The 144,179-nt window shown below is 36.9% G+C and overlaps 3 protein-coding genes across 12 annotated transcripts; 1 reads left to right on the top strand and 2 right to left on the bottom strand.

The window, feature by feature from the left end:
• Positions 1-25,272: 25,272 nt before the first annotated feature.
• Positions 25,273-82,225, bottom strand: ablim1a (actin binding LIM protein 1a). Of its 8 annotated transcripts, XM_079635644.1 has the most exons (25): positions 67,322-67,821; positions 53,265-53,399; positions 47,993-48,176; positions 47,757-47,869; positions 45,275-45,401; positions 45,095-45,188; positions 43,065-43,152; positions 40,970-41,028; positions 40,651-40,695; positions 39,281-39,358; positions 38,218-38,373; positions 37,310-37,354; positions 36,885-36,911; positions 36,532-36,658; positions 35,733-35,816; positions 35,323-35,370; positions 32,007-32,153; positions 30,117-30,202; positions 29,935-30,043; positions 29,556-29,617; positions 29,226-29,286; positions 29,035-29,042; positions 27,970-28,044; positions 26,269-26,349; positions 25,273-26,162 (listed from the first exon to the last, which is right to left on the bottom strand). In XM_079635644.1, the coding sequence occupies exons 1-25, from the start codon at positions 67,548-67,550 to the stop codon at positions 26,049-26,051; spliced, it is 2,382 nt and encodes a 793-aa protein (XP_079491770.1). In that variant the 5' UTR covers positions 67,551-67,821; the 3' UTR covers positions 25,273-26,048. The 8 variants fall into 8 exon arrangements, with proteins under 8 accessions (XP_079491770.1, XP_079491768.1, XP_079491767.1 ...); XM_079635642.1 differs by lacking the exons at positions 25,273-26,162; positions 26,269-26,349; positions 27,970-28,044; positions 40,651-40,695; positions 67,322-67,821 and adding exons at positions 72,292-72,393; positions 72,560-72,740; positions 81,892-82,225 and having other exon boundaries at positions 29,037-29,286; positions 32,007-32,135; XM_079635641.1 differs by lacking the exons at positions 25,273-26,162; positions 26,269-26,349; positions 27,970-28,044; positions 40,651-40,695; positions 67,322-67,821 and adding exons at positions 72,292-72,390; positions 72,560-72,740; positions 81,892-82,225 and having other exon boundaries at positions 29,037-29,286; positions 32,007-32,135.
• A 242-nt stretch (positions 82,226-82,467) lies between these two features.
• fhip2a (FHF complex subunit HOOK interacting protein 2) lies at positions 82,468-102,154 on the bottom strand. The gene is made up of 17 exons (XM_079635635.1): positions 101,597-102,154; positions 100,169-100,247; positions 99,909-100,078; positions 97,719-97,823; positions 97,514-97,636; positions 97,140-97,382; positions 96,870-97,066; positions 95,805-95,919; positions 95,530-95,606; positions 95,187-95,379; positions 93,957-94,129; positions 92,845-92,988; positions 92,658-92,748; positions 86,861-87,004; positions 86,483-86,623; positions 86,132-86,235; positions 82,468-85,375 (listed from the first exon to the last, which is right to left on the bottom strand). The coding sequence occupies exons 1-17, from the start codon at positions 101,639-101,641 to the stop codon at positions 85,264-85,266; spliced, it is 2,256 nt and encodes a 751-aa protein (XP_079491761.1). The 5' UTR covers positions 101,642-102,154; the 3' UTR covers positions 82,468-85,263.
• A 989-nt stretch (positions 102,155-103,143) lies between these two features.
• On the top strand, positions 103,144-116,777 carry zfyve21 (zinc finger, FYVE domain containing 21). 3 transcript variants are annotated; one of them, XM_079635632.1, is made up of 8 exons: positions 103,144-103,347; positions 104,493-104,543; positions 106,144-106,312; positions 107,872-107,947; positions 108,116-108,207; positions 111,303-111,353; positions 111,716-111,846; positions 116,047-116,777. In XM_079635632.1, exons 1-8 carry the CDS (start codon positions 103,222-103,224, stop codon positions 116,080-116,082), a joined length of 732 nt encoding a protein of 243 aa, XP_079491758.1. In that variant the 5' UTR covers positions 103,144-103,221; the 3' UTR covers positions 116,083-116,777. The 3 variants fall into 3 exon arrangements, 2 of the variants coding, with proteins under 2 accessions (XP_079491758.1, XP_079491759.1); XR_013800247.1 differs by lacking the exon at positions 111,303-111,353 and adding an exon at positions 109,388-109,470 and having other exon boundaries at positions 103,167-103,347; XM_079635633.1 differs by lacking the exon at positions 111,303-111,353 and having other exon boundaries at positions 103,153-103,347.
• The last annotated feature ends 27,402 nt before the right edge of the window (positions 116,778-144,179 follow it).

Raw genomic sequence — 144,179 nt, 5'->3', positions numbered from 1 at the left:
TGCATTCACCCCTTGTTTTAAATCACTGCATGATTTGTTAAAACATTTTACACAAGTAAAACTGTCAAATAGATTCAGAGATGTTATAATCAGTGGCCCAAAAAGTATTTAGCTTGTCCAAACTTTTGGGGCCATTGTATGTGACAAACCCTAATTCACTGCTTTCTTCTATGTTTGCGTGTTGTAAAATTAAGCATATTCGTTTTTTTAATATATTATTTAAAAATATTATGTTTGCAAGTTGTCTATCTGGGAAAGTTTGAATAAATCATGCCATGATAACACACCTTGACCCAGTTCTCAAATACAAATTCGAGAACAGCTACTATTCCTGCATGACTTTTTCATTGCGCTGTTCACCTTTAACATGCCCATTTATTCACATAAGATCTTATGAAGCAGTCCTTTTCAACACAAAAGCATGGATAAACAGCTTTGAAATCTTGTTGTTTCAGAATATGTGTACATGCATGACCTTACACCAATTATGTTTAATTACTTGAGAATTATTGTAAAGGTCATGTTAACGCCTTAAACATTGTTCTTTTATCAGATAAAAGTTAAACGGTCTAAGCAAAACCTGATTGACACACCTAGACTTTTGTGTACTACTGAAATTTCGCTCTGCATACGAGCATTTTGACATCAAAACTGGAGCGAAATGAACCTCAAATTCAGCTTGCTTCTGACATATAAAACAATCAATAAAAGAAGGCTTCATGTAGTAAACTTGGATGAATATCAATAAAAACCAAACATATGACCACTCTAATGTTAATGAGTATAACCTGGGGATTTCACACTCTTCTATAGCGTAAAATGAACTCAGAGGATGGAAGAGAAGGGGAGGAGAAACAGAAAGGATCAATACACATAAGCAAGATGCTTGGTTTGCGAGAGAGAGAGAAGCCAGAGTAAAGACAGGTGTATGGCATGAGCAACAAACCTAAAGGAAGTTAGACATGCAGGACAAAAGATGAAGAAACAGACAGACGGCTGGAGTAGTTGTGAATTTTGGTTATCCACAGGAGGCATATTACTCTGAAGGGTTACTGCTGTTATTAGGGATCTCATTATGGCTCAAGTCTTCCATACACAGTCAACACCCACTGGGACTCCAGCCTCCTCTGACCTGGACAGCCTTTGAAAGATTTATCCACATGGATGACTCGGTGGTTTCAACATGAAAAATTATTCCTTAGAGGTGATTTTGATACAAGAGTTGGATATTTAACTTAAACAACTGTCATAGTATTATAATAGTGTATATAGTAAAAGCATTAGTATGGTATTATATCGTATATAAACCAAAACAACACGTAACACAAATCTGTTTCCTGTAGAACTGTACCACTGGACTATTTGGCATCACTATTTGCTGATACTACTGTGTTGTGTTTAGTTTCAAAGTGTGCTTCTAACTGCTCTTTGTCAATGTCACATCTCTAATGCAATGTTAAAGTGACAGACAAGTGAAACAGGGTTTTTAATGGGGGATGAGAGATAGAGAGAAACCACAAAGGAACAGTGGCCATCCAACAGACGGGTGATAATTAAAGCCAGGATGGAGGGAGGGAGAAAAGCAGAGAGGATAGTGGGGGATGCAAGGGTCTCTGCTTTCTTTTAGTGATGAGGTAATCCTCAGTCCAAACACACGGCTGCCCACTGTCATCTGTGTCACAATTCACTGAGCTGTCCCCCTGTTCAACAGATGTCCCCCTCTAGCAATGCTACAAGTCTCCCTCCATTCACTCGGCCTGTAATTTGGTGCATGCACAGAGCATGAAACTTGCTCATTGTTGTTTTGCAGCAAAGCTTAACAAGAAGACATTTTCATACAGTTCTGAAAACCTTTTCATACGTAGATGCATTTCCAGGAATAGGGGTCTGAAATAAGGTTTGTATTGAATGTGTAGACAATGAGAACGCTTTAGGGGACCTCTCTGAAAACCAACACGCATACACATGCTAAACCTGCCAGAGTTTACGTTTTAAACCTAATAATTTTGCCATGGATGCAAGATCTTGTGAATAAAACTGATTGCATTTCCTCAAATAATATTACATTCCCGTACATCTCCAGTCAAAAAGTTTGGACACACCTTTATGCATTCGAAAGTCTACATTATATCCTCTCATGCATTCCCTGGGATTCAAACCTAAGACTGTTAGCATTTCTAGCACCATGTCCATTTTTCACATACAATAATAGTGAAAAATCAGCTTTGCCATTACAGAAAATAGATTCAAAACAATAATTTTGTGTATTTTTAAACACACATATATACAGTATATGCAGCTTTGGTGAGTAAAAGAGACTTATTTCCCAAAAATTTAAAACATTACTGACCCGATAAATTTGAATGGCAGTGTGTATAGTGATCAAAAATCGTAAAAAAAAAAAAAAAGATCATGAAATATAAATTCAGTCAAGTGTGTTCAAGCTTTTGACTGGCAGTGTTTATGGCCGCAAAGTATGTAATCACTGTAGAAAGCTGACCACAGAGTGCTCATTTCCTTATACTACACAGACGCACATACACACTTCTAATAGCCAGACCTGCTCATCAGGCTGGTGTCCTGACTCCATTCACATTCATGAGTTCAGGGGTTCCTGTCCCTGCCTGCATCCATTCATATGTACAGTAACCAGAAGGACAAAGGGTACGGCCGCCCCTCCCCCCCGACTGTGTGTTTGTGTGTGGGATTGTGTGATAGAGAATGGGGGCTGAGGTTAGGGAGATACAAGACACAAGGAAGGACATTGTGAAAATTGTTTTACTAAAAAAAGTAAGTATGTGGTCTGTGTTTGTGTATGAAGAGCAATGCTGGTTGGCATCCTTCTGTCTTCGAGAGACAATGGTTTAATTTGCACCCATCTGCGTGTTGTTCTCTCAGGCTCTTATAGGAATGTTGCAGGTACAAGTTAAGCTCTATGGACAGCATTTGATCAATTTAAATAAAAAAATCAAGGCTATATTTATGTACCATGGAAGTAAACAGGGACCAGCATTCCAGTGGGTTCAAAAGGAGAAATGTGAAGTTTATTTGTTTGAGCTGCAACGTTGTCTAAATCTCCTTATTGAGATGTGGCTATACTTTTCTAAGCACATGAACTTCTGGTTGGTCATGTAAATAGTCTTGTTCTACACTCTCAAGGCTCTGCACATTAATCCGGAAATAATTAAAAACAGTGTTTTTGTTTCAAAACTCTCCCGTCCACTCTAGCAACACAATGAAAGTAAATAGGTACAACAATCCCAGTATAACCATATATATCTATTGGTACAATATGTGTCACATGACTAAACAAGCGTCATTGGTTTCGAATACCCAAATTTTGCCGTTTTCAAATTTATCCACTTTGTAGAGCGTTTTCAAAAAGCTCCGTCTTTGTTGACACCTTTATATGCTTTGTGTGATTCTCTATAGTCTCAAAACACATTTAACGTTTAATCATATTGTCTGCACTTTTGAAACCGTGAATATTTCAGTCTTCATTGTGGCCATGTACATAGATTGTAAGTGCCTTACTGTACAACTGTGGGATGAGGCAGCATTATTTTTTTTGATAATCATGATTACAACACAAATGCCACCGGTTACACACGGAACACAAACACATCCACAGTGACGCTCACCAACAGGGTATTGTTTAAATAAAGATGCACTGTTTATGTGCATGAATGCATGAATGCATGCGCCGCGTTGTCTTCCTCTTTCCTTGCCTGTAGTAGAGAGGAAGCGGAGTATTATGTCAGAGCACATCCTCCGTTGTCAACAGCTCCAGACAGGTGGTGTTCTCCCCCCCGACAGCAGCCGTCCCAGGCTCCTAACCCTCTTACTGCCCTGGAAGGAGCTCCAAACAACCTCCAGATGTTTCTCCACCACTTCCTTTAAGCCTTTTAAAAATAACAGGAAATGGATTAACTAACCAGCTCTATTCTCATGCCAATGTTCAGTAGTGGTCAGATTACTTCCCAGGATCACCCATAATCCCAGCTCACTCCCTGGGAACTGTCTAGTCAGGAATCCATATATGTAACATTTACAATTGTAAATTGTATACTCTCACAATTGTTTAGCTAAACTACAGGATACAATACTGGTGTGCTTGCATTTTCCCTTATAAACACATAAATCTTCCAAATGTCTATAATATGTTATGTTGTAGTCAGATCTGATTTTAATTTTCACATGTATTCATGTATAAAAGCAAATATAGCATCTGAGCATTTAATTCTGCATATTTTATAAATGACTGACAAAATAAGGAGGAAAATTGTCTTTCTAGAGAACGTTTGATTGGACAGAAATGTTTAAATGCCCATGAGTGCAACATGAGTCATCATTATCTGAGGTCTATTTTCTTAAATAGAGAAATGTGTTTATCTGATAAAAATCAACTTTGTGGCTTACTTTTCAAAATGCCCCTATATAAACTACCGTTCCTCAAAGATGCATTCAACGGTTACACTTTATTTTAAGGTGTCATTGTTACAGTGTAATTATTTATTTAAGTACTGAGCCATATTAAGCAACTGCATGTACTTATAGGGTTAGGATAGGATTAGGATTTGGTTGAGGGTTAGTTGCATGTACTTATGCATAATTTACTGTTATTACTATGGTAAGTACATGTAACATATGTGACAAGGTAACTGTAAAATAAAGTGTTACCCATTCAACTTATCAAAATCAACAGTAAAGACATGCATAATGTTTCAAAAGATTTATATTTAAAAATAAATTCTGTTCTTTTTAATCTATTCATCAAAGAATCTTGAAAACTGTAAATGAACTCAAAACTAATAGACATGGATTAGAAGCCACAAAACTCAAATTTTGATATCATGGGGTCTTGAAATAACTACACATTTACATTTTCAAAAGAGAATGTGATTGGTGCGCATGCCATGATGCTATGAAGGTTTGTTGGCGGTTCCTATATCTTCTGTGGGATGAGTTACACACCTAAGTTTAATACATAGAGTTAGACATGTTTTAATCCTTGAGTATGTGCGATAATAATAGTGATTCTTGCCTTGAGTCCAGAAAGCCTTTTCCACAGCTGTTGTGGGAAACAGATAAGGCTCGTCTCCTAGTGTTAAAATGAGGTTTATGTGCTGGTGTTGACCACATCAAAGACCCTGCAGAAGAACAGATGGTCTTTCCTGTCATGCTAACCACGTAAGGTCTCAAGATAACAGAATACTCAGAGGAAATAAAGGACATGCCCCAGAGAGCTGTGGTTTAACAAAATCATTCTGCTCCACGCCGGTTGATGAATTCGAACGGTCTCTGAGGTAATATGGGGAACTGAAGAGGAACAATTAAGATTTCCTCCAAGCTTCAGTCAAGATTTCCTCTGAAACGTCCCACCACTAATGAACGTGTCACAGAAGTAGCAACAGTTCGGGTAAGGTCGTTGCTCTGTCAGGAGTGATAACTAAGGAGATTTTGTTTTTGTTTTTAAAAGCATCTTTAAAGGCATGCCTGACAAAGAGAGACACTGTTTTTATTGAAGCTTCAACACTCCTGGTTACATCCACAACACTTCAGCAGACAAAAAGCTCAGACTCAGCAGGAGGTGTCAGACACCCCTCTCCTCCCTTCCTGTATCTCCTCCTGCACGTGTGAGAGCGTTTGCCCGGGCACTAGTCATAAAACCATCGGAAGTGCTGTTATGATGACCGCATGAAAGCCAACTCGAGTCCTAATGGACTTTGGGGCTTGTCACCAATGAACAAAGCTTTTCTAGTGAAAATAAAGTGTCGGAATTCAATTTGGACATATTGTATTTGTCATTCTTTGCAAAAACAAAATAACAAAAAGCCCTTTCATAAAATAATGTGAATTTGGAACGACTGCAAAGGTGATGGAATAATGCAGTCAGTCACTCCTTATCACAAAATAAATATACAAGACTTCTGCACCTATTTTAGGGTCTTTATCGCCCTGTTTGGGTTTAAAAAATGTTTTTTTTATTTTATTTTTATGAGAGAATGAGTGTAGAGTAATACAAGTACTGTAGAAAGTTTTTTTTTTTTTGTCGTTATGTTGTTAACCTGACTAAGGTCTGGGGTTGGATGATACAGACGTCACTGTAAAAAAAATATTGTTGGTTTAACTTAAAAAAGTAAGTTACCTGGTTGCCTTAACAATTTGAGTTCATTGAAATAAAAAAAATTTAGTTAATGCAATGAAGGAGATTGGTTTAATCAATAGAAACTCAAAATATTATGTTATCTGAAATACATTAATTATCTAAGTTGATTTGACAAAGGAAAAAAAGTTGTGATTACAAATAATGAAAATATTTTTTACAGTGTACAAATCCCAAGAAATCCTACATTTGTCTCTTTCAATGGAACATTACCATTCAATATCTTATGGCGTGTCTCTGTTGAGAGATTAAAATGCCAGTGAGGTGAATAACCGATAAAGGAATCTTATCACTCCATCTAGGTTGAGAAACCAGGCTACTCGAAGATCATACGCAACATTTACCGATAAGCCTCATAATCACACACACATTATATTTGATGATTATACTGATACCACCAGATGTACATTAAGGGATGCCAAAGTGACAAGATCATGAATAATGTGCAATTTATTGGTATGGTGCGCAGTGCTATTCAACATAAAGTACAATGTACGTGACAAACATGAGGCCAATAAAACACATAGACAGATATACACTAAAGAAACAAATTTATAAACATATTTAATTTAAATGGAATGATGCGACATCTGCGCACGCGCACGCACGCACGCGCACGCACACGCACACGCACGCACGCGCACGCACACGCACACACATACACACACACGCACGCACGCACGCACGCACGCACGCACGCACGCACGCACACACACACACACACACACACACACACACACACACACACACACACACACACACACACACACACACACACACACACACACACACACACATATTTATCACCTTCATGGAATAAGTGAACCAAAACAGCTTGACCTACAAGCTCATTGCTCAAACTTTAGGGAATATCCAATTAAATTGTATACGTAGTGTTCTGTGTTTAGTGCTTGTTATAGAGGAAAACATCATCTCCTCTGGGTCCCAGGTCTCTCTCTAGAATTGGTTTTCAGTGTCTCACTGGAGGAGTGCAGCATGAGTGGGCATCTTCCTAAACTGCAGCGTGTTGGTACATGCCCTGATTTTGGGCTCTTGCTTATAGGATCCCTTCTGTCATTACCTCATCTCCCAAAAACAGAAGCAATGTGAAAGAGGAAAGGCACAACTTTACATATTCATGAGGAGAAAATGGCTGCTGCTCATCCTGTTAACAATCATGCTGTGACATGACTTTCCTCTGTTAATTGAATATTTTAAAATAATTTCCCCTGTTACTTGTAGATGACAGATAGACTTGACAAACAAATTATATTATGCTAATGTGAACTTGTTAAGGATGTCACTTCCTTTTCAAAAATGTAATTTAAACTGACATTTCACTATTGTTATAAGGCCGGTCTCAGTAAACAAGTGGTGTGACAGGGAAATAAATAAATTCAGGAATCTATCATTATTTTTTAGAAATGTGATCGATCTTGCAAAAAATATCTTTGCACAATTTTGGAGGCGTTTCTATACTGTTTTAAAGAAATATTTTAAATATAATTTCTATGACTGATTATACAGAAATGCTAGTCTTATATTTTACCCCATATATATTTTATCTCAATCAGTTTTTAGTTCATTTTAATTAATACATTATTTAAGCTTGCAAACAAATACTACCCCCCTTCATATGCAGTAGTGGCCCAAAGTGCTGTCATTTCACATTTTCACCCTTTATTCAAATATTATATATTTTTTTACGATTTTGAAAGTATTTTGTTTCGTGTTGTGCTTGGAGTCAATGGTTTTAGTTGTGATAGCCATGAAACATGCAAAATTTTGCTGGAATTTTTGGACAAGCTATCATACAAAGATATTATGAACACATGCAAACACACGAGAGAACCAACGCAATATTTAAAACTGATTGTGTTGTTATAGTCAATATATGCTTTTTCATTTGAGCCTTTTTTTTGCATAGTAAAATAGAACCAGTAGCTGTAGTTTGCCTTCTTTTTTGCCCAATCATTTTAACAGATAAATCCCATAACCAAGTTTAGTGTTTTTTTCTTCCCTCATATTTAAAATAATAAAAAACATAAAATATTTTCCTCATATTGTGATGGTTTAATCGAACTTGTATGGTCATTAAAAACACATATTAAAAATATTTAAATCTATGTTTTGCCGATGATAAAATCCTGATCTAAATAGAAACACTGCAGAAGTCTAATGTTGTCCATATATGGTCATTTACCCGCAAACAAAATTTATTAAGTGGCAAAACAAATACACCCAGACCAAAGCATTGGGTTGCAATACAAGTGGATACCATAATAATAAATGTTTGGGTAACACTTTATTTCAATAATCCACTTTAGACATTCTACTAACTATAAGTAACTTTGCAACTACATGTCAACTAACTGTCATTAGAGTATTACTGTCTGCTTTATATTTGCTAACACTTTATTTTGTTGGTCCCCCAACAGACATACTACTGACTAGTAACTTGGCAACTATAAGTCAACTTATTCTCCTCACCCGAACCCTAACACCTAACCCTAACCTAACAGTCTACTAATACTCTAATGAGAGTTAGATGGCATGTAGTTGACAAGTTACTTATAGTTAGTAGAATGTCTAAAGTGGACTATCGAAATAAAGTGTAACCAAAGTTTGCTAAGTAGTATTTCCTACTAAAACAAAGGTGGTATATGACTCTGGTAACCGTATAGCAGACTGGTGGTGCATTATGGGTGTTGAAGTTTTTTTTGCCCTAAAATAATGAATAAATAATAATAATATATGTTCCTGTAGTTACCATGGCAGCATACTGATTTGAAGCAACGTGAGGGTGAGTAAATGATTTGATTTTGCCTAAAAAATTCCATTGAAGACACAAATTGAAAAACTGCAGGTATGATAGGCAGCTCAGAGACTAGCTAGCTTAATGAGTTTATTGCGTGTGTTTTTATCCTCCACTAGCCTATCTGTTCATCTTTTTCTTTGCTGATGTCATTTTGCACTAAAGTGAGTGTTTGAAGACAGATTGATACGCATGTCCCATAAATTCCTGAGGAGATAACATTTTGTGGATACTTTGCTCTGGCCATAAAATCCCATAAGACATTGCCATTAGCACAGTGTTGGTTGACATGAGGCATGCGACAGCTGATTGATGGATGTTAAAAGCACGACACACTGCAGCGGTTGCAAAATGAGAACGGCGAGAAAAAGAGAGACAGAGAGAGTTAAAGAAAGACAATCCACGCTCTCTTAGCGGCGGATAAGACGTCTTTGTTCTCTGTTGTCAGTAAAACACATGAAAGACTTGAAGGGCTGCATGGGTGGGAGATTCAAAACACACTGGCAAATCTCCCATCATCCCCTCAAAACAAAACCTCATTACAATTACGCATCACATCTGCTGCTACACATTAATCCAGCTCAGACGGGATCTCTCACAAAACTCTGTTGTGATTTGAAGACAATTTTGTGGTATTATGATAATTACCAGACTTTTGTTTTATCTGAGTTATATGCGAATGCTGCTTGCCTGTGCAAAACCCGCAGCCACAGTTCTGAGTTGTTGTTAACTTGTTGAGAGGTTGTTGCTAGGCAGTTTGTGGTTTCTAGGTGCATGTTTTACTGCAAAAAAGTCTAAGTTGGATCACTTATAGAGTTGTAGCAACCTTTCACACAAGCCACAATTTGAGGTACCGTTCACGTCTAGCACAAATGGTGTGAGATGAATTACAGTAGTGGTCAAAAGTGAAAGATTTGTTTTGTTTTTAATGACCCTACAAGTTTGATTACACTTTTATTTATTTGTACTTCAATACATTCCAATGTCTTACTTTTTATTCCACTTCATTTCATAAAACGTATTCCTCATTAATATTACAAACTAGAGAAATCGACATCCAAAACCCAACCTGAGACAAAATAGCATTGTCCGATTGGTGAATGAGACCATTCTTTCCAAAGAACCTGTTGAATTGGTTCACAAATCACGAATCTGACTGAGCAAATGATCTGGTCAAAATGAACTCGGAATAGAGCTCGAATGACGTAAAAAGTAAGTTACAAATGCTGAATTTTAGTAGGCCTATTGATTATTACAAATGAAAATCATGACTGTCTGTTATTTGTGAACTGTGGAAATATGCTGTGAAAGTGAATAATAAATGTAATAATTTATTTTTTTGTACTTTTTGTACATTTACTCAAGTAATAATAAAAATAAATACTTATACTTTTACTGGAGTTACATTTACTTAAGTACTTGATTGGTACTGCAAAAAACTTTCTTTGGGTAGGCCTATATATCAGTTATTTGACCGTACTGAAGCCTGCTCCTCATAGTCAATAACCGATGCTCCCAAGGGAACATTCATTCACAACTTCCCTTTTCCGATCGTTTTTGCACATTGACTTCCCGTATCATGACGTATCATATGTCTTTAAGGACGGTTAAAAGTTTTTGTTGCTCTATCTATGATACAGTGAAATGAATCCTCAAAGGTTATAATAAAGGTTTATTGAGGAACATGAACAGGTGCAGAACAGCTGTGGAATAGGTTCTCTGGACTCAGAAAAGGTTCTAAAGCATATAAGGATGCACTATGAAGTTAGCAGACTATAAAACATACAAGATTTCTGCAAACAACACAATACCCTCAGCTAAGACATTCATGGACAAGACCTTCATTATCATAGGCTTCTGCTTATGCATTTACGTTTATATAAATATTAGCAATGGTATAATATACATACACTAGTTTGTTGTTGTTGTTTGTGGATTTTGAAGTCACACTTGAAAATGTCTGATTGTCACTGAATTTGATACAAAATATCAAACCAAGTGGCATCTGCAAACATAATTGAAACCTAATATTTTAATATTAAACGTTTTAGACTAGAAAAGTCTAATAGTGTTATATTTCATTCTAGATTTCCACTTGTTTCAAAATTTTGTTAATACGATACAACAACGCTATCTCACGACCAAATCATACGAATTCGTACAAGTGATTAAAAGGTGGCTAAGTTGTACGAATTCGTATGACCTCAGAACGAATCCGTACAATTTGTCTAAACCCACGTGATGGTTAGGTTTAGGGGCGGGGTCAGGGGTAGTTCATTCGTACGAATTTATACGAATTGGGCAACTCGTAAAATATGTAAGATTTAGCAAAAATCATACTAATTCGTACGAATGAGGTCGTATGAATTCGTACGAATTAGCCACCTTGTAAAATTCGTACGAATTGCCGTGAGGCCGGGTTGAATGCAATGAGATTCAAAAACGTTGAAATAAGACCGTCGCGTACAAGTGCTTTTTGTGGCCCCTGTATTGTAACTAATATTTACATTCTGCATAAAAAGGTTGATTTGAATATCCTTCACTTGATTAACGTTAAACTGATTAAATGATTATGCAACAATGTCCTCGATCTACCAAGAATGCATCAGAAGCTTTATTGCCATTGTTCTTTGTGTATTGCTGTTTGTGTGAGTGAGCCGTCAGTAAACACACCGAGTGAGTCACACATCTGGAGTCAATTATGCTTCATTAGACAGAGTCTATCCATCATCGCATGCAGCGGTTAATGGCTCTTGGATTACAGTGTGTGTGTATGACTTAGCACTGTAGCACACACACCCTCAATGAAAGCCATTTCCCATGGAGCTCAATGTAAACAGTAATCCTACCGGATCTCAGCAGGATGGCGTCAGAGCGTCTCCCCAGCATGACCTGGCATCGGGCCAGCGGCCTCCTCTAAACTCTACCAGTCTGCTAGAGTTATCGAAAAATAAACAGGGCATGATCAATAGCATTGACAATAAATCAGGCATTTCAAATATATGTTGCTATTCATCTACAAATCAACATGAGCTTTATATGAGCTCATCATCCAGCAAATGGAAATTCACCCAACATTGATCTCATCTCATGTGGGGACACCGATTAAACCACATGTAGTTCTGATGACTTAATCATTAAGATTCAACATTGAACACATTGCAGAAATATATTATTACTCTTATCATGTGGTCTTTAATGGACAGAATAGCAAATTATTGACATGTTCAGTTGTTACACATTGTTTGGATTTACACTGTTTGGATTTAAAGTCGACATGAAATCAAAATGGACCCTTTTACTTTGTTAGCGCATATTACTAGTCTTGTGGTGAACAATTAATCCGTGCAAGTTAATATGCACAGAAGAAAAATGTTTGCCGTGGTAATCTTTAATCAAAGTGTGAAAAGTTACTTCCGGTCTGGAATGGCGTTCCTTTTCCGTTGACGTCAGTTTGACGGCTTGCGCTGAAAACGCTTAACCACTCCCTCAAACCGTCAGTCTGCTGTGAGCGGGAGATGGAGAGGAGGAGCGCGAAAGTAAAACCCTGCCCTCTGTTCAATATTCCCTTTCACATGGAAATACGTCACAACACTTGAGAAAAGTCGTTTGCAACTTCTGGTTCACGCTGACTTTATTAGGCAAATGCTAAAGAGTCAATGATTGGATCATTATTGCAGTGATTATTATGTTTCTAGCATGTTAAATATTTAGCAACAGTTCTTCTAACCCTCATTGATGGAGTCTGTAGCTTTTCTTTTCTTAAACAACCATGTGACACACCATGGCCATATTCCAGGATGACAATGTCAAGATTCATCAGGCTCAAACTGTGAAAGAATGGTTGTGAGGAGCATGAAGAATCATTTCCACACATGAACTGATGCTCCTCTGAGTCCAGAGCTTAAATTCATCGTCTCAAGTCTTTGGGATGTATGGAGGAGACTTTACAGAGGGATGGACTCTTGCATCGTCAATACAAGATCTTGACCAAAAATGTGTCCACCTCTTGATGGCAATAACATCACAACATTTAATAATTTCAGCAAAAGTAAAAGGGTTACCACAGTTATTTGTACTATTGAAAAATGTATTTCACCAACCAATAGTTAGTTTAAGTAGATGTCAACTACATTTGAAAACTAGTCAAAAATCATCTTAAGGAAGCCCTGTAATTACACTTCAAAAACAGTCACAGCACCCCTGAAAATACAATATTATTTTCACAATATTTAAATGTTGTTTATATGTCTATGTGGTGTTTCAAATATGCTTTAAGACAAACCATGTGCAAATTCATAAGTCAACACCATTGCTATTTTCTATTTTTTTTCTCCATACTTCTTAGTATTTTCTCCATTAAAACTGCAGTGAACCAAAGACAGACTCAAAAACACGGGTTGAAATCGCTGGTGTTTCCGACGTCACAAACTAACTTGTAACCAATCAGATCAACGTGTGATCGTCAACCAGTGGATCTCTGTTGTGTCTCTTAACACAACATTTCTGAAACAAAAATAATTGCATGTATGGTATTTGTAATATAAAATAATTATATTTCACTTGAATAAAATATAGTTTTCTAGAGTAGCACATCAACAAAAGTGAGGCACCCCAGGTATTTTTCTGAACACGCGTTATCATGTAAAACGCTGGTAAGAGTAGTAATTTCCTCCACAACATTTCCTGTTCTCACCTGTACTCACCCTCCATTAGTCTTTAGTGGTCAGTCAGACAGCAGGTGACTCATCTCAGGAAAGAGAGTAATAGAAACCAGACAGAGGTCAAAACTGTGGTACATCCTGAGGGCGAAGGGCACATCAGGGCAGTTATGCCTCAGTGTTTCAGAATCATGTCAGTCTGGCTAATGGTCATCCTCACAACACAACACAGCACAGCACGCACGCACGCACGTACACACACACACATGTATATATCCTACTGATTTTACCCTTTAATAGACTTTAGTCAGGGTATATTCCTATTTAATGCATATTTGAGTAATCATGAGTGATTTTCTTGCAAAAAGAGAAAACAAAATTGTGAATTGGGTATGAAAAAATAATATTGGCCTACAACTTAATTTAAGATATGCATACTTCTGAATATTTAATATTGTTAAAGCTGATTAAAAGTGTGTTATAAACTTCATCAGTACTCAACGAACAGCCTCACAGCCTCATGTGCTTGAAATGAAACATGGCATCTATCCTGACTGAAGTCTATAGAGAGGCGCGAGCAGGTTTGGGCATCCGTCAAGCATGTGAAGTTCCACATCAAGTGCGTTTCAGACTCGTTCTACCTTACACCTGCCCCGCGGGAGGGGACTTTGTCGAGGGTAAAGACCACTGACCTCATAGGGTGGGGTTTGGCTGTAAAATCCTGTGATGACCTCAGACTAGTACCTGCAGGGTGTAGAGGGAGTTCAGGTCACAGGGTCACGAGGGAAGAGCTCTCATTCATCAACTTCCTGCAGTCTTTCTCAACATGGGTTTCCATTGTAGGGTCACAGCCTATCACACACACACGTGGATACAAGCACTCGAGCACTGATGGATGGATAACAAAAATGATTTGATTGATGAGGCAAACGTTTGCTGTTTAATGTATCAGGTTTTTTTTTTGTCCACTAATAGCATCCAATTTGCTTAATTCTTGTCAAACACACCTTTTCTGTGTTTTTTCATCAGCCACATCTAAAATCAACTTTTATTTTGTGGACATGACCACATTTTAAACATAAAAAGGTCAACTTCTTGTCTTGCTAAGGCTAATTTCAAAGCTAGTATTTTTTCTGCACACAATAAATACAATAAAAAATGGTCCCCATTTTTTGCATAATTTTGCATATTTTACATAATTTGAATAAATTACTTTTATAGTTGAGATCATCATATTTTTAAACATTCTAAATATTGAGGATGTTTTTTAGATGAAAGGTGCATGATTTTCACATTTTAAGCTAAAAAAGGGTCTGGATCAAGGGTAAAATAATACAATTTACACAAAGCATTTGAAAAACATAAAAAAATAATTATGAGACATGATTAAAATAATCTGCTTAATCAAACATAAATAAAAGTGCACAATAGTAATAATACTAATAAATACAATGTATATTAAAAATAAATAAATAAATAAACAAATTTAAACAAAATTACATTTATTTCTTGCATAATTTTGCATCATTTACTTGATTTTACAAAATAGTAACCATTTAGATCATCAACATCCATATTATTATAAGGGATTTTCATATTTTAAGCTAGAAAAACTGAAATCAATCTGCACATAAAAGGTATTGGAAAAATAGCACAAAAGTCATGATTTAATTTTTTGTTCAAATACAAATCAACCACTGTGACATAAAAGTGCCTAATAATTATAATTATACCTATTATTAATATTTCCCCAAACTCCATGCATGAATGTCTCATTCACTTTTCATACATCTGGCATATATTCGTCCATCACAAAAATAAGCAGGTACAGTCAAAATGTTGACAGCGTTGCATGCAATTGGATTTGTGAAAACACAGTTCTTACTGTGAAAGTCATTAGAGCTGGAGTAAAAACAGGCCAGAAAGAGACTGACAGCTGATTAACCTCGACTCTCCCGCTGTTATTGCAATTCCATCTGCTGGATGTTGGAGTATAAGGAAAACCGTGATGCTAAAATCTCACTATTCCTTTCTGTATTATTCAAAGGAGATTTAAATAAGCCAGAGACCTCATAAGAAGGGAGACATAAAGGAATCAATACAGTATTTTGTGCATCCAGACATCCGTATTCATGAACAGCTTTGTTCTCGCATGCGTATGAAGCGCAGTAGTTCACATTAGGTTACAAAGTCGTTCACAGAGACATTTGGCATTCATAAATTTCTACTGAACAAAGAACTTGGTTTTCCTCAAATTGTAGGCACTGCATTTACATGTTACAGTGAATCTAAGCACGGCACTACGCTTCAACTCTCGCCTTTGTAAGTGCACTGAAGCTTTTATTCAAAAGGTGTTTGGAATCACAGCTTGTCCCCTCAGCAGGAACCCCTGTCCAAACAGTCAGAGGACAAATCCCCTCACTTCCTGCACCATAAGGCATTCTCCACGGTAACCCACAATGGAGGCTTTAGAGGAGCACATTTACAGAGTGCTAAAGGCTAATACAGTCTAGCCTAAAAGTATAAAGAATGCTGAGAATTAGTTGTGAGTAGACTTAAATCTACATCAAGGAATAAGCCATTTTATGACATGTTATGTTAACATTTAGGACACATTTTGCTCTATATTTTCTCATTACTGTATATCTTCACTCTCACATACACAACGTAAAGCAATCGATAAAGCAGAATGTCTACCAGTTTTAACTATCTAAAAATCCTTGAGACAAAATACATTTAGTTGAAACATTGCATAATATATAAGGCCTTTAAAATAAATTACAGTTTGGTTCATTAAAATTGAACTTTATTTAATTAATTTTCATGTACTTAAATATGAGTGTACACTGAAAATTTCTTCACTCAGAAATTGCTAGTATATTTCACAAATAATTACAAAGAAACAGCATGTAACATTGAATTAAATGTGTCATTTTAAAGTAGAAAGACTGAAAGTACCTCCTTGTAAAATGTACAACTCAAACTCCAACCCTGACCCTAACCCAACTTTGGGTTACCTTTCCAACTCAACCTTTCCAACTTTGATTTTTTTACTGTGTATTTTGTCTTACTGACATAAAATTAGTTTTAAAAAAAGCATTTAAAAAATAAGTAAACATTGCATTACAGTGCAGTAAGACAAAATACACAATACAATCAGAAAACTATGCAGTGTTGCTTCTAAAGTATATTTATCAATTGTTTTTTGATTAAAGACATTGTTTAAAAAAAAAAAGTCTAAAATATTTAGTATGTTAAGGTTTGATTTGACTTTTTCTGCAATGAAAAGGTTTGCATAGTAATCATCAGTGCACCAAGCTCTCATTAGTCTCGCTAAACTAGTAGCCTAATAGTTTTAGTGGATTTGTTCACTATACAGTTTATTTATATCCGACGATGCACAATCCTGTACATGCTTGCTTTAATCTGGCCTGGTTTAGAATAAATGCTGAGCTTGAGGTGAGATATCCTGTAGCCCAACGTGTCAGGAGCATTATAGGTAACAAACCGTTAATGAGATCAGTTTAAAATGGCAACAGGAGGTCAGTGTTGTAGACACAAGCAAAAACACTCATTAAATCATCCACGGCTCTTTACCGCATACACCTCTCACCTGGCTATAAACTGAGCGCTAACTGGCTGCTAACGGTTTCTTCCAGGAAAGATAAACAGAGATGATTGCAGAGGTGAATAAGTGAAACAGCAAGGGTTCAGTCACCGGTGGACATGTTGAATGGGTATTTGGTATATATTTCTCAGTTGATTGATTCTTCAGAGTTTTTAAGTGACCTCTTCCATCTGATTATGAGAAAACTTTGTGTACAGCTGCCATAAATAATCTGCAATAGTTGTCCTGCTAAATACCAAAAGATGGTAAACGGTGGCCTTTGAGCCCCTGTGGCTTACACCATCGGCCACTTTATTAGCTACACCCGTTCAACTGCTTGTTCATGCAAATATCTAACCTGCCAATCACATGGCAGCAACTCAATGCTTTTAAACATGTAGCCATGGTCAAGACGACCTGCTGAAGTTCAAACGGAGCATGAGATTGAGGAAGATGCCTTGTTGATGCCAGAGTTCAGAGAAGTATATGCCTGATGAATATGCCAGTTCATTCTCAAATGGCCTCCACAGTCACCAGATCTCAGTCCAGTAGCACACCAGTGGGATGTGCTGGAACGGGAGATTCACATCATGGATGTGCAGCCGTCAAATCTGCAGCAACTGTTTGATGCTATCATGTCAATATGGACCAAAATCTCAGAGGAATGTTTCCAGAACCTTGTTGAAGAATTAAGGCAGTTCTGAAAGCAAAAATGGGTCCAACCCAGTACTAGCAAGGTGTACCTAATAAAGTGTTAAAAAGCAAAATTCAAATAAAGTGAACTAAGATTATTTGTGTGACTATTAGTATTAGTGCTGGCCTTTTTAGCAGGGAAATATCAATCCCAAAATGCTAAGGGGCAAGGATTGTTGAGCTCAGGTAGGCTTGAGATATGGACCCAGAGAAGTGACTGACCCCATCTGGCTGAAGGATATATATATATTATTGTCAGCTGTCTTAGTCATGTATAGAGGCTTAACCATGTTTGGGTTACTAGGGAAATGATCTCTTGTGTCATAACGTATAAGCCTCTTGTTTCACAGATGACCCTTGGTCTGGTCTCACTAATTAAAGAGGCATTAAAAGTCCAATCATGGACATCAGATAAAATCAATACAAGAACCAATTGCGTCTCAGCTATATCCGTTTCTTATTCCTTTGTGACTCTACAAGCTTTTCTATTACAAGATGAGCTGCACAGTCAGTTCTGCTTTATGGAAGTGACAAAGTGACTATTTCTGTGTTTATGTGTTTGAGTTTAATTTGTGTTAGCAGCTGTTTGCATCTTCCACATCTAGAATAATCAATAGCATTCAAAAGACTTCATGAGTACTTGTGAGTTTCACTCATGAGTGAAACGTGCAGTCTAATATTTTATTATGTGTTCAGCAAATATATATTTAAGTGTTTTCCATCTTTCATATGCTGCACAGCAAAACCTGTGTTCAATCATCCAGTGAACACAGTATACCTCTCATCGTTATCTGTACAACTATATACTGTATTTACTTTTTATATTAAACAATTTGTTTCCTTATTACTTATTACTCAGTACTAACAAAATAGTTATATACAGAGTACCATTCAAAATGGGTCAGTAAGATTTTTTTAAATGTGAAAGACGTCTTTCATGCCCTCCAAGGCTGCATATAAAAATGATATTTTTTTTGATAAAAAAAAAAACAGTAAAAACAATACTATTGTGAAATATAATCATAATGTAAAATTACCGTTTTCTATTTGAATATATTTAAAAATTATATTTTTAAATATACTATATATATTTTATTCCTGTGATGCAAAGCAGAATTTTCAGCATCATTAGTCCAGTCATCAGTGTCACATGATCTTTCAGAAATTATTCTTATATGCTGATTTGCTGATAAAAAAAAAACATTTATTATTATTATTAATGCTGAAACATTTGTGCTGCTTGATTTTTGAGGAAACTGTGATACAGTGTTATTTCCCCCCAGTATTCTTTGATGAAAAGAAAGTTCAAAACCATTTATTTCAAATAGAATTATTTTGTAACAGTATACATGTCTTTACTGGCACTTTTGATCAATTTAGGGTGTCCTTGCTTATTCCAAAATATTAATGGGATTGGGTTTTTTTTTTGAGTGGAAACAGGACTGGAAAATAAACAACTTTTTACTGATTTTAATCGTTATTTTTATTTTATTTTTTACCGTTTTTAAGTGCAAATCTGCAATCTTCTCATCAAATTACAATTCACAGAAATAACTAGACTTTTAGATCACAGTCAGAAGGATCTCTCCTGCAGTGCCACATTATCATCATCTGCTCCTTAAACACACAGCCACATACCAAAGCAGTGTTATCAGATGACCCCACACTGAGGTGCAAAGGACAAACATGACAGCTCTTCACCCCCTCAGAGAGAAAACAAGCCAGAAACCTGCGTTAGGGATTCTGGAGATAATCAGCTCTGCAAGCGCTTTGAGTGAGTCACGGTCTGGACCCTTACACACGTATTTAAAAGTAAAGTGGGACATTTCTGCACCCCTAGTGGTACCAAACAGAATAAAACAATAAACTCAACACGTAGTTCAGCTCCAAAATTCAGGTTTATCATATTCTAAATTTAATTTAGCAACATCGACAGTTATTGAACTGAATCAACATTGAACTGGCTCAAAGTGAATACAGAAGACACTGTTGTCTTCTGTAGAGCTGCTTATATGAATTGAACTCATTTCAAAATTGATGAGCTTCACAGTTATTGAACTGAACTGAATCAACACTGAATTGACCCTTCACAGGGAGCTTGATTGACAGGTGATCTGACCAATCATACTTCGCCATCCGCCATTTTGTCCGTCAAAGCAGTCAGGAGAGTTAGTAGATTAACATGGGAGGATTTGAACTTGAGAAGCGGAGTGTACTGACGCCTTTCCGCGGTTAAAACAACATTCCTTCTTATGTTCATTCATGTTTATTTGATGCTATAAATGAACTAGAAGGAAGAGATGATCGGTTCACGAGCAGCTTTAACTGAGGCTCTACAGCGATCTGTCACGACACATTAAAGAGCCACAAAACGGTATTTATTGTTTACATTTCTTTAAAAAAATTACCAAATTTAAAAGGTGAGACTTTGTTTAATATGTTTCATATCAAAAGTAACCGAAAAGTAACCTGGTCTGTCCTGTCTGTCAGCGTGTTGTCAGTGTGCTCTCTGCTCCGCAATGTATTTTTCACTGCGTGAGAACATGGTGTGTGTAAGAGCGGCGTAGCTTGTAGGACATAGCGATAGTAACTAAGGGGGGCGGGTCTTTGCGGACGGTCAATTGAGCTGAATATAATGACTATTGTCTTTTTTAGAGCTGCAAAATTGAATTCTGCTTTCGTCATTGATCATTTGTTCCTGTTTATTACTGTGAAGCTGCACATATTAAAACAATCTGTACTGTATAAAAACAAGATGACATAGATATATTGCACACTTTACCTTTAACCGCAGGCCTGTGCGTGACACGTATCACTTCTACTATGCGTTACAGGCAGAAATCATTTCTGGACTCTTATCTCAGTACTGGAAACAAGTCAACAAGTAGAAACAGGACATAAAGTCATCAGTCAAAGGAGAATATGTTAAAAACACATAACAGATCATCTGTGTTGAGGTTAAGAGTAAGACCCATTCAGTGAGACGACAGGATCCTCATCCGGTCGTACAGTCAGCATTCACAGACGTGAGTTATTAATATTATAGAGAATAGAGGGGTTCGGGAACGTGGGTTATGCTCCATGAGTTCTGACTCGAACGGGAGGAAACTCTTTCTGCCTCGCTGACTGTGAAAAGTTCACATGACGCACTGACATTTCATTGGCATGGCCCTTTTTTGTCTCTTATGAATCGTGTGGATTTGTGATGTTACGTAAACCCGTTGTTGATTTCGCAGTCAAGTTCTTCCGAAACTAACAATGCAGTGATGAAAGTCTAATGATGTTGTGGTATATGACACAAAACCAGTTCAAAGAATATCTCTGATGTCTAAACTAAATCAAAACATTGTAAACATATATGCTATGATGTTATTTTGCATTTAATCCAATTTTGCATAATATTTTAACACCAGTCAGTCAATCTGATCAAATAATGAGGAACTTAAAAAAACGTAATATCTCAATCATTACATTTGTTCTCACTGGAGATTTTAAGCACATTGCATTGTGGGATACAGTGTGTGTCGTAGGCTACTTTATATACTATATACTGCAGAAAAAGAGCATATGTCTGATTGATGCGCATGTTTATTGAACCTCTGTCACCTGCTCCAGATCACACCTGAACTAAGGTCAATGTAGGTTCACAATTCACTGCATATACGAAAGAGTTGGAAAGAGACTCAGAGAGAGAGAGAGATGTGTATTAATAAATATAGAGGAATTCTGCATATCCATATCCATATAAATATATATAAATAAGCAACACATAAGCAGATATTCAGATGTATACAGACAGAAACACAACAGAATGAGCGCACATGAGAGCGCGGGGTCTGTTGAGCTGGTTTGCTCTGGACAATAAACACCTTTATGACTTTTTATGATCTGTTTGCTCTGTCCTGCCAATCCAGGTCAACATTTGACAGATAACACACAACACAAACATACCTCCGCTATCAAGACAGTCAGACAGACAAACAAACGCACGCACACACACACGCACGTTGTGTTTTCATGTTTTATGGGGACTTTCCATAGACATAATGGTTTTTTTAAATACTGTACAAACTCTATTCTATCCCCTTACACTAACCTTACCTACCTACCCCCCCCCCCCCCAACACAGAAAGCTTTCTGCAATTTTACATTTTACACACACACACACACACACACACACACACACACACACACACACACACACGAGAGAGAGAGAGAGAGAGAGAGAGAGAGAGAGAGAGAGAGAGAGAGAGAGAGAGAGAGAGAGAGAGCAAAAGTAGGCTATATTTGCTAAGGGTTATTACATTCCCTGCTGGTCAGCATGAGTTTAATAAAAAGACAGGACTGCTTATAGCCCAACCTACAAAAACACACAGGAGGCACAGAATTGATCGCTGTCTGGCACCACACACACACGCACGCACACACACACACACAAATGCACTCTTATGTCATCAATACACAGCATCGAGAGAGCGTCTCTGCGTCAGGTTTTGCCTATACATTATGGAAACTAAATGTGCATTTAAAAAAGTTGGCCTAATAGTAAGTAACCTGAAATTTGCTTAAAATACATGCTAATTTTAGCGATTTCTGTGAGGTTTAATCCCCAGCTCATTGTTAAAACAACTGAAGTCGATGGAAATTCCCCCACCATGACAGAAAAACACGTGTGTTTACTGTCTGGAAAGCTGCGAAGCTGCCAAGTTTCTCCCATCATAATGCTGTGCTTGCTAAACATCTATTAGCACGAACCGACATTCGCTGGTAATATTGCAAAATATAATCCAAGATAAATATATGTAATGGGTCTGACTGTTTGCTGAAACATCATCACAAGATCTCATTGTGATGGGTTTTTTGAAAGTGAAATCCGTCTGTTTTAAAATACATAATTTTATTTGAATGTCACAATTAAGCAAATGGTGATTTATACTTTTACATAGTTACCAATTACTTATATGTAGAGTGTAGATATACATATAAGTCTACTATATGTAGACGTATATGTACTTATATGTTATATTGTAGTAGAGTGTCTCTGCTGACCTTTATGGCAGTTTTATGAGTTGTGATTTACCATCCCCCATTCATGGATTATTGAATTTTTATTTTATATCAAGGTCAAAGGATAGGTCATAGGCAGATCCATTGATCTAGACAGAGAGGTAGGCCTACACTCATTCTAGTGGATTCTTATTTACACACTAAAGGCCTTTTTATGCTTCTGCGTCATATCGACGGCGTACCCCCGCAGACCCTTCTGCGTCGACGCGAACCCCTCCGCCGTAGCTCGACGTGCACCTCCAAAAAATTGTAACTACGCGTCGAGGCGACGCAGACCACAAGGGCTGTGATTGGTCACACCCCCACCCCCCTAGCGTTCTGGCGGTGAAATGCACCGCGATGCAACACAACCCGACGCAGAACCATAAAACGGCCACGACGCCGTAGGAGTGACGGCGTAGCTACGGCGTGGAGTTGACGGAGAAGCATAAAAAGGCCTTAAGGCAGACAGAGGTTTATATGTGACACCAGCAAATACACACAATGTGACACTGTGGCCCTCTAGAGGAGAAATACAGTATCAAAATCAATCCTACAAACAATACCTTTTGAAGTTTTGCAAAAGATTATATGCTTATGTTGTAATTTTAGGAATCGTTTCGTTATTCAGAAGACCTATAAATTTGCAAAAATATTTCCATCATGCCTGACAGAATGGGAATAAACAGCTAAAGTCAGCCACTGCTCCATGATGGAGTGAATGTTTGTTTACATGACACTGGAGGTTAATTTTGAGATTTTTTGCCATCTGTCATTTTATCAAACCGGATGGAATGTTTTAGAAGGAGATAAATCAACTTAATACTGCAAAACATCACATAACTGATCAAATCCATCATTAATAGCTACTTACTGATGTTTGTGCTGCGAAATTCCCTCCAAGATGATGTCACTTCCGGTTGGATGATGCCATCAAGTAACTAGCCTTTTAAAAATGATCCTATTACAATAGACTTAACAGGATGGAAAGTGATTTTAAGGACACAGGAAAAACCTAGTTAAATTGTATTATATTTCAGTGCATCATGTCATGCAAAATGACATCTGCTGAAAACAAAATTATTAAAAAATTCACCTGTCTTCAATTTATTGTGATTTTTTTATGAAAGTTAACTAATATGATTTTCACCTTTTACAATTATATGTAATATTTTTGGATTTGATCAGCAAATAGTGGTGGCTACATATTCAGTTTTTCTAAAAACATACTGAATGGTCCTTAAAAACGACTATATTCTGTTACACAAAATAAAACAATTGTTTACAATAATGCTGGATAATAAGTTGCAGTTTGGCACTCTTCCCATATTCATGGAAAGCTGGAAATGTAAGGTAATTTTAATATGCTTTCCAGCCATTGAGAAAAATCATGGAAATGACAAATGAAAAAATGTAAAGATGTGGACATTTATCAGTAAAACGATAAATGGTCAAAAAATGTCAACCCTGTATCTAGTTGAAGGACCAGTAACTACAAATAAACCTGGTTAATAAACATTGACAGCCACATGTACTTCCTCATCTTTTATTCAAACCTGTCGCTGTAGTTGATGTTTAATGAGAAAGTTTGGTCCAGCTAATACCGTAATTCAACGCCGGAGCTTCACATGAAGCCTAGTAGCCTAAGCTATGCCTAAGCTACTGTAGTGTGCATTAAGAAATATGTCACTCAATAAGGCATCAGAAATTGATTAATAAGAATGAAATAAAATAAAAACAGCTGTAGACTACAACTCCTTTAGAGCCTGTTCTCTTGTAATGCCTTTGGTTTTACTGAGAGTTGCTCATTGAAACATTTTCATTTACTGTAGAAATACAATTGAAATACAATAAATTGGCAGTGTGAGAATCAGCTCTTAAAAAAGAAAGAAAGTCAAATGCAGTTAATTTTTTTAACCTTAAATTTGTATTCTATTATTTAAATGTACAATATACTATAGGGACATCAGCATTGATTCAACAGTTAAATTAGCTTCAGAAAGCTTAAAGCTGAAATGTGTCAGTTCTGCACCACTAGTGGTCTCAAATGAAGAAGATATAGGTTTGAGAAGCCCAGAACTACTTTGGCTCAACCAACCCAGCCAACAAAAATATGTTCTAAGAACGTTTTGCTAACGTCCCGATTAAGATATGAAAACTTTATTTCTGAATGCTCTCAAAACTTTTTTTTTTTTATGTGAACGTTTTCTGTTTTATCATGTTTTTAAGTAGGAAGTAGCAACGTTTGAAAGATAGATTATGTTTCAGAAAAACAGTCCATGAATGATGTATAAATATTTTAATAGCATTATTAAAGACCAGATAACTTAGAAAGAACATTCTATTAACGTTCTCAGAAGAACGTTTGTTCATAGCTTTGAGAGAACCTCGCCAGAACATTCTGAGAACATTCCCTGTTAGCTAGGAATGATATCTTGAGTGTTTGACACCAGTCAATTAATTTTTTTCAATTATGTTTGGTACTGCTATTGGCCCAGAAATGACACGCTTCACCTTTAATTTTACAGATGCTTTAGAGGCTGGTACAGTAGTAAAGGGTGAATACATGGATATGTGCTATGGATTACATTTCTTTGAATGCATTTAAAACGTACATGTACAGGTACAAAGACACAGACACCCACACAGTGCAGCATCTACAATCCCTCCCTGAACAAAAGTGACGCAAACAGAGGAGTCTTTACTGGAACACTGAATTAAATGGATTATGACTGCAAATGTACAAAGGTTCAGATGATCAGACCTGCATGAACATGATTTTCCAAGATATGCGAGAAGAACAAAGAACAAAAAGACTCATTTCTGGAAGAGGGAAAAATAAATTAAAACAACAGAGACAAAGAGAACAAAGTGTTGCGAATTTTGGACATAAATGTGAAATGCTTGGACCCTCCGTTTATTACAAACTGACATCATATGATAATATTGCAGCATGGAACGTTCTTCTGGCTATAGTTTTAGCAAGAAACAACAGAAGATTAGCAAACAGCAGTATGATACATCATGTGAGTGAGTGTGTGTAGATGTTGTACATCCTGGTTAGAAGAGTTTGGCTTTCTTCTTCAGTTCGTTGCGTTTCCACAGAGGTAACCTGTCGAATTCCTTAATTTCCATCCCAAAGATTTCGAAGAACATCTCTGGAGACAGGTGGCGCTAGAAATGCAGGTGAAAATGAATAAAAAAAGTATGAAAATCACCTAGAGCATCTTGATTATATCATAATGCGGTGTTTTGTGATACATATGCTGTGAGCAATTACCTCAAGTCGGGTTCTGTCCACATCTCTGGGCAGTTTGGAGCGACCGCGGCTGGTTATCTTCAGCATTTCATATGGATATACCTTGAAAGGACACATATCAATCAGTACAAAAATGCACAAACTCGTTTTAAATGTTGTCTAGGATCAAATAAATCAGGAAAGCATAAAGGCCCGTTCACAGCAAGAATGATAACTATAAAGATAACTCTTAGCGCCCACACCAGCGGACAATATCGCTCTGTTTATTGTAATCACGCTCTGCAGTTTTGCCTACTGCCGCTTTAAATGCTCAATGGATTCTGATTGGCTGGCATGTTTTTATCGTTCATCAGCTAGAAAAAAACGTTCTGAAAATGATTCCAATGAAATCGGCTGTGTCCCAATTCAGAGCCTGCATACCTACGTTTAAAAGTGTAATTTGCCAATTTCTCTCTCTCAAAAAAAAAATCCTGTCATCACTGGCGCGCAATGAATTATGGGGTAGGCAAGGCCACGGAGGATCCCTCTGTTGTATCCTTCATGTCACAGGAAACGAAAAAACGCATATTGAAGCGGCAAGTTTCCAAACTGGGACAGCCTTCGTCGTGCAGCGGTGACGCAAGTAAAAGAATTGAAAGTTGGGGGAAAATCACATTGGCCACAATTATTGGCACCCCTATAATTTTTTATGATTTTTAAAATACCTCTGAACTATATTCCCATTAACATATATATATTAATGGGGATATAGCTAGAAGTCTAGCTATGACTTCTTGCACATCAGACTTCATAGTTCTGATGTGCAGCAAAAGATTGTTGAGCTTCACAAAATAGAAAGTGGCTGTAAGATAATAGCTAAAGCATTGAAAATTCCCATTTCCACCACCAGGGCAATAATTAAGAAGTTCCAATCAACTAAAGATGTTACTTAGTTGTGTCTATATTGTCTAAATTGGTGAAAACTTGGAAAAAAACTAAAAAGTACCCCATGCCCCACGGTTAAATGTACCACTGGATCTTTAATGTTGTGGGCCTATATTTTTGCTGGAGGTCCTGGAGGTCAGATGCATGGTATCATGGATTCTAGTAAATACCAACAGATAAAAAAAAAAATCTAAACCTGACGGCCTCGGCTAGAAATGCTATAATGGGCCGTGGTTGGATCTTCCATCAGGACAATGACCCAAAACAAACATCAAAATCAACACAAAAATGTGTTCCGGAACACAAAATGAAGCTTCTGTCATGACCATCCCAGTACCCTGATTTTGACTTCAATGAAAGGTTCGATTTTTGCAACCTTTTTTGAATGAAAGATCAAAAGGATGAACAATGCAGATTGATTTTTTACAGCCATCTTTGATCATATTTACCAGGGGTGCCAATAATTCTGACCACAACTGTATTGTAGAGTTAACGAAAGTTATCCTGAGCATTGTAATGTTTAAAGCGAATGTCATAACAAATGCCAGTGGACCGGAAAGATTTTAAAACGAGCGGTTCATTCATGAAATACAAATCGGAAAACGGAACACAATGAGGCCAAAGCTGAAAAGGGGCGGGACTACATAAGGTCTATATCTTTATCATTTAGCTATCGTCCTCGGTGTGAACGGGCCTTAAATCCGGCTGTACATCCAAGTACTTCCTTGTTAAGCAGCCTAATAATTGAACTCGTATTCAACACCAGATAATGTTGTGCTAGTTTAATGTTACACTTGCTTTTGGTTCCAGCATGTTCGGCATCGACACTCCTCTGTCCATTCTAGTGGCTGTACGGTGGCCATCATGCATGGCCTAGAAACAAATCATAGACAGAGTGAGAACATGAAGCTACTTTAATGAGCCATGACAGCTGTTCCTTTCTATTTTAATTCACATAATGTTGTTTGAATGAGTATGAGCATGTAGAAGATATTATTTTTAAAGAATAGGGTACAACGGGGCTAAAGGCGATTTGATTTGATTTTCTTCTAAACCACTAGATTGCACAAAAACTTGCCGCAGCAAGTTAGTAAAATCATTGATTTTACAACGGTCTTGTTAATGATTTTGTGTTTTGTTTAAGGCAATTCAAACTATAGTTTTTCAATAACGGAAGAATATGTAAAAGTATGGTATTTGGGGTGAAATGCGCCACCTGTTGTTGGGGTGAAAGGCACAATAATTAACATGATAATAAACAGCTAGCTGACTTTTCCATTTCTTGACATGACATGGTTAGATTCAGATGGTAGATATCATATATTAGGTTGGCTGTCCACCTTAGAGGTGTTTACTTTTTTAAATAATTTTGTTTCTATCATTTTAAAATATATTTCCATATTAAATTATTAATTGAACAAAAATGAATTCTTGAATTCATCAAAATAACCAGAAAATAGTACAAACTTTGCTAAAGTGGCTTTTGCTAATATAGCTTTGCATTGTTTTTAACTTAGAAATGATTAAAAACATTATTTTAGCTAAAGTATTTGTATAAATAATGTGTGCATTTTACCCTGTGTGTGTGTGGGGTAAAAGGCCCACCTTGCTACCTCATACATTTATAAGATTTTTAAAATAAATAAACCACTTTTATGATTTATTTCACACAAAATCTGTTCCTCCATAAATGTTCAATACAAACACACCTTTTTTCACACACTATGAGAGTAGTGAAAAGCAAATTTTTCACAATGTGTGCCTTTGGCCCCGTTGTACCCTATTTTACATATCAGTTATAAGAAAGCAATAAGGATAAATGAAAACACAAAGTGATTCCAAGAGGTAATAATATCTACATACCTGAAACTCTGTTAAGAAGAAAATAAAAAAAGATCAGTTTTTATTTTCATTCATTAAAATGACCAATATGAGAAATTGCATTTATACTTCCATAATACATAGACCAATACATATTTGACTATTATTTGCTCTCATTACATGTTCCTATACGTAATTTAAGTTAAAATAAATAAAGAGACAGATAAACTAACCTCTCATCCCACCGCACACGTCCCCATAACTGTTATACTGTGTAAAATCAGTCGACTGAGGCTGGAGGAAAAAACACACACATTAGAAACGGACAAAATGGGTTGAATACACTGTAAAAAAATAAATAATACCTGGTGTGGAATTTAGTTCGACATTATTTTAACTCAGGCTAATACATTTCTCAAACGGAAAGTGACACGACAACTTTGTAAAATTATTAACTTTTAAATTATATTTAGTGTAATATCTCTTTAATCAATATATTACATTACAATATATTAGGATTAATAAGTAATGTCCCAGAGATTCCTCAAAAGAAAGGATCTTACCCGATGCAGTCCATTCCTCCCGTATCCAGGCAGTGAGCCTGATTTAGACGGTGAACTTTGATCTGCAATTGTAATAACATAGTATACATTCACCATGAAAAAACTGGGTCCAGTAATATATACTGTATATGTACATACTGTATATATATTTAAAAAATATATATAGTATACATTTCATTCCATTAATCCTGATTCCTTAAATTCTAATTCTGCATCCTATTTTACTACCTCAATAAAAATTCATGAATTCAGGTGGAATTGTATATTAATTTTCAGTTCAATTCTGAATGGCTCGCAACCCTGTTTGTCAATCATGAAGAACGTCAAGATCCAGAACATGAATGTCTAGTTTGCAATCTATTGTACTGAGGAGCATTACTGCTTCCATGCTCGTAGCGTTGTGCCGATTGACTCCGTTCATGACTCTCTCGGATCTTCTCTTTCTCCTTCTCCTCTTTAAGGATCATTTTCCCCAAACCGGATTGGATCTGGAATCAGAAACGTGAAGCCATTTAGACAGGAACGAGTTCTGGAGCTGCTCTTTGTGTTGCAGTTCCTGACCTTGTTGAGATGTTCCTCCTGAATCTGTCTGCGTTTCTGAAGCTCCTCCTCATCCTCCTCTCTTGACCTTCTCCGCCCGTCTGTTCCTGAGCGGCACAACGACAATAAAAACACCTTAGTAGCACACAGTCACACACACAAACACAAACACCAGAAATCAAGGATGGAGGGGAGAGCTAATGCAAAAGACAGAGTAGAAAGCCAGTCAATGCCAGAAAGTCTGCATTCTTTAAACTGTTTTTATAAAGGAAACACATTTTACATTAGGTATTTATACTTCCTGATAGAACAGACATGAAATGATCACTTGTGTGTTACATTGAGACAGACGATTACACAGTAACACACGGACAGAAAGACAACACAAACGTTTGAAGTCAATCTCAGAATTCGGTTTTAAAACTTTTTAACGTTACACTTTTTTTTTTTTAAGGCCAATCCAGCACCAAAAGCTGTTTTAATGCGATGATACAATCATTTGAAACACAATGATGAACAATAAACAAACTTTACAGGACTGCAAGAAAAAAGTACTCTATGTAAGATTTCAATTTGATATTGAATAGGGCACCTATTATGGAATTTTGAAATTTACCTTTCATGTAGTGTGTAACATAGATCTAAGTGAACAAAAACACCCTGCAAAGTTTGAAATATGAAAGTGCACCGTATATAAAGTTATTGTCTTTCAAAAGTAAGAGTCGACTCGGAGTCATTTTTATGAATCGTTAGAAGACCGAAGCTCTTTCTCTGACTAGATGACGTCAACTTGTCAAGTTATTTGAATACGATACGCCCACTTATTGCGCTCCAAGGCCAGCAGGGAAAACATCATGGCGACGAGACGCTGTGTTCTGAAGTGCGACTCAAAAGCCAACTTTTTCCATCTGCCCAAGGAGGAGCATTTGAAGACTAAGTGGCTACAATTCATATATACAACTATACCACAGAAGTATAGTCCGAGCCTTGTGCTTTGTTCGCGCCATTTTGAAGACGATTGCTTTTTAAATGCAATCAAACTTGGATTCGCGAGCCGCCTGATATTGAAGGAAGGATCAGTTCCAAGTGTATTTGCATCAGCTTCCTCCTCCGTATCACAACCTGTAAGTGTTATTAATAATTGTTGCTTTTATGTTTTATGTAGCATGCTTAGTAATTATTTTGTTTGTTGTGTAAGCACCGTTTAGCTTCTAGGTCTTCAATGGCAATTGTATTGAGATATGTGAAGTGTTTGTCGTTGTTTTCGGAGTTGTCTTAAAGAATAGAATAATACCTCGTAATAACGTAACTGCATTTTTTTTTTTTTTGTAAAACCGTTATGTTTATGCATCGGGCTAATGCAAACAAAGACTGATTGTGCTTTTACAATATGAACTCTGGGCTATGCTCGCTAACATAACATTAAATTCTTTATCTTATTTTTAGTTTTTTACTACAAACTACAAAGCAGTGGACTATAATCATTATTATAACACGATTTAATTGATAAAAGCATCATTGTACTCCGTGTTAAACAATAAGTATTATCTATGTAAACACTGCTGGGTCATCTGACCAATCAACGCAGATTAGCGTCGCGCAAAGGAGGGGTTTGGAAAAATGAGTCGTTGAACGAATCATTTGGGAGTCGGTGAGCAAATCAGGTAAAAATAAATGCATATTATACGAAAACAAAAGTGTTTTTTGACATTGCATGCACGTAAAACTGTTGTTGGGGACTCCCTAAACAACATTAGGAACATTTTAAATGTCATAATAGGTGCCCTTTAAACTATTAAATCAGGAAGAAGCAACTTGCTACTTACTAGCATTTACTGCGTCTACATCTGCATCTATATGTTAATAAATCTGCTTTAAATCTTGAGGGCAAGGTTGTAGTTCCCACAGTACCTAGGGCAGCATGGGAGATCGGCAAGGACCAGCAGTCTGTCTCTATCATTGCTGGGTAGTCTGGACCAGGGGCGTTTGCCGAGGGGAATTTGGCCGATTTGATGATGTCATCAGCAGACTTGCTCTGGGCTGCAAAGGCAGCTGAATCTAGATCAATAAACCGGGGGAGCTGGACCATCAGTGTGGCTACACCAACATCTAACCAACAGATAGCAGAAAAACCACCTGCTGCAAGCCAATGTGGCGGAAGAGTTTAAAGCCTCTCCTCATTCACATTCACAATGCTACTGTAGAGACTATTGGTTGTTTGTTTGCATGCTAAACATGCACAGCTATATCATACATCACTCAGCCAAAATAAACCATGCAGGAATCTGGCAAACAATCACTGGCTTCAGAACACAGTGCATGAAGGCAGCGGGATCTGAGCTCTGATATCTCCGAATGACTATACTTTAAAGGGGTCATATCACGAAGAATCCGATACAGTAATAGTCAGAAGTAAAAACGCCTTCCCTGATGGAAAAAAGACAACAAACAAACTCTTGTTCTAAATTTACTGACATCAGACCAATTAAAGGTGCAGGAAGCGATTTCTGAGAAACGCTGTTGAAAGTGGATTGGACCGAGCACCAATACACATTCGTAGCCAATCAGCAGTAAGGGGCGTGTCCAACTCTTTAGGGGGAGGTGCCTGTGTTCTATCTATCTATCTATCTATCTATCTATCTATCTATCTATCTATCTATCTATCTATCTGTCATTTTATCTGTCTGTCTGTCTGTCTGTCTGTCTGTCTGTCTATCTATCTATCTATCTATCTATCTGTCTGTCTGTCTGTCTGTGTATCTATCTATCTATCTATCTATATCTATCTGTCATTTTATCTGTCTGCCTGTCTGTCTGTCTGTCTGTCTGTCTGTCTGTCTGTCTGTCTGTCTGTCTGTCTGTCTATCTGTCTATCTATCTATCTATCTATCTATCTATATCTGTCATTTTATCTGTCTGTCTGTCTGTCTGTCTGTCTGTCTGTCTGTCTGTCTGTCTGTCTGTCTGTCTGTCTGTCTGTCTGTCTGTCTGTCTGTCTATCTATCTGTCTATCTATCTATCTATCTATCTATCTATCTATCTATCTATCTATCTATCTATCTATCTATCTATCTATCTATCTATCTATCTATCTATCTATCCAAATGACCCTAACATTAGAAACAAGCGGCTGAAGTTTATTTTTAACAAGATTCCTGATAATTTTTTGCTGATCTTATAATTTAGACACACTTTTCAGTGCAGATTGTCTTGGGATGGAGAAAAACAAACTACATTGAACTCCACAGAAAACCTGCATGTGCAAAAGCACTTGATCTCATTTCACATGCGAAAAGCGCGTTTGCATACATGAACAACAGCAAAAAAAATTAAAATAAATTGTCAACTTAGAATGTTTTGGCACCGATATTATATACAGTACTAGTATTATAAGCGGACCTCAGAGAGAGAGAGAAAAACAATATCATGTGATATGACCCATTTAAATACCAATAAACTTAAGATTTAGCCTATTTATTTACTTTTTTCAATGCTTGGTGAAAAACAATACTAGAGTATCAGCAACAAGCTGTCAATGTAATCATTATTTAAAAAATAACAGATGTAACTTACATGACTTTAAATGTTTGGTAATATGGGGGTTACTAAATAAATGAGCAGATAATAACTTATGCAGATCTAACTTAAAAATCGTGCAATTTTTTTTATTGATGAATATGAATGAAAGCTCGAGGCACTCATCAGAAGACGCTTTAATGATGATTGATTGATCGGTTGGTTGATTGATATTTATAGTGAAATGAGCTCAGTTGAGAAGACTTCAAACAATACTTACATGTTAACATTGAGGTGGTGTTAAATGGCACACAAGCAGATATTAATGAGGTGGAGGGACTCACAGTTTCCAAACAAAAACAGACAAACAAAACACAGAATTATGGAAAAGTGACATACAAACCATACACAGTCATGGCGTGAAATATTCTGAAATTCCACGACCTTAAGATTTTTTCTCAATAAGAATTTCCGACCCTAGCTGAGGTTACCACTGAACTGTTAAGATTTGTTTCTTCATCGATAAGGCTGTAATAATGCCCTGATGTTGTGAGGCGAGCAGCATTAAAGGGAACATGAACGTGCCTGTTTTAAATGTCATGCAGATGCTGAATAAGATTGTGGAAACTGACTTGAACAGTAAACAGAACTGCTAGTTGTGCTCCGCATGAGTGCGTTAATGCTTGCGACGATAGAACTGTCTAGCTATTTTAAATAAGTAAAGTAATTAAGTACAAATAGGCAAGCATTTTAAGAACTAGTTCACTCAGATGCAATCTTCACAATGCAATGCTTAAAAACAGTGATTCCCAACCAGGGGTGCACATTCCTCTGCGGGTGCATAAACATGTTAAACTTGTAAGTCTTCATCCTATAAGTTACATCTTCTCATAAAAAAATTGTACCAGTGTATTTTCCCTTGTGTGATATTTTCTACTTGAGCTTCAATAGCATTTCAATGTCAACATACAAAGAAAAAGAGTGCATATTACTTTAAATTTGTTAAATGTTCTACCCAAGTTTCACTTTATCATTAGGTATTTCTCAGATAATCTTTTTCTTATCTTCTCAAACTTCTCAAACAAACAAATTAGCTCAGGAGTCTCGCTGAAAAAAAAAAAAGAGGATAGGAACATGGCTAGAAAGTGATAATTAAGGCCATTTTAATATGAGTTAAAAGGTTTGGTGTTTGTGACGTGGATGATAGTACCTTAAAGGGTTAATTCACCCAAAAATGAAAATTCTGTTATTAATTACTCGCCTTCATGTAGTTCCAAACCCGTAAGGTAAGGCCCAAAAAAGTAGGAAAGACATGAACGCGCATCGGAAATGTATTCTCGTCACTTCATAAAATTAAGGTTGAACCACTGTTGTCACATGGCCTATTTTAACAATGTCTTTCCTACCTTTCTGGGCCTTCAAAGTGTTAATTAAATAGCTGTCAATGGAGCCCGCCCTGAGCCATCGGATTTCATCAAAAATATCTTAATTTGTTATTCCGAAGATGAACGAAGTTCTTACGGGTTTGGAACGACATGAGGGTGAGTACTAAATGACATAATTTTCATTTTTTCAGTCCATATATAACAAATTGGTTGGGAAACACTGCTTTAGTATTATAAATCAATAGGCATGTGTCCAAATCTAATTTCCTATCATTCATCAATGTAAAAGGTAATGTGTTGACCTCAAAGATTCTGAATGACTATACCATGCTGTTTGTAGATAGGGGGTTTTCTGTAGATGTTTACTCCTTGATCTGAAAGAAAGGAAAAAGTAAATGTTTTAAATTTGTAATTCTTGATCTCAGAGTTACTGGGTTTTAAAAAGAATAAACAAAAGCAATAACACATACATAAGTCTGAGAAACTGACAACTGCATCACGTAAACTTGGGATTTTCCATAACCAAATGAACATATGATATAAGATCTTTACATTTTCTGAACAAAAATGTGAGTGCTGCTAGCTTGTGCAGAATTTTCGTTTCTAGCTGAACTGGCACTTTAAGACAGAGAGATAACCAGATATAGAAAATGTAATGAATTGTGAAAGTGTGCTTAAACACAGGGGCATGCTGGGATTGACACACAGAGGGCCGCTGGAAGAATCCCAACAGTACCTGGCAGGTGAAAATGTTTAGGGGTCAGAGGGAGAGGAGGGGTGCTGGACCCGGGGGAACTCCGACCACTGGACGGCTCAGTGCCTCCAATCAGAAACAGGGTCAGAGGTCAATAAGGAGAATAGCTCAAATTAGGGTGGGGCGAAATATCTAAAAACAATACTCTTCAGCCATTTGACAATAATCAATATTTAAGGTGTGTATATGTGTGAGTGGGTATGTATATATAGCCTACTGTATATATAGTTTGACTCAAAATGTTTAATGCAAAGTAAAATGCAGTATTTAAAAATAAATAAATACGCTAAAAACTAAATTAGGGCATGTTTACACACTCTTTTATAATAAATAAATATAAATATTATATAAGGTTAATATAAAAAGATAAGATTTTATCATTTTTATGCACAATACATAGCACTTACAGTATATGTTATATGCACAAATGTAACAATGTCTAGTGATAAATAACAACATTTGCCTAGATATTCACTATTGGTCAAAAGTTTGGAATAATTAAGATTGCTTTGTCCTTGTGGGATAAAAGTGTTAATTTTGATTTTTTTAAACCTTTCCCCAAATGTTTGAATTGTATGAATCACGGTTTCCACAAGTCCTGGTTTTTAGAGGGAATTTGAAAAGGTTGTCTCTATTCTAAAACTAAATTTGGACACTGTGGGAAAAAAATTCCATATTAGAAAAAGCTGTGAATAATCCATGAAAGAAATTTAGAAATATTAAATTGAGTCTTATGAAGACAGCAGACTGATGGACACAGGAGACAGGGTTCATAGCTCACCGGGTCTGTGGAAGTGCTGTGGTGAGCGGGACATGGGTGTGTAACTGTGCCGGCTGTAAATGGGAGAGCCGATGGAGCCCTGACTCGTCGACCTGTGGAGGATTCGTTCTCTCATGTCATAATAACCCTGAAAAAAATAACATAAAATGTAATTCTTCCAATTGAAAATATAAATATTCTCCACTTACAATTTAAATTAAATGTAAAACTGTAGAACTGCATTAACAAATTATTGAATATTTAGAATGAAAATTAAACTGCAATATATAATAAAGCATATAAATATTCAGAATTATTATGTAATAATTTAATTTTTTACCTGCATGCAAAATAAAACTCAAAATCCGACTTACCTCAGCAATCGGTGTGGGTGACCTGGTCTGAAACAACAGGGCAACAAATAATAATAAATACATACAATGAAAATTTTGACTTCACATTGTAACTGGGACACTATTAAAGCTATAGGGGTAAAAAACAACAACAAAAAAAACCTGGACCATGTCTGGGTCAAATTTTATCCCAAAGTCAAAAGAAAGAAAAGAAAAGTTAGATATCCATCCATCCATCCAAAATAATAGGACTCAGAAGTAAAGTAAACCGTATGGATGCACAGCAGAGAATTTGTGTGACTTAGTGACTCTTGAGACCCCATCTGAATCATTAAACCCGGAATGGGGCACAATATGCTCTCATGTGCTAGTCCACATACAGTGTGCCACTTAAGACAGCACCAATAACATGAGAATGAGTGGAACAGGTCATGTGAATAACTTACTCTGTCGTCTGGCATGGGTGAACACTCTCTCCTGGAGCTCTGCAGCTGTCAACAGAGAGGTGTTGTGTTGGGATAATAAACTCCAGGTGAATATTAAATAAAGGACTACTTGAAGTGAATAAATATCACTTTTACACAAGCAGGACAATGTATTCAATACTGAACTCTGAGAGCTCTGTTTCAAACCTTAGTGAGCTGCATATTTACTACCTACACTTGAACCTTCTAAGGCAGCATATTATAATATCCTCTAATTAATTATTTCATCTGCTGAATGAAATTTAAAGGGGACCTATTGTTCCCTTTTACAAAGTCTTGGTGTGGTTTTTAGGGTCTAGAATAGGTTTTCATGCTTTAATTTTTATTTTTTTATTTTCATATTTCACATTGTTGCAGCACCTCTCTTCCCAGTCTGTCAGTAACACCCTGTTTAGTTCCTGTGTCGATGAAGCCCCTCCTTCTGAAAATGTGCTCTGATTGATCGACTGGACCAGTGTGTTGTGATTGGTCAAAAAGGCCTCATACCCTTTCCTGCGTATGCCTTGGGTGGGAATTATTGAAATAAGGAATATTGTGACGTGTTCGTTCGTTCCGGAAGAAAACACAAGATTACAATGGAGGCATTTCAGGGAGTTCAGAAACAGTGCACACTGATATAGAGAATAACTCCCTTTGTAGAGACTTCGTGCTTTGTAACTTTGCAGACCTTTTTCATACTCAAACAGCAACATTACACACTGTAAAAAAGCATAACAGGACCCCTTTATGTATATACCGGTAAGTATATACATGCAATGCTGCTGTAATTTGCCTATCATTCTTCTCATCAGGAGCATGTCACCTATGATGCTGTCTAGACAGAAAGGTCGCTATGGTTTGGAACAGAGCTTCTTTTGACTTATTTTTACCTCTCCCACACTCTCTCCCTCCTCTGACTCCTCCAGTGTGGTGGTGTAAAGTGGCTCATAGTGGATTAAATCTGGACGCTCAATGTCATAAATGGCTTTGACTTTGGGAATGGCTGCTAAATCCCTGTAATCAAGGATCTCATTGTCTACTTTTGCCTAGAGGGAAACACAAGCACACACAGGGAGTCACACAGATATATGAATTTCTATATGACAGCAGTGAAAATTAAGTTCTACAAACAGCCAGGCCAATCAAAAGGGCAAAATCTTGAGAGAAAAAAAGAAAAAAGAAGCAATTAGCCATGATGTTGTATGTTATAGTGATTGTATCACGGTTATTGCTTTAATAAGTTAACTGTTATTTATATTTCAACACTGCTGTCCGAATTCACAATGACAGAAAAGAAAACTATCTATCAGGACTTTTTTCTATTTTAACATCCAGAAAACTATATGACAACTCAAATAAGCCAATTTATAACATTGTAAAGTCCAATAAAATGCACAATAATTATAGATATTTGTTGAGTAATTAGCACTAAAAGTGCTTACTCTACCGTTCAAAAGTTTGAGGTCGGTACATTTTTGTTATGGTTTTGAAAGAAGTCTCTTATGCTCACCCCGGCTGCATTTATTTGTTCAAAAATACAGTGAAACATTATTACAATATATATATATTTTATATGTAATTTATTCCTGTGATGCAAAGCTGAATTTTCAGCATCATTACTCCAGTCTTCAGTGTCACATGATCCTTCAGAAATCATTCTAATACTGATTTGCTGCTCAACAGAAACATTTCTAATTATTATCAATGTTGTGCTGCTTCATATTTTTTGAGCATTTTTCCCCCAGGAGTCTTTAATAAATAGAAAATAAAAAAGAAGAGCATTTATTTGAAATAGAACTCTTTTGTAACACACGTTTTTACGGTCACTTTTGATGTAAAATAATTAATTTTGATATATATAAAAATTTTGGGTCAACATAAATCGCTTTATATAAAAACAAACTGGTACATGCACATATATCAACTCACACAATGATGAACTAATGCACTTACATATATGGTGTGACCCGGTGAGCTAGGTATGCTTGAACCAGGTCTGGAACATATACTCTCGGTCGACGAGCGCATCGGCTGTGGAGCAAACCAAAAAAATAATAATATATATATATTCAACATAAGCTTTAAATAAAAACAACAGCAGAGAAAATTATATGAAAAAAATATATTAATTTGCATCTAAATAGCTAACCATCAGCTCAAAATGATTAGTATTACTCAATAAAAATTATTACTCAATAAACTTCCCTAGCAGAATATTTACTTATATTTGCTTTATCGCACATAATTTTGGCCTAATGTATTCTTTCTGACTTTGACTTACATTACACATTTTGTGACTGTTGCACATGGTTGTAAAGAGATGCACTATAATATACACTTTTATAGTGTACAGTAAAATATATAAGGCCAATCACGGAGCAGAAAGTCAGTCAGCTGATCAATGCTATGACTCGCTTATTGTGAGACATAACCAACAAGGCATCCACTACAAATATGAAATGAGTGCAACATAAATATATTATAAATGCATTTATCCAAATTTTTCAAATGTTCCAAGAAAATCCTTAACTAAAACTAAATCTTAAAAAAAAAAAAAACATTTATGTTAATTTAAATAAAGCTGAAATAAAATAAAATATAAATACTAGTTGAAAACAAAACTTATTAATATAGCACTAAAATTATTAACTGGAAAAAAACTAAAACCAACTAAAACTAAAACGGAAATAAATATAGAATAAACCTAAATAGCAATATTTAAAAATAAACAAATTAATTAATTAAAATTAAAATGACCAAAGCACATCACAATACTAAAAGTTCAACTAAAACAACAATTCGAGACCACTGTGTTTTGACCCATATATTATAAAGGCCAGAACTAAATGATGACAGAACCTTTAAAACAAACCTAAAACAAATGAAATCATTCATTTGCTTTCCACACAATGAATGTCAATGGCGATTTCATGTTTCCAATGGCGGAAATGTAAGGGCATGTGATATTACTCAGCATATTGAAATGCAGCATGCGTGATTACAGCTGCTTGGCTTCATCTGAGGCCTATGTGGTATTAATACTGGAGCACGTAACAAGACAAGTCAGGGTTTCCTTAAGGTTACACCAATATCCAACTTTTAACTTACTAATCGACTAAACAGAGTAACTGGGATGTTGATTGCTATCTGTTCTGTGGCATCAGCGTCTATGAGATGGAATAAACCAGATGTTAATGATGGTTTATGTCTAAAACAGAGCAGGCGGCTTGAGCGCTGCGGTGTACTGCCAGTGAGGAGCACTGCAACCCTCCACCTCCAGGGGGCAGCACATGCCATGCCACAGCTGACAGAGAGTACAGTACCTGCCTTTCTGTTTTGCTGAGTAGAGCTAGAGATGCAGGCAATAGCTGTGGAGGAAGACACAGGGGTTTGGTTGGACATCATACAAGATTCTGAATCACCTATAGCCTATAGCGGTGTTCCCGGAGCGATTGTTTGAGCGACAAGTCTACCAGAAAACAGCCAGAAGGAGAAAGTACAACCTCAAAGCTATAGCAATGAGATGTTATCTGCTTACTTTCAGAAAAGAGTCAGCAGAGAAGAACACACAGACAACAACTACACAGGACAAACATGTATACAAACACCGGATACAAAAGTGACATGGAAAAAGGGCCGTACCCGCTGTCTCTCCTCGCCTCTAGTTGAATGTTTACAGCCTGGATGCCAAACTGTTGATCCTGAATAAACAATGAAACAGAAGGAAAAATAAACCAAAGACTACCAGGCTAAGAGGCCACATTTAGAGTGAAGTCATGTGACTTGGATATATTTTTGACAACGCATATAAAGAAGAATTAAAATTAACATGTACATGATTTTGAGGTGAGGTGACCTTTACTATTGGCCAACTACGAATATTTTTAATGAACGATGATAATCTAAATTTCTAGAGCATGTTGGACATGTATAATTTTTACAAAAATAAGTTAATACTTTTATTAAATGCATCAAAAATGTAAAAAAGTTTTTCTATTTCAAATAAATGCATATCTTTTTAACTTTCTATTCATCAAATAATAAAAGAATAAAAAAAAATGTAAAATGCAAAACTGTTTTCAACATTGATATTAAAATGAATGATAATAATACATGTTTGTTGAGCAGCAAAAAATGATTTTTGAAGGATCATGTGACACTGAAGACAGAAGTAATGATGCTGAAAATTCAGATTTGCATCACACGCATAAATTATATTTTAAAATATATTCAAACAGAAAACTGTTATTTTGAAGTGTAATAATACTTGTAATATTACTGTTTTATTGTATTTTTGGCCAAATAAATGAAGCCTTGGTGACAAGAGAAGATCAAAAATCAACCCCACACTTTTAAATGGTATTGCATTTTGTAATGTGTCATTATCTGCCACCATTCTCTAGATACTATACATAAGAAAATACAATGTAATTTAAAAAATACAGATATCATCAAACTAAAAACTATTTAGTCCCAAGAGGCATCCAAGTCCGATTTACCCTTCAAACTCAATGTGCTCAGCTAAAATGAAAACAAAAGCATCATTGTACACCAAAACAACATACTATTTCAATTTATCTGGCATTATATTATTTAAAATATAATTATAATCTATCACATTGATGCTTCAAAAAGGTCATAAAGAGATTGTAAAACTAATCCATATGAAATGAGTTTAGTTAAGTTAAGAGACTCGATAGCTTTATATGATAAACAGATTTAAACATTTATTCACATATAAACATTAATCAGAGGACAGAAGCTCTACCGAACCTGCTTGATGCGCGAGAACAAACCTCATTGGTTCTTGCTGAAGCTCGAACGTGATGCGTAACACGAGAATGAACCTCATTGGTTCTTGCTGAAGCTCGAACGTGATGCGTAACACGAGAATGAACCTCATTGGTTCTTGCTGAAGCTCGAACGTGATGCGTAACACGAGAATGAACCTCATTGGTTCTTGCTGAAGCTCAAACGTGATGCGTAACACGAGAATGAACCTCATTGGTTCTCGCATGTCAAGCGAACATGACGTGTGATCTGATGAATGTTCATACGTGAATAAAAGCTTATAAAATCTGGTCTCTTCAGAAAATTTGGACTAAACCTCTCAATATGGATTCGTTTTACGATCTCTTTATGAACTTTTCGAAACTTTTTTTGAACTTTTTGTGTCAAAGCGGTAGTTGCGACTGTCAATGGAGGGACAGAAAGCTCTCAGATTTCATCAAAAAAGATCTTCATTTTGGAAAGATGAATAAAATTCTTACGAGTTTGGAACGACATGAAAGTGAGTAATTAATGACAGAATTTTCATTTTTGGGTGAACTACTAAACCCTTAAATCTTATTTTCTGAGAAATTAATTAAAATGAAGTGTGTTTTGCTGAAAACAAGAAAAAATATCTGCCAGTGGATTAAGAAAAAGAATTAAGCTGTATTTGTTCTTACCCCACTGGCAGATATTTTTTTGTTAGGTATGAACTCACTTAATTTTGAAGCAATAAAAAACATACTTAATATCTAAGTAATGTTGCTTCTCAAAATATTTTAGATATTTGTACTGGGAAAAAAATGACAAAAATAATGAGGAAGAACATCATTTTTTACAGTGTAGTTGAACCAGACAAGTCAAATCATTAAAAAAAACAGGGGTTTAACACAGAATTTTACTAAATTGACAAAGGTTCCTCCTGCAGAACAAATACAGATTATATGTGCTGTGTGTAAAGGCTCACCTTGCAGGTACATCTCCTCTCCTTCTGTAAACATCTGGTTACACCGGCTACAGCGAGCACAGCTGGGGTGGTAGTGTTTGTCCCCTGCCTGTGGAGAAACACACATCACTTAAAGTTGAACCGTAACAACCATAAAGTCAGATAACTCAAACTGTTACAGAGAAACTGATGCTTTGCATGTGTATCATGTGAGACGACACATATTTTATTCAAATGACCAGAACCAATGAGCTTATCAAATATAATACATAAAGGTTCTGTGTTCACAGTCTCTCTTTACAGCGCAGCAATCATTTGAAAACCTTTGAAATATGTATAGAGAGACTTACTTATTACTGTGTAATATTTTGTGATCTTAAACTACTCCTTCATACAAAGTGTGTTATACTCCAGAGCGGCGATGCACCAACACATCCCATTATAACAAACAGGAAAAGCTTAAAGTGTGAAAAGAAAAGGCAAGTGTCTCTCTAACAGCCAATCAGATTCAATTAAGCCGGATGAAACTTCCTGTTGCAATCGTCTGCTGTGAAACTGTAGACGTTATCTGTGAGAGATCGGATGTGTGTAACGTGCTTTTGTGCGGCAGGTCTGTGTCACAATCAGTGTCGTTGGGTAACACTTTAATTTGATGGTCCACTTTAGATATTCTGTCGAATATAAGGGTGCGTTCACACTTGTAGTTTGGTTCGGACCAAAAAAAACAAAAACATTTTGTCCTGGTTCGCTTAGTGTTCAGATTGGCATTTTAACACCGAACCTAAAAGCATAAAAGCAACTTATTCTACTAACACTAATCCAACACCTAACAGCCTAATAATAATAATCAACCAATTCTCTATTGAGAGTTATTTGACATGTAAGGTGCAATGCTACTTCTAGTCAACTATAACTGTCTGAAGGCGAACATCAAAATAAAGTGTAACCATCTTTTATTGTGGGACATACAAATGTGTGCTGTCAAGTGATTCATATATACTGTTCATGTTGCATAAGATCTAAAAGAGTGATTCTCAAATGGTGGGTTAGGACACCAAAATGGGTCACAGGTCTGCTCTGAAAAATCTAAAGTCTGATCAGAAAGTGTTTCATTCAGGGAATTATTGGCTGATGACTGTATGAAACAACGGAAGACAACAAACAAAACAATTCTAGTACTGTTGTTTTGCCTGTTTGATGAAGGCAATATTCTTTCCTGTGTTGACATCTTTCCTGTTAAAACAGGAAGTTGGACATATTCAGAGGGCATTATTTGCTTAAGATTTTACTGTTGAAGTATTAAATCGTAGGTGATTATAATCAACAGGACATTCTCATTCTAGAGGAAATTTTACTGAAGAAAAATTGTATATGTCTCTACAAAGAAGATGTGGCATTAATATTTTTGGTGTATTTTCTTGGAATAGAAAGACACATTTAAATGACTCTAATTTAGTTTTAAATGTGAATATCTGTGACTTTTGTTATGAATCACCTCAAAGCCAGTGTTCTTTAAGTATTATTTATATACTATTATAGTATATATTTAATATTTTGAATCAGCAAAATTGCTAAAAACTAATTCAAATGAAAACTGAAAATATAAAAGCTATGTGCTTTTGTCATTTCTATTAGTTTTTTATTGATTTTAAATAATTATATGTAGCTTTAATTATTTTTACCCCAGATAGTTTTAGTAATTTTAGTACTTTAACTTTAGTACTTCAAGGTAACATTGCTATTTTTACATTGCTAAACTTTTCTTTTAAGTTTTATTAAAAAAAAAATTGTTAACAATAACAACATTGCTCAAATTATTTCAAAAAGGGTCAGTTTGAAATTGAGTGTGTGTATGTGTGGTTCGGTTATCCCTATGTTGTGAGGACATGGATACCACAAGGATAGCAACTTATGAATCATACGTAATGATGTTTTTTGAAAATATAAAATTGCAGAAAGTTTTCTGTGATGGATAGGTTTAGGGGTAGGTGTTTAACATGGAACATGAACATGGAAACCCATCGTCTGTGTGTGTGTGTGTGTGTTCTTACCTCCAGGACTTTCCCTGTGATGAACTGCTGACACGCTTCACATTGCACTCCAAACTGAACCTGATAATCTTGCTCACAGTAGGGGGCGCCGTCTCTGTGCACATAGAGAACCAACCAATGCATGCAGTCACCCAACATTTTAGATGGATTGGATGGATTCTGTGGATGAATGTGTCTTACTTGCTGATGTATTCTCCAGTCAATACTTTTGCACAGGCCTTACATTTAAAACAGCCCAAATGCCACTGATTCTCGAGAGCCAACAGAGCCTGACCATTCTTAATATCTCTGCCACAGCCTGCACAACCTGAAACACAAACACAAGAAAAACTGATTTGCCAAAAAAACACACACAAAAAAAAAACACTAACAACTCTGGATGTGGTTGTATGCTTCTCAAAGCCCGAGCTTGATCCAAATATATATAAAAAACTATTTTTTATATTTTTATACTTAAACTTATTCCACTGTCTTGATCACCATTGTTGTGAATCAGCATTTTCTAAACACACATTTATATGTCTGCTATTGTTTTCTCCTTCACATTTTACTTTATACTTTATAAATAAAAGAAGATATTTGGCTTTAGTAGCCAAGCTTATAGACTTAAGAGAAAATAATAGTTCATTATTTATCATAGTGGATCCTGGCTAAAAAGCCCCCAAACACTCAGAATCAGGGAACAAGGATGGATGGAGGGTCTGAATAATTTACTGTTTCACGTGTAAATTCATCTCTAAGTGGTTTTACAATCACTTTCTTTCCCATTAAAGTTATAGGCTACTGTTGTGTGGAGGCAATGCCTCTGTGTGGCAGTGTGTACTCTTACTATAGTTCATTTACACTGATGGTATTTTTCTTTCTTTCATAAGTTTAAATGATTGACCATTAAGGAAGTTGTGATTAAATAAGCTGCTTTATAAAGTTTATGCAAGTTACATAATAAGAATTTTGATTTCCCCATTATTCACTATGGTGATTTACAGAATTTTACTTAAATTTAGCAGAATGTTGGAATAAATTAATTAAAAAAGAATGCAAAAATTCAAGTTAACATAATACCATAATATATCATTGCCCTCTATAATAACTCCGCCTACTGATGTCTGATTGGACCAGACAAAATAAATTAAGAGGTTTGATTGTCAACAGCAGCAATAGTCTAAGGATAAGACGCGTATTAAAATAAATAAATAAATAAATAAAGTGTCTAACACATGTTTAACAATAAAGTGTTTATCGGTTAGTGTAAATAGCCGCTGCCTAAATAATTTGACTTCAAAAGTTTTTTGGTGTCAAATTAAAGGTAACTTTTTCTAGATTTTGGGTTGAAAAATGTGCCTTGACTGGTTTTGTGACATTGACTCATACGCAGTGTTGGGTAAGTTACTCTAAAAAATTAATTAATTACTAGTTACTAATTACCTCTTAAACAGTGTAATTAGATTACTGTACTAATTACTCACTGTAAAAAGTATTTAATTACTTTTAATTACTAATTACTTTCTAAATCCCATATCAACCTCAACCATCTGAATAACACAAATATAGACATGAAACTTTTAATTCTTCCAAATAAATTCTATAAAATTGCATGAATTATCCTTAAACTGACCAAACAATTTAAAGGGAGAAGGTTAAATAATAAACATTTAGGGCCCTATTTTAACGATCTGAAACGCAAGTGTCAAAGCGCAAGTAACTTTGTGGGCGGATCCCGGCGCTGTTGCTATTTTCCCGGCGGGATAAATGACTCTTGCGCCCGACGCAAATCTAAAATGTGTTGGTCTGAAGTTGCTTCATTACTCATAGGTGGGGTTTGGGCGTAACGTGAAATAAACCAATCAGAGCGTCCTCTCACATTCCCTTTAAGAGCCGGCGCGTTTGTTCCATGGCGGATTGCTATTATAACGGCGGATTTGCCAGCGCACGCCAGGAGCGGTTCACAGCCGAGGAGACCGAAGTTCTCGTCAGGGCCGTAAAACACAGAGAAGTGACATTGGGGATGATGGAGAAACACACACACATTAGCTTCGGTTAAACAGGCGTATAATTTGGGTAAATGTGTAGCCTAATCTAGATTTTTTTTTTTTTTTTTTTAAAATCTAGATAGATCTTTTTCTCATCTTCACGGACACAACAATGATTTCCCTCGTGTGTTAATATTTTTCCTTGTAATAATGTATGATTTGCAAAAATGAAAACTGCTGCGTCTGTTTATATTAGAGAATCAAAGTGGATGCGCGTTAACACACTACATTATGGCCAAGCACGCGCCCTTAAAATACCATATCACTAACGCGCAACGCGCCACTGTCTTTAGACTGTTTTTTTCCTGGTCAGTGGTGCAATTGCTTTCTAAAACTGGAAAATAGCACCAGGGAAGTTTTGCGCCGGAACACGCCTCCTCTTTGCGCTGAACCGCGATTTAGCCACCTCATAAAATGCATACGAATTGCCGTGAGATTGGATTGATCTATACACAGTATTTAGCTCAATTACATTAGAAGTAACTGTAATTAAATTACAGAAAAATTAAGAGTAATCCCTTACTTTACTTTTTAGAGAAAAAAGTAATTAAAGTACAGTAACTAATTACTTAGTAATTAGTTACACCCAACACTGCTCATACGGATGCTGTAGCTTCAGGTCCTGCACTCACTGCTGGGTCCGACGGCATCTTTGGTGTGTCCTGGAGACATGGGCTCTGCACAGTACTGACACAGACAGTCCTTGCCATTGAACGTCACTCTGTCTCCAGCAGGAAATGGTCTCCTGTAGGTCATGAAATATATGATCCCTGTTAAAACTCCTGCCAGTGTTGAGCTTGCCATAAACCACAATGTCAGTGACTGTATAATGCCTAGTGTGCGAGTGGGTTTTTCCTTCGGCTCTTACTTGCAGATTGTGCACACAAAGCATGCTGGGTGGTAGGTCTTTCCGAGCGCGGTCACCACCTCCCCCTCCACAAACTCTCCACAGATGTTACAGCGGGTGCCGTGGATGCGCTGGTAGTCCAGAGTGCACAGATAATCTCCATTCTTCATGAAGAACCCTCCTTGAGCCAGATCGCAGCCACATACTACAGAAAAACACACACAACCGTTTAAATTAGGGTTCTTATCACATTATTATGGTGTGTAATATACATGCATGTACAGGAGTCAGGACTGAGATGGAATGGCAGTGTGTGTGTGCGTGTGTGTGTATATATTCTATTTCAAATAAATGCTGTTCTATCACATTTTTTATTTATTAAAGAATCCTGAAATTTTTTATCAAAACACTAAAAATAATAATACATTTTTCTTGAGCAACAAATCAGCAATTAGAATGATTTCTGACACTAAAGACTGGAGTAATTCTGATGAAAATGCATGTCATCACAGGAAATTATATATATATATATATATATATATATATATATATATATATATATATATATATATATATATATATATATATATATATATTATTTTTTTTGGAACAATAGTTGGTGAGTGAAATTTTTAGGTTGAACCTTGATTTTTTTTCCGGGTTATAATGGCTTCTTTGTGATACATTTCTCTTCTTGTAACATGATAATGCAGCATTATTGGCGCACTAGGAATAGAAGTGTAAAAATAAACCTCAGTGGAGGACAATGGCCAAACCATGATCTTGAGAAAACACAATAGTCAGAAACCTTGAAATGTCTAATCTGAACCAACAGGCTCTCTGAAACACATTTAGAGCTCATTGTGTTTCATTTTAAGCTCTTAAGAGCTCCTTCAGCCACTTTCTGTTTTGGAGTCTTATTGTCCAAACCATCTTTCATGGCTTTCCGCACCTCATCCTGGGTTCCCGCGGGGTGAACCGAGGCTGTGACTAATGCAGGATGTGTGATTTACTGAAAGAATAAGTGAGTGGAAGTATAATAGATGTGTACAATGTGTACGTAGTGCACAGTTAGGCTCCGCAGTGCTGTTATGTAACAGACTTCTGTGATTCTCACAGCCTTCTTCACGATCCGCTCCGATAAAATGAGTTTATGCACTGAGAAACTTCTGCAGGGGCCGTGTGAGGACAACGCCACCCTACGCTGGTCTCATGGATAAAGCGAGAGACATTTTCATTATAAATATGCAAATTGCATGTATTATATTAATACTGAAAAATATTCATAAAAAAATACTTTTTACTGTAAAAAAAGTCAGGTGCAACTTTAACATGTAAAACGGTGCAAAAAAAAAAGTACACATTCATTTAAAAAATATATATTCATCCCAATATCCTTAAATTAACCTGCAGCTCAACAACACAACCAATATCACTCTATGGGGAATAAACAATATGACCGCGTCTCCTTTGAAAATTTGGAAATCAGCACTGAATTATTTGATCGGATGAATAAATGAATAAATAATGGACTTGGCAACAACGTCCTTTGACACATTTCCTACAATCTGACTTTCATCTCTGGACGACCCAGACACAAAAGAATTCATTAACTCCAAGATTCAGACATGAAACTCTCATTTAATGTGTAAAACATCTCTATGTTTTAGCATTAAAAATGACACGCGTTTACATGCCTTTAAGAAGTATGCCTATAAGAACGATTATCTAGAAATTAGCTAAATATAAACACCAAAAATAGATATGCAATTGGAAAACCCCAAAACTTGTAATGCATGGAGGTAACTTTCTGTGATTTTATTTATTTTAATTTCATAAGTTAAAAATGCCCTAAAAATTGACATTTTATTAAAAAAAAAACACATTCTTAATACATGTTGGTCTTATTGTTGTGTGCAGGTTGCCTATAAATGAAGAATAGAATGATCTAGTTGTCTGTATGCTGCTCTGGACTGATTCGATTAGATAAACTGATTATTATTACACAGATTTACAGTAAGAATGACATAATCCCTGCAGGGTGGTGAACACAAAGTAAGATGATTAGCTCTTAAACTGATAATCTGCCCAGATCACTACAGGTCATGTGCAAATTCAATTCAAATATCTGTGAGGTTTGATCCAAAGTCGTCCGAAAAGAGTTTAAGCTCTCATATTCATTATCACCTTTCATATTTAAAATTCATAATCTGTAAAACCACTAGACTAAAAGAGTATTTCTCATACAGTCTCTGCCTGTGATGTAAGAAGTCAGTGACGTCAGAGAGAATGACATGAACTCAGATATTAAATATTAAAAACATATTTGAGATGTTTCTACAGTTGATGATGAGGGAATCTGTGCTTAACTGAAAACAAAACAAAAAATATGCAAAAGTAACACACAAGTAATGCTACTTTTTAAGTAAAACAATTAGTATTTAATAATGTTAATGCTAATAACTGTAATATTTTTAAAAGTATTCCCCGACAGACATTGCCAACTGCTTCATGGTAACAGAAATAAAACATTTAATAAATTAAAAATAATCTTTAATTTCATTGTTCCATCATGTTGGCGATGATTGATGCTGGAATTATTTTGTCATGTCCTTGGACTCGGAATTATGCTTTTCTATGGAAATACATCAATGCCAAAATTAATCTGCACTGGTCAAGTATTACAAGTCAGAGCTGTTCGTCGTTTTGTAGAATTGATTTTTTTCATTAAAAAAAATCTATGAGTTGGAACAGTAAAAAAACAGCTGCCAACAACTGTCCAGCATACAACATTTGTCACACTTTAGATTAGGGTCCAATGATTAGGGTCCAATTCTCACTATGAGTTTTGCCTCAATAAAGTCCTTATTACAGCTTATTAATAGTTAGTGAGGTATTTATAAAGTTTAGGTATTGGGTGGGATTCAGGGATGTAGAATATAGTCATGCATCAATATGTGCTTTATAAGTACTAATAAACAGCCAATATCCTAGTAATATACATGTTAATAAACAACTAGTTAATGGTGAGAATTGGGCCCTAGTGTTACACAACATTTATATCACGTTTTGGTCACTACATAATTCCCATACTTCCATTTGTGTTATTTCATAGACTTGATGACTATTTTTCCTGAACTGTGAAAAATAGTAATTATAAATAATAAGTATGTCCAAATCTTTGACTGGAAGTGTAGCCTATATAGGGACAAGGCCACTTCCATGAATGAATCCCCAAAATTGTCATATGCAATATATGTCATACTACACTCACACAGCAGATCTGACATCATCATAATGCTGATATCTCCAACTGAAGTGGTACAGCAGGACAGAGAGAAAGTCTCTGGGTTAATAGGATCACAGCTGAGCTCAGTCATGACAGGATTTACTTCGTACTGTGACTCTATTATATGCGGGTCTGCATCAAGTGCTACTGACAAAATAGTCTTGAGTGTTTTGCTAAAAGCTGATAGATTTGGTGGGCTTTTTAAACAATGGCCCTGGAGCGAAATGGCAAATCTGGATATGTCGGTATAAGTTCAGCAGAGAGAGAGAAGTAAAAAAAAGCAGTCTGGGGCTCTGGGCATCACCTAATGGTCTCAAAAGAAACTTTGAATTCAACAAATCTCTGAAAAAAGGCTTATATTACACAATACCTGTAGTCTATAACGGTACGGAATATAGCAAACCAGGTTCATAAAAAAGTATTTATTATATATATATTTTATATAATTATGTTATAATTATGTTTTAAGGTTAACATTTATGAATTAGAGAGCATGTACCCCAGAACATCTATGCCATTTCAACAGTGACCAACTGTCATTGCTGACCTCACTTGTCCCTATAGAGTTAATGCCATTTAGACTACACGCACACAAGTGGGTAGAGTTCGTTCTTAAGACTTAGATTGTGAAAAACACATGCTAAATAGGTCAAGCTGGAACTCATCAATAACACCCTTAACAATTACTCAGCGATCCTGAATTCTGACTGGAGAGGTGAGTCATAGAAGACGCACACAAGAGGTGATTTATAGGAAACATTCAGCAAACCAGAACGGCAGACAGAGAGGATTTGACTATGAATGTAAATGAATATGCAACCAAAAGCTTGAAACCTGTCAAACATGTCAATATCATAAAAAAATGTGTACCATTGAGATTTTCTGCATTGTGACATTATTTTCATGACAGTTATTAAGCACATTTCCCCCATATAGCATATATACTGTATATAATATGTATGTATGGATTTATTATGCCCCATTTACGCCAGGTATTAATGCGTTTTGGTTGATCAGATCACAAGTAGACGAGGGAGACTATACTTGTTGACCAAAATGCATCTTAACTCTTTTCTGAAATTTGCATTATTTACGAGACAACGCTTCCCTGCCATTGATGGAAATTTCAGGCTTTCTGTGTTTTCACTGTTATACTGTAGGGGGCGCTATGCCAACTTCTGAAAAAGAACTGAATCTCCTGATAAAAATACATGTGAAGAAGAAGCAGAAACAAGCGATTATGTAAAAGTAAAAGCAAGTTTAAAATTAAAATAATGCAATCATCAACATTAAACTGCATAAAATCAAAACTGCCGAATGTTACCGAATGAAATGTCGAACAGGACGAGGTTTAGGACTGAAGCTTTGGGGGTGTTGATGGACTCTATCTCCATCTATGTTTTGAACATCATTCTAAATCTGAAATCTGATCGGATAGTCTTTGACAAAAACACTTTTATCTCAGCTATTTGCTCAAAATGTTGCTTTTTTATGAAACTTGCCCACATTCAAGTGTTGATAAAAAAAGACTGCTTAAAAAACAACAACAACAACAACAACAACAACAACAAAATATTCTGGGGGCCATGAAAATTTTGTAAGACTTATCTAAAATGCTGGCAACTTAAAAAAATAAATAAAAATGCTGGTGGGGAAAGAGTTAATACCAGGTGTAAACAGGGCCTTAGTCATATTGCAGAAAACATAATTTTTTATGCTTTTCTTTTGATGACGTGTTTTTAGATTTATCGCTTTTTTTTAAATAGCATTTGCTCTCAGTTCAAAACTAAACTAAACAGACAACAGTAAAAGCACAGTATACACCTCTCCTTTTCCACAGACTAATATATGATATCTCTGAATATTGCATACATCTCATAATTGGAATGTACAGTAGACATCTATTCCTCATTCAGAACTGGTCTTCATGGCACTGAATGTCTTGTATGTAACTGATATCCTGGTTTGTAAATGTGCATAAGTGACACTGATCCACTCACTCACCTTTGCATGTGAAGCACTTGATGTGGAAGTGTTTGGCCTGCACTCGTAACACCTCTCCCTTGCACACCTCTCCACATTTAGCACAGCGTATCAGAGGCTTCTCCGTCTGGTGGTGAGATTCCTGTGTATGGGCCACTGCATAGAAAATAAAATAAATAATAATTGTCATGGTCTGTAACAGTACCTACAAGGTGACAGGGTGCAAGTACATGTGGAATATGAGATACATATAGAGCTACTGCATTGCAAAATACATTTAATTCTACTATCCTGTTCAGTCTCTTTTGGTGACACATTGCTTTTCATTACAAAACCAAGCTTAAGTACACTACCTTTCAAAATTATGGGATTAGTAAATATTCCGTTCATCAAGGATGCATTAAATTGATCAAAGGTGACAGTAAAGACATTTATAATGTAACAAATTATATAATGCTGACATTTATATTCCTCAAAACATCCTGGAAAAAAAAGTATCACAATTTCCACAAAAATATTAAGCAGCACAACTATATTCAACATTGATTATAATCAGAAATGTTTTTTTGAGCAGCAAATCATCATATTAGAGTGATTTCTGAAGGATCATGTGACACTGAAGACTGGAGTAATGATGCTGAAAAAACAGCTTTGCATCTCAGGAATGAATTACATTTTAAAATATATTCAAATAGAAAACAGTTATTTTAAATTGTAATAATATTTCACAATATTAATCTTTTTTACTGTATTTTTTATCAAATAAATGTAGCCTTGGTGAGCAAAAGTAGACTTCTTTCAAAAAAATGAATAAATCTTACCTATCACTGCACCTTAAAGTCGTCATGAAATGCATATAAAACAGGACATTCAGCAAGAAATCAAATTGCAATCAGTGCCGAAATGTGAAAGTCAGACAGACTGTATAGATGCACGTCTCTAGTTCCTTAGCCTTCGTACAGCAGATCACGTACCTTAAAATACCCCTTATAAAAACATCACCACCTCACCTCAGATGTCCTCGAAACCTGATTATCAATTCAGCACGAACAAGCATTACTCCTTCCTTTAGAAACACAAAGCTTTTACTATTATTGATCTGCATTTGTTTTCCATTCATTTTGCATTAGTTTTGAGCTTCACTTTATCCAAAACATCCGCTACAATTGTGAGTGTTTGTAAAATGTGACAGCGGTAGCTTTAAAGAGGTGGTTGAGTATGATTTCACTTTTCTAACTTTAGTTAGAGTGTAATGTTGCTGTTTGAGCATAAACAACATCTGCAAAGTTACAACGTTCAAAGTTCAAAGCAAAAGAAGATATTAGCTTTTAAAGAAATCGTTTTTTAAGGACTACAACAAACGGCCGGTAGGGACTACACAACATTCCTCACGGGTTAGTGACATCACCAACCCTAAAATTTACATAAACCCCTCCCCAGGAACACGCAGTCCATGCTGAGAACATAGACAGTAAGAGGTTGAGAAGAGGGAGAGTTGTTGTATAAGAGCACATTTGTGAGTCAGCTCAAACTTTAGCATCCATCTTTTCACATGCAATAGAAAGTCACTCTGTGTGCATCTCATAACAGTTCCTATACGAGCGATTCATAGATTATCATGATAGAATATGCTAATTGAAGATCGTTAACTCCACATCAGCAACATAAATTCATCAACTAACCATTCAGAGACGTCCTGTTGCTTCTACATGTTGTCACTTCTTCTTGAGTCTCTCCATTTTTATCTGACTCCGTTTAAACAAAAGGCAGAACAGTTTCTGTCATTTTAGTGTGTGTCTGCGTGAGGTAATCGGAGCTGCTTACACACACAAGCTCTTGAAACTCCGCCCCATGTGTCGGGAGCAGCAGCTCATTTGCATTTAAAGGAACAGACACAAAACGTGCGTTTTTGCATACTCTCAAAAAGTGACAACTTTAACATGCTATATAAAAATATCTGTGAGGTATTTTGGGCTAAAACTTCACACACACACTCTTGGGACATCAGAGATTTATTTTACCACCCCTTTAAAAGAAATAGATCATGCAAAATATATAGAATAATGACTTTCATTATTTACTCACCCTCATGTCATTTTAAACACATTTGAACTGCCATACATCCATCCATCCATCCATCCATATATATAAATGTATACCCACAAAACAAAATGTGAGCCAAGTAGTGAATACAGTATTCATAAAACGGCGAAAAGTCCCTGGATGACCTACTACTTCAAATAATGCAGTCGATTGTAAGAAAGGGTGTCAATATGTCAAATTATGACATATTGATGAAAAATGACAAGGTAAAAACCATGACGGATGAATGAATTGTTCACAATAAGATCAATAACATGCATTTCGAAAACAGATGTGAATTTTCATTTCATACTGACAAAGATTTTTTGTTTTTTTTTGTTTTTTGCCAGCAGTACTGCAGCTGCAAATGAAGAATATGATATCCAATATAGAGCAGTGCACCCAAAAACCTTCTCAAAATCTCAGAATTAAGGAAGCATCTCTTAAGATTCCAACCCATCATTCCCTCTCTCCACGGTGTCTACACTAATCCAGAAGGAGCGACTCATTCTGTCTGGAAGTGTTGAAGATCAAACACAGACAGTCCCTGCGCTACTGAATCAGCATCACAGGGCAGGGCTGTGTGTGTGTGCATGCGTGTTGGATTGTACGAGTCTCGAGGGACATTCATTTCGCAGACGCAGACTTTTTTCATACATATTTATGCGTCGACTCTCTTCCCCTGCCCCCTTTCCAAACCCTCTTCACCCTCACGTCCCAGGCTAAACAAAGCACTGGAAAGTGGGATCAGAGCCGTATCTCTCACTGCCAGAGCTGAAGCATCATTATACATTATAAATATATTCAGCATATCAGTACATTTAAAAATGTTAAAAAGTAGAAGAAGCAAAGTGAAATAAAATGTAAACGAAGCTGTCTTAAATGTTTCAACACAGAAAAAATACTTAACATATGGATAGTTCACCATATGAAAATTGTGTCATGATTTACTTACCCTCAAGTTGTTCCAAAGCTGTATGACTTTCTTTCTTCTGATGAACACAAAATATATATTGATGGGCTTCACTGACTTCCATAGTATGGGAAAAAAAATCCTATGGAAGTCTATGGCTACAATTAACTGTCTGGTTACCATCATTCTTCAAAATATCTTGTTTTGTGTTCAGCAGAAGAAAGATATTCATACAGCTCTGGAACAACTTGAGGATGAGTAAATCATGACAATTTTCATCTTTGAGAAAACTATCCCTTTAAGATATGAGGTCTTGTTTTCTGAAAAGTATTATCAAAATGAAGTGCTTGCTTTAAACTAGAAAATATCTGTAATGGAGTAATACAAAAAAATATAATTCCAAGAGAAAACAAGATTATTTTTCTTGACCCACTGACAGATATATTTTCTTATTTTAAGCATACACTCACTTATTTTGATATATTTTTTCAGAAAGCAAGACTTAATATCTTAAGTCATTTTCCTTCTTAAGTAAATGTATCTTGATTTCAAGTCACCATGAAATCAAAATGGACAAATCTTTTTTTTCTATGGAATATTGCAGTGTTTATTATAAAATATTTATCAGTGCAGATCATTTTTTTTATTTATGTGCTCTAATCTGATCTAATCTATAATCAAAATAACTTCCCCTGCACTTGCAGCAACATCTGTTATCTTCTCTGATGGCGTGTTTACTGGCGTGAGGGCGGGGCATGTCACTCACATGAGATCCACCAATAGCAAACCACAACCATCCAATCAATCCCTGATGGACAAAATCAAACCCCGGCCATCATTTTTCTTATCCAAGAAGCTGCTTCACTTGGATATACATCACAATTGGGAAGAAAATACTGACGCAACTTCCATTTCATGCCAATTTTAAGAATGTTTAGATATTTGTAATGGAAAACTAGACAAAAATACTATATTTTTTGCAGTGTAGGACATTGCTAGGGTCTCTACAATGTAAATATCTACAATGGTCTCTAGATATTACCCAGGTCCTAATGGAAGCCTGTAAAAAATACATTATATAACACTTCTCACAGTCTACATGCCATATTAATCACTCACTAATGAAAGAAAAACTGTACTGAGGGATCTTACATGCACAGAAAAAGAGAATGACAGTCGTAAGAAAGTGGGAGAGTATAGATGACAGCTACCGTACTTCAAACTCTTTGTGAAGCTTTATAAAACACTTCCTCCAGGCATTTGCTGATTAAGCTCTGAAGTGGCACAACAAGATTAAGTGGGCCGGTCAGAACAGTTAACCTCCAGCTCTGAGAGCCCAGCATTACTCATATTACTTCAGCTCGATGGACTCGCTCTCTACTGTCTATAGACAGCTGCCTTGACTGGGGGGGAAGCGTGATTAGTGTATGTATGGAATGCAATTCATTTCAATAGAGTTTTGCATTGCCATACTGCTAAGCTAATGGCACAATACTCTACAATACTGGCACACAAAGATAGGGTAAAATATAGATTGAACAATTTTTTCCAATACTTAAATTAGCTTGGATTATTTTCTCAATTGCATTATATGATTGGCTACTCTATGACGGGTACATGCAATGCCGCCTTTGGACAAGAAATGCCATGGTATTAACATTAAATATACCATGTTTTTTTTGGACACTAGCATTATGGTAATTCCATGGTGTTCTTTGAAGAACTTGAATATTTGAAAAGTCTTCTGCTCACCAACGCTGCATTTATTTGATCAGAAATACAGTAAAAACTACTGTATTTTTGTGAAATACTATTAGAATTTAAAATAAATGTTTTCTGTTTAAATACATTTAAAAATGTGATTTACTCCTGCTATGACAAAGCTGAATTTTCAGCATCATTACTCCAGTCTTCAGTGTCACATGATCCTTCAGAAATCATTCTGCTAATTTGCTGCTCAAGAAACATTACTGATTATTATCAATGTTGAAAACAGTTGTGCGGCTTCATATTTTTGTGGAAACCCTGATACAATTTTTCAGGATTCTTTGATGAATTGAAAGTTCAAAAGAACAACATTTATTTGAAATATAAACTTTTGTTGTATTGTATTGTATGGCTTTAATGCATCTTTGCTGAATAAAAGTATTAATTTATTTTGAACAATAATGAAAGAGTCCCATCTGTTCTCACAATGTGAGCAATATGGGACTGCATGGAACAAACAATGAAAAATGTGAATAATAAAATACAACTAACCATATAATCATTAATGTAAATGATAGCAAAATAAACGCACAAATTAAATGGTATAAGTTGGAGGATGTTTTGCTGATTGTGTGTCAAATCAAAACATTGGTGTAAATTCATCTGTCACTTGGTAGAAACTGGCCAAATTAGACCGATGCCACCATGGGCAAGTTGATAACATGAATAAAAGTGCACAAGGTAAAATAATTATGGGTAACACTTTATCTTACAGTGTCATTGTTACATTATGTTACATGTAGTTACAATAGTAATAACTATACTATGCACAATTACATGCAACTAACCCTAAAACCAACCAAACCATATATAAGTGTAGTTACTTAATATTACTCAGTCCTTAAATGAATAATTACAGTGTAACAAAGACACCTTCAAATAAAGTATAACCGAATTATGAAGTGTTCCTTTAAAGGACATTTTTGTTAACTTTTACATGATGATTTTATTTGACAACTTCAGCAAAGTATTTGCTTGCCACTTATATAAAGGCACAGTGACATCACCATGATAGTACCATGGTACTAAAAAGTACTTTTTGTAAGAGCATGTACTTTGCCGGCATGTTTTCATGGAACATCCCAAGGTAACACTTTATTTCTGTGGTCCAGTATAGATATTTTACTACCGGTAACTATAAGTAACTTTGTAACAACATGTCAACTATCAGTCATTAGAGTATAAGTAGAAAGTCTGCTGAATATCAGCTATTTAACTCTTTCTGATGCTCCCAACAGACTTTCTACTGACTAGAAGTAACTTTGCAACTACATGTCAAACTATTCTACTAACCCGAACCCTAACAGTCTAATGACAGTCTACTAATACTCTAGTGAGAGATAGTTGACATGTAGTTGCAAAGTTACTTATAGTTAGTAGAATATCTAAAGAGGACCATCAAAATAAAGTAACCCAATAATGTAGTATCATAATATTGCGTACTCTCAAATTACTGTAAATCAATACTGAAAGTCTATAAGGACAAATATTTAAATACTTAATGCAGCTCAATTGTGTGTAAATGTTTGTGCTAACAAAGATGCATTTTACACTTGCAGTCTTCCCTCTGAAGTATTGGGAAAATACCGTAATAAATGTCCCATTCTTGATTATAGTCAAAGACACAATGCAGGACATGAACAGAAAGTGTGCGTCTCTGCAGATGAACTGCAGCAGGGATGAGACATCTTTAAACCGAAAGAGGCCACTGCAGGCGAGACACAACAATGGATCTACCTTCCTGTCAGCGTTGCTATGGCGACGGCTGCGGGCTTCGCGTGTGTACCTCACGGTTCTGCATCCCATTTAAAACTGCAACACAGCCGAAACAACGGCGATGACAGGAGACATGCCGCTAACTCAATCCCACAATGAAATGACCGACAGCTCTGATCCAATGACCTGTGGACCTGAGAGGTATGACTGCAGCACAAAGGACGCTGTCTGTTATATAACAGTTCCTGTGATTCAAATAGCTCACATACAACCTGGACATAAACAAAGATTATCAACCTATGTTTAACAAACGAACCACAAAATACCATCTTAGAATCACCTTCAAAAAAGAAGTGAGATCCAACCTGCATCTCTGCAGATAAAGCATGATGGGACTGATAGCGGTGAAAGAACAGAATGTGATGAACAAATTCACACTTATTATAAACCTCCCGAAAGACATAAAAGTGACTGTTTTCTGAGATTATAATGGACTATTTACTCTTAAAAGTGTGCAACGTGACCACACTAAGATATAAAGATGGTCAGTAACTCTCTCTCACACACACACACACACACACACACACACACACACACACACACACACACACACACACACACACACACACACACACACACACAATTACCTTTCTTCTTGACCATGACCATCAGTGATAAGTGGATAGGAATCAATAACCAGCCCCGGTGGAGTCGTATCCAGTGAGATTCAACGCCGCATTCAAAACGCTAAGCAAAAATCCAGTGAACTAATACAGATGCACAGGAGGAAAGAGGAAAATGTGACTAAGAGAAAGCTTAAATGTCTCCTAAAACAACAGAGGCAGCCCGGCGTGTGCCTGCTCCCCTGTACCCCTCTGTTCTCTTCTCCTCCTCCTCCTGCCCCCACCCCTCGTCCCATCCCCCTTTTCTGTCTCATTAATCCGAGGACTCGCCCATCTTCCTCTGCAGTCTGGAAGTTACCGGCTCTGCCAAGCACAATTTATGATTGTAGCAGCCAATTCGGCTTGATTAAGCTCGAACAAGCATTCAAAAGGTTCATATCAAGCGGGTAAACCATTTTTTTTAAAGGTAATGAGGTTCATATGTATTAAAATATATCAAAAAGAAATATTCAAACAAATACTAACATTGATTAAAAATATTACTAGTAAAGTGTGTCATTTCTTTGCCATTAACCTCAGTAAATGAAAAAAAAGTAATACTATAATGATTTTTCCCAAACACTCACTGCCTGCTATTGTTTGAACAAACTCACACCTTAGGTTGAGCCAATGTGACTGTCCCGGGATGGTCAGGATGTCAGTACTTTTATAAGCACACCAGGAAACTGCTGCTTTCTGCTAAAACACTGGAATAAGCAGTTTTCTGAAATGCATGAAAACATAGCCAGTGTTGATATTTGAGGATTTAATATGAAAATGGCTTCTGCATTTGAAATTGGATTTTATTTTTTAATGTCATACATTTCACTGAAAAGTCTCAGAAAAAAAGCAAATAAAAAAATAATTAACATGAAATGCACCGATACGCTGCACAAAGACATGCTGCACAAATAGCATTTCTCAATTACCCCTAGCAGATCTATACAGGTGGAGCTGGGGAAGATGGGGGGTTTTAGATGAATTTTGAAAGCGTGTGCAAACTGCTATATTAGCCGCGTTTCCATTACAGATTTGCGCAAATGTTTTGCGCTTTTATCTAAATATCGATACAAAACTATTGCGAAATGACGGCGTTTCCATTAACTGATGTTATGCGACTAAAACGTCCTTTTTTCTCTCACGATAAAGTCATTCTAAAAATCACGGCAGCGGACGTTGGTTTATATAATCTCACAGCCACCGCATTAGACATTATTATTATTAATGGAGGGAGACGTACGTGTTTTATCCAAGCATTAATGGCAGGGAAAGACCCTTATATTCCAAACGAAATATAAGGAGTTTCTGGGTGTTTCACCCTCATTTCTGCGCTGAGGTTTTGATTGTGGCATTTCTTTGAAGTTTAGAATCCAGTATTCCTATAGGCTAATTATTGTTTCTTTTATGAATTTAATAAAGAACTCTGTCTCCTATTCCAAACGATCCATGTAGGCTACTTTTGTGTCCATTCGTTTTTTCCTTTTTAAACCCGTAATTGAAAAACGAAAAATAAAAGGTTGTCTTTTTAAAACGCAAAGTTGAACACCACAATTTTAATTTAAACTGGCTACACCAACTGCTGCGCAAAAAAGTAAATATCGACGAATTTTCAGATGTTTGTTTAATGACTTTTTTCCCCTTTATGGTAACATGTAAAATATTCACAAATTAATATGGAAAACTTGTCGATTTTACTGGTTTTCTAAGGCCAAATTAGAACCTGGAATTGACATTTTCCCGCAGTGCTGAATAAGAAGAGCCATTAATATTATTAAACTATTGTTTTCTAACTCGGCTAAAAACATCTCCATCTCCGCTGTTAAGCAGATGCTCTTTTAGAGAGAAATGCACCTTTCATACGGATTACTTAATCAGAACAAAATGTATTAGCTTTCGATTCGAATTTGTTCGTTTTAAAGTGGACATTTCAAGCTTTAGCCTACATAGGCTATATTTTGTTTCAGTTCTCGCGCTCCAGTTCAGGGAGATCATGAAAACGCGCCTGATTGTTTTATTTTATTTTACAAAAGCACAACATTTTCTTGTTATTGTTTACACAAATAAAAGTAGTTACAAATAATGTATTATTATTTTCTGTATGACCAGAAATTATAGAGTAGGCTATATTAAGTTGTTTCACTGTTAATAGGAAAATGCAAGTGTTCACGCCCGCGCCTCCGTGCCGTAGTGCGCGCTCCACACTCCACACATACCCTTAGATATGCGTCAAAATATTGTGTTTATTTGTGATAATCTCAGCTCTGTATTATTATTGTCTAACCCGTATTATGAATGACATTTGACGAATTGCTTTGTTCCTTTTTTGGATAAAAGCGTCATCTAAATATGTAGCCTAGTAAATGTTATAATAATGATGATAATTATTATTATTTGCGTACATGGACCCCAAACACACCGCGTCTTCTAAGTCAGGTGACTGTAAATGCGCAAAAACTGTTTCCATTGCAGTTTTGCGAAATATTCCTTTTTCGAATTGGCTGAAAAACCTCCTCATGCGAGCGTAAAAACTTTTTTGCGATAAGCGAGAGTTTTTGCGAAATTGACGTGTTTCCATTGAGCGTATTTTCAATTCGCAATTTCAATTTGCGCAATTTGAAGGGTAATGGAAACGCGGCTAGTGAATGGTAACCAGCCATTTAAATATTGAGCAGCAAGCTCATTGGCTGCAGATGCGATGGGAACCAATCAGCTTGAGCCAAGAAGTTAACGCTGTAAATATCATCAGTTTGCGCCATCTAGAGATCATGACAGAACTAGGCATATATACTACAAAACTCATGTGCTCAGCCCATCCTGCTACTCATTAAATAACTGCAATGTCAGCATCTTTGCTGAGAAAGGCCAGCCGTGCCGCCTTCACCTGAAGTATCCTTAGGTCACACAGGTTTGTCGGGATCATGGCAGCAGACAGGACATGATCTTATTTAATCCACTATAAATATCCCTGTGATTAAGCTCTGACAATCCTATTACTAGACACAACAGAGTTGACACTCACTCTCAAAGAACTACATGAGCAGAAAGTCTTCTCTTCTGTCCACTATTCTGTGGACAAAAACACTCCACCGAGTTCACTCAAAAATAGCTGTAAATTCTGACAAAAATAAATAAATTAAATTGCAAGCAACATATAAATTCCAAATATTTCACTATTGTGAAGTTTTATGACTGACTCTTTTTAGATAGATCTTAAAGGACTCCTCTGCCTTTCATTTTGTTCATTCATACATGCAGTTTCGAATGGGTTTATCAGAAATAGCTGACACCACAATAACTGAACAGCAAAAACCACTCAAACAACAGTATGATTCACAACCGGCGCCTATACACAAAATAAAGAAGAAATGAGCCAAAATGTGTCTTTTCTGATCACAATTTCTCTCAGTAAAAAAATGTGCATGTACAAAATATTTCACAAGCTCAAAAACAAAGCAGAATACAGATTTCTGCTCGTCAATATCTAGTTAAGTGACACTGTAAACCCAAATTAAAATAATTAATTGGTTTGAGTAGGGTGAACTTAAATTGAATGAATTAGTTCAATCAAATTAACTTTTATGAGTATTTTGAACTTTTTCTTCTGGTTTCTCAAAGCTGACACATCTTAAGTAATCTGAATTGTTTCATTGTTTTACATTTATGAACTTGTTTCTTTAAATTTAAACGAGCATAAATTAAACTGAAACTGGGCTGGGATTTCTATTTGCAGCAATATACTGTGTGTATATATATATATATATATATATATATATATATATATATATATATATATATATATATATATTGCTGCATGTTAATGCTAACTTGTTTAATTGGTAACGCAATGCTTTGATAGCATATTAATGCTGTTCACCATGATGGTAACCCCCCAAAATCCCAACATAACAGAAGCTATTCTAAATTAGCATAGCAAAACATTAAACATGCTGGGAAAGAGAAATCCCAGTTCAGTTTCAGTTAAATTTAAGTTTGTTTAAATTAAAAGAAACAAGTTTGTAAAACTCAAAACAATGAGACAATTTAGATTTGCTGCTTAATATTTTAGTAGAAACTGATATATTTTGGAGTCTGGATCAGAGGAAATCTGGATCATCAACCTGAGGTGGCAGCGTGAAAACACATCCGTGAATGGGCGATCTGTAGTTGTGGCATCTAAGGTTGAGTCTGGATCAGAGGTAACCTGAGGATCCTCAACCTGAGGTGCCAGCGTGACCTCACAACACATCATTAACATGCCAAAGCATCAATGAACACGCAAAAACGTACATTAATCATAGACTGGTTTAGTGCGGACACATTTCTAAAAGCTAAATACTCAATGATGATCATCAAATTTAAATTGTCAATTTTTTTTTTAAATAGATGACCAAATCTATACCCAGGTGTCTATTCTGAGGTCCTGGGGCATCTGCTCCATTCATAATGCAGCCCTGCATCTAATTTCGATTTAAAAATGGTTTCACATGCATCAAACGCTGTGCAATTTGTTTGAATTACTGTGCAATAGCACTGCACTGTTGAATAATTACAACTCACTGTTATTTACATAAGAGCACTTTCATTGATTTGTCATGCCATTATCTTTCCCAATAACACTGCTCCACAATTACTGACTCTCTGCCCTTCTCAGATGACCCTGTAAAAGCTCTTAGTTCTCCACATGTCCGGAAGTTAACTCTTCCAAGCGGATCTATATGGTACATTATGGAATGCCAGGATGGGGGAAACGCAACTTAAAAAATAAATCAACAAATATGCAGGTAAACAGAACACAGACATCTCGAGAGTTGCTTTACTTTTGAATTGATACGGTGTCCTAAAACATTAAAATAAATGTACATTTAGCTGTGCACCTGGTTGTGTCATTTTCACTATTGTCTACAAACAACATAAACACAATTGAAACATCTAATTTTGGGGTTGATCTAAGATTTAAAATGTTTTAACGAGGTCTATTACGCTCACCAAGACTGCATCAAAAATACAGTAAAAAAAAGTTATGTGAAATATTATTCCCATAACCGTTTTCTATTTGAATCTATATATAAACATGTTTATTCAAAGCTGAATTTTCAGGATCATTACTCCAGTCATGTGATGTGTCATGTGATCCTTCAGAAATCATTCTAATATGATTTGCTGCAAGAAACATTTATTATGTTGAAAACAGCTGTGCGGCTTAATATTTTTGTGAAGTATACATTTTTAGCAGGATACTTTGATTAACAGAAAGACTCAATACAAACATTATAAATGTCTTTACTGCCACTTTTGATCAATTTAGTTAATCCTTGCTGAATAAATTTTTTTGGTAACTACAATAAGGTTTCATTAGTTAACAATAATGCTAATTTCAAAATACAAATGTTTTTGTATCTGTTGATATTAGTAATTTCACTGTGAACTAAAATGAACTAACAATGAACGAAATACTGTAAACAAATGCATTGCTCATTGTTAGTTCATTTTAGTGAATAATGTAAACAAATGAGAACTTATTGTAAAGTTAAAAAAACGTTTTTAATAAAAAACCCAACTTTTGAACGGTAATGCACGTAAAAGCTTCTTCTTTCAAACCAAATGAAGTTCCTTTCCCACAAAATCACTGTAATCTGTTTGTGTAAACCTTTACCCAAACAAGAGTTTACGAGCAAATCCCAAGAAATCTGAAGACTGACGGAGGAAATCTGACGTGCTGGATCTGGCCGATGGTCTAATACGAGTAAAGCCTTTTTGGTAGATTCAAGCATCCTTGTAGAAGTTTACAGTTACATAAAACTCATTTTCGAAAAGCAGTAACCATCATTTTTTTTTACATTAGTGTACTGATTAATAAATTGCATAATACTCTTTCCTCCTCATATACACACACAAGTTTGATGTGTCAAGATGTTTCCTTGCACTTATATGAGCACTACCTCTTGATTAGCATAATGAATTGCTTCCATCCCATGAAAAGCATGCAATCCCGTTTTAGCAACTGATACGTAAAAGGATTCATGTTTTGGAAGCTGTTGGAATATTCATATAAAATATTTTCCATATGAAATTATATGAATGCTAATGAGATCATGTTGGCAACAAAGACACAAATTTTCAAGGACCAGTGTTGGGTAAGTTACACTAAAAAAGTAATTAAATACCTATATTACTGTACATCTTCAACGGTGTAAAACGATTACTGTACTTAATCACTCTTTAAAAAGTATTGCATTATATATTACAAATTATCGTTGAACAATACAAGGATAGACATGAAACTGCTCTTTTAATTTAAAAAAAAAATATATATATAAAATTGCATACATTATTCTTGAACTGACCAGTGTTTAAAGGGAGTTTATATTAAAAATATACATTTTAACATTAGACGTTCAATTCTGATGTTAATTCCACTATTGTTTTATATACTTTTATGTTTATTTGGTAGCACTTTATTTTTACAGTCCTTTTCCGCATGTACTTACCATGTAGGCTACTTATTACAGTGATTATAATAACCAGGTAATAACTATATACTAACCTAAACCTAACCTTAACCAATGTAGTGGCCTTATATGAAGTACACTGTAAGCACACATACTGTAAAATAAAGTGCAATAATTGTTCTATAGTCTATACAGTATCAGTAACGAATTAAATAACATAAAAATTAAGAGTAATCCCTTACTTTACTTGAGGGAAAAGTAACTAAATTACAGTAATTAAATGACTTGTTAATGCATTGCACCTAGTACACAGAACAACGCTGACTAAAGTTTCCTAAAAATGAACAATTACCATTGCTCAGTTGATCATGGGTCTAAATTTGCAAACTAATCTAATACTGTCTCTTTTGTGACATTATGCAATGAACAAGAGGTGTGCGATGCTAGGTTTGAAGCACAATATAAAGCGCAACCCACAACTGTTCGTACCGGGCGTCAGGCTCTCGCTCAGGTAGTAGTCGTCAGGGTTGATAAACGGCAGCTGTTGCATCATGGACTGTTTGGGAATGAGGTACAGCACTTCTGCCACACGTCCATTCTCTATGACAGACATGCGTTTGACGGAGTTTGTGCGTTTGACCCGGGTGCGATCCACCTGCTGACTGCGTCCCGAGCCGCACAGTTTCCCCAGGCTGTTCAAAGTGGGAAGGGAAGGCATGGCTGCGGTGCACAAGAAGTCCTTAAAAAACACACAAACTTGGCCAAAAAATGCTTTAGGAATTAGTCTTCTCCACAACTGACTCAATATCCAGATCCAAAAAGCCTTTTGACCCAGCGGTCAAAATGTTCCAGCAGGTGAGCGCCAAACTTGAACCAACCTCTGGTCTTCAGAGTAACAAATCTTAAATCTTCAATTAAATGCTTACTCGTCACACTTCAGCGGTTGCCAGACGCAATGCTCCTGCTTCTGTGTCAGGTGAAGACCACAGGTGAACCCCAATCCAGAGTGGAGAGTAAGAAGTGGCTCGAATAGCTCCTTTCCTTCTCCTAAGCGGATTTACCCTGACGTCTCCCCCCCCCCCCCCCAGATTATCTCTTGGACGGGGTTTGCCGACGCCACCAGAGCTGCCGCACAAGCGCCCAGCTCAGAGCAGTTTAACAACACGACTAAAAATACCCTGATCTTGATCCAAATCTAGAATGGTCATCTTGGAGACAATTAGCGAGCCCTTATTCGCAGTTCGATTCTTTTTTTAGAAACTGCAGTTCGATTCTTTTTTTAGAAACTGCAGTCTGTTTTCTATTAATACAATTGAAATGTAATGCATGAGATTAGCTGAAAACAGATACTCAGAGATATAGATTAGTTATAATCCCACAAACTCCTTTAAATCTTTAATCACAGGATTTTCTAATTCAGCCAAAGAAAAGCGCGGTCAGAAAACGCAACAATCTGATGTAAGAACGATGAAAAAACTGTTATGATCTGGCAGCAATAATTAAAATGTTAATTCTTCATATATGTTTGCAGAGTCTGTAATCTTGAGCAATGCATTTTGTGATATACTATTATTAATATAAAGGCAGCTTTATTTGGCACAATAAAAAAATAATCAAACTGTTGTGGTTTAATTAATGTCTTATGAAGATGAAATGAGAGGTGTAATAACCGTTACAAGTTCATAAATCCCACCCAAACCACTCTATTTGTTCCCTAACGTCTGGAGAAAAAAGGTGAGAACAAATGGGCACGGGACATTTTCTGATTAAAAACAACAAATAAATAAATACATAAATAAAATAAAAGAGGAAACAAGGAACAGCAGTAATTTATTATAATAATTTTCTAGAGAATGTATTTAAAATGTCCAGGTAATAAAATATGGGATTGCTGAGTTTCACACTGCTTTTTTAATTTATTTTGACCTTCATCAAATATTGTAACTACAGCTAAATTTCCCATTGTGCTGCCTGGTGAAACTTCATTATGGGTTTTTGAGCTTTCTGCCAATTTTCTGGGTGAATTGGCATCCAGGCAACGGAAAAATAATAATAAATCTAATAATTAAAAAAATTACATAAATGATTAAGAAATAGACAACCGACTACTGATAAAAAACGAGTCCAGTAAACTATGATAGACATTAGTAATTATATATCAAACATTGCTTATTGCTGTTTGAAGAGCAGTGTTGGGGAAGTTACTTTTAAAAGCAATGCAGGACAATAGTGTTACTCCCTAAAAAAGTAACGAATTGCTTTACTTAGTTATTTTTTATGTAAAGTAATCCATTACATTACTTTTGAATTACGTTTTCTCACCTGGGCTGGCCTCGCTTGTTTGTTTTTTAATAACAAAACAAACAAACAAACAAGTTATATTTTGGCAAATGTAAAGGCCCTTTCACACCAAAGTGAAATGAATGAGCCTCGGGATAGAGAAAATGCAATTTCATGCCTGTACAGTAGAGCGCGCTGCTCAAACAAACCTTTCAGATATTTTTAAAGTAATGCATTACTTTATCAATTACTTGAAAAAGTTAATCAGATTACGTAACTTGTAATGTCGAAGAGTGCTTTAGTCGCTGTCATTGACTGACCGGGATAAATCACCAAATGATGACAAATCGTGGAGAAAGGCACTAACCTGCTGCCGTTATGATATTACAGAGTATGAATGAGATTTAAGAGACATGTGCTGCTCGGCAGAGGGTCTTAGATGCATTAGAGAGGCCGTGGCTCAGCAGTTTATACTTATTAAACACACACAGGCTCTGTTCCATAACCTACAAAGATGTGTATGCTAGCAATATTTTTAAGAAAGGTTGTACAGAAAGGTAATTATCTTTCATTTCTAAGATAACTTATTTTGGACAAACTGCTGCATCATACTTATCCTTTACAGTGAAGGTTATAACACACACATACACACACTTTATTTAATAACAATTTTTTTTTTTTTATGATAAATTCATCTATTTGAATAATTCTAAATTTCAATCAAAATGAAAAATCATGCCATTATCTTGGCACACCAGCTCATTGGGTTTTGGAAAAGAGCGTCAAAGGGTTTTGCAGATGCTGATAGAATTTATAATAGACTGAGGCAGATTAGAATTATGCATGTAATCTTTAAACTGTCAAATGTTGAACATAATTTACATGTCAACTGAAAATGAGATTTTAAAGGGAGGGGTGAAGAGAGATGAAGTTTAAAGTGAGTGAGTGAGTGAGAGAGTGAGTGAGAGAGAGAGTGAGAGAGTGAGAGAGTGAGTGAGAGAGAGAGAGAGATGTTGTTGAGAAGATTCTCATGATCTTCCTCTGCTTCTGTGATATAGGGCTTCATGAATAATAGAGCTCTGCTGTCTCCGTTAAATGAAGCTCTCTTCCGATCTCTCTCAAGGCCCTTTCACATGACCCATGCACTGCTTTAACCTCAACATGAAAGTTGAAAATGACACAAAAAGGGCAATTTTACAAGATTGTTAGTAGAAAGAGAGTGGGAAATGTACCATAAATGCTAAACAACATTTGTGTTTAGAACAGAAATGGTCTCTGTATAACGGCTTTGATACATTGCAGAAAGGAAAAATAACTTGCTGAACATTGGACTTTACTGACCGGGTGCTCTTGGTGAATTTAAATGAGTTCAAGAAAGGGTTTCATTGCATTGGACAATGTTGACGTGAATCAGTGAAAGGGCCTTCAGGCTGAGTGGTTGACTGATAGGGGTTTTCAGAAGCAGAACACAAAATACAGAGCTTATTTAGCCAATCTGAAACTCTGTACGTCTATGGTTTTGGCATAAGATTTGATGTGTCTTTGGAGTGCGAAATTTTGGAAAGAGGTTAGAAAAATGTCAAAATCACTTACAACACCTTTTATTACCGCAAATTAAACTAGACATTTCTAGAAGTTAACACTAATTTAGATCATTTGCATAACAGTCACTATAAATATGCATTACTTATCATTATCAATTATTATTATCAATGTTGAAATTGATTCTGTGATTTTTCAGGATTCTGTGATGAACAGAAAGTTCAAAAGAACAGTATTTATCTGAAATAGAAATCTTTTGTAACATTATAGGAATACATTTCATAATATATATTTATAAATAGAAAACAGTTATTTTTAAATTGAAAAAAACAAACAAAACAGGAACAGTATTACTGTTTTTACTGTATTTTGAATAAAAAGAAGAGCCTTCTTTTTATTTCCTTTTAAAAATCTTACCGACCTAAAACTTCTGAGCGGTGGTGTATAGAGTGCAAAAATATATTAAAAATAATATAAATAGATATGCATCGCTCGCTCGCTCACTCACTCACTCACTCACTCACTCACTCACTCACTCACTCACTCACTCACTCACTCACTCACTCACTCACTCACTCACTCACTCACTCACTCACTCACTCACTCACTCACTCACTCACCTCACTCACTCACTCACTCACTCACTCACTCACTCACTCACTCACTCACTCACTCACTGCTGTGATCCTAAAACTCGCCAAGTGACTTCCAGCTGTTTTTGTTTGTGGTCTCCGTAGATTGCCAAAAACTGATACATAAACTCTGAAAACATCTTTAACATGCCTCAAACTTGACACATGTACTTGGCATAGAAACCGCAAAAAGACTGAAGAGTTTAACATGCTCTTGAGCGCTGAAATCATTCATCCACTGATATCAGTTAAAGGGATAGTTCACCCCGAAAAATGAAAATTGTCGTCAACATTTACTCATCCTCAAGTTGCTCCAAACCTGTATCTCTTTTTTTCTGCTGAACACAAAAGATAATATTTTGAAGAATGTCATAAACCAGACAGTTCATGGGCCCCATTGACTGTTTCTTTTCCATACTATGGAAGTCAATGAAGCCCAACTGTTTGGTTACCAATATTCTTCAATATATCTTGTTTTGTGTTCAGCAGAGGAAATAAATTCAAACAGGTTTGGAACAACTTGAGGGTGAGTACATTATGACAAGTTTAACATTTTTAGGTGACCCCCTTAACGCATCTCCTGTGCTACAAAAAGACCACAGTGAATAAATGGGCAGGACAACATGTCCTCTTCATATATGTTTTAGATACCATCTACGTTAATGTTTTATCATTCAGATTTATATTTTTCCCTTCACTCTTCTCACTCCCATTGAATTCCATGTTCTCTACACACACGGGACAGACGAGTTTCTTCTGTGAAGTGGACCATACAGCAAATTAGCTTAGCACAAACTAACACAAGGTACAGTGGGAATAAATCTCTCTGCTGCAGAGCAAACCGAAAACTGATCCAGCTCCAGCGCACATATCAGAGACAACTCCCTCACAAAGGAAAACAATGAACACAAACCAAGCGTAAACACAAAGCCCCCAAGCCTCCTATAGAGAGAAACACATAAATCACACAGAACAAGACACTGGGAAGTCTGAGACAGTGCTTACCATCAAGTCCGAAGCAGGAGGTAATTTTTTGGGCGTAGTTGCACAGTCCATCGTAAGGAGGCTGTTTTTGCTGGTGCACTGCACTCTTATCCCCCATCTCTACTGACAAGCATATACACACTCTCACCCTTCAACCTCACACACTCACAGGACGGCCCCGGCAGGACATTCTGAAGCTGCGTCCTAATCAATTATTCACATTCGCACAGGGCCACATGCGCACACCAGACTCGTTCCCCCTCGCACACACACACACACACACACTCACGAAAGTGCTGAGGCGGTGTGTCCTCACTGCATGCGTTCTGGTGTCCGGACTGGGAGGAAGCGGAGGAGGAGACTCAGGTTACCGCGGTACCGGTTGCCAAGGATAGGTCGGTGATGCCGCAGTCTAACAGGTAGAAGTCTGATGTCCTGGTGCAGAGGCAGGGCGGGGCATTTACGGGATGCTGTCGGACACAGAGATGCAACAACACACACACACACTTAGTACATAAGAAATACTCTGCCCTAGTTGGCCTGCATTATTCAGCTAGGTTTGTCAATCACTGTGTCTGATATGGAAGTCGGTTTCTGTCACAGTTGATTAAAAATTGTGATTCTGTTTTAATAATGTGATATTAAGTCATCATTGTGAGTTAGTGTCTCGTAGTATTTTTGAGAAATCATTATTATGAGGGTTTCTCATTATTAGCAGATATGAAGTCATAACAAGAATGATTCTCGTTATTATAAAATACTAAGGTTTAATATCCCATTAATATTTTCTACAGAACCACATATTTTGTCAGATGGGATGAAAAACAGCTTCCGTAGACCGCAATAGCGATCAAATGATATTGCTTTTTTTTTCTCCATGGCTGATGCTGTCATCTTGTGGAAGGTTGACGATATAATGCTAATAACGCAGATCGGTAAGATTTTTTCTCTACTTTTATTAAGAAAGGATGCATTTAATTGATGAAAAGTGACAGTAACAACTTAAACATTGTTACAAAATATTTCTATTTCAAATAAATGACTTTCTATTCATCAAAAACTTCTGAAAAGAAAAATAATTACAGTTTCCAGCAAAAGATTAAGCAGCACAACTGTTTTCAACATGGATAATAATAAGAAATGTTTCTTGAGCATATTAGAATAAATACTGACGGATCATGTCATGTGACACTGACGACTGGAGTAATGATGCTGAAAATTGAGATTTGATTTTACAGGAACGCGCTTCACTTGGGAACATGGCCATCGCTCAATATAACACAGATATATTGATTTACCAATGAGAGCAACGGCATTAAAACGACAAAATGCTGATATGTGGGAAACGAAACCACTTGGACATTCTGCAAACCTCAGATCCATTAAACACCGCACCATTAATACGTTATGTGTATTTAATGGTTAAGTGGTTTCATAAGTGTCCGTGCGGAAATCTAACCCATGACTTCGGGGTTGGTTGCACAATGCAACAGAAAACATAGAAAATACACTTCTTTTAGGCCAGAACTACACGGATATGCTAATCCTCATCTAGACAACTTTCTCAGATAATGACCACATTTAGAAAAACAACAACAACCTAACAACACATTCACACTATATGCATTTTGCAGCCAAACCATCATCTGTTTCTACAGCAACTGTCTTTTAAATATAACCGTGCTGTTAGAAATAAACACTTTAGAGAAAAAGTGTGATAGCCCCTTTCTGCTATATAAATGTCTGGCTCCATCTGTTGGTTAACTAAAGAAAGTTTTGTTATTTCCACACACAGTATTTGTGTTATACCTTTTGAATCCATGAAATTCATTGTTTTTTTACATCTTCACAAAGAAAAAAAACCTTTTCTGACACATTATCATTAAATTATGACAGTATTTCAGTTCCTTATTGAGTTGCAGCAATTATTATGCTGCATATTATGGATGAGACAGTTCCCTTGTAGATGGAAACAGATTTTCACACTGCATATTACCAAAGAGCCTGATAATAAGTGCTTAAAGGTTAGTTCACCCCCCCCCCACCTCCCAAATAAATAAATAAATAAATAAATCTGTCATTATCTACTCCCCTTCATGTCGTTCCAAACCCGTAAGACTTTAGTTCATCTTCAGAACACAAATGAAGATCTTTTTGATGAAATCTTCCGAAGTCCCTCCGTTCATAAAGAGATCGTAAAACTAATCCATATGAATTGAGCGAAGAAGAGACTCGATCGCTTTATATGATAAACATGCTTTTATTCACACATAAACATTCATCAACTCACACATTAGTTGTGGTAAACTGAAGCTCAAGCATGTTCGCTTGATGTGCGAGAACCAATGAGGTTCATTCTCGTGTAACGCAGAACGTCTGAGCTTCAGCAAGAACCAATGAGGTTGAGCTTATGTTCGCTGATCAATATTTATTTGTGAATAAAAGCCTAAATTAAATCTGTTCATCACATAGATCGAGACTCTTCAGATATTTTGGACGAAACCACTCAATTCATATGGATTCGTTTTATGATCTCTTTATGAACTTTTTGAAGTGTCAAAGTGCTAATTGCGTATGGCTTCCAATGGCTACGCAAATGGCTAAGAAATAAATCAGATTTCATTAAAAAGATGATCATGGTCCTGCAGAAAAGACGCTTCACATGTCTCTTTAAGAGGCTAAGCTTGATTGCAATAAGTAATTATAATGATGGCATTTTTAAGCACTGTAAATAATAATAACAATAACAACAACAACATTAGGCTAGTCTATGGTCAGCAGAAACTCATTGTAAAATATTTGGCAAAGTTATTATATAGGCTCTATTACACATATTAGGCCTAATGTCAAACTTAAAAGATCAGAACATGCCAGCAACTAAAAACTTAACTTTTACAGTAAGACAAGTAGAAGGAAACATTAAATAAAGTTAATTGGAATGGGAACAATATACAAATATGTTCCCTTTTTTTTTTATCATTTGAATACTGTTGAGAAAAGGTTGTTAGGGAACTATTTAAACTAATAGTTACGAAGGTTAATATTGATAAGTTCAAATTTAGTAAGTTAACATTTAATACATAACATTAAGATTAACAGTTCATGTTACAGATACATATGTGGTTAAAACATTCTGTGTCATTTTGATTTGTGAATTGACTTCATTACCCAGGATGCCTTGAGCAATGGTAAAGGTCACGTGATGCACGGGAAGGTTTGTGAATGGCTGGTGGATTCGACAACGGCCATCTTGTGAACGATTTGCTGAACAAGCTCACGCTGTATTTTTTACTTTCGTTTTCCTTTTATTCATTAAACGTATGAAACGAAGCAACGTCTCACTTCGTTATTCCTAGTTTTCTAAGACGATAAATGTACAACATTTTTGGTGCCGAAAACCCGGAAAGCAGAAGACTATGAGTGACGAAGAGCGATCGACCGGTGTGGAACAATATGAACGGTCCAAAAGAAAGCGTCGGACCATACGGAGTTCCACAACGAGACTGCTGAACCAGATCGACGTTGAATTATTAAAGGAAGACAAGGATATCGATCGTGTGCGGGACATGTTAGCCGTGTTGTCAGCAAAGGAGGACAGTTTGCGCGAGCTGGACACCATAGTGGAGGAACACACTTCACTGGAGGACGTGGAGGCGGAGATTGAACTCGCAGAGGAATACAGAGACCGCGTCATCGAGATGAAAGCGCGAGCTCACCGAGTGATCCGAGAAAATGAAACTGTGAGTAACCCACGGCCTGCTCAGTCAAGTGATGGTAACGTTAGCGCAAATAAACCAACAGTAAGACTGCCCAAGCTACAAATTGAGAAGTTTAGCGGAGATGTTAGTGTGTGGCAGGAATTTTGGAGCCAGTATGAGACTGCTATTCATAGCAACATTGCACTTTGCAAAAAAGAAAAGTTTACCTACCTGAAAACTTATCTTACTGGAACAGCTGCAAAGGCAGTAGCAGGACTCACACTGACAGACAGTAACTATGATGCTGCAGTTGATATTCTGCAAAGCAGATTTGGAAGGAAAGATCTCATTGTAAATGCTCACATGTCAAAGCTTCTGAATCTCACTCCTGTAAAGAAATCATCGGATGTCAGTGCATTAAGGCAGTTATATGATGACTGTGAAATTCAAATCAGAAGCCTAGAGTCATTGGGAGTGGTATCAGACACCTATGGCGGAATGTTGTGCCCAATATTACTCCAGATGATGCCAGACGACATGGCTCTTGAATACAGCCGTCACAGAGGGGATGATGATGAATGGAATGTGCCTAATGTGTTGAAGTTTCTGCAGAAAGAGGTTCAGAGCCGAGAGAGAACTTTACAAATGATGAAATCATACAACCAGAGAGAAAACCAGTCTGCTAACAAAACATGCAGCAAATCATATTCAGCCAATGATGTGAAATCAAAGAAACCAAGCATGCCATCTGCAGCTGCACTACACATTGCTGACCAGAAAATGCTAAACTGTCTGTTCTGTGATAGCGCTGAACACAAATCTGAAAAATGTCCAGACCACCCGGTGTCAGCACGCAAGGAAAAGCTGAAGAAGCTTGGCAGGTGCTTTGTGTGTCTGGGGACCAAACACATCGCCAGGTTTTGCAGGTCAAAGTGCAGGTCATGTGCCACATGTGGAGGCAGGCATCATGCAGCCATTTGTGAGAAAAATGAAGCATCTCCACCTGCTGCAGCTGCCAACATTGACACTGTTATTTCCTCAGTAATTCCCCAAGCAGAGAAATGCAAACCTGACATTGAGAACACTGTGCTGCTACAAACTGCCAAAGCATGGGTCGTAGGACCCACCAGCAGGAAGATGGTCCGCTGCTTGCTAGATGGAGGCAGTCAGGGGAGTTTTGTGCATGAGAATGTGGTGAAGGCGCTGCAGCTACCTGTTACTAAACAAGGGACACTTACTCTTCACACATTTGGCTCCTCTGCTCCAACAACGGTGAGTCGCAACATAGTGAAGCTCAGTTTGGAGAATGTATGGGATAATCGGCAGGGAATTGAAATTGAGGCAGTTGTCACCCCCAAAGTGTGCACAGCTCTGATGAAAGTGCCTGGTGAACATATACAAATGGAAATGAAAAACAGAGGTCTTCAACTAGCAGACTGTGCTGGAGATGATAAACCTGAGCTTGCTGTGCTAATCGGCTCTGATTATTACTGGCAGATAGTATCAGGCAGAGTAGAGAGACTGACAAAGAGCCTAGTGGCACTGGAGAGCATTTTCGGATGGGCAGTGCAAGGCCCAGTAGCAGTGTCCAGCATGACAGAGACAACCTGCATGCATATTCAGCTCAGCGATGACGCACAGATGGATAAACAGCTGCATGCATTCTGGGAGCTTGAGTCCCTGGGCATCACAAATGAGAAGTCTGAGAGCTCAGAGGATGTAGAAGCGTTGCAGCGGTTCGAGGAAACCTCCATCTTCAAGGATGGGCGTTACCAAGTGGAGTTGCCATGGCGACAACATCATCCTCCTCTTCAAGACAATTACCGCATCGCAAAAAAAAGACTGGAGAGTTTGAAAAGGAAACTAAGCAAGGATGTCACACTCTACAGCAGATACAATGAAGTTGTGGAGGACTACTTAAAACAAGGAATGGCTGAGGATGTGCCAAGGGAGCATGCATCACCACCAGGCAGTCAGATATATTACTTACCTCATCACGCTGTATTGAGAGAGGATAAGGCAACAACGAAACTGCGGGTTGTGTTTGATGCATCATCCCACGAAGATAGAAGTCCCTCACTAAACGACTGTCTTTTAACAGGTCCCAATCTGAATCCAGATCTGTTGAGTATTTTGATCAAATTCAGACTGCATGAAATTGCATATATGGCAGATATCAAGAAAGCATTTTTGCAGATATCACTCTCAGAAAGAGATCGGGACGCTGTAAGATTTCTGTGGTTCACTGGACCACCAACAGAGGAGAAGGATGTGACGCTGCGCTTTCTCAGAATGACGAGAGTGGTGTTTGGAGCTTCGTCAAGCCCATTCTTACTTGCAGCCACCATAAGGAAGCATTTAAGACAGTACAAGCTCGAACACCCACAAGTGGTAGAAGCCCTCAGCTCCTCACTCTATGTCGATGATTTCATTTCAAGTGCAAGTGGGGTGACAGAGGCACATACAGTGACAACAACAGCCAGGAACATTATGTCTGCTGCAGGCATGGAGCTATGTAAATGGATGACAAACTCTCCTGAACTCAAAGAAAAATGGAAGGAAGGCTTGATGGATTGTGCTGTGCACCCAGAGTCACACGTGTCTGTGCTGAAGGTGCTGGGTATGGTGTGGAGACCAGCCACTGATGACTTTGTGTTCGACCTCAGGGGGCTGCTTGATATTCTGACAGAAAAAGAAAACACAAAACGAAGTGTTTTGCAGTCTTCTGCTCGCATTTTTGACCCTCTAGGATTCCTGACTCCTTTTACCATCAGGACTAAGTGCTTGTTCCAAGAGATGTGGGAGAGAGGGCTCAAGTGGGACGAGAAATTGCCACCTGATCTGACGAAGAAATGGCAACAGTGGTGCTCCGAGCTCCCTCAACTGCATCAGCTCTCAATCCCACGATGGTATCAAACACACATACCACGGCAGGACGGTCAAGAGTTAAGGCTACATGTGTTCTGTGATTCGAGTGAAAGGGCGTACAGTGCAGTCGCTTATCTTCAAGGAGAAACAAAAGAAGGAGAAGTGACCGCAAGCCTGATTGCATCCAAGTCCAGAGTGGCTCCTCTCAAAAGGATGACACTGCCACGCCTGGAGCTAATGGGTGCTGTAATAGCAGCCAGGCTGGGGAACACCCTCATGAAAGCACTGCAACTAGACAAGACGCAACTCAGACTATGGACAGACTCAATGATAGTGCTGCATTGGATTTGTGGTTCTGCTCAAAAGTGGAAACAGTTTGTAGCAAATAGAGTCACGGAAATCCAGTCTCTAACTGATCCACAGTCATGGTCTCACTGCAAAGGAAAAATGAATCCAGCTGATCTTCCCACCAGAGGTCTAACTGTGCAGGACCTGAAGCAGAGCACATTGTGGTGGAATGGTCCTTGTGTTCTGATGTCAACTGATCAGTTAGAGAACACTCAGGAAGATGTTCAGGAAGATGAGGTAAAGTCTGAACTCAGATCCAAATACCAGATTGCTGTACAGCTTGTTAAGCAAGACCAAGACTTCTTAAGCCCTGTTTTAGGTCTGGAGAAGTACAGCAAACTAAAGACAGTGCTCCGGGTAACAGCCTGGATAAAGAGGTTTATCACCAACACCCGCTCAAGCATAAAAATCAGTGGTGAACTGACGGCAGAAGAGCTGAATGAAGCAAATAAAAACTGGATAAAGGTGATTCAGAACCAGAGTTTCAGCTCTGAAATTGATCTGCTAAAAGCAGGGAAATGTCCCAACACTGACTCCAGAATCCGAGAGCTAAAACCATTTCTGGACGAGGATGAGCTGCTCAGTGTGGGAGGAAGGCTCCAGCATTCTGATCTCTCTTACAGAGAAAAGCACCCATGGATTTTGCCCAACAATCACCGATACACAGAAATGTTGGTGCAGTATGAACATGAGAAGATAATGCATGCAGGTGTACGAGACACTTTAGTGCAGACAAGAGAGAAGTATTGGATTTTGAGGGCACGACAGGTAGTGAAGAAGGTTGTGTCCAGATGTGTACTCTGCAAGAAATTCAAAGCAAAGGCTGGACAGCAGATTACCGCGCCACTGCCAAGAGACAGGATAACAGAGTCACCGCCATTTGAGATCACTGGTGTGGACTTCGCAGGGCCACTCTATGTCAAGACACAGAACGTTATGACAAAGTCGTATATAGCACTGTTTACTTGCGCTGTAACCAGAGCAGTGCACTTAGAGCTGGTCTCAGATATGTCCACAGAGAACTTCCTGTTAGCGTTGAAAAGATTCATCTCAAGAAGAGGATTATGCAAGGTGATTTATTCAGATAACGCCAAGACGTTCAAGAGAGCTGATCAAGATTTGAAGGAGCTCTGGAAAGGCATTAAAGATCCACGGCTACGGGAGTTCTTCTCAGAGAAAGGCATCACCTGGAGGTTCATCGCTGAAAGAGCAGCCTGGTGGGGCGGATTCTGGGAGCGGCTGGTTAGGTCAGTCAAAGTTATTCTCAGAAAGGTGCTAGGCAGAGCTAAACTCAACTTTGAAGAAATGTGCACCATTCTGACTGAAGCTGAAGCCATAATAAACTCGAGGCCGCTCACTTATGTGCATAATGATGTGGATGAGCCAGAGCCACTGACACCTGCTCATTTCTTGGTGGGTCAGAGACTGACCTGCTTGCCTCCTAAGCCATGTGCAGCCGAGACTAACCATCCAACAGCGAACAAGGAGGAGATGAACAGAAGGTGGCGTTACAGGCAACGACTTATGAACAACATCTGGAACAGATGGCGGAGAGAGTATTTGCTGAATCTGAAGTCGGCTCATCGCTGCGATACCCCTCAACCTTCGTTGCTGAAAGTCGGAGATGTTGCGCTCATCGGAGAAGATAACACCCCAAGACAGAGCTGGAGGCTAGGAAGAATTGAGGAACTGTTTCCAGGTCGTGATGGCCTTGTGAGGTCATGTGCAGTTCGCACAAGTTCAGGGACTGTTCTGCGGAGACCCATCCAGCTTTTATATCCTTTGGAAATCATATAAACTGTGGTTTATGGGGGGGAGGATGTTGAGAAAAGGTTGTTAGGGAACTATTTAAACTAATAGTTACGAAGGTTAATATTGATAAGTTCAAATTTAGTAAGTTAACATTTAATACATAACATTAAGATTAACAGTTCATGTTACAGATACATATGTGGTTAAAACATTCTGTGTCATTTTGATTTGTGAATTGACTTCATTACCCAGGATGCCTTGAGCAATGGTAAAGGTCACGTGATGCACGGGAAGGTTTGTGAATGGCTGGTGGATTCGACAACGGCCATCTTGTGAACGATTTGCTGAACAAGCTCACGCTGTATTTTTTACTTTCGTTTTCCTTTTATTCATTAAACGTATGAAACGAAGCAACGTCTCACTTCGTTATTCCTAGTTTTCTAAGACGATAAATGTACAACAAATACATGGTTTAAAGGTCAACATGGAATCAAAATTAACTAAATACATCAGTGCACATTAATGTTTGCATTCATAATAATTATTTTTTCTACAAACTTTTTTAGTTTCAACCCCTCCAATCCATTCTGTTATAAAAGGCCTACCAATTTACATTGGGCTGGGTTGAATATGCTATCTCACTCATCAATATGTCACATCACAAAAGTGAGTTGTATCATGTTGACTTTAACCTGTTCACTGGTTGTGAATGCATTCATACAACTAACCGGTTGTGACTGCTACTGGCAGGTTTCTTGGCAGGTTGGGGTTTTCTGGTGGAAACATTTTAACAGGCCACAGACACAATCTATAGTGTTGAGAGTGAAAATGTGCAGGCATAAAGACCCAAACTTGGCCCGTGTGTCAACAGCAGCAGCCTTAGAGATTTTTAAAAGAGAAAATAAACTGGCCATCCAGTAAGAAGTGAAATTCATAGTTTAAAGTTTGAACTGACCGGGTGCTGCCATCTTGTAACAGTTAAATACACCAGCTCCACTAACTTCTTTCCTTCAGTCACCACAAACTTCATCCACTGTCAGAGTAAAACAAGAGTTCAGAAAACATGAGGGCTGCATTCGAAATCACACTTTCCTACTATAGGCTATAGTAGACAGAAAACAGTATGTGACAAAAGAAGTATGTCTGAATTCACAGTACTCTTAAGAAAGTAAGAAAAAAAGCACTCGGATGACCTACTACTTCAGGCGAGATTCTGAAGTGTGCACACGATGGACACTTTGCTATCCCATGAGGCCACAGGAGAGGATTAGACGTAACTGATGCTGGCAGGTCACATGATAATGAGTGCTTCAAGATTACATTCATACTATATGGAATGTACTTCAAGTAATTACTATTCAATATACGTACCTCCTCAAGAAAGTATGCAATTTCTGATGCAGCCTAGATTTCTACCGGAAGAGACCCGTATCTCACCTGAATCTCCTGAAATGAAATATTAGCAATATGCAATAATCCAAAAACATATATATTTAGTCAGAATAAACTGCACTGCAAAACTAATTCAGAACATATTTGAAGAAAGCAAAATGTTTTAATTGGGACGGAGTGAAATGAATTAAAGTAAGCCACAGGACAGAGCAAACCTCATTACAGAGATTGCAGAATCAAGCAACTGAGATCACATGACATAGCATCCCGAAAATGGTAACCGGTTAACAACTTTGTTCTTCTAAAAAGTGTCATATTGTGACACCATGGCAGTGACACTCAAATTTAACAGAAGATATGTCCTGACACGTCTGACATGTGAGCTACATCTGTACAAGAAATGGGAATAAATCAGTCAAGCAGAACAGTGATAGGGTCTAAGCAGATGAATTACATATTTAGAGAGAGACAACTTTACAGGAGAAAGCCGAGAATATTTTTTTAACAGATGGAATACATTGCTTTACAACTTAAAAAAAAAAATAGACACCATTAAAACAAAGACCAATTTTTCTGAGGCGTTTAACTCAAAACCAGAACTGCAGAGGTTATAACTGAATACTGCATTTAAAATAAGGCATTACAAATATCACCATAAATAAGCAAAAGTAGAGAGAAAAAAACCTGAATGGAAAGGGTTAGGAAGGTGATATGCTTTCCTCTGCTGCATATGATCAAATATGACCTTGCATGCATTTCACACCAGACATCACTACTGTTATAACTGTACATTTGTATATACACAGTTCAGAACTTGGTATAAAATGTGCATGATCAAGAATAAAAAAAAAAGCATGATTTTTTTCATTCTCTCTGAAACAGACATGCTGCTCCTATATGACTATACATCCTTTGGTTTTTAAAGAAAATTAAATAAAAAAGACAGACATTTAGCTTTTATGCACATGTAAATTGGATAAATAGACTAGTGTGCAATTCTTGAAAATAAATGCAAACCTTGATGTGACGCAGCTTTAAACATACACTTGTATTATGGATGGAAAAATGCAAGGTAACGATTGAGATACATAAATCTGAACCCTGTAAAGATAGTTAAATCAAGCCACGAAGCCAAGGCTATCAGCTCTCCAAAAATTAAATAAAAAACCCAACCCTATTTCAAGCTGTGCCCCTTCTTTGCCAAATGTACACAGTGTGCATTAAGCTCAGCATGTCCTTTACAAAGAGCAGGAGCAGATGAAGAGCGGCCTGATGAATAACACTATTGCTGGTATAATTACACAGTCACATATTGCAAAAGTATCATTTTAAAGATCCCTTATGAGGAAGCAGATAAACTCTAAAGTAGTTTTAAAAGGAATTGTTCACCTAAAAACAAACATTTTGTCATCATTTACTCACCCTAATGTTGTTCTGAACCATTACATTTCTCACTTTTCCAGTATTACAAAAGTGATCCATATGACTTGCGCCTTATGTTCCAAGCCTTTCAAAAAAGTACAATATCTTTGTGCCAGAACATATCGAAATTTAAAATTCCATTCACTGAAATTCTTTTGACTTTAACTTTAGTTCACCCAAAAATAAATATTCTGTCATTATTTATTCTCACCCTAAAGTTGCTCCAAACCTGCATGAGTTTGTTTGTTCTGTTGAACACAAAAGATGATATGTTGAAGAATATCAGTAACCAAAGAGTTGCTGGTCCCCATTGACTTTCATAGTATGAAAAAAAAGAAAAAAAAGGTTTTGTGTTCAACAGAACAAAGAAATTCATACAGATTTAGAACAACTTGAGGGTGAGTAAATGACAGCATTTTTCTTTTTGGGTGAACTCTCCCCTTAAGAATTAAATGTTTCCCTCTTAGTTCACACAAATGAACTTAGACTGTCTGCACCGCAGACAGTTATATGCACCGCTTTTATGGTACTTTTTGCGTAAATCCTCATTCATATTTACTTCACGGAAAATTATGCGATCGAACATTCTGCCAATTCAAGCAACAAAAACAATCTTTTGAGTTTTTAGGTGAACTACTCATTTAAAACTAGTTTTTAAATCAATAATAAATACATGATGATACAGGATGAAGGACACAGCTACTGTCTAGCTGGCACCAAGGCACACACACATAACATGTCAAGTTAAACAGCTAAAATGGTTTCGGAACACTGTCGGGAACATACATGATGAACAGCTCTCTGGAAATGCACCAGTGAAAACTGGTTTGAGTGCAAAATGTGCCCAGTCTCAAATCAATCCAGTCCGCATTGCTTCCGGTTCGCTTTAAAAGAAAAGTGTCGGCAAACAATGCCGGAAAGAAAAAGAAAAAGAGAGGATTTGTTTAAAAACGTTGCTCGTTGTCTAGTTCTCCAATTATTTAAAAACAGCTAGACTTTGAATCCTGAGTTATTGCAATGTTTCATTACAAATTAACTTATGTTGCTTTTGACATTTGCATTCACACTATTTTTCTCAAAAGAACAGAGAACAGATGGCAGTATCTTTGATACTGTAAATGACAAACAATAATCATTAATTCAATATTTAATTTAATTTCACTATTTGAATCAAATTGAAGTCAATTTCTTTTTTTTCCCTACTTTTGAACATAATTTTTTTGGCATTACCATTCTTTTGTTCGGAAGTTATAGTTTATTTTCTTTACATATGAATGCTACAAAATCCTCTCTCTCCTTTCCACATGGGCTGTTCCACGAGTCATAATTCTCCTCTTCGGTGCCTTTAAAACAGTACGCTCAGTCATAGTTATGGAAACATCCCAGAGATAACACGAATGAAGCATCCTTGAATGCGAGTCCTGCCGCAGGCAGCAGTCTTGTCGTTCCGGTGTCATCCGCCCCCTTTCGTCTGTTTATTCATCTGTTTGTGTCCGGCGCACAACCGAGATAATCAGGGGGAAGTGGAGGCGGACGCATGGAACTTCACAAAAGCGATAGCCGCGAGCTCTTTGCAGAATTCCTCCAGAACAATAACCCCCTCGAGCAAAGTCACATGATCAACGCTGTAAGACAAAGTTGAACCTCTTTATCACAGAAAAACAGACGCACAGTAAAGAAACAAGTCTCTGATCAGGCTGCACGATAGGGCTAGGCATTGCCACACATTTCAAAATTCGTTTTCGAATTCACAAGCTTGTGTTGTGATTCATTTCAGATCTCGATTTGATTTCATATTTATTCATTTGGATATATACAGTATCAGGTAAAGTACATGTAAATGTTCTTAAGGGTGGAAAAAATCTCTCTTAACTGACACTGAAGACATTGGAGGCAGGTTAAAAATAATGTTTTGTGTTCATGAATCAACTAAAAAAAGACCAAAAATATAGATTCTTGAGATATCAGTTCATCAAAATGAGAATAGATTAAAATCAAGAAATCAATATTTTTTACCCAGTGTTACTGTATGATATATATATATATATATATATATATATATATATATATATACATATACATATACATATACACACATTATATATATCTATTATTGGCAAAAGGAATGTTTGGAAATGTAAACTGATAATTCCTACTGACATACTACCGCAAAATATATAAATAACTTGTTTAAAGCCATTTTTTTGGGTGAAAATATTTAACGTGCCTAAGAATTTGCACAGACCTGTATATACTAAATATATATATTTAACTTACACTTTCTGTCTATGGCATTTTATGCATTCATGTTGGAAAATTTAATCTTTGCTCATGATTTTTGAGTAAATAAATACACATACATAAATACATCCAAGCCTTACCTCATCCCCTCTGGCTCTAGTCCCAGCAGTCTCTTCCTCACCAGGAGGAGTTTAGGGGTGAACTCAGGGATGCGGTGAGTTCGCAACATCAGATCGCCAACCACCTGATCAAACCATCAACACAAACAGTGGGTTAAACAGTTTTTGAGGTGTCTAAAAAATAAATAAATAAATAAAAAAACACTTATCCAGTCATTCAAACTATCCAACAAAAATGCCAGTCATATAGCGCTACACTAAATGACACATGCCGTCTAACACACTATATGAAGATGTCCATTAAAATGGCTAGGTTTGCTCCTTGGAGACTGCAGAGCTAGGATCATTCAGTGTGGAGAACAGCAGACGTACCCTGACGATGACTGAGAAGAGAGACCTGCAGCCCGGCGCCAGGTTAATGTACGGGTCCAGCAGGAACTCATGAAGATGAGCATGAGGCAGCAGAGACAGCTTAGACAACACAGACGTCACCTGCAGGTTTACATCATACGGCTGGATGGAGACAGTGAAACAAAGAGAGACATCAGGAGGACATCCATCATCCAAAGATAGTTTTAATGCAAATGCATCATTTTACAAATGTATTATCTATGTCTAAAATGACAAAAACACCATTTAAGTGTTATACAGTAGAAGCAGTAGAAGTTTTGGGTTATAGTGCAAGTCGTATGTTCAACTTTTGTGGTGTTTTTTGTCACGTTGAGAGCTATCACACATCAGTTCACATACCTGATCGAGGATTCGTCCCATTCTGTCAAACAACACTTTGAGGAAGTGTCCTTCGAAAAAAGGACTGTCCAGATCACACTTCTCAAAGGGTTTTGGACTGGTGCGCCAGTCCCACTTCTGGCAAACTCCACAATAGTCCCGAAACTGTCAACATGCAACCAAACATGATGATAATCACTCCAATGCTTGAGTCAATGTTAGCATGTTGTACTGCATGCTCAAATAAATAGAGCAATTTTTATAGGGCCATAGAGACTCAGTGTTACACATTTTATTCTATAATTAGGGCCCAAGCCTTGAAAAGGCGAAGGCCCTATTGTTTTCCTCCGGATTATTCTTCTTTATTAGGGCCCAAGCCTTGAAAAGGCGAAGGCCCTATTGTTTTTCTTCGGATTATTATTTATTATTATTATTATTATTATTATTTTACTACCTTTTGGGCACTTTTGGGGGCCTTAACGTGCTCAAAAACTCTTGAAACTTTGCACAAATGTCAGAACCTGCGGCCATCAGGGCCCGACTGAAGCTGGGACCCGGGCGTGGCAGGGGGGCTCGCCAGCGCCCCCTGGAATGGGATTCAAAAACATGTCCATATCTCAAACACGCTTGCATGTAATAATATGAAACTCGGTACACATATAGATCTCATCGGGCCGAACAACTTTCGTGCTCTAAGTTTTACGCCAGTCCAACAGGAAGTCGGTTATTATGGGCTGGATGGAAACGCATGTTCTGGCATTTGAAACACTTGTCCTAGAGAATTCATCGGATGACCACGAAACTCGGTGTGCATGAAGTCAAGACATGGAGGATGCTAAATTGCGAGGGGATTTTTGATATCTCGAACGGTTTGGCCGTGGCGAGGAAACAAATTTATGGCGAATATTGGAAACAGGAAGTGTGTTATAACATCCTCATACATTAACTGATCTTGATGAAACTTCAGCAGTGTGTTTGTTGTAAGAGGCCGATCACATGGATGTGACTATTGTGAGTCAAAGTTATAGCGCCACCAACTGGCAGCAGGAAGTGTGTCACTTTCAAAATGCTTTGAAATCACCCTCTTATTTTTACCCGATTTGCTTCAAACTTCATCTGTATAATGTAAACACACGGCAGATGTAGACCTGTGAAAGGATTATTGATATCTTAAATACTGTTGCCATGGCAACGCATCAAACTTTAATATTCTTTTTGGGTGCATTTGAGGCTCTTAACATGCTTCAAATTGCATGAAACTCAACATGCATATCAGATTTATTAGGTACTAGGCATGTGTGAAGTTTCAGAAACGGGCGTGGTAAGGGGCTCAGTAGCGCCACCTTTAGTCAAAAATGGGGTATTAGTTTTACCTACAGTAACAAAAATCTGTATTTATATTTATCTCCCCGAGCCGGACAACTTTCTAATTTACAGTCATTAGCTCCGACCAACAGGAAGTCAGATATTTTGGTTTGAATGTGATTTGATGGGAATTTTGCCAGTCTCTCTCAGTGTCTGTGTGTGTGAGAGAGGAGGGGGGCTTTATTTTAACCCTTTCTCTGCTGTGTGGGACTTCTCGGGCACTTTTGGGGCCCTTAACGTGCTCGAAAACTCTTGAAACTTTGCACACAGGTCAGAACCTGCGGCCATTAGAGCCGGACTGAAGCTGGTACCCGGGCGTGGCAGGGGAGCTCAACAGCGCCCCCTTGAACGTGGTCCGAAAAACTTGGTCCATATATCAAACACGTTTGCATGTAATAATATGAAACTCGGTACACATTTAGATATCATCGGGCCGAACAACTTTCGTGCTCTAAGTTTTACGCCAGTCCAACAGGAAGTCGGCTATTATGGGTTGTATGAAAACGCATGCCCCTGGAATTTGATATACTCCTCCAAGAAAAATTATCCTATCGCCACCAAACTCAGTCAGCATGAAGTAAAGACATTGAGGACGCTAAATTGCGGACGGATTTTTGATATCTCGAACGGTTTGGCCGTGGCGAGGAAACAAAGTTATGGCGAGAAAAGAAAAACACAATGTGTTATAACGTCTTCATACATTTATTGATCTTGATGAAACTTCAGCAGTGTGTTTGTTGTAAGAGGGCGATCACATGGATGTGGCTATTGTGAGTCAAAGTTATAGCGCCACCAACTGCCAGCAGGAAGTGTGTTACTTTCAAGATACTTTTGACTAAAGTGGGGGGGTTATTTTTACCTACAGTCACAAAACTCGGTCTGTATATTGTGCTTATCGATCCGGACATCTTTCTCATTTACAGTCATTAGCTCCGACCAACAGGAAGTCAGATATTTTGGTTTGAATGTGGTTTTGTCTCTCTCTGACAGAGTTCCCCCTGCCATTCTCTCTCTGTGTGTGTGTGTGTGTGTGTGTTAGTCCAGTGAGATACTGGAGGAGGAGGGGGGGGGGGGGGGGAGGAGGGAGGGCACACACACAGACAGCCCCCCCCCCCTTTTCTGTGTGTGTTTGTAGGGGAGCAGAAAGACTCACACTGATACAAGCTCTAAAGCAGACTTCTTCTCGACAGTCAAAGCGGGGTTACGGTATTGCCCGTCGTGCACAGAAACCCGAAAGGCAACGGGGTGGCGGCTTTTTATATATATATATATATATATATATATATATATATATATATATAAATAAATATAGCTGCAAGCAGCGATGGAGGGCCCAAGCCGGTGGCAGCGCCAGCCCGGTGCCTATAGTGTAACTAAAGGCACCAGGGTGGCGGTGCCACCGGCTTGGGCCCGTAATCGCTGCTTGCAGCTATATTTATTATTATATTACTACCTTTTGGGCACTTTTGGGGGCCTTAACGTGCTCAAAAACTCTTGAAACTTTGCACAAATGTCAGAACCCGCGGCCATTAGAGCCAGACTGAAGCTGGTACCCGGGCGTGGCAGGGGGGCTCGACAGCGCCCCCTGGAACGCGGTCCGAAAACTTGGTCCATAAATCAAACACGCTTGCGTGTAATAATATGAAACTCGGTACACTTATAGATCTCATCGGTTCATATATCCTTCGTGCTCTGACTTTTTACCCCAGCCCAACAGGAAGTCGGCTATTTGGCGTAGTTTAAAAAACACATGCAATGGAATTTAAAATACTCCTCCTAGACGATTCAAACAATCACCACGAAACTCGGTGTGCATGAAGTCAAGACATGGAGGATGATAAATTGCGAGGGGATTTTTGATATCTCGAACGGTTTGGCCGTGGCGAGGAAACGAATTTATGGCGAATATTGGAAACAGGAAGTGTGTTATAACATCCTCATACATTAATTGATCTTGATGAAACTTCAGCAGTGTGTTCGTTGTAAGAGGCCGATCACATGGATGTGACTATTGTGAGTCAAAGTTATAGCGCCACCAACTGGCAGCAGGAAGTGTGTCACTTTCAAAATGCTTTGAATTCACCCTCTTATTTTTACCCGATTTGCTTCAAACTTTATGTGTATAATGTAAACACACGGCAGATGTAGACCAGTGAAAGAATTATTGATATCTTAAATACTGTTGCCATGGCAACGCTTTAAACTTTTATATTCTTTTTGGGTGCATTTGAGGCTCTTAACATGCTTCAAATTGCATGAAACTCAACATGCATATCAGATTTATTAGGTACTAGGCATGTGTGAAGTTTCAGAAACGGGCGTGGTAAGGGGCTCAGTAGCGCCACCTTTAGTCAAAAATGGGGTATTAGTTTTACCTACAGTAACAAAAATCGGTATTTATATTTATCTCCCCGAGCCGGACAACTTTCTAATTTACAGTCATTAGCTCCGACCAACAGGAAGTCAGATATTTTGGTTTGAATGTGATTTGATGGGAATTTTGCCAGTCTCTCTCAGTGTCTGTGTGTGTGAGAGAGGAGGGGGGCTTTATTTTAACCCTTTCTCTGCTGTGTGGGACTTCTCGGGCACTTTTGGGGCCCTTAACGTGCTCGAAAACTCTTGAAACTTTGCACACAGGTCAGAACCTGCGACCATCAGGGCTGGGCTGAAGCTGGTACCCGGGCGTGGCAGGGGAGCTCAACAGCGCCCCCTTGAACGTGGTCCGAAAAACTTGGTCCATATATCAAACACGTTTGCATGTAATAATATGAAACTCGGTACACATATAGATCTCATCGGGCCGAACAACTTTCGTGCTCTAAGTTTTACGCCAGTCCAACAGGAAGTCGGCTATCATGGGCTGTATGAAAATGCATGCCCCTGGAATTTGATATACTCCTCCAAGAAAAATTATCCTATCACCACCAAACTCGGTCAGCATGAAGTCAAGACATTGAGGACGCTAAATTGCGGACGGATTTTTGATATCTCGAACGGTTTGGCCGTGGCGAGGAAACGAAGTTATGGCGAGAAAAGAAAAACACAATGTGTTATAACGTCTTCATACATTTATTGATCTTGATGAAACTTCAGCAGTGTGTTTGTTGTAAGAGGGCGATCACATGGATGTGACTATTGTGAGTCAAAGTTATAGCGCCACCAACTGGCAGCAGGAAGTGTGTTACTTTCAAGATACTTTTGACTAAAGTGGGTGGGTTATTTTTACCTACAGTCACAAAACTCGGTCTCTATATTGTGCTTATCGATCCGGACAACTTTCTCATTTACAGTCATAAGCTCCGACCAACAGGAAGTCAGATATTTTGGTTTGAATGTGGTTTTGTCTCTCTCTGACAGTTCCCCCTGCCATTCTCTGTGTGTGTGTGTGTGTGTGTGTGTGTGTGTGTGTGTGTGTGTGTGTGTGTGTGTGTGTGTGTGTGTGTGTGTGTGTGTGTGTGTGTGTGTGTGTGTGTGTGTGTGTGTGTGTGTGTGTGTGTGTGTGTGTGTGTGTGTGGGGAGGGAGGGAGGGAGGGCACACACACAGACAGCCCCCCCCCCTTTTCTGTGTGTGTTTGGAGGGGAGCAGAAAGACTCACACTGATGCAAGCTCTAAAGCAGACTTCTTCTCGACAGTCAAAGCGGGGTTACGTTATTGCCCGTCGTGCACAGGAACCCGAAAGGCAACGGGGTGGCGGCTTTTTATATATATATATATATATATATATATATATATATATATATATATATATAAATATAAATAAATATAGCTGCAAGCAGCGATGGAGGGCCCAAGCCGGTGGCAGCGCCAGCCCGGTGCCTTTAGTGTAACTAAAGGCACCAGGGTGGCGGTGCCACCGGCTTGGGCCCGTAATCGCTGCTTGCAGCTATATTTATTTATATTTATATATATATATATATATATATATATATATATATATATATATATATATTTTATTATTGTAAATCTTATAACAAGTGTAATGCACTTTTTGCCAATTTGAAAATTATTTTATTTATTTAAAAATAAACCTTATTTATATAGCACCTTTCAGACAAAGTTCTTTACACAATAAAAAAATTACAATCAAATATCAATTGGAATATCCCATCCAATAAAAACAAATACATCAATCATAAGAGGAAATCAAATATCAAATACAATCACAGGAATCAAATACAACGTCTGTAAACTGTCAAATAAATCCAATAAAGCTTGTATATATTTTGTTTCGAATAAAACAAAATATATACACACCTCAAAAAAATTAAAATCATAAATAATACAAATATATGCTGTATTTGCAACACCAGTGTCACTTCAAAAGTGTTTGGGTTATGAAATTAAATAAATGTATATGTACTTAATTTTATCATAATGCATCTATCAACTAAAGATATGGAATATATTGAATATTCACCACATTTTGTTCAATTTATTTGATTTCTTCCTTACCTGTCTGTGTGCATCTCTCAAGTAGGTGTCATAGCCTGTGCCCTCAACCTGATTGGATGATTTTGCCTCATCAGGCACCAAACACAGGAAACTACAGCGGGAGAACACAGAATTATTATATGGAAAGTGAATATTTATCACAAAATTATAAATCTGGGATATCACAACAGAGGGTATCCTGTGGTACCTGTTAACTATTTTGTGAACCTCCGTCTTCCCATCAGGCTTTGCATGTTCTGTGCTTGGTGGCGGAGAGCAGCTTAACCAATCAGGGCTAGATAGTCTGTTATCAGGTGAAAGATCTGAGAACAGCGGGTCTTCTTCCAGATCTCTGGGGAAACAATACAAATCAATGTAATTAGACCATTACACGTATACTACATCTCAGAAATATCTGCTATGATCTCTGAAGATTTACAAGAGATGACCCAAGAACAAAAAAACAAGGAACTGTAGTATAAAGCATCACTACAGCTCGATTTTTTTAAAGGAACAAATATGTATAACTACTGTAGTGCAACACCACCATTATATAGTCCCATTTATTAGAATGAGTGATTATGGATTTATGCCTGGCACATTTTTGATTACTCAGACCCATTACTTAAAATGCCTCATTAATGCGAGGCAAACAACCAATATTATTTGGTGCAGAATTGTTTATTCAGATTCTTATTAAGAATATATGGAACTATTTATTGAACATTGTCTTGCTGTTGTCAGTGTTTTATAAGTGCAATAAGCAACATTCCTCCGCACTTTGTGATTCAGCACAATATCTGAATCAGTTTAATGATATTAATGTGTGTCCATTTGTTTAACAAAGGAATGAAATTATGTTGTATGAGGCATTTTTTTAAAGGTGGTGTGTGTCATAATGTGTCTGTTGTCAAACAGGTTTCCCCACTCTCCTGCCATTGATCGCCAAACAGTTAGTGCTGTCCTAAACTCAATGCATTGGTTGTGAAAATGTTGCACTGTAAGCTAAAACAAACAGAGCAATTTTTTTTTATTGCCACAGTGTTTCACTTTTTCAGGGAAAGTCACCCTAAATTATGTTTTCTGCATATTGAGTATAAAAAAATAAATAAAAAATAAATCACACTTTACCTTTAATTACTAATTAATTAGTATCATTATACAGCAACCAATCCAAACACATTTAAAAACTTTGGTTGACTTGCATTTAAGTTTTATTCATTCACAAATTGCAGTGCATTTATGATCATGCATGTTCTAGAAGCATGATTGATCAGAATGATCTGGAAGTTTAGCAGCAGTGGAGACAGCAGCTCTTACACGGCGTCATGTGGTTGGCCGTTCTCCATGTGCTCGCGCTCCTCTCGTTCCTCCGGCTGTTTGTTCTCCATGTAGTTGCGCTCTTCCAAGCAGCGCAGCACCAGGTTCTGCAAAATGTGCTGACACGGTTTCTGCAGCAGATGCTCAAAGAGCCGTAGAGTCATGATGCTTATCTAGAACCAGACACAGAACCAGAACTTCATGAACATAACATACCTTAAGAATTGCTGCAGTAAATCTAGAATGCATTGACATCCAATGACTGTGTACGACTTCTCGTTTTAATTAATAGTGCTGACACTCATCTTTTAATTTTAAATGTAGATCACGGTACAATTAACATATGGAACCACAGAGGCTTTGCTAGATCAGGGGTTCCCAACTTTTTCATCAGCTCTAAACCTCTATAATATATTTCTCATACTTTTTGAACAAACATTTGCAAGACTTCACTATAGAAATTTTAATGTTCAGTTACTTTGTAAGATTTTACAACTTTCCATGATTTTTGCATTTCTGGAAACCACCATTTTAAAAATCCAAAGGTATAAAACATGATTTAAAATTGAAGAGGCATTCTAACCATTCAATAAATAAATTAAGGATGCACTGATATGGAAATTTTGGCAGATACTGATAACCGATAATTCTTTATATTTGAAAGCCGATAACCGATATATTGGCCGATAAATCTAAATCCAAATGTTTTATATCATTTTTGAGAGCTAATTACAAAAACAAAAGTCTCACTATTAAAAGCCATGTCCCAAGCACATAATTATAATGTTCTCATTATCATTTTATATCGTCTATATGACAGCACATGTTTTTGTATTTTAAACTGTATTTTCCTTTTTTGAAGTGATTCCAATCTTATTTCAAGCAGTTCAAAACCATCATGATGAACAGTGCGCATCTGAAGAGTCTCAGCTGAAGGAAATAATCCATTGTTTATTGGCTTTAATATATCGGACACATTTTCTTATTAGGCCGATAACGGAAACATTATAAATGAACATATGCCAGCCAATATCGATACGGTGGCCGATATATTGTGCATCCCTAAAATAAATAACAGCTATATTGAATATACATCTAATTTAATAATAACAATACATACATATTATGTTGTATGTTAATGTTTGACCCTGCCTTTAGGAGCTCACAAAACTTTTAGATCATCTGGTCAAAGAAGGATGAAATGCATCGAGTCATGGTAGCCAGGGTTACCTCATCTGACAAGTGGTCACAATGTTCTATGAGTCTGTGTCTCAGGGGATGCTGGGTAATGCCAGCAAGTGTCTCTGGCCCCGTTCCCTCTCCCAACAGAAAGTAAATGGTCTCCTGAAGTAGTGCTTCTGACGTCACCTGTCTGATGATCCTGTTTAACAGGGCTGTGGAAGTCAGAATTCCAACCTCTGAGCTGGAATGAGACAAAAATGAAAAGAACGAGAAAGCGTGAGAAAGAAAACTAATTTGTTCTGTTCAATACATAGCTTTGGGGTCTAGGTGCAATTTCAAAGTCTGTAAGACTGCAAACAAACCCGACTCCCGAGATAGCTTAAATACTTACGTTTGCATCAGCTGAGGCTCCATTATACTAACAAAGAACCGTTCTCTCACGGTCCGGGCCAGAACTGCAGCAGCCGTCTAACGTTACAGAGCAAAACCAAACATTTTACCAAACACACACCTCAATATGAGAATTTTCATCCTGTTTATGAAACTGCCAATCTGATATGGACAAAAATGTTTATGTATTTATATATTTTCTTGCAATTTGTAGACAGATTTTGAGCATGATTCAGTATTTACCCATCTTCTGGTTTTTTATTAAATTGTCTTTACCTTCTGAGCCTCTTTGATAAGCTGATCACAATAGTCCAGCCATGACAGGAAGGAAATAAGAGCACGTTTGCCCACAAAAGCAGCAGCATCCTCCTTTAGATTATACGCATCCAGCCTACAAAAACACACACTCTCAATAAACATTCAAAACAGTTTCACGTATATCTGGGCAATAGAGCGAATGTTCACAATATATTTGTGATGATTTTACTGGTAATAAAAATTCATCATTATTATCACATTCAATATTACAGAGATGTTTTTTTATTTAAATGAAATGTATAAAAATATAGAAAATAAACAACTTTTTGTATTAAGTTAAAATATGATGTATAATATTATATTATACATGGAATCCAGTTGTAATAGTAGTAGTAGTGTAGTAACAAAAAATACTGGAATTTAGAAACCAGTGACAAGAAATAAATGACAATTAAAAAAATAAATAAAATAATATAAGTCACTGTCAGGAGGAAACCTTGTATGTCCACAACCGCTACTTAAAAAAATAAAAAAAAAGCTTTATTTTTTTAAATAATGTTGCAAAGGTTAATATTGCAGCTTTATATATCACTTGAATGCGTCATGCCATAATATTATTTAATACCTAAACTGACATCCGTGTTTTGTTCATCGTTAGAATGGCCACATCTGAGGTAGTGAGTGCATCTGTAAGTCCTCCAACTTACAGCTCAGTTTATATATATATATATAAAAAAAAGCAGAGACGGTTCAAACTGGTTGTGGCACTTCATTCACGATAGAGGCAGGAGGAATTACGAGGTTTGACTGCCAGTTTGAGGAATCAATGGAGTTACGAGGTTTAATCCCAAGCTCTTTTTCATTATTTTCATTGGTAAAATATTTGCAAAAACCACAGATGGACATAAAGGGTGACCAATAGTAATGATTATAAAAAAAGAATGAAAAAAATTAAATATGGAGATATGAGGTTTCTGCCTGACAACAACGATATTTATAAATGTATAAAATTCCATTCATTTTAGTATTCATTTTTGCAGTGTTAGCAATATAACATAGGTACTGGATTAGATAGTCATGTACCCCCAGTTTACGGACTCCACAGTTTCAATATCTAGAGGGTCCATGGACTGGGGAAGGGCCCGGTAGAACTGCGCCAGCCGGTCCGTGAGGAGTTGACTGAGCTCAGTGTTCTCTGTGAGGCATTGGGCCGCAGCTGGCTCAGGCAAACTGACTATCAGCATGAGACCTTCACATGCCTTCACCACGATACGCCCATCCTGAGAAAGAGAAAAGATCAGTTAACACACGCATACAATCAAATTCATCAGGATGGCGAGTTTAGAGACTTACTGGACTCTTAGTGAGGTTAAGCAGGGAGCTGACTAGGTTGTAGTTGTCGTTGTTTGGCAGTGTAGTGTGGACTGAGGACGGACTTGCTTCCCCTGGGCTTGTGGCTTGACCTGCTGCACCTTCCTGTGCGGATGTGACCAGACTGGGATTTTGGTTTTGATTCTGTCCTGTATCTGGAGAAGATGGATCTTTCACCAAATCAGCTCCACCACCTTTAGCAGCATCCAACTTTTTATTCTTATTCTGCAGAAACACATTGAGAAATTCAAATGTTAGATATAGCCATGCGTGTCGGAAGCGCGTCTATATGCTGCCTACACAGACGGATCCCATCTTGAAAGGTTAAACTACTACACACATCCCTCAACACTCACTTCCAGGAAGAAGTTGACGAGGTATGGGTCCTGCTTAAGTTTGGCACAGACGGTACACAGAAACTGGATCTCTTCGTTCTCTGTAGGAGCAGCTAGAACCTCCCCGCAAAGGCGGACCAGTTTCTGAGGATACATCATGGATGGTCGGTTAAAGATTGAAGGGATGTTTCTATGTTTAAAGTGTGAAGACAGTAATTCTGATCACCTGTACAGGTCTGTGCACGTTGATGTGAGGCAAGAGTGGTTGCCGAATTCGACCCAACAGTTTGGTGTAGAAACTCAAAACCTGCTGTTTCATTCCAGGAGGGCACTAAGGAAGAGCAGAAAGAAAACCCTTGCTTTACTGATACATTGATCAAAATCAATGAATCACAGGTATTAAAATAATAATAGTTTAACTTACACTACCGTTCAAAAGTTTGGGCTCTTTTTTAATGTCTGAAGGAAGTTTCTTGCGTCAACAGTACAATTGTACGGAAGAGGATTAGGGCCAGGCAATAATAAAAAAATAAAACCATCTCGAGATTAAAGTCATTATAATGCGAGATTAAACTCGTTAAATTTCGAGAAAAAAAGTCGAAATACAATCTTGAGAATAAACTCATTAAATATCGAGAATAAAGTCGTTGTGTTTCGAGAAAAAACTTGTTAAATTTCGAGAAAAAAAGTCGAAATACAATCTCGAGAATAAACTCATTAAATATCGAGAATTAAGTCGTTGTGTTGCGAGAAAAAACTTGTTACATTTCGAGAAAAAAACTCGAAATACAATCTTGAGAATAAACTCATTAAATTTCGAGAATAAACTCATTAAATTTCGAGAATAAAGTCATTGTGTTTCGAGAAAAAAAGTCGAAATGAAATGTAGAGAATAACGCATTCGATCAGTGTTCATTGCATACTGATATCAACCGCATCGAGGTTTCGTGGTTTCCCAGGAAACCACAAGACGCATTATTAATCGTTGTTGGTTGTGTACGCCTCCATCCACAGAATGTAACGACTGTAACCATATACAGCTAATTGCAATGCTGTACGGTTTTAATTTATCATAGCTGTCCATATGCCAGAGTGCATTTGGGCCAGCGCAAGTGGCGTCTTCTCAAGCGTCTCCTTCGTCGTAATTCCACACCTTGAGCATCAACAAATAATGCGTTTTATGGTATCCTGGGAAACCTCGATGAATTTCATGTTGGACAAAAGCGAGTACATCGCGCAAATTGGACTGATTTTTTCTTCTAAAAACACCTAGCCGACCTAGATCATGTTCTATTCTTTGTTACTGCAAGAAAGTCAAAAGTATATATAGATTGACTAAGGGATCTAACTCTGCCATGTCCTCTATCAGTAGGGAGTTTATTCTCACAATTACTTCGACTTTTTTTCTCGAAATTTAACGAGTTTTTTTCTAGAAACACAACGACTTTATTCTCGCTATTTAATGAGTTTATTCTCGAGATTGTATTTCGACTTTTTTTCTCGAAATTTAACGAGTTTTTTTCTCGAAACACAACGACTTTATTCTCGATATTTAATGAGTTTATTCTCAAGATTGTATTTCGACTTTTTTTCTCGAAACTTAACGAGTTTAATCTCGCATTATAATGACTTTAATCTCGAGATGGTTTTATTTTTTTATTATTGCCTGGCCCTAATCCTCTTCCGTACAATTGTGAAATAGTAATAATATTTAAATTAAATTGAATGTTTTATTCCTGTAATTTATTTCTGTGATGCAAAGCATCATTACTAGTCTTCAGTCACATGATCCTTCAGAAATCATTCTAATATGATGATTTGCTGCAATTGAAATATTTCTTATGAATATTAATCTTTTGAAACATAATAAGTGTCTTTACTGTCACTTTTGAATAATTTAATGCATCCTTGTTGAATAAAAGTAATAATGTCTTCCTTTCAACAAAAAAAGAAAGAAAAGTGAATCAACCCAAACTTCTGAATGGTTGTGCATTAATATACATTAATCATTATATATACAGTACAGTCTCTCATACTAAACGTGACTCACAGTAAATGAGCAGGTCTCTACTGGCCACACATCATTTTTTACTCTTTGCTTTCTTCCCACATCTAGTGAACTGGCTGCATAGGCAGCAATTTTAGGCATTATAAGCACATAGGCAGTTCTAAAAGTTCGGCATAATTATGTTAAGGGTATGGTAAACTTTCCTGAAACAAACTGTTGAGTGTGTGAGCATTACAAATCTGTCGCTGAGATTTAATTTGAGTTAAGATGCTGCCTACGAAAGTTTTGAAACAGAGCCATATTCTAAACATAAAAACATTCGAATAACATTCCTAAAATGTACGCGTCATACTTTAAAACTTTGATTACGCAATTGACAGAAACCAGTGAAAAGCACTAAACACTGACATCTGCTTTGCCCAGTGTGAAGAGCGTCTCCAGGATCTTGTGGTGGAGAAGATACTCCATACAGGGTCCCGTCTCTCCTGACTCTCTCTCCCTCTCCTCCTGGGTCAGGATATCCAGCATCTGCTCCAGATGGGAGGGAATGTTGGTGTCTGTCACTGGGGCTTTGTCATCTACAAAAACATGAACAGAAGATGACGTATGGTTCTTTGGCAATAAAGCACAACAAGCGAGATTGACTATCACTGCAGGTGATCTCTTACCTGAGGTTTCTATGTAATAATGTGTGATAGCCTTCCAATGATAGACAAAGTCCTCTTGCAATGGGAGTGATGGCGCAAGCTGAAAAATAAAACGAACTTTTATAAACATAAAATGCCTAGTTCCTACTATCAGAATCATGCACTTAACAGCAACATAATGCATGTATGTAACACATTACAATCCAAAAGTATTTGGACACTTAAGTTAAAAACAAAAATAAACTGTCCTCTGCTAACAAAGAAAGATAAACCCATGTGTAACTGTATAATAGATATGTGCATTAGCTCTTAAAGTGACAGCCGCCTAATAAACCTGTTGTAGTCATTAATGATAGTCAAACAACACTCTTCCATTGCTTTGCTTACTTGTCTGACCTTTTTCTTACATTAGATAACCTAGTATTATTTTTTGCTTTAGTATCGATAATTGTGACATTTCAATGAACTGAGACTTTGAACATATTGCCCACCAACAATTGTGTTAAATAATTGAGATTTCAATATTGACCAAAAAGAATTGTGAATATATTTATTGTTTAAAACTTTTTAGTTAAAAATGTTGCATGTAAAGAGGGTTTGTGCTATCCTACTTTTAAATAAGTGCCAATTCAATAGTCATAATGTCATTATTTTAATTTGATAATTTAATGTATTGAATGACATTAAAAAAATAATATTCACATTCACAATTATTATTAAGTGTTTAAATGCTTTTTATGTAACGTTACATTAATGCAACTGAATGCATGCAAGTTATATATGACTGTAAACAAAACGGCTGTCACTATGACAGGCGTATCAAAACTAATGTACAATTGTCTTAATATTATTTTATTATATATACACACACATGCTTTTAGATACTACTATGTAAAAATGTAAAGTCAATCGCACATTAGTTTGGATTCGTACGCGTGTCCTAGTAACAGCCGTTTTGTTTACATCCTGCAAATGAGCCGCTAGCATGCTAACTGGCTATCACGGATTCACCTAATGTACATTTCGCATTATACAGGCAATATCTCTCCTAAAATGTGATAACTATTACTTTACATTGATTAAAATCCCGAGAGGCTCGCGTAACGTTACATGAAGACCTTTAACCGAACAATCCACGAATTGCGCAAGAATTAGCACAGCTGCTAAAATACACAACAAACAAAGGCTTAAAATGGCCAGACCAATAATAAAAACGCAATAAAACCACAATCGAGCATATTCACACCCTTAAACACGCATGGGGAGATTGTTAAAACCGTTTCAGAGGTTTTGTCTGTCATGTGTTATTTACTACATAAGATGTTAACGTTAGCTGTTAGCTAACAGGCCTTCAGCACATCAACACTGATCGACTCTCACGTTCCCATTTCTCATTTACATAGTCAAGCAGTCATTTAAATGTGGTCAGATAGTTTTAAAAGCACTCACCGCCTCGACGGCGTGCTGCAGGATGGAGGTAAATTTGGAGAACATGTTGTTTTTGGACAGGAGGAGTTTTCTGGAGATCTCCTCTCTCTTCCCTCCTTTGCTACTCCTTCTGCGGTGATCCAGATTGAACACTTACACTAAAACACACTGGACTACATATATACCGATAACGCGATAGTGTGTGTTTACATGTCAACACACACTGTAACGTAGGTGAAGAAAATCAAGCCCATCTACAGTGAGAGAATAATGTAGGTTTGTCGTTTTAAGGCCACGGTGGCACTTTCATCGCGCTAGAAGAAACAGAATCTGAGAGGTCTCTTCTGCTAGCCTTCTCGACGCACCGGCAATACTGAAATACTGGAAAGAAAAAAAGAAAAATGATCAGCCGATATTTAATTAAATGTTGTACATGTTGTACAAAATGCTGTACATTGTATTTTTATACGGTGATTGATGATCTTTCAAAAAAGCTGAAACAAATTATATTGTAAATAGAAAACTGACAGGACATGAAAGCTGGTCGAGGCATTGCACAGTTCTCTGAAAATATCACATACATTTCAAAACTGTGTATTTTGTTTTTATAATAATAATAATAATATTATTATTATTAGTATTAATAATCAAGAGTATAACAATACAATCAAAAGGACTCTTATTGTAAAATCAAGGGCTCATACTTAGATATGTTTATGATATATATATATATATATATATATATATATATATATATATATATATATATATATATATACACCATAGACTGTAAAAAAAATAGATATATACACACACACACACACACACACACACACACACATTTTTAAAGGCTCGCCTATACAAAACATTTGTATGAAGTATTGGTTTATTTTAGTTTTGCAATTGACAGGAATACTTTGGAATGCATGCATTTTAATTGTGCCCTAAGTGCCCAAATACTTTTTATTTTTTGGACATTCTGTGTATAGAAAATAATACATTTGTAATAGTAGTAGTAGTAATAACAAAAAAAAAAAAAAAAAATCCAAAGGGCTCTTATTTTAAAATCTGTAAATCAAAGTTAACATAGATTATTATTATTATTTTTAAATATATATTTTAAAGGCTCGTTTAAAATAAAACATTTGCTATTTACAATTGCTAAATTGCCTTCCTGTAGCTCAAACTGTAAAGCGATGGCGCTTGCAACGCCAAGGTGATGTGTTCGATTCCCAGGGAAAGCAATGATAATAATGTAAATGTGTACCTTGAAATGCAATGTGAGGATTTGGGAAAATGTTAACATTTAAGGTAGTGTTTAATGAATAATATTTGTTATAATAATAATAATAACAATAATAATACATATATAATATATTAAATAACATATATGAATAATATATATATATATATATATATATATATATATATATATATATATATATATACATACATAAATGTGTTCTGCCCTAACAGAACACATTTATGTAAATTAAAAACAATGTTTTAAAAAATAATAATAATTCAGCTCACATCTATTATGTTGTAAAGGAAGGACTCTTATGCTGAAGGTGTGCCTGTGTGAGTGTTGTGCTGATGTCTGTGCTGTTCTTCTCATCAGCAGCTGCGCACTCATAAACACAAATATGTCCGCGGTGCCTGACGGCAAAAAGCTGGTCCGGAGCCCGAGCGGACTCCGCATGGTACCGGAAAACGGTGCTTTCAACAGTCCGTTTTCCCTGGATGAGCCGCTGTGGATTCCGGATAAAGAGGTAATGAATCTTGATCACAGATGAAGATGAAGATGATGCTGTGGTGGTGGTTGGTCTGTCTTTGTCTTTGGGCGTTGTTTGCTCAAGGCAACAAGAGCCGGTAGGAAATATGTAGCAAGTTTCCCAGATGGTGTTACAAAGAAAAAGGATGGCTAGTCTTGGATCATTTGAACAGATATGATCTCAGATGCATGGAAATCAATGCATCTCTGTGCTTTAGAGTGTGTAATTCTAGCAAACATCCACGAATGTGGACAAAAACACTGGACAACAACTCGTATGTGTGTTATTGATTGACTTTTGGTGCATGTGCTGTGAAACAAACTTTCTTTCCATGATTCTGCACGGCAGAAACGCAAGAGACTGTCAAATGATTAGCCACGCCCATTCATTATATTCTGCTGAGGTATTCAGAAACAACTGCATAATCTTATATCTGTGTTATTATTCCCGCATCAAATTTAAAGGAAGAAACAAATGTCTAAGAAATTCACTGCATTTTTAACCCGTTAACAGGAATGTTTTACAATACTTAGTTTGAACTAATAGATTAGTTGAAATGATTTGTTTTTGGGAGGAGTAGATATTATCACTACTATAAGCATGTTAATAAAATATACAGCTGAACTACTATAAGCATGTTAATACAGCTGAGCTCATGATATTTAGGGCTTTATTGGTAAGAAGATTATGTATTAAAGGGATAGTTCAACCATTAATTACGTTGTTGTGTAGCTGTCAATGGAGGGACTGAAATCTCTCAGATTTCATCAAAAAGATATTCATTTGTAGAGTAATTATTGACAGAATTTTCATTTTTGGGTGAACTAACCTTTAAGTGCTTAGACATGAAACTGTGGTCAGACCTGAACTGTTAGATTTGACTCTGTTTCTGGTTTACTGTGGCCGCTGTCAGATAACGTTACCATGAATCCCTGTGTATTTTGCCTTCAAGGTTTTGGCCTTGATTGTATTGCTGCTACGCCCAGATATGAGAACTAAATTCAGCTGAAGTCTCTAGGGTGTTCTGCCACACTTTCCTAATGAAATGCCATCGACTCTTGCAGCAGATAGAGTTATACAGGTGCCTGTTCTTCCCTATAAGAGCCTTTAAAATTTCATGTTTCATTTGTGTCCTCTCTTAGTGCTCCACATGTATGCAGTGTGACACTAAGTTTGACTTCATCACCAGGAAGGTAAGCATGTGGACTCATCTTGTGTTAAGAGTAATTTCATACAGAGTTATGAATGTTCGCACATACAGGACAATGGAAGTTGCTGTATTGTTGCGTATATAGAGACACCCTTTATGAGTGTCTTGCTCCTTTCCGTTTGATTTGTTCCTAAGTGTCTTTGTTTAGTTTTGCAATAGTATGTAATTGCAAGTTTCCTTTCCTGTTTCCCCTTTTCTTTTTTTTTGCTTCCCTGTCACTGACTGTTCTTTTAGTGTGTTTATATCTCTGTCTTTGTGGTTATGTGATGGTAGAATTTTAGCCCTAACAGAACACATTTATGTAAATTAAAAACAATGTTTTAAAATATTATAATAATTCAGCTCACATCTATTATGTTGTAAAACTCGTTCCTCTGAAATTAAAACAAATAACTATATTGTAATATACTGTTACCATGATATAAAATTACACATACCATGATTTTGGTCATAACACTTACCATATTTTGTGTGCATGTACACTGCCGTTTAAAATTATTTTATTTTTTTTAGTACTTTTTTTTTTCTTTCTTTTTTTTTATTGAATAATCGGGTCTCATGATCACCAAGGCTGCATTTATTTGATTAAAAATATTTTTAAAATATTATTTTAATTTAATTACACTGTTTTCTATTTGGATATATTTAAAAATGTAATTTATTCCTGTGATGCAAAGCTGAATTTTCAGTATCATTACTCCAGTCTTCAGTGTCACATGATCCTTCAGAAATCATTCTAATATGCCGATTTGCTGCTCAGGAAACATTTATTATTATTATCAATGTTGAAAACAGTTGTGTGCAATTGCTTTTTTAGGATTCTTTGATGAATATAAAGTTTAAAAGTATGTCATTTATTTGAAATATAATCTTTTGTAACATTATAAATGTCTTTACTGTCACCTCCTTGTCCTCACTGAATAAAAGTATTAGTTTCTTTAAAAAAAAAAAATCTTACTGACCCCAAACATTTGACCGGTAGTGCATAATGTTACAAAAGCTTTCAATTTCAGATAAATGCTTTTTTTTTTTTTTTTTTTTACTTTCTATTCATCAAAGAATCCTGAAAAAAACTATTTTCAACATTGATAATAATAAATGTTTCTTGAGCAGCAAATCAGCATATTAGAATGATTTCTGAAGAATCATGCGACACTGAAGACTGGAGTAATGATCCTAAAAATGAAGCCTTGATATCACAGAAATAAATTAAATTTTATAATAGAAAACTGATATTTAAATTCATAAAAACTGGTCATAATATTTCACAATATTATATATATCTATAATTTGTATTTTTATTTAAAAAAAAAATCAAATAAATACAGCCTTGGTGAGCAAACTTCAAATAAACTCAAAAACTTAAAGCAAAATCTCAAACTTTTGAATGGCAGTGTATTTGACATTTAACAATGCGCATGTATGTATATATATATATATATATATATATATATATATATATATATATATATATATATATATATATATATATATATATAATATGCGCTTTACTATTTTGTAGCTATTGTTTGATGAAATTGCAATTGATTTAATGCAATAAGTGTTTCCTCTTTGTATGTCAGCATCACTGCCGGCGCTGCGGTCGGTGTTTCTGCGATAAATGCTGCAGTCAGAAAGTGTCTCTGCCCAGGATGTGTTTTGTGGATCCGGTGAGGCAGTGTGCGGAGTGCAGCCTCATTTCACAGAAAGAGGTGGAGTTTTACGACAAACAGCTTAAAGTGCTCACTGCCGGTGGGTTGAACAAACACACACTCAAATGCTTTTAGCTTGAGACCACTGACACGAGTATTCCCACTTTTGCATTCATAGACTCACTGTTCGAAGTTCATGATGTTGCTATTATAGGCCATGGAGAGCGTATGTATGTTACATAACTCATGTAGCTTACTTCAGTGTACGCTGACTTAATGAGTAATCCTTTACCTGAGACTCAACTTTACTGCTGCTGGAAATAGAATTTATCTACTCTGTGTTTGCATGAGTGTGTGTTTGGCTGGCAAAGACTGTTCTGATGGAATCAGGTAAAATACACAGTTCTGTGATCACAACTAGGGATGCAGTACTGTATATCAATTATATATGGGCCGAACCTATATATGTATGATATAGGTACCATCACTGTTTTCTGCAGAGCTGCTTTTTAGCTGAATTGAACTCATTACATAAGTGATGTACTTTAGACAGTTATTGAGCTGAAATCAATCAACACTGAGTTGATTTCAACTGAATAATGACTGTTTACTATTGTCTTTTTAGAGCTGCTTTACAGCAGAATTGAGTTATGTTTGTATCGTTATTTTCCTGTTTATCACTGTAAAGCTGCTTCAAAACAATCTGTATTGTATATCTATCTATCTATCTATCTATCTATCTATCTATCTATCTATCTATCTATCTATCTATCTATCTATCTATCTAAAAATTAAATCTTTTGCACATCTCAAAATGATAATGCAGTTTCATACTGTATATTATTATATTGTCATACCCACGTTCACTTGCAGCATGTAAAACCAATAATTTTTTTGGTGTTTTGATTTATTCACCCTGAAAATAATCCGCTTATCAGTATCAGCCAGAATTTGAATATCGGTGCTTTCCTAAAATGTTTCCTTAATAGCACTCGTTCAAAAGTTTGGGGTCAGTAAGCATTTTCTTTTCAAAGGAATAAATACTTTTATTCAGCAGGGATGAAATCCCACAAAAATATTAAGCAGCACAACTGTTTTCAACACTGATAATAATAAGAAATGTTTCTTGATCACCAAATCTGCTTACTAGAATAACCTCTGAAGGATCATGTGACACTGAAGACTGAGGTAATGATGCTGAAAATTCAGCTTTGCATCACCGGAATAAATTACATTTGAAAATAAATTCAAATAGAAAATGGCTATTTTAAATTGTAATATTATTTTACAATATTACTGTTTTTAATGTATTTTTGTATCAAATAAATGCAGCCTAGGTGAGAATAAGGGACTTCTCTTATGCTTGTGTAAAGTCTTACCGACCCCAAACGTTTTGAATGGTAGTGCACATCACCCAGATTTTTCATCTGGATGTAATTGACTTTAGAGCGGTCTCATAATGCAAGTCTTAACAGTCTGTTTTGAATCTGAAAACACTGATGTTTGAAGATGTTTATTGTTGCAGTGTGACTAAAGAAAATGGCTACTTGGAATTTTGGTACTGTAAACACGGATCTTTTATTTATGTGGAAAATGTTGTCAAATACACCAATAAGTATTTAAACTGACAAAGCTTAAAGCTTTTTTCCTGTATTGTAGGAGGAACTTTCGGAGTCAAAGTGGGTTCCTCAGAGAAATCAGAGACCATGGTCTGCCGCTTGTCCAATAATCACAGGTATGCATGTAGGCACCCTCAAAATGTACTTCTTTAGATGTGATGTAGAATATCTTAAAGGGATAGTTCACACAAAAATGAAAATGCTTTCATCATTTACTGTAACAACTTGAGGGTGATGACAGAATTAAAAAATTGAAATATTGAAATATCTTTTATTGCTCTTAGATATCTCTTCCTAGACGGTGACAGTCATTTTGAGGTGGAGCTGTCTCGCATTTCCAGTATGCAGGTGTTGACTGAGGGGTCGACTCCGGGAGGTGAGGCTTTGAGGAGAAACCTGTCAGAGCAATTTAAACAATTATTGATTTTTTGACACTATTCACTGGACACTAGGTAAATGTAATGACTGTAAAGAAGAGCAAAGTTTTGTGATCTTCGCACATTTCCTCTTCCCTCTCTAAAATCTTACATTACATTACATCCACAGGGAAACTTTGGGGTCAGTATAATTTTTAATAATGCTTTTTAATCAAATCACCATGCTCACAAGGTGCATTTATGTGATTAAAAATCCAGTCATATATTGTAATTTTGTGAAATATTATTACAATCTAAAATAATTGTATATTTGAATATATTTATTATGCATTTTATTTGTCACATGATTCATTGTCACATGATCATTCAGAAATAATTCTAATATTTGCTGCTCAAGAAACATTTCTGATTATTATCAGTGTTGAAAACGGTTGTGCTGCTTAAAGGTGCAGTAAGCAATTTCTGAGAAACACTAATATTTGAAATCGACACCCAAACAAACACACTCCTCCCTTTATTGCTCCGCCCCCAAAATAACAAACACACTATGCAACACAGGCAACCACTAACAGCTGGCGCTTCAGACAGTTTGCACAAGTATGGATGAATCAGCTCTGATTCAACAACAACATTATACATGAGCAATTTCACACTATATACTGTAACTGCACATGAGCTCTATTATCATCATGGCTGTGACTGCCTACGGTCGAATCACAGCCGTGCTGATATACAGATATGTGTCTGGTGCTCACATCTCCGAAAATGTTTAAACAAATCGTTAAATAGGAGCTGTTTATATACAAGTTGCATATTTGAGGTCTAAACAACTACATTCTCACCTAAAAAAATTGGAAAAGGCTCTCGGCCAATCAGATTCGAGAACCAGAACAAACTGTTGTATAAAACAGCGTATCTTGGTTCTGTGAAATATAGCAAAACCAATGTCACTCATATATCGAGCAGAACCAACGCAACCTTGTTGCTCTCTAATGCTCTCTCCGTAATGTCTCTCCGTTTTCAAGCCTTCCTGCTCTCTAATGTCTTTCTAGTGCTGGAAAGCTTTTCCAGTATTAACACTGATCCTATTTATTGCCTGATCGTAACCCGTCTTTTCCCCATTATATTCCTCTGACCTTTCCTCTTTGATAATATATCAGCCATCTCTCCTTTCTACAGTCTTTCTACAAATGTCCCGCTTACTCACTCTCTCTCCTCCCCCATCATGAGCGGACACGCCCCCTACTGCTGATTGGCTACAGGTGTGTTGTGGCGCTCCATGGATCTGTCCGATCCAATTAGTTTTTTTCCCTCCTATTTACACAGCTAGGATTATGTTACAAACACATTTTTTTCAGCACACACACAGAACAGACATCTAGCAAAAATTCACAAAATTTATTTGATTAGGCGTTGATTTAAAACAATTTAACAGCATTTCTCAGAAATCGCTTACTGCACCGTTAATATTTTTGTGGAAAGCAAGATACTTTTTTTTGTTGATGAATGGAACATTTAAAAGAACAGGATTTAATTGAAATAGAAATATTTTATAACATTAAAAATGTCTTAACTGTTACTTTTTATTAATTTAATGCATCCTTGATGAATACGTATTAGTTTCTTTTAAAAAAAACACTTAAAAAATAGTTTCTCTGCTAAACAATAACGTCTTTTCCGGATTAATCCCAGATGCACATAACTTCCTGTGATACAAATCAATAAAGATTTATCTGACAATGGTATATACAGAGATTTCTTTGAAAGCTTCACATATTATGACACATGAAGCATCAAATAGTCCCATGACTACATGAATGCTGGATTGATTTCTGCTTTAACCGAATGCTGATGGCTATTTACACAGCACTGTAGTACTACTGAGTGAACAACTCTATACAACAGACATATACACACTATACAGTTGCTCCAAGTAGTTTTTGGACACTTAAATCACACTTACAAATGTCATTGCATTAGTTATAAAGTATCAAACCTTTTCTGCTCAACGAGAAACTTTGGATGAACTTCACATTTCCGAGACATTTTCTTTTGCCATCAGTGGCTTTACTGTATTGGCTGTACTGGTTCCAAAGGCGATTTTTAATTGATGTATAAAGTTGGTTCAGGTTTGGTTGTAGGTTTAAACATAAATGACACTTGTTTTTATATTTTATAACCAATGCAAAAACATATGGGGCTCTATCATACACCCGGTGCGATGCAAGTGTGTTTTGCTAGTTTCAGCCCGACGCAGTTATCATTTTCACGTCCTGTGCCACGTTGTTTAAATAACAAATGCATTTGCACCCATGGGCTGTTGGTCTAAAAACGAGGTGTGTTCAGGCGCATTGTTGGCGCGTTGCTATTTTGAGGAACTGAAATAGACTACGCCATTGACCAACTGTAACATGGCGCAATATATTTTTTGTTATTTAAAGAGCGCGTTAGTAATGTGCCCACAATTACTTGTGGCGGGTCCACAACGCGCGTACACTCTGCTTATTACACACACAGGGTCACACAAACTTGCAATGGATTACAATGTAAAAGATGAATATTGTGTACATAAAGATATGGTGGAATCTGGCTTGTCCCTTAGTTGTTCTACTGGCGCGCTTTAACCTTGCGCACGAGCAGATCCGTTTCTTCTCTGGTGACGCGTTACGTCTTTCCGCTTGCAAATTCCGCCATGTAAATAGCAATCTGCCATGGTGCGAGCGAAACTGGCTTTTAAAGGGAATGGGAGATGAGACTTTTTGCATGTTACGCCCAAAACACTCATTAAGAGAATAGAGACAACCCTTTTAGACCATCCGCCGGATGCGCCGACTAGTTTTCCCGTCGTTAAATTAGCAAAAGTGGATTCGGACACGTCCTAAGTGCACTTGCGCCGTGCGTTTTAGACCGCGCGCTTAGATCGTTAAAATAGGGCCTTAGACATTTAAAGCATGACTTGCATGTCCAAAATACTTGTAATTTATGTACATCTACTTGTAGTGTGATGCATACCTAAATCTTTTTCTGTTGTTTTATATTTCTTTCCTTTTAACGTTCTCTTCTTTTCTTTAATTTCCTTGTTCTCTGCATTAAGAGAAAGATATATGCTCGTACACGAGCTTGCTGGACAATCAAATATCTGAAGGTCAGCGTCCCTCTATCTCTCCTTGCTGTCTATTTTATTTTTCCTTGTCTAAAATGTGTGCCATTTAGTTTGTTTTCCTTGTTGTTACCGTCATATAAGTAACCTTGCATGCACTCATTTCCTGTGGCCTCGATGTCAAAGCAAGACAGTCTCATGGAAGGCTGCATGTGCATGTTTATTGTGACGCTGTGATAGTCCCTCAGACTTCAGTACCATTTTGCTGTCGTATTATGCTATGTAATTTGTGCATGTACAAATTACAACGATTAACTACATAAGGAACATTTGTCATGGCAAACTCTGAAAGTTGCGGTGACAAAGAATTGTGTCGAATACCACCACTGACCTTTGACCTGTTTTAGGGGGTTCTCTCCGTGCCAATGGCATGGTGCTTCAGTACAAGCCACCCGGATCTCAGAACCTTCAGGATCTCTACATGGACACTGCTGATGACAAGCGCGTCGCATCTGCCTGGCTTGTAGCCATGCACAAAGTAGGTGTGAGTTCAAGCATACATTGTAGAATAAAAAAAAGAAAATAATATGTGTGTGTGTGTGTGTGTGTGTGTGTGTGTGTATATATATATATATACATTTCTTTTTTTATAGTTTAGCTTTTTGTATTTGTTCTGAAATGGGTGGCAGGTTTTTCCAATTGGATTAAAAACTTTTGATGCAAGAAGTAAAAAACAAACAAATAAATATTATATATATATATATATATATATATATATATATATATATATATATATATATATATATTAGTTCTAATATATATATATATTAGTTCTGTCAAATCGATTAATCGCATCTAATATTAAAGTTTGTCTTTACATAATATATGTGTGTGTATTATTATTATTATATACACACACACACATATGTATAAATGTGTGTGTATATACAGTATATATATATATATATATATATATATACACACACAGACATATAATACATATAAATATATGCATATATATATGTGTGTGTGTGTAAACAAACTTTTACATTAGTGTGTGTGTGTATATATATATATATATATATATTTACATTTTTACATTTTTAGTCATTTAGCAGACGCCTTTATCCAAAGCGACTTACAACTGAGGACTACAACAAGCGAGTCATCGTGAAGAAGCAAAAATAACGCAAGAAGTGCTCAAAATACAAAGTTCTGGAATTGCTCAGAGTAGCATAAGCCAAAACAAAGGAGGGTAAAGGAGAGGTTTTTTTTTTATTTTTTTTTTTTTTTTTTTTTTTTATGTCAAGTGCTCACGGAAGAGATGAGTTTTCAGTTGTCTTTTGAATGTGGTCAGGGATTCTGCATTCCGGACGAGGGTAGGGAGATCATTCCACCAGCAAGGAACCGTGAATGAGAATGTTCTGGAGAGTGATTTTGTGGCTCTCTGTGATGGTACCACGAGTCGTCGCTCATTGACCGATCGCAGGCTTCTGGTAGGGATGTAGACTCGTAGGAGCGAGTGAAAGTAGGAGGGAGCTGAGCCTGTGGTCGATCTGTAAGCAAGCGTCAATGCCTTGAACTTGATGCGAGCAGCGAGTGGTAGCCAGTGCAGAGAGATGAACAGAGGAGTGACGTGGGCCCTTTTGGGCTCGTTGAAGACAAGACGGGCAGCAGCATTCTGGATCATTTGTAGAGGTTTAATTGCACATGATGGAAGACCAGCCAGAAGAGCATTGCAGTAATCAAGCCTAGAGATAACCAAGGCCTGGGCGAGAAGTTGTGTTGCATGCTCAGTTAGGAAGGGCCTGATCTTCCTGATGTTGTGCAGTGCAAACCTGCATGATCGAGCTGTCTTTGTGATGTGGTCTGTGAAGGTCAGATGCTCATCAAATGTTACTCCAAGGTTTCTGACCGACCTTGATGGGGTGATTAAAGTTGAATCTAGCTGGATAGTGAAGTCGTGCTGTAGGGACGGGTTGGCAGGGAGGACGAGAAGCTCAGTCTTTGCCAGGTTGAGCTGCAGGTGATGTTCCTTCATCCACGCCGAGATGTCCGCCAGACAGCTTGAGATACGTGTAGCTACTGTGGGATCATCAGGTGGAAATGAGAGGTAGAGCTGGGTGTCATCAGCATAGCAATGGTAAGAGAAGCCATGTGCCTGTATGATGGGTCCCAGTGATGTGGTGTAAATGGAGAAGAGGAGCGGTCCAAGAACTGAACCCTGAGGAACCCCTGTAGTCAGTTGATGTTCTTTGGATACCTTGCCACTCCATGCGACCCTGAAGGACCTACCTGTGAGATAGGACTCAAACCAGTGGAGAGGAGTTCCTGTGATGCCCAGTGATGAGAGGGTGGACAGGAGGATCTGATGATTCACAGTGTCGAAGGCAGCAGACAGATCCAGGAGAATGAGAACTGATGATTTGGAGGCAGCTTTTGCGATCCGTAGGGCTTCTGTGACTGACAGCAATGCAGTCTCGGTTGAATGCCCTTTCTTGAAGCCAGATTGGTTTACGTCTAGTTGGTTGGTCAGAGAGAGGAAGGATGTTACTTGGTTGAAGGCAACTCGTTCAAGTGTTTTCGCAATGAACGGTAGGAGAGAGACAGGTCTGTAATTCTCTAAGAGTGATGTGTTTAATGTGGGTTTCTTAAGCAGTGGAGTTACCCGAGCCTGTTTGAATGCTGTAGGAAAAGTGCCAGTGTGGAGGGATGAGTTGATGATGTGTGTGAGTGCTGGTAGAAGTGTGGGAGAAATGGCTTGTAGAAGGTGTGAGGGGATGGGATCTAGAGGACAGGTGGTGGGGTGACTGGAGAGGAGAAGTTTAGATACTTCTTCCTCGGTCAGTGGAGAGAATGAGGAGAGAAGGTGTTTCGGATTGGGAGGGGTTGGACTGGGTTCCTGTGTGTGTGGAGTTGAGAATTGACTGCTGATGGTTGTTGTTTTGTTGGTGAAGAAGTTGGCAAAATCATCAGCAGTTAAAGAGGAGGTGGGTGGTGGTGGAGGTGGACAGAGGAGAGAGTTGAATGTCTTGAAAAGAGTTCGTGTGTTAGCGGTGCTGTTGATCTTGTTGTGAAAATAAGAAGATTTTGCAGCATGAACATCAGCAGAAAAGGAAGAGAGCAGAGATTGATACATACTAAGGTCAGTTTTGTCTTTTGATTTGCGCCATTTCCTCTCTGTTGCCCTGAGTTTAGTCCGGTGTTCACGAAGAACCTCAGATAACCAGGGGTTAGAGGGAGTAGTACGTGCTGGCCTGGAGGAGATAGGGCAGATATTGTCTAAAGAAGAAGTTAGAGTGGAGCATAAAGTATCTGTTGCGTTATTAACATCCAGAGATGAGAATTGTGAGTGTGAGGGAAGAGAAGATGACACAGCAGTGGAGAGATGGGAGGGAGAGAGTGAGCGCAGGTTTCGTCTGAACGTAGCTGGTAGGGGGGTTGGTGGAGCATGGGTAGTGAGTTGTAGATTGAATGTAATGAGGAAATGATCAGAAACATGGAGAGGTTTCACCACAATGTTGTCTGTGATGCAGTTGCGTGTGTAGACCAGGTCCAGTTGGTTGCCTGATTTGTGAGTACCTGAGGTGATGAGCCGTTTGAGATCGAATGAGGCTAGGAGAGAGATGAAGTCTGTTGCATGCGGCTTCTCTAGATGAATGTTGAAATCACCGAAGACTACAAGTGGGGTTCCATCCTCAGGGAAAGAAGACAGCAGCACATCCAGCTCCTCTACAAAGCTTCCCAGTTGACCTGGGGGGCGATATATGACTACAATATGGATCTTAATGGGAGTTGTAAGAGTAATAGCATGATATTCAAACGAGTAGTTATTGCAGAGAGAAGAGAGAGTTGAGTAATTCCAATTGTTAGAAATGAGAAGACCTGTGCCCCCACCCCTCCCAGACTGGCGAGGAGTGTGAGAGAAGGAGAAGTTGTTCGAGAGAGCAGTCGGGGTTGCTGAGTCTTCTGGACGAATCCAGGTCTCAGTTAAGCCTAAAATATTAAGAGTAGAGTGAGATGCAAAGGCTGGAATGAAGTCAGCTTTGTTGACTGCTGACTGACAATTCCATAGACCCATAGAAATGGAGAGAGGTGTGTGAGAGGATGGGAGAATAGGACGCAGATTAGCAGTATTGCGCTGCCTTCTGTGCGTGATGAGAGAGCGTCGTCGAGAGACAACAGGAATGTATTGAAAGCACATATTTAGTATATTATATATACATACATACATGCATACATTTATTAATTTATATATATATATATATATATATATATATATATATATATATATATATATATATATATATATATATATATATATATATATATATATATAACAGTTTATGATGGAAATAGTTTTTAATCAATTATTTGAAAGGGACAGTTTGAACTGATGAATCAAACTTAACAACTAATTTAATATTTTTTATTGAAGCCTATATGAGAGGTGCTTTTGAATTTATCATTGTAATCCCAATTTTGTTTAATTTTATATTTCTAGCAAAATCATTAAGTACTCCGTAAGACAAGCCTAAAATATATTATATTTGAGAGGGAACAAAATCTGTTTGTCATACTTATGTTTTATACCGTCATCATAGCAGGACTTCCAGTCCTACAGCTAAGCACCACAATTTCACCCAGCCTTAGTCGTTACTATGATACTGTGTTTTCTGAACTTCAGGACTCCTCTATATTATAGTAATATTATGTTTGCTGTTCCCTGCTTGTCTAGGCTGCCAAACTGTTGTATGAGTCAAAGGACCAGTAAAATGACAAAGGAAACAGCACGGAGAGGGTTGGATGGAACAAAAAGAAGGAGAGAGAGAGAGAGAGCGAGCAAGCGAGAAAGAGAGTGAAAGAGAGATGAGAACCAAGTATTATGTCATTCATTTTTACATGTACTCTAAGATGCTTGTATGATTTCTATTCAATATTTTACTTCTACTCCCTGCTGAGACAGACCAGATTTACTTACAACTTCTCCGTCTGTGCCAAGGGGATGACCAAGTTTTCCGACGATTCTCGTGCAATATGGACATGTATGATAATATATAAACGCACCATTTAACAGATGCTTTAAGTGTAGTCTCGCGTATCAAAGTTTTGTAAACAAAATATATTTTGTCAGATATTCTTATTTTAACACAAAATGCTGTGTATCTACTTTTTACTGCCCGAGTATTTACAATATGTAGGTGTCTCTTTTCTTTCTTAACATATTTGAAACACTTTTTGGAATTGTTTTTCCTACACTACAGAATGATGTTTGAGGTCTTCATTTGTTAACGTGTTTGCGTCTGCAGAGCAAGATTTCTCATTTCTTTTTTTTTTTTTTTAGAAAACAGAAATTAGATCAGCCAGATTGCCTGGACTCATTTTAAACTTTGTTCTAGGACATCAGGTTATGTTTGCTAATTTTCGATTTTCAATGTACACCAAATAAACATCTTCAGTCCACAACTGACCAATGTCTGTGCTAATTTACTTTCACACAAACACATTTCATATTTTGACCTTTTTTACTTTTAAAAGGGTTCATCCAAAAATACAAATTATGTGATTTAATTACTCGCAGTCGCCATCATGCCGTTCCCAACCCATAATACCTTCGTTCATCTTCAGAACACAAATTAAGATATTTTTCGGATAATTTATAATTCTGAGAGCTTTCTGGACATGCGAGAACCAATGGTGTTACGCAGCACGCTTGAGCTTCAGGTTTGTTCTCGCACATCAAGCCTTTTTTGTTTGAACTTCTGTTTATGTTCGCTGATCAGTGTTTAAATGTGAAAAAAAAGTCTAAATTAAATCTGTTCATCATATAAAGCGATTGAGTCTCTTCAAAAATGTTTTGACTAAACCTCTCGATTCATATGGACGATCTCTTTATTAACTTTTTGAAATTGGTAGCTGTCAATGGAGGGACAGAAATCTCTCAGATTTTATCAAAAAGTGAATAATTAATGACAGAACTCAATTTTTTGCCGAACTAACCCTTTAATTCTGATGCAGAATCTCATCATCTCAGTAATTCTCGTAACTATTTCTTTACTCATTTGAGCTGACATCATTTTGGACAAAATGGATTAAAAAATGCTAATAATAACCTTCCAAGATAAACCGGACAACCAGTCACTGAATTGTCATTCTTGCTGAGACATTCGTACTGTTGCAAAATGCATTCTGCTTCACACACTGTTCAGAAATGGTGTCAGCATACAGTAAACTAGTGTGCCGTTCTGTACAGCCATGATCTCTGTTCTGATGATGAGCTGCTGCCCTCTTGTGTTCAGTACACAGCCGAACAAGACATTCGTTCAGCTTTAATCTGCCATGAGAAACATTACAACGAGTAGGCCTAAAGCATTATCAAGCTATTACACTATTAGAGCTCTTCTAACACAGATATTGTATGTGAAAGAGGATTTGCTGAATTAAATTAAGTTGGTTGTCATAATATGATAAATGGAGCACCATGTGGTCTTGTGGACAGTTGCTGTGGAGAATTTGGGACAAGGCCTATCAACCTTTTTTAAATCATCATCACTCATACATTTGCCACAGGTTCAAAACCGAGGTCTAAACCAATTTTCCACATTGTAAATTCATTTGTTAATTTGCAGTTTTTCAAACTAAACTAAACCAAACAAATCTCTCTTTTGTTGTTGTTGTTATTGCCAGGTGCAGCACAGCGAGGCTAATGTCTGAGGTTTGTGTGTTGATGCTAATTTGAGCTGTCAATGGATGTTAATCACTTTCTACGTCCCTCACATGTGATCTTATTGAGTTCCACATGAAAACAGCAGTAAATAGCTGTTTATGAGTCCGTTGTCAGCAGGTTGCCACAATACGGATATGATGTTGGGGGTGTATAATAGCATGTTATTATCTACAGGAGACTGGATTAAAACTCACAAACTATGGGGCCAAAACTCTGCATTCTAATTAAAGGTGTGTGTGTGTGTACGTACGTACGTGTGTGTGTGTGTGTGTACGTACGTGTACAATCAGCATAATAATTTAATTGAAAAGTTAAATTGAAATTGAAAGTTGAATTTGTGCAAACGCCTGGTTCGTTATTTCTTTGTTTTTTTTGTTTTTTGTTGCATCTTTTATTTCAGTGGAAGCTACAAATAGTGGGCCTTTTCAGACTTTTTTCTCTCGTTTGCATTCTTTTCTAATTTAATAGAATTGTATTTTCATTGCAAATGATAGTCAGCATAATATTTCTGACCATCTGTTTTGCTGAAAAACACATGGCTTGTTTCCATTTTTAAATGTGAAATGTTCTCAAAAGTTTGGGTGTGTGAGATTTTTAAGCCTATCTTGGCACAGATATCATAATACATTAAATATAACAAGTATTTAAACAATAAGCATACAACAGTATACAACAAAGCGGAATACTGTATCCCACAATGCAATGCACTCAATTTGACCTTCCATTTCCAGTGTAATGAAAGATTACTGCCATTCTCTATATTTGACTTATCAGACTGCAAGAATTTCAGATATTATTATTTTTATTAGCATTAATTAAATTGCAGATTTATTGAACTGATAACTGATTCAACTCACATGCAAGTTGCAACTTTATGAGGTCATGTGACATATGTTTGGGTTATTGCAGAATGCTTGTAAACTGCAGCATTCAGTGAGCTAGTTTGTGAACATAGCCAATAATATAGCACCTTAAATCATAATCATAAGGAAACCACTTAAATTTCAAAATGAAATGTTTCTGAAGGGCACTGTTGTGTCTTGTTTAATATGAGAAATATTAGGAAATAAAAACTTCTGCATCTCTCTGCACTGAAATAAGAAAATTGATTTGATTGGCTTCACTGTATTAATCAAACACATTCATGCACGGACCTGCAGAATATCTTTAGATTTAATTTAAATTACATTTTTATGTTAAGGTAAAAAAAATAATATAAAAAAAGCTGATGTAATGGAAAATTGTTTTTCAAATGGACAGTAGAGGAGAGTCAAGTTCCATGAAATCCAGCAGTGTGTATCTCTGCTGCCATCTTCAGGAATATAACAAGGCAAGCCTCATGAAATCACAAATATAGTTAAAAGATAAAAGATGCATTTTTAACATTGTTACTTTTAAAATATCAATAAATTAATGTAAATTAAAAAATATCAATCAATGGATATACATTCAATAAATTGTAATTTAAAGAGACATTTGAAAACCTTTTTCAAAATAATAGTAAATCTATTTTTTGTTGAAAATGTTTTAAAAGATGAAACCAACATGAATACAAATATTATGTTTGTGCATTTTAAACTAAACCTATAAAAATTTTGATATTTTTCATCATCTCAGACATCTTTATATTTCACTGACCAGCAAACATTTCTTTTGCAGAAGTTCATCCACCTTCTACTTTTTATTTTCTTCCTTCTACTTTTCATTAGCTTCTAATTCTCTCTCTCTCTGGCCTGGATGCTGGTACTCTACTTCTCTATGGCTGTTTGTTCCTCAAAGAATCTCATTAGAAAACACTCTTGTTTTATAGCACCTGTTTAAATCCTCACTGTGATCTCTCATAACCTTGGCACTGCTGTGGAAATGGCCTCTACTTTCATCAGCTTAATGTTAACCAGCAGGGCAAGGAGTTAAACAAACACACTTGAACTGGTAGGCCATTTTTTTTTATTAAACACTTTTTGTTATACTGGTTGAAACTCTCTTTTCACATCATGATAGCAGTCAATGATATAAGTGGTCTAAATGATAAAACATGTATCTTCTGTGGAAGTCTCAGGACCAAACAATGTTCGTCCAATCATTGCATCCGGCCCGAATTATACGCTGTCCTACTTCCGTCAACATATATTTCATACCTTTGTGCAAACAACAAGCTTACTTAATTACAAAGATGGCAACCCGTGACGTTCTGCCCGGAGCGGTTCACATCCTTAGACTCAGATTTATGTGTTCAACACTATCAACACCAAAATAAAACTGCAGCAGTCAGGTGGTACAAGTACTGTAAGAGCTCAAGTTGTTCTTTATTATTGTAATGTTAAAGAGCCCCTAAAGGGACATGATGAAAAAAAAATATGAGATGGGACATGGGAGGAAAAATTATTTGGCAATGCCTTTGCGTTCTCTTACAAATATTTTGCGTTTCCTGAGAAACTTTGCATTCACTTGCAAAGAACACAAACGCTTTCCGAGGTAACGCTAAAGTTTTTGCGAGGGAAGGCAAAGGTTTTGCGAGCCAACGCTAAAGTTTTTGTGAAGAAAGACAAAGGTTTTGCGAGTAAATGCAAAGTTTCTCATGAGAATGCAAAAGCATTGATTTATTATTTTTCCTCCTCCCATCTCATATATTTTTCCACCAACATGTCCCCTTAGGGGCTCCGTATAATGTGCTTTGTGACATGGGGTAATTTAATACCGTCTCTCGTCTCTTGACGCTTTGCATACTCTGGCTTTGGAGACGCTCTGGAGACGATCTCATGCTTTCAAAGCTAGCTCGCTATTGCTAGCTTCTCCGAAATTGCCTACTCTACCTTTAAAGTCGCACCTAGTGACACAATCCTGCTTTCCATTGCATCAGTCCACCTATGCAAAGTCGTGTTTATGCAATGCGCAGGTTAAATTTCTGGTTTGAAATTCCACCTTGTTTTTCTGAGCATTATTTTTTTCCATGAATTTTTTTCCAGGTGTGATAGTGCTGATTCTTTCAAATGAATGGCATTGGATATTTTCTCATAAAATTACATTTGTACATTTTTAAATGTGACTTGTCTCAAAACTATTTTGGGGGGCTTACAGGCTGACAGTGTACTCAATCTGAAACCCCTAAAAACCCTTCCCCCTTATTACTTTAAACATAGCCAGTACACTTTTCATCCCTAATCTGGCTTTGTGCAGCTACTGCTGTATTGTTTATAGACATAATTCCTTCTCTACTTGAGAGAAATAAATGAAATTGATGGTGAAAGGCCTCCAAGGCCCCCACCTCCACTCAATGAGGGGGGGTGGCTGTTCCACACCTCTCATTTTGATGTATATTGCCCCAGCTTCAAATAAGCGCCTGGGCGATGTTTTATCTCCTGGAAATGTTCCATAATTTATCATTATCAGATCCAATTATGGGCAGCAAAGCACAATGCAATATCTCTCTACCTAAGCTAGAACAAATAAACACCCCCATCAACTCATATTCTCGTCCTCACTCTATATTTTCTTCTTCCTCTCTCTCTCCAGCACTTTTGCACTCTAGCACTGATTAATAAATGTAATTAAATTAAGGCATGAAACACATTCATAATGAGAGTCTGGTTGTAATTACCACAACCAGTATTCAATCTGTGCAATAAAGTAGAACCCATGAAGACTTAATTAGGCAGTGTGTTTACAAGCAGCCATTTTCAGGGTGAAAGGCCCGCCCACTCAGTCATATGAGAATTCCTTGATTTCGGTAATAATAGAAACAAGATAGAGATGAGATGCAATGAACTTAGCGTGGGCAATAGATTAACCTGTAGACGTTTGTCAACCGCCGGTTATGCTTATGTGACGTTGCTGTACTGCGCCGTCACGAAAGCTTATCTTTTAAATGATTTTATAAGCCTTGGGGTTTAAAAAACAAGTTTTTTTTTTTTTTTTTTTTTTTTTTTTACTGTTCAAGCGCAATAATCAGTGCTCATTACAGCATATGCGCATATGCTGTAATGAGCACTGATTATTGCGCTTGAACAGTAAAACTTGGTTGCGCTGTCTGAGACTGTTTCGGAGCGCACTCGCACATAAAGCCTCTGCTCATACGGAGTTATTTTTGGCGGCTTATTGGGGTTGAACGGTCAAAATGCCCATTTTTGTGAGTATCCTCGTAAACACAGTCGTTTACGTGTATGTGAATGTAAACAGTTGAGAAAGAAAGAGCATGTGTATCAGTATATTAGATTAGTGCATTCGGTCTTAAAGTGACAGTAGCCAGCCTATATCTGCTGCTGTCTGTGCCTTTAATGTTAAAGCTACACTGTGTGATTTTTACCCCCATCTAGCGGTGAAAGGGTATATGACCATCCAGTGAATATTAGTTTCTGTTCCTCTCAATTCCGATTTCGTTTGAACTCCTACGGTGGCCAATGTAGTCCAAAATTAACATGGCTTCCAGTTCGACCTCGTCCATGAGTATTCCTTCAAGTGATGAGGTTACTTTAGAAAACTATTATAATTTGCAGTAATTTAATTTGTCAGTTAACATATAGGTTATGACATCTATGTAAAATGAATAATAGTTTTATGTTTTCGTAATTTTTTTACCATTTCATTGCTAACATCAGCTATCAGTCCCAGACGAATACAAGCTAATCTTAGTAAAGTAACTTTTATCAGTGCTATCGTTATTCTGTATATTGTACGACATCACTAGCGTAATGCAACGTTTACATTGTAGGCTATATCATTTTCTCCGTGAGCAGAGATCAGTTGATGTGACGGAGGTGCGAGGGAGAGGTAGAGGCAAAGGAAAAAATAAAAACAGGGCCGGTGCCAGTAAATTGCGGAGACGCGAAAGGCGAAGCTTGAATTAACGGGTATGTCCCTCTTTGGCTAATGTACTTTCAAGATGGAGGGGCAACATGGCGACCGACATTCGAACCCCTCACCCGTATGTATTTTCAATGGCATATTATACACTCACGAGAATACTTTATCACTTGAACGAAGTAAATATACATTAATAAGCACATATATTTTTGAAAGAACTAAGTGTTTTTAGCTAAGAATAAATTAAAAAAAGTTACACAGTGTAGCTTTAATCAAACATCTCATTGCTCTTGACTGAATCGCTTTTGTAACTTTATATGTATACCTAATTTACACAGTGAAGAAGACTATGCAGTGTTTTTTGTATATTTGATTCCTTTATACAATTTATGTTCTATTTATAGGCCTATCTAGTGCTTGACGTTTTTCAGGTAGGTCTATTTCATTTGCTTCTTTGTTTTATTGTAGTTTTTTTGTTTTATTGCTTTTAATCAATTACTTTGTTCCTATTATATCACTGACTGTTTACTTAAACTAGTATTAGTTTTTTAGATTTATGAAATTGCATGTTATCGTGAAAAAAAATTACGCATATCGTGAGATAAGATTTTGGTCATATCCCCCACCCCAACAAGGAAACATTATTTAGAAATTAATGTTAGTAAGTGGTCCATTACTCTCTGATACACATTATCGGCAGAATTTTCGCAAGTGATATTGCTTTGTACAACGGGCAAGTAAACGAAATTCAACACGACATTTTCTGAATTTCGATTTTTTATTATTATTATCATTACGTTTGTCTGATTCCGAATTAATATTCTTGTCACCACCAAATGGCGTAACTATTTAACTTGCAGAAAGAATCACTTAAAATCTTCATCATTAATCCATATTAATTGAGCATACCTGATGTTAATCCAGCAATCGACTTAATTATAATTAATAATGAACCAATGAGCAACAAAACTTTACTTGCAACCATTTGCCAAGTTTCTTTAAAAACATATAAGAAACCTCAAACATTTGGAAAGAATGCAGTGACAAGTTCTTTATTACAAATAATAGCAGTATTAAAAGTGCCAGTTATTAAAACACCAGAGGTTTCTAACACTGAAACATTATTTGGAGCTAGAGCAGGATTAGGGATTTGCAGTGAAAGGAACTTGCATCACTGGCATGTGGTTCACCAATCACATAAACACCAGTAAGATCACAGGATGCTCACCCAACCTTATTTATCTCCTACAAGGACTGTGATTTGTGTTTCAGTGGTTCACGTCAGCCTGCTGTGATAAAAGTTTGATCTTAAATCAGTGGAAAACTCCACCATTAAATGTACGGTCAGCCATGACTTCCCCAGCTGATGGGGTATTTCCTAAATCAAAGGCTTTTCTTTCTCTAAGGTGTTTTTCCTCCATTCTCTGGCTCTGTAGCTGGGGACATCACTCAATCAAGAGATGAAAGGCTGATATAGAGAACTGCAAGGCTTTGAGAGTGTTCAAGGTCAGACACAGGCTTTCAAAGACAACGATAAAACACTTTCGCAGATCAGCTAATAGCTCACCCAAATTATGAAATGTCTGCCAATATTATGTCACCCTCATTTATTTAAACCATACAAGTCAAAGCGGCCACAAAGTGGATCAAAAGACAATATAAAAATAAGCATTTCAAAAAAAAAAAAATCTGAAGTCATGCTAGACCTTTGTCAGATAAACACAAATTTAAGTTGTTATTCAGTGTAAATCCTTTTCTTCACTCATATTAAAATCCACAATCTTTCAAATCTCATTCTCATGTTTGAACGTCACGTGATGTCATTGTGTGACATCAAACCTGTCACAATGTCAGTGCTCAAGTATACAATATTAATATGAAATCAAAGGGAAGGGAAGATTATGTATGTTTATGGTTCAATTTCATTGTGTTCCCCACGCAAAGCTATCATATAACTTCATAAGGCTTGCAATATTACATGCAAAAGTCGTATAGACTACCTCTATGGTCCTTTCATGGTGTTTTTGCTCTTTATGGAGCTTGACAGCCGTGATTTGTATTAGAAACATATACGTCACACACAGATCCCATGTTTCTTATCTATTTGAGAAGCACACAGTCTAAATTGCTTTATTGAGGTTTATTTTCGCAGGGACTCTCACACTGGTTTAGCAGAATAGCACAATGCTGGAGATAAATGCATGGCTTGAGATTCAGGGGCGAGTGGTTGAATTTGCAAGGTATGGTGTGACTCCATTTGTTTTGGTTGTTCAATAAGCCTGCTGGAATTGAAACGTATCAGGTTAGACAATCTGCAGAATTACTTGTGTAAAGTTTTCGGGGTGTGGGATGGGACTATGTGATTGTGTCACCAGGTGATGCTTGCCTCTGAGTTCAGGTATGCTGGAAACACTTGAAATGTTGAAGACCCCGGTTACTTTTCTCAAATTCTGTCAGAGTTAGGCCTTCCTCTTTCTTTTACTGTCTCTATCTCTCCTAACATATTTAATTTTAGTTCTGTGAAAGTAGTAGTTTACAGAAGTACACAATACAGTGTCCTGTCTGTTTTTGGTTTGGTTTTATGGTCTGGTCTCGTCTTCTTTTTGTAGTTACGGCGGTTGGAAAACCAACTTATCGCCGCCTACTGGACTAGAGTGTCTTTTATTTTGAAATTTTGTTCCTGGTTTCTTGTCATGTGACTTCCTTGCCCTCATGTGATTATAGGCTTGTTCGACTTGAACTGGATGTCATAAACCGATCGGTCTGTGCAGCGCCAGTTCAAGTCGAACTAGACTATCGTCTTGTGCTTCCCGTGGTTGTGTGTCTTGTTCTGATTGGTTGGTTTCGTCATGTGTTTCTTCAGTTAAGTTCTCATTCAGTTCTCATTGGTTTGTCTTGTCATGTGATACTCTGCTCTGTTTCCTCATTGGCTCGTTGTTTGATTGCTTCCAGGGTTTCCTTGTTATGCGATTAGTCCTTGTGTAAATAGCCCTAATGTTTCTTTGTTTTCTTGCCTAGGTTTGTCAATGTAACCTGCTCTTTGGTGAGTTCCAGTCCCAGTCTCAGTGCCGTTTTAGTTTGGTTTCACACCAATAAACTGCACCTGAGTTCTCACTTTTAACTTGCCTTTAGTGGACTTTGCTACAGTTTAAACAACAAAAAATGGATTTCTGTGCCATGGTGTCTCCAAAACAGATTTTTGGAGACAAAATTGTATGTAAAATGTTGTTTCTGCATATTAAGCTTATAGGCAAAAATATGACACAATTCAGCTTTAAAGGAGAACTCCGGTCAATTTTAACATTGAGCTAAATTTTTAGTAAATTTGGAGTGCTGTCAATACAGAGAACAACGACAAAAAACGGTGTTGCCTACACTGTGTTATCCTATTTAAAAAATTTGCACCCTGTTGACTTGAATGGGGCAAGTTTTAAACCTGCTTTTATTTCTCTTATCATCCGTGATGTGTCATACAAGTGCCCAGCCATGTTGAGTGATTCCTTCAGAGTGAACACGAGTGAATCTGACTGCAGTAGATGTGAAAGATATTAATTAAAATGATGTTATATCAGCCAGCACAAATACCTGTATTTAGTTCCTGTTTTCGGTGGAAGTCTAAAGTAGTCGATTGTCGAGTTCACGCGCGTGATCATAGTAACTAAACCTATGCGCGTGAACTCGACAATTGACTACTTTAGACTTCCACCGAAAACAGGAACTAAATACAGGTATTTGTGCTGGCTGATATAACATCATTTTAATTAATATCTTTCACATCTACTGCAGTCAGATTCACTCGTGTTCACTCTGAAGGAATCACTCAACATGGCTGGGAACTTGTATGACACATCAAGGATGATAAGACTAAGAACTGGTTAAGTTTAAAACTTGCCCCATTCAAGTTAATAGGGTGTAAATTTGAAAAATAGGATAACACGGTGTAGGCAACACCGATTTTTGTCGTTGTTCTCTGTATTGACAGCACTCCAAATTTACTAAAAATTGAGCTCAATGTTAAAATTGACCGGAGTTCTCCTTTAATATACTGTAATGCAAAATTTTAATATCTTGCAAAAGTTCATTTATTTCAGTAATTCAACTTAAAGGTAAAACTAATATATTATATAGACTCATTACATGCAAAGTGAGATATTTCAAGCCTTTATTTGTTATAATTTTGATGATTATAGCTTATGAAAACAGCTTATGAAAACCCCAAATTCATAAGGTTTTCATAAGCTGTAAGCCATAATCATCAAAATTATTACAAATAATGGCTTGAAATATCTCACTTTGCATGTAATGAGTTGCATGTATATTAGTTTCACCTTGTAAGGTGAATTACTGAAATAAATGATCTTTTGCACGATATTCTTTTTTTCGAGTTTCACCTGTAGCTAACAGAGTTTTCATATAAATGAGATTTGTCTAACAGATAATCAAATATCCAGAGCGAAGTTATTTATAATAATAATATAGTATATTTACAGTATTTTTACAACCCAGCTAACAGGGAACGTTCCCAGAACATTCACTAACGTTCTTTAAAAGTTGTGTAAATGTTAGTACAAAACGTTATTAAAATAATGTTTTCGGAACGTTCATATAACGTTATTAACGTTCTTGTAACGTTGAGAGAAAACGTTCTTAGAACAACGTTCTTGGAACGTCTTTTTGACGTTATTTGTGATTGATGAACGTTCTCATAACGTTGATTGAAAACGTTCTCAGAACAACGTTCTTAGAACGTCTTTTTGACGTTATTTGTGATTGATCAAAGTTCTCATAATGTTGATATAAAACGTTCTTGGAACAACGTTCTTGGAACGTCTTTTTGAAGTTATTTTTGATTGATGAACGTTCTCATAACGTTGATTGAAAACGTTCTTGGAACAACGTTCTTGGAACGTCTTTTTGACGTTATTTGTGATTGATGAACGTTCTCATAACGTTCATATAAAACGTTCTTGGAACAACGTTCTTGGAACGTCTTTTTGACGTTATTTGTGATTGATGAAAGTTCTCATAACGTTGATATAAAACGTTCTTGGAACAACGTTCTTGGAACGTCTTTTTGACGTTATTTGTGATTGATGAACGTTCTCATAACGTTGATATAAAACGTTCTTGGAACAACGTTCTTGGAACGTCTTTTTGACGTTATTTCGTGATTGATGAACGTTCTCATAACGTTGATATAAAACGTTCTTGGAACAACGTTCTTGGAACGTCTTTTTGACGTTATTTCGTGATTGATGAGCGTTCTCATAACGTTGATAGAAAACGTTCTAAAACCAAAGTTCTTGGAACGTCTTTTTGACGTTATTTGTGATTGATGAACGTTCTCATAACGTTGATAGAAAACGTTCTAAAACCAAAGTTCTTGGAATGTCTTTTTGACGTTATTTGTGATTGATGAAAGTTCTCATAACGTTGATATAAAACGTTCTTGGAACAACGTTCTTGGAACGTCTTTTTGACGTTATTTCGTGATTGATGAACGTTCTCATAACGTTGATACAAAACGTTCTTGGAACAACGTTCTTGGAACATCTTTTTGACGTTATCTGTGATTGATGAACGTTCTAATAACGTTGATATAAAACGTTCTTGGAACAACGTTCTTGGAACGTCTTTTTGACGTTATTTCGTGATTGATGAACGTTCTCATAACGTTGATAGAAAACGTTCTAAAACCAAAGTTCTTGGAACGTCTTTTTGACTTTATTTGTGATTGATGAACGTTCTCATAACGTTGATAGAAAACGTTCTAAAACCAAAGTTCTTGGAATGTCTTTTTGACGTTATTTGTGATTGATGAAAGTTCTCATAACGTTGATATAAAACGTTCTTGGAACAACGTTCTTGGAACGTCTTTTTGACGTTATTTCGTGATTGATGAACGTTGATAGAAAACGTTCTAAAACCAAAGTTCTTGGAACGTCTTTTTGACGTTATTTGTGATTGATGAACGTTCTCATAACGTTGATAGAAAACGTTCTTAGAACAACGTTCTTGGAACATCTTTTTGACGTTATTTGTGATTGATGAAAGTTCTCATAACGTTGATATAAAACGTTCTTGGAACAACGTTCTTGGAACGTCTTTTTGACGTTATTTCGTGATTGATGAACGATCTCATAACGTTGATAGAAAACGTTCTTAGAACAACGTTCTTGGAACGTCTTTTTGACGTTATTTGTGATTGATGAAAGTTCTCATAACGTTGATAGAAAACGTTCTTAGAACAATGTTCTTGGAACGTCTTTTTGACGTTATTTGTGATTGATGAAAGTTCTCATAATGTTGATATAAAACGTTCTTGGAACAACGTTCTTGGAACGTCTTTTTGACGTTATTTCGTGATTGATGAACGTTCTCATAACGTTAATTGAAAACGTTCTTAGAACAACGTTCTCCGAACGTCCTTATAATGTTATTAGTATTTTATGAATGTTATATTTAGGCTATCATACAACGTTCTGGGAACATGTTATTTGCTGAACATTCTCATAATGTTAAGTAGGCTACACTTAACAAATGTGTGCTTCTTAACATTAGTTTACAATCACTAGATTTGTATGACTATATATCCATATAAACATTTTAAACATCACAGTAGTTTATAACACCACCCCAATAAACCAGCACTTATAGCCTATAAATAATTTTATATTAACCAGTGCAAAATGCCTGTGCAAAATACATTTTTGTGTGTGTTTTTAGTAATTGTTGTTTTGGTGTGTTTGAGTGCTCATTGTTACAATTACACAGCAAAAGTTCGGTGACATTTTTATTTGTGTATGGTAGAAAGCAAATACTGATCCTGAAATAATTACATAAAATAAATGTGGAAAATTGAACTATACGATTGAGGGAGCAGGCTACACAGTGAACTCAGAGAAAACGCTATATGCTTGAGCAAAAACAGTTTGTGTATAGGCTACAAATGATGCCTGTGAAAGAGATTGTGAACGCATTGAATATGATATGTTTTGTTGGTTAATAGCATAAGCTACTATTACACAGTAGCGATAACATTAAGCGCACCAGAAGTACATATAATATTCAGATGTAAACAGCATAGCTGACTTACAGATTCAGTTAACATCCACAAATGAATAAGCGTGATGAATCAGGCAGCAGGCTACACAGTAACTCAGAGAAAACACTACGCTTGAGCAAACAGTGTGCGAATAGGTAATTGATGGCAAAGTGCCTGTTAGGGTTAGGGTTAGGGTTGGGTTAGGCTCATTACAATCACACAGCAAAAGTTCAGTGACATTTTTATTTGTGCATGAAAGCAAATACTGATACTGACATAATGACATACAATAAATATGGAAAATTTTACTACACGATTCAGGGAGCAGGCTACACAGTGAACTCCGAGAAAAGCTGTGAATAAATACAAGTAAACAGTGTAGCTGACTAAATGTTTAGCTGACAGAGTGTTTATGTCAGAATGTTTATTTTTAAACAATTACCTTCTTTTGCCGATATATTTGCCGATATCTTTTGCATTTCTAATCCAAACAACGTCAAACTTGACACTGCACTTACTCGTGCCCGTAGCAAGAAACCTGTCAAGTTTGAAATCCATTGGACAAACGGTTCGAGAGATATGTGGTTAACAGTATACAGACAGACAGACAGACAGACCTTCCTGTAATTTATAGATAGATATGCTATTCACATTATGTGAAGCTCTGTTAAATATATTGAAATACATTTTGAACATATATTATTTAAAAAAATACATTGAACATAAACCTTTTAAATTGTTCCTCATGTTACATCTGTAAATTGTGTACATATTGTGTATATTTCATAAAATATATCCATGCCTTATCATGTTTAGTTTTTAATAAATGTTTAGCAATTTTATTTATACACCACGTTAACCATTTATATAAAGCTATATAATATTATAGACTATATTACATTATATTATAGCCTATTATAACCTATTATAAATGACTTTGTAAACATTGTTTTACACTCAATGCTTCATATTCTTATTCCATTTACAGTTTGGTGATGGCCACGAGTCTATACACTTAATGTTAACCTCACATTTCAGGATATTTTATCTGATTATCAAATAATTCCCTCCATTTCTTCTCTCATGTAAATGCTGCGTGACTCCTATGTATTTTAATTTGCGCGCGCGCTGAACATTCGAGTTGCTTTTGAACCAGATTTGAACTGGAGTTACCATGGAAACGGGCGGGGAGCTCAACTGACGACAAGCAGCAACTCTGTCTCTCACTGTTGGTTTCGCTAATTTCAGGTAAGTTTAGTCCCCAAAATTACACAAATAGTACATAAAAATGTTTCTGACACATTCTTTCATGTAAATAACACGCTTCCGTTGAATAACGTTATTTACTTTATAGAAATGGTTTAGTGTCTTCGGGAAAAGTCCGTTAGCATCTCAACTGTTAGACTTTAGCTGTAAGTTTAGGCTTTAGGCTTGTAATCTTGATTAGCGATTTTGTAAAGGTTTTGGTGGCAATTTTTTCAATGTGAATGGAAGTAAACTAAATTATCTTAAAATTAATTAACTTAAAAGTATTCACTGGACGGTTATTTCGTAGTTTTCACATGACGGAATGCCGTTTTTATAATGCCATTTATGCCTAGTATTAACATGAATGTGAATACTAACATTCATAAACCGCTTAATTCACAGGTAAGTTAACGTTAATTCCAAGTCAGTTGAATCACCGTTTTCATATTAATGTGCTCTTTTAATTTAACGTTAAGCATACAGCGCGCGCGCGCGCACACACACACACACACGTTACACACAGATGAATAACCTTACTTCAAAAAATTTATATATTACTTGACAAGCTACTTTTTTGTTTTTTTTTACAAGTGAATGAACGATTTATTTGTCCAAAGGACAAGTACAAGACCAGGGTTAACGTTAATGCCAAGCCCTGGTTTATACATTTTTATAATTTTATTATAATAGCTTCAAAGAAGACCTTTCTCAATGCTGCTATTGTCATATAATGAAAGTATTATATTACTACTTCCATAGTATGGCAAATTAGTACAAATTAGAAAAGTTTAGCAGGTACACAGAATTTTGATGCACATTATCTTATTTTCCCCTCAGTGATGGAAGTTCATTCATTTTCAGGTGTAGCTAATCCTTTACAATGTGTTATTGAACCTTTCCATTGTATAACATTTGTAAGCTACATTTTAATCTTGTGTGGTTTACAGTTTTTTTCCCCACAGAGACTTCCAATGGGATTGGCGTCTGAACTGGCGGATGCGGAGCATCAAGCTTCTACTAGTTCTTCCCCCTCAAGGCCAAAGCATACCAAACAGACATCATCCCATTACAGGACAACCGTTGGATGCATTGACCTCTGAATTGGAGCTCTAAGGTGAGAGAAACTATCCCCGTACTATGCTCGAAGACGAAAATTTTGTCAGAGTGCCAGCATGTTGTTGTGGAATGTACTGTTGCATGAGGAAAAAAAACACTCCTCACATGTGAAAACACTTATTGCTTTACTGATCACTAACCAATCACTTATAGGTCAAAGGTCAGATTACCTGTTTTGAACTATTGATGCCATCAATGGACAGAGACCCCACACACACAATTGTGTCCTTTACTGTATTCTAAAGAATATACTTTTGGTTTACATATGTTTATGGTTGTGTTGTATGCTACTGTATACAACAGTAATGTTTGGCCTAAAAAACATGTTATGTTTCTACATTGCATTGGTGTTTAGTGTACTTGTTCCCGCTCTCAGTAGATTACTGTCACTGCAGAACATTGTATTGAAGTGAAGATATAAGCCTATGAAAGACCAGAGTGCTTTAGATATAGAACAACAGTGTTTACATGGTATATCCAAAAATGTACTATTATGAAAGAAGTGTTTGCCATTTGATGCAAATGCTTCATTCTGTCATGTGTTTATGGCATTTTGAATGCAGTGTTACATTTTGAAGGAGATTTTGTGTGTGCAGTTTTGGGAATTGTGTGTAGAGTTTTGAAAAAGGGTGACATCGTTTTGAAAACATGTGTTTGCAGTTGGAAAAAAAACTAATATAAATTTATAGTACTCAAAGCACAGTCTAAATAACTTTAGGGTTAACATTTATGGAGTAGCCACACTGTTATTATCAAATGTTTATGAAATAATAATTCACCAATTTTTAGTAACATCAGTCAATCTGTTTTTTATCCACAGACGGGGCATGAAGAGGCTGGACCACAGACTGGACCACAGTGCTAGTTTGGCACACCCACACTACTTATATTTAAGGGATAGTTCACCCAAAAATGAATATTCTGTCAGTAATTACTCACCCTCATGTTGTTCCAACCCCGTAAGACTTTCGTGAAATCTGACAGCTGTCTCACTCCTCCATAGGTCACACGCATCACACACATGACCAGCGTCGGCCAATGGTGAGCCTACGTGGTGATGTGCAACACAGATATACTATGTGCAGTTATACTACGTAAACACACTTAGGCCCACGGAGAACATAATGAATAGTGGAATAAAGTCATTAGTTTTGTTTGTTTTTTGCGCACAAAAAGTGTTCTCGTCGCTTGATAAACATATGGTTGAGCCACTGTAGTCACTTGGACTATTTTAACGATGTCTTTAAAGGTGCAGTGTGTAATTTTTAGAGGCATCTAGTGGTGAGGTTTGCGAATTGCAAACAGCCAGTCACTTACGGCCTATCCCTCCCTTCTCAAACTGGAAGGAGAAGCTACGGTGGCCGACGTAACCAGCACATTTCTCCCCACATAGCAAACCCACAACACAGCGAGGGAGAAGAACCACATGAAACTATCCGACTACAAATTTTTTCTAACAGATTAGTTTAGCTGGCTAGTATGAACTGTTATGCTGTAGGCTAATGTTAGTGTTTTACATTCAATAGTACTAATCAGCTGATTGTCTCACGAACGTAACCAGCACATTTATCCCCACACAGAAAAGCCATAACACGGCGAGGGAGAATAACTAAGTTACATGAAACAATATACCTACATATTTTACACCACTGACAAGGGAAAAGTCACTTCACACGGTGTCTATGGCTAGCTTCTATGTAATGCTAACATTATGAAACAACAGTTTTCATTTGTAATGTTAAAGTTGGAATACCTGACCTATCCAGCAGAAAACAGGCAACTTCGCTTTGAAAGCCTTTTTCCCTCAGTGAAAGGGAAAGCTTTTCCCTTCCATCAGTGAAAAGCCACACCGATGTTGACCCGTGATTTTTAGATTTACCCTCCGTCGGCTCTTGTCCTAAACAATATGTGTTTTCTGCAGCTTCTCATTCAAGTTAGTGACGAAACGCTCTGTAGCGCTGTTTGTTCGCTGTCGGCTACGGTAGAAACATGACGTCACAATATGTCGAGCTTCATAGAAGGGGGTGCCTGCGGTTATGTAGATATAAATGACTCAAAACATAACGGTTCATTAAGTAAGGTCTTTATACACCACTGAAAACATAGTTATGGATCTTATATTGCATTTCTGTCAATAGATCCTCAGAAATATTACACATTGCACCTTTAATAACTATTCTGGGCCGGCAAGTTTCTATCCCTCAAGAAGCCTATGGAGGAGTGAGACAGCGCTCAGATTTCATCAAAAATATCTTAATTTGTGTTCCGAAGATGAAGGAAAGTCTTACGGGGTTGAAACAACATGAGGGTGAGTAATTACTGACAGAGTTTTCATTTTTGTGTGAACTATCCCTTTAAGACTTCCGTTCATCTTCAGAACACAAATTAAGATATTTTTGATGAAATATGAGAGCTGGCTCACTCCTCCATAGGCTTCTAGGCAATTTCATTCTGCCGGCCCAGAAAGTTAGTAAAGACATGTTAAAATAGTCCAAGTGACTACAGTGGCTCAACCTTAAATTTATCAAGCAACGACAATAATTTTTGTGGGCCTCTTGAGTGAGTTAACAAAAGTGCCGCACTACATCGAGACCCATCTGCGTCATCTTCTCAGTTCTCGCTGATCTCGTGAACTCTAGGGCTGGGACAATTAGTGGTCGACCGATATATCGCCCAGGCTGATATATCGGCCGATATAAGGCATTTTTCAAATATCGGCGTTGGCCGATTAGTTTTTCTTATTGGCCGACGTTTTGGAAGCGGGACTTTTATTTTGACGGGCGGCGCTGAGAACACGAGCGCCTGAGAAGAGAACTGCAAACGCCTTTCTGACTTATTTCAAAAGCATCATACTACTACATTCTCTTTAATAAATGATTCAATAACAAATACATTTTGTAACAGTCACTTGTTGCCGCCTTGTGGCGAAACAATGTAATCGATAAATGCGTTATTTTAAGCTGATTTAGGGGCCGATCACACCTAACGCGATTTTGGCAGTGAGAGGTGCCTTTTTTCAATTGATTTCTATGGCAGTGCGCGTTCTGCGCGCTGTTTATGCGCCTCAGGCGCCTCGCGTTTTTGGAGTTAAAAAAAATCAACTCCGAGCGGTAAAAGTGTTTTTTCCACTGTCCAATTGAATGAATGGAGAGGCGGGTCTTCCGTTGTAGTGATGAAAGCTACAGTTGCTTTGAACGCCGGAGAGTGTGATGATGGAGGATAAACTTGTGGTGCTCCCGCGGGTTACCAGGAGCTTAACGACTTCAGGAATCGTAATGTTAACAGAAAGTAAACAAAGTTAATAAAAGGCTGATTTGACGTTTACTTGACTGACAGGACAGCTGTTTCTGTGTTTGCCTAGCAGCCAACATAAAACGCAGATCACTGCTCGTTCTGTGTGATTGAAACGATCACTGGTGCTGTTCTCTCAGGTTTCATCGAAAATATATTAATTTGTGTTCTGAAGATGAACGGAAGTCTTACGGGGTTGGAATAACATGAGTAATTACTGACATAATTTTTTGGTGAACTAACCCTTAAACACAGTTTTCATTTCATTTAAATGTTTACATGAAAATATTTGTAGTTGTTTTTTTAAGCTATTATGTAGCGTTTAAAATGTATGATAATCATATGAAATGTTCTACTTTTTGATGTGATGTAAAAGTGCGCTTATAATTCACATGGTTGTTTTAATAAAAAAATTAAGTTGAACGAATGGTGCAGAATTGTTTTTCTAACCTTAAAATAACATTTTAACATGAAAGAAAGTGGACATTTTAATGTTCTTTGAATGTTGTATTGTTAATAACATTTTGGGGGAAAACGTTGCAGGAACGTTATGCTTACCTTAAGATAATGTTCCAGCAACGTTATGCCAATGTTCCAGCAATGTTATGCGAACGTTCCGACAACATAATGCCAACCTTAAGATAACGTTCCATGAACGTTATGCTAACCTTAAGATAACGTTCCATGAACGTTATGCTAACCTTAAAATAACGTTCCATGAACGTTATGCTAACCTTAAGAATGTTCCAGCAACGTTATGCTAACATTCCAGCAACGTTATGCTAACCTTAATATAACATTCCAGCAACGTTATTCTAACCTTAAGATAATGTTCCAGCAACATTATGCTAACGTTCCAGCAACGTTATGCTAACATTCCAGCAATGTTATGCTAACCTTAATATAACGTTCCAGCAACGTTATGCTAACCTTAAGATAATGTTCCAGCAACGTTATGCTAATGTTCCAGCAACGTTATGCTAATGTTCCAGCAACGTTATGCTAATGTTCCGGCAACGTTATGCTAATGTTCCAGCAACGTTATGCTAATGTTCTAGCAACGTTATGCTAACGTTCCAGCAACGTTATGCTAACCTTAAGATAACGTTCCAGCAACATTATGCTAACGTTCCAGCAACGTTTTGCTAACATTAAGAAACCATTCCAGCAACGTTATGCTAACCTTAAGATAACGTTCCGGCAACGTTTTGCTAACATTAAGAAACCATTCCAGCAACGTTTAGCAAACTGGACATTTCAACGTTTTTAGAACATTTCAAATCAACGTTCCCACAACGTTCTCAGAACATAATTTTGTTAGCTGGGAATACCCTTCTCTTGCAGTAAAGTCTTCCCAAGTTTTTAACTTGAAATAATGAGCCCTGTTGTTTCATTATCTCCTGGATGTGAAGTCCAACACCTGTCTTTTTAACTAACACGCATTATCTCTGCGGTAAAGTTGCTGATAAAAGTTGTTTATCATGTATTACATGCGCTTGCTGATTGTAATGATCCTAATAGCAGTGATTGTTCCCTCTTTAATGGGTCCCTCCTGTTGTTTTTCATCTTCTCCTGTCTATTTGTTCATTATGAATTCCTTACTGCAGCTTTACCAAACCACAAATCACATCCTCTTTGTGTCCATGGTCTGCGTTTATACTGCAGGATGCTGGATTGATTCATACAGTGGTAAAGCGATATTGCCTACAGTGTTTATCACCTCTTAAAGTAATGCTAAATCAGAGCGATTATTCTGTGCTGTAGGCAGTTAAGTATATGCCTTGCACATGTTTATATGGAAGAATTTCACTAAATGTCACATTTCAACCCAAAATTAAAGAAAATATGAACACACACACACACACACACACACACACACACTTTTTTTTTGTTATCATTGATTCTCATTATTGTAATACAGAGATTTTTATTGAAATTTAAAGCAACATAAATGTAGCACAACATATACTACCATGATGCGAACATACGTCACAATTATTATTTTTCCAACATTACATTAATAAAAAACAGATTATTTTGCATTGCGTTACTATAATGAGGATTGGGATGAAAATATTCGTAATTGTCAAAAATATGATCACAATTATTCTAAAATTAGGCTCCATATTTTGTCATTTTCAGTTTGATGTTCTTGACAGGTTTAGTGAGAAATGCTGCTCTCGGGGGATCTTGATTTAGTAAATGTTTATTTTGTGTATATTGTATGTCTATGATAGGAGTTATTAAACATGATGTAGCATTATGCAGGGTAACACGGCTGGATATCATTTAGAGGAGACAGTAACCATAGAAACAGGGCATTCTCAGTATTCCGGCACACTCAGTTTTGTCATGTCTTATAATATTCTGTTTTCGTAATTTGCATAATTCTATTTTCAAAACTTTTGACTGCAACTTTCCCTGTGCCTTTAAGCTATGTTCATTAAATTCGGCCTAGCAATCACTCAAAACACCTTAGCAACTGCCTAGTGACCACTTAGAACACATTGGCAAGAGCCTAGCAACACCATAGTTACCACCAAGACCACCTTTAACTACTCGGAACATCTGTCAGTTTAAAATGTTCAAATGATTAATGTTCTTTTTCTAATTTTCAAGATGGTCAGTTTAAGTCTGCTCTTGGACTTTTTTCTTCATTATTTGAGCCTGTTATTAAAAATGTTTGAGGAGAATTTTAGGCTTGAGTCTAGGGAATGTTTGAATTATTACATTAATTTCAACATTCAACATTTATTAATACAATATTAAAATCGAAAGTTGTATTTGTCATTAGTTAATGCACTGTAAACTAAACAGATGTATTTTTTATGAACAAATACAGTAACAAATGTATCACTCATGGTTAGTTCATGTTAGTTAATATAAATAATGTTAACAAATGAGACCCTATTGTAAAGTGTTCCCAAATAAATGATATTTGTAAAAATTTAAATGTAAAAATATTTGTTTTCATTGTGAATCTCCTTTATTGTGACCCAGGGCTAACTATTATTTTTTTGAATGTCATTTTTAATTTATCTTCCTTAAATCTGGGGGTGAAACATTGTCATGGTTTTATAAGATTCACCCTTACAAAAAAAAAAAAGTAGGCTATGCGGTTTGCAAGTATTCAGTCTCATAAATGTTCAATGGCAGCAGCGATCAATACCGAATTATAAACCGTACGAGGTTCTTTGCAGATTTGTTCTGTGAGTGAGATTTTACCTGCCAGAGCGTTGAAGAATACAGCACAAGGCCAGCGGCGGGTTCACGTTAAATAGCAGCGGTCTTATGTTTTTCACAGCTCTTTGAATTTCAATTAATTCTAAAGCTTTTAGTGGATCTGTCACTAGTGTTATACTGGAAGGCAAAAGAACGTGCCTTTGACAGAAAATAAACCAAATACTATCTGGTGGCCAGTCAAGCTGGTGTGCGGGTGTGTGGCTTTCGTTCAGTTTTCCACCCTCCTGTCCTCAATCTATTCCACAGCCTCCTCTCAGAGTGACAGCAGAACGCTGAAATGAAGGCGTCTGATCGATTGCCTATAGCAGAGACGGTCATGCTAAATAACAGCAGCTTAAAAAACGCCACTGACAGGAACCTGTTTAAAAAGCTATTAGACTTGTTTCCAACTCTTTCTGAAATAATACAATAAAGAAGAGAATGTGTAATGAAATAAGAGCTCTGTAATCCAATTGCGCTGTAGATCCAATCGCATTTATAAAGTCAACAGAGGTTCAGTAGATTCACAGTCTCTCTCTCTCTCTCTCTCTCTCTCTCCTTTTAATCTCCCTGAGTGATTCCTGAACGTTCTCGCACACAATCCTCGCGAGGGAGAACATGGTACTTTCTGACCCCTCCAACCCCTGCTATCTCTGTATCCCGAGGGCTCAATATATCCTAATAGATGTTGTGCTTGCACTGAATTACAGGCAATATCACTGCAACTTTTCTTCATTTTGACCACCATTACAGCAGTTCTAACTGAGGTCTTTGGTTTTCCCTGATCAAATCAGATGCCTCGTCGGCTCCCGGCCACACAGAACAAACTCTGACATACTTTGCGTAAATAAGGCGTGTTGTGAAAAACATCTAATATCCGTGTTCTGTAACTCCTTAAAATCATTGCTGTGGTTGCAAGGATAAGATTGAAAATGTGTTTAACATAAATGAAAACCTATTCGGCTATAGTTGAGAGAGAAATCTCTTACTTATTCAAAATAAGTATACCTACTCGAGAGTATGCGATTTCAGACTGAGCTTATGTCATCAGATTGTTTTAAAGGGAAGTCTTGTTTTTACGAAGTCTTGATTTTGTTTTTTCAAAAAACTTATTATTTTTTTCACATATTTTGCATTATTACAGGTCCTCTCTCCCCAGTCTGGGTTAGGTTTATTTATGGTTAGGTTTAAGTTTGGGTCATAAAATTTTGGTTGCAGGCGTCATTGATGCATAATGGTCTGATATACCACAAGCAAAAAGGCCTGAGTTTTTTTTTTCAGGAGTTTGAATCAGACTGGTAAAAACCGTCGAACTGCCATGGTGATTACATAGGTGTGACTCTGAGGCTCCGCCTTCTTTGACATGGAAATTCATTATATACATATTTAATACTGTAAAGCTGCTTACTTTAAAAAAATCTATTGTATAAAGTGCTATAGAAATAAATGTGATGTGACTTTCCTGGATTTTTCTTCCGTTCCTCATGATATATTTCAGCAGGTGTTACTTAAGACAGTTAAATAATACCCCTTTTCCACCAGCAAGAACCAGGTGCTGGTTCAGAGCTAGAGCTAGAGCCGGTTCGGAGTTGGTTCTACCAAGCGGTTCCTACTTCTAGCCCAGCAATGTTTCGGTGCTACTTAAGAACCACTTTTACTGGTTCGGAGCTGGTGCTTTGGTGGTCGAAAAACAAAGAACCGATTTGAAACTAGGCTCTGGCTCCGAACCAGCACCAGCTCTGCCTTGGTGGAAAAGGGGTATAAGGGACCCAAATGGAGATAACTGTGCTCAGCCATTTTTTCATTGTTGTCATTCCAAAGCAGATTGTCTTGGATTTAGAGTGTTACTGTAGTGATTGTAATCTGCCATTGACACAAAACATAAAACGGTCATAGTGATAGCCAATCTTCACATCTTGCTTTGTCTCCATGCGGACTGAGAGCTCTCAAGATGTAATCTGCCAGCGCTCGGTTCTGAAAAATGCCCCAGTAGGGTCTCTGTAGGCCTCGTGTTGCGAAGAATGTCCATTGGAAACTGAGCAATTTACGCGGCTCGGTCCCCTGCCCCTCTGAGAAATTGTACTAATTTCACGCCTTTCCTGAGTGAGTCTGTGTCTTTCTTCAACATGCATCAACATAACTGCTCTCCATTACACAGGTACTTAAAGAGACAAGACTCTGAATGTATGGGAGTAAATTAGAGGTGAGAAGAAATAATAAGACTTTTTGCCACTCGGTCCCACAGCATTTCTCGACACTGTCTCTGTGATCTTGATCCAATCTACAGTGACTCTCACCTGGAGACACTTTTGCTGGTCTCAGGGAGAACACGGAGATCATTTCAAAGTAACCTCCACTAGTTGTCTGATGTGTTTAATATAATGAGGTTGTGTTTAAAATGGCACTATGTGCTGCTGGCCTGGACTTAAAGGAATGGTTCAGAGTAATTTCAACCTATAGGGTCCTTTTCACCATGACCTCGAGCCACTTCCGTGATTTGGGAAAAGCCCGTAAAAGTCCTGGCATAAAGCGATGTATAAGGATGTAGTGTAACGACGCCCAGTTCCAGGAATGCACTAATATTTTGTTGGTACTGTAGGACCAGTTTGCAACAATTATTAGTTAACACTAAATTGTCAACACTTCGGAAAAAATAAATAAATAAATTGTATATACCCAAAAACTTTTTGAGCAACTTTGATCGCGCAAGCTTTTTCGGGCTTTCCCCAAATCACGGAAGTGACCTCGATGTCTGGTTTAGCGGTAGCGGTAGCATAAGCCATCAGGCAAGTGTTATTTAAATAAACTCCTGATGTACTTACACACTTTCCAATGCCTCGTTTTATGAGTACAGAACCTATTTGTACTACTGTAGAAGTTTGGTACCATTCCGGGAATTATTAGTGGGGTAATTTAAACCATCACCGGGAGGAGACCCCTGGGAAGACCTAGGACACGCTGGAGGGACTATGTCTCCCGGCTGGCCTGGGAACGCCTCGGTGTCTCCCCGGAAGAGCTGGAGGAAGTGTCTGGGCATCTCTGCTTAGACTGCTGCCCCAGCGACCTGGCCCCGGATAAGCGGAAGAAAATTGATGGATGGATGGTAATTTAGGAGATATATCCTTGGATCCATTAGCGCCTGCACTAAGCCATTCGGCTGATATCTCTAAATAGCTTATAAGCTCTAACTTTAATAATGTTTGACCAAGGGAAAAAAAAGTTTCTGAGTGGGGGTGTTTGGCTCGAGGTCATGGTGTAAAGGACCCTACGTTGAAATTACTCCGAACCATCCCTTTAAATGGATAGTTCACCCAAAAATTGTAATTCTGTCATTAATTACTCGTCCTTATGTCGTTCCAAACCCGTAAGACTTTATTCATCGTCGGAACACAAATTAAGATCTTTTTGATCAAATCTGAGTTTTCTGTCCCTCCGTTGACAGTTACGCAACGATCACTTTGACGCTTCAAAAAGTTCACAAAAAGATTGAAAAACGAATCCATATGAATTAAGCGATTTAGTTTCTGAAATTTTCTGAAAAGACACGATCGCTATATATGATAACCAGATTGAATTTAGACTTTTATTCACTTATAAACATTCATCATAGAAAAGCATTTAAGACTCTTCAGAAAATGTGGACTAAATCGCTTAATTCATATGGATTAGTTTTAAGATCTCTTTATTAACTTTTTTAAGCGTCAAAGTGTCAATTGCGTAGCTGTCAATGGAGGGACAGAAATCTCTCAGATTTCATCAAAAAGATCTTCATTTGTGTTCTGAAGATGAATAAAAGTCTTACGGGTTTGGAACGACATGAGGGCGATTAATTAATGACAAAATTCTCATTTTTTTGGGTGAAGCATCCCTTTAAGTTTTTCAAAGCTCTGAGAGACTAAATGTGTCTCAGAGGGATAGAATGATGGATAACCATCCATCAAAATGTAAATATTCATTACTCACCTGGCACAGAAGACGGTTACCATGACAGCACAGGGATTTGGGCTCTCCAAAACTTAGTCTTGACAGCCTTGAAAACCCACAAGTACTAATGGCAAATGAGAGATGTCAAGTGGGAACACCATATCACACAAAGCCATCAAGTTGGCAGTGTATATCCAGTGAAAGTTTGTATAATGCGCGTTCACCAGCCTTGTTCAAATGCAATGACTCACCTTTAACTTGAGATTCTTGCACCCTAGAGCTGAAATAAAGAGGCCTTTCATCACACAAAATGCACTGCCAAACGATCAAAACCTGTGAACCTGAAGGCGTTTATGCAAACTGGTTACTACATACCAAACTGCATGTCTCAAGGGCTCTTCAAATACTGTAGGTGGTTTTGCTGTGCAGCTCACCATTAAGCTTTGAGTTAGCACAGGAACATTTTATTTAATGATTACTCCTGACACTATCAGCAAAGTTTATTCTGGTTCTATTTTATTTAACAAGGTTTGATAAAAAAAAAGAGAACATTAATAATCTAAAAATAGTTTCCTAGCATGTGTTGTTGGTGTCCGCATCAGTCAATTTGACTAGCAATACTTCTTTAAATGTGCAGTTACAATTGATATTTGAAATCAACCCAAACAAACACACCCCTTCCTTCATTGCTCCGCCTCCACCCCCAAAATGCACAAACACGTAATGCAAGAGTGGATGTCTCTTTATCATAGCTGAAGCGAAGAAAAAGAAAGACAAGATGGCAAACAAAAAAAGGAAGAACAAAAAATTAACATAAAGTAAATACAAGCAAGAGTTGGTTGTTTTTAGTCGCCAGCAGCAGACAGACAATGGCACTCAAAACTGTCCTATTACTACAGCTAACATTACAACAACAGCATCTCAGTTCTGTGAAACAGCAAAACCAATGTTACTCAGTTATGGAGCAGAAGCAATGCAACCTCGGTGTCCGTATTCGGTCTTTCCACTTAGGCACTGGAAAGATTTTCTAATATTAATTCCTAAAGCTCTTGCTTGATCATAACCCTTCTTTTTCCAGCGATATTCCTCCGACCTTTTCTCTTGTGTAATGTCTCTCAGCGCTCTTTGTTTCTACAGTCTTTCTTCAAATCTTCCCTCTTGCACACTGTCTCTCCTCCCCCATCATGAGTGGACACGCCCCCTACTGCTGATTGGCTAGCCGCTAGTGTGTTGTGGTGCTAGTCTGATCCGCTTTCAACAGCATTTCTCAGAAATCATTTAATGCACCTTTAAAGGTGGGGTATGTAATTCTCTTTTTTGGCCATTTTTTCAAAATCACTTAAAATCCTATTCCTAACCCACTAACAGCCACTGAGTTAGAAGCACTGAAATAAAAATTAAGCAATTTAATCATCTGTGGAACGGGCAGGACTCAAAAAACTCCAGCCAATCATTTCCAAGACCACCTAGAATCATTGGACAGTAAGTGCGTCAATCA

Source organism: Phoxinus phoxinus (genome assembly GCF_949152265.1).
Source record: "Phoxinus phoxinus genome assembly, chromosome: 14".
Lineage (NCBI taxonomy): Eukaryota > Metazoa > Chordata > Actinopteri > Cypriniformes > Leuciscidae > Phoxinus > Phoxinus phoxinus.
Note: the sequence above shows the minus strand (reverse complement) of the source record. Positions and strands in the feature narration are given on the sequence as shown.

Bases quoted from the DNA above. Each gene is read 5' to 3' on its own strand.
- ablim1a (XM_079635644.1), bottom strand. From the start codon at position 67,550: ATGCCTTCCCTTCCCACTTTGAACAGCCTGGGGAAACTGTGCGGCTCG. The intron at 35,371-35,732 runs GTACTGTTGGGA...CCTTTCTTTCAG, and splicing joins TAAACATTTTCACCTGCCAG to ATCAAGGAGTAAACATCTAC. The intron at 32,154-35,322 runs GTATAGTCATTC...TTATTGATCTAG, and splicing joins CCCTATCTACAAACAGCATG to ATTCAGCTGCCTTTGCAGCC.
- fhip2a (XM_079635635.1), bottom strand. From the start codon at position 101,641: ATGTTCTCCAAATTTACCTCCATCCTGCAGCACGCCGTCGAGGCG. The intron at 97,067-97,139 runs GTAAGTCTCTAA...TCTCTTTCTCAG, and splicing joins TTAACCTCACTAAGAGTCCA to GATGGGCGTATCGTGGTGAA. The intron at 87,005-92,657 runs GTAAGGAAGAAA...GCATGTTGACAG, and splicing joins TGAGAGATGCACACAGACAG to TTTCGGGACTATTGTGGAGT.
- zfyve21 (XM_079635632.1), top strand. From the start codon at position 103,222: ATGTCCGCGGTGCCTGACGGCAAAAAGCTGGTCCGGAGCCCGAGCGGA. The intron at 103,348-104,492 runs GTAATGAATCTT...GTCCTCTCTTAG, and splicing joins TGTGGATTCCGGATAAAGAG to TGCTCCACATGTATGCAGTG. The intron at 107,948-108,115 runs GTATGCATGTAG...TATTGCTCTTAG, and splicing joins CGCTTGTCCAATAATCACAG to ATATCTCTTCCTAGACGGTG.